Here is a 112607-nt window from a genome sequence, read left to right on the forward strand (position 1 = left end):
TGCTAAGTAAAACATGGGGGGAAATACAAAATGTTTTAACCAGAATGGCATATATTCACCCTGCGCATGCCCATTCGTATTTGATGTGTTTAAGCTTTTGATTTTGTCATTTACTTAGGGACTTTCAGTTTTGAATTTTCCTTGGAGTCCAGCATTTTTGTGATTTTACTTTTATTTATGCTACATAATAGAATATTATATTGACCCATAAATACTTCATTCCTCAATATCTTTGTCAGACATTGATTTGAAATGAGTATACTTTTTCATTTATATTTATATTTTTCATATACGTTTTATGGATTATCTATAAAGCCATTTATGTATACACATGGAAAAAGTATTGCAACACCTTGATTTTTTAAAATTTGAAACATCAGCCTCTTTTTTTGGATGAAATATAATAAATTTTTTGTATAATATTATTGAAACATAGTTTATGATAACATTGGCATTGAAACGAACAAAAAATGTTTGAAAAAAAAATGATTTATTTAACCACAATTTTGATAACAAAATGAAGTGTTTTTTGTACAAAAAAAATGCATTTTACAACTTTTACTGTAGTCGAACTTGACAATGTCAGACATTTCAAAATTAATCTTCAGATGACTGTTCACATCATGGTTGATCGTTATACGCCAATGAATTAGTACTTTGTGCGCAGCCTCCATTCAAACGGATAACCGCATCTAAACGTCTTCTGATTCCTGCCAAAAATCGACTAATTTGTTGCTAAGGTAGCAGCAACTATTTCTGATGAAGGGCATTGTTTATTTCCTGATGTGTTTGAACTGGGTTGTCCTTTCGTGCACGTTCCGCCCAATAGTGTCCCATATATGCTCGATATGGTTCAAATTCGGGCTACGATCCGTCCAAGGAAGATGAACCGAATTCCATTGGAACAATGGATCTTCCTCCACGATGCTAATTTTCATCTTTAGCGAGCTCTGCACTACATTGGAAACGGAAAACTGTATGTCTGTTCGTAAGCAAAGGTCTCCGAAATGGTCTTATCGCACGATAACCAGTAGCGATGAGTCGATCTCGAACAGTTCTTGTTAAAAGGCTCCTGTATGCCCACCACTCTCTTTTTAGGATTGTATTGTATGCAATGGGTTTCCTTCTGACCAACCTTCATTATGCTTGATTTTCCCTAGGAAATGATATAGGGGGTCTTCTTTATCTCGGAAGGTCTTTAAGATCGTTTAGTGCCTTATTTTTATTCTCAAAACGACTTATAGTGGAATGGTGATGACCAAAAATACGTGCAGTTGTTTCAGCGACATCCCTGCTTCTCTCATGCTGATAATCTGCCATCTTGCTGCAGTTTAGAGTTTTCGAGGACCCATTACAAGGTGTCAATCACATAACTTTAAAAACTTGGTTATTTAAAGTGTTGAAAACAATGAGGATGAAAACATCTGTTTTGCTGTTTACGGGTACAGTAGCTGCATGTGCAGATAAAAACTTATCGAGTCGATATTTATTGATTAAACTTAGGTGATACTTAAATAATGTTTAATTAGTTCTATTTTACCATTATATATCACAAACAAATAAAAAGTGTTTTTTTAATTTCAATTTCAATTTGGTGTTGCAATACTTTTTTCCATGTGTATATATTCCATCTTGGTCCAAAGATCGATGGGTTTTATTAACGGAAAGATTCTTCCGACTGTTGAAGTATTGTGTCAAGTTTTTGTCCTTCATATGCCATCTCAACACAGAAAGGACCTGTTCCCCTGAGAGACGACGCCTCCATTGATGTCCTCTGAATAGCGTCCACACCCGAGGAATAGAATGTTTGTAAAAAATATGATGTTAGACCATTAGTCATGTAATTAAGACATCAATTAAGCCCACGACGCCGCTTTATTATTGGTTTAAACAATATTTTTCAGATAAATCAATATTAAACGATATTATGCAAATGAAATAATATTAAGGATTCAGAAACAAGCAATTTGCTTTTACAAATCTGTCTCCTTTTACAAAAATAATACATTATTGAACAATACATTAATATAAATACTGGCTGCTCTGTAATATTTATTATTTGGAGAGACTTTCTCCGATATGTCCCATCCTTTTCTTCCAATATGAAAAGTCTGTTGTCACTAAAAGAGGGACTAAAGATACCAAAGGGATAGTCAAACTCGTTGATTGAAAACAAACTGACAGCGCAATGGTTTAAAGTAAAAAGAAAAACGGACAAACAATAGTACAGATGACACAACATAGAAAACTAATGACTAACCTGCTCCACCTGTAAATAATTTGTTTCGATTGCAAACATTTGATGTACTTTTTCAGAGGACGGCCACTTAGATCCATGTATGGGCTATTCTAAGCCAGCCTGCCATCTCATTTCAGACTTAAATGGTAACTACACCTTCATCAACGGAGCCTGGTATATGCTGATATCGTCTCCCTCCAGTTGTCTTATGATCAATGTCAAAGCTGACGAATCGTCAAGATTTTGAACAGCACTTTTTAATTACTAGAAGTTCTGGTTTTATTAATGTTGCAAACAGAAGCACACACTAGAGTAAACTTTTTCTGTTGATACTCTGTGCAATTTACTGGTGTATCGTGTTCAGGAGGGATTTTTGTGAAAAAATCGGCCTCGCAAAGAAATGTCCTTCCCTCAACTGATATTTATCGCAAATGTTCCTCGTGAAATTGATATATCTTTTCAACAATGTCTTTTCGTTTAATAGGAACAATAAAGGGTCCCTCGGTGACACAGTCTTGTCCTTCATTTAGTCCATGCCACTTCCATTTTCAAACAGAAATACCGATAAGTACAGTATGTTTCAAGTTCATCCTTTGCAGTGATTTCTGTGATTTCTGTGATCTTTATCATTTTACTGTGCAAATCATAGAATAATTCTTGGTGCAAATAAAACCACTGGTGTTTCATTCCAGTGTCCAACACTACACTGAAGTCAAACTCTTGGCCTCAGACACCTCGGCATACGAATGAAAATTCCAACGCACATAATTTTAGCCAAATACAGTGTAATATACGGACTTTCTATATAGGTTTTTACAAACGTGTCGCTTTAAAGGGTTTCATTTTATACACAGGGACTCAAGTATGCGTATCTCTACACAGTTATCAACGTTGTAGCCAACATTTGTATGTTAACTACCCATTTGCAGTTTACTATCCATGTTCTTATACTATAAAACCTAGCCATGTTTTTATATATTCTAATTACACAAAATGCTTATCAATCGAGTTAAAATCTACCACGGTTATTTATGTGAATTGATCAAATATTTTCATAGATTTGAGAAAAATACCGGAATACTCTCAAACTGAGAGTGATATTTATTATTTAAGCAGTGATTCCGATTCAAAGCGCTGTTCAAAAGTCATAAATCGATTGAAAAAAAACAAATCCGGGTTTTAACTAAAACTGAGGAAAACATATCATCAACTATAAGAGGAAAACAACGGAACAACACAAACACTGAATTGCAACAAAAACAAATGCCAACATACATAGACCACTCGATCACCTAGGCCCTAAAGCTTTCAGTGGCCGGGTGTTACCTTTCCTCGTCAATTTTAATCTAGCGTGTAGGGTGGTCGAGTGGTCTAACGAGTCAGGCACAGTGCAAGTTGATTTGGTGCCACGTTATGTCAGTATCATAAGTCGAATCCCGACCAGGGAAGAACTAAACATTTGCTTACGCAAATTTAGAGATCTAACATTGTTGGGCTGCTATTAAGACGAATTATTTATCATACAGAATGTGTTTTCAGCCTATTATTACCATTACTGGTGATCCAACGGAGAGAAAAAATATGTTGTAGTGTCGTCACTGGTTTAGACGTTCTTATAATATAATTATTTCTGTGACTGCATCTTACATTAATTTGTATGATTCTTTACAATTGATAATTCAGCTGATCTGCAACAATTCCATCTTCATGTACTGTGTTACGACACTAGATTAAAACTGACAAGGAACGGTAACACCCTACTACTGAAACTGTGGTCTAGCGCTTCGGGCACAGTGCAAGGCGATTTGGTGCCTCGATAAATCATTATCTTCTGTGGATAATTCAGCAACTTATATCCACTGCCGTTTCTTGAGGAGTGATCATGGTAGTCGGAATATATATAATGACTGGATTTAGGTGAAACTTTGGCCTCTTCTATACGTGATATTAAACCATTAGCTATAGCGAAATGCAACGTCAAATGACATAAAATAAAAATAAAACAATCCCATATTGATGATGCAGACCAAGATTGAGGTGAGACGAGATTTTTTATACAACACCTGACGACGACCACTAAGTAACGACACAAACTCACAAGTCAAAAATAAATAACAAAACCACCGAACGTTGAGGAAAATTCAAAACGGAAAGTCCCTAATCAAGTACCAGAATCAAAAGATTTAACACATCAAACGAATGGATAACAACTGTCATATTCCTGACTTGGTACAGTATTGTTTTATGTAGACAATGGTGGATTAAACCTGGTTTTTAAATTTAGCTTCACCTCTCACTTTTATGACAGTCGCATACAATTTTATTATACTTGTATTGACAACGGTGTTTCATTAAAACATGTTAAACGGACATATATAAATAATATAAAAAGTTATCAAAGGTACCAGGATTATAATTTAGTACGCCAGACACGTGTTTCGTCTACATAAGACTCATCAGTGACGCTCATATTACAATATTATAAAGTCAAACGAGTATAAAGTTGAAGAGCATTGAGGATCCAACATTTATTGACTAGAATGGCAGATTTTTACCTGGAGCATAATCACAGCATGCTACATAACAGAATATTATATTGATCCATAAGCACTTCGTTTCTCAATATCCATGCCACAGTTGATGTATAATCATTTTTCATTTGTATTTCTTTTTCAAATACTTTCCTGGATTTTCTATTAATTGCTTTATTTCTATTCCAGCTTTGTCTAAAGATTGATGGCTTTTCTTCACAAAAAGGTTTCTCTGTCTGTTAAAGTATTGTGGCAGATGCTTTCTTCTAATATGCTCAAGAAGCCGTTCCAACATAGATATGATCCGTTCCCCTATGAGACGCATTCGCCATTGATGGTCCTCTGGATAGCGGTCACACTCGAGGAACAGAATGTTGATCAAGTGATACGATGTTAGACCATCGGTCACCTCTTTCGGACACCAACTCAGCTCACGAAGCCGCTTCATTATTCTGAGAGACTTTTTCCGACATGATCCATCCTTATCAATGTTTTTTAGAAGTTCTCTTTCACATGTGGCAAATGACAGTTTCCAGTATAGAGGATCTGTTGTCACTAAATTTATTCCGATAGCAAACATGTGCTCTACTTTTTCAGAGGACGGCCACTTAGCCCCAGGTATGGGCCATCCGAAGTCAGGCTGCCACCTCATCTCAGACTGAAATGGTAACTGCACCTTCAGCATCGGAGCCATGTCTATGCTTATGCTGTCTCCCTCCAGTTGTTTTATGATTATTGTTATAGCTGGAGAATCGTTTAGATTTTCAACAATGACTTGATGACTGCAAATTCGGGCTTTAATAATATGGTCAACTGCAGCACACACTAGAGTTTTAAATTGTCTTTTCACACTGATTGGAACTATAAAATCGCCCAGTGTAACACAGTTTGGTCCTTCATTTAATCCTTCGGGTTTCCATTTTTGAACCGAAGTGTTAACAAGTAAGGGAAATTTCAATAACATTCTTGGTAGTGAATTCTGGGAATGTATCACCTTTTTCGTCTTTCTGTCAAAGTCATAGAATGGTGTTTGATGTAAATGTAACCACTGATGTGTCATCCCGGTATCAAACACTACACTGAAGTCAAATTCATCTGCTTCGAACACCTTGGTATACGAATGGAAACTCCCAATGCTTTCTTTATTTATCGAAAATCTCTTGTCTGCACTGTGAACGTATTTCAGAATTTCTTCAACTATAAATCTAACAAGCCAAGAGTTTCTCCTAGTTTCTATTAAATCCATTTGCACATGTTCGTTGTAAAAATGATGAAATAGTCCATTTAAAGATGCCATATTCGAAACTCGCGGCTCAATTTGTGTGTACCTAAATTGGGCGTACTGAATTATGCTATGTAAAACATAATCGGAGTATTTGTGCAAAACCTTATGATCTACGCCCATAAACTCCAATTTCGAACTTCCATCTTGTCGTAGTTGAATAACAAATCTTAAACAATCATTACCACGTGATTGCACATTTAAAATCACGTAATTATGTCTGATAATCATTCGCACACCGTTGTGATGACGGCGTTTGCTGAAAATTGTGAATCGAGCAATGCACCGCATATAACTTCTCGAAAGTCTGTCTATTTTTAGAACTGAATTAGATAACGGTTGTCGTACCAGTATAAGTGCCCCAAATGAGAATAGTTACAATGTTAATAGCAAAACAAATTGATCATACAATACATTCCTAAACTACATTCATATTTTTTAGATTTATTTGATAGTTCGAAAAACAAATATATGGATGTGCATTGTGTCGTTAATATTTTAATAATTATCATTAAACAGTAAAAATAAATGAATAAATTTTAAAAAGGATACACTTTTGTTGAAATCTCGGATGAAATGCTGAGGGGCTGATTCGACCATTTTTAAAGGGGGTCCAAACCGAGGATAAAAAGCGGGTCCAACCGTATGTTCCGATTTATGGCAAGCCAAAATGGACTAAAAAAGCGAAATTTTTTTAATATTAAATAAATTAAAAAATCATTTTCGTATATTAGAAAATCATTTTTTAGTATATTTTAAAAGTAGTATGAGAAAATCTTTTTTTTTAGTATTAGAAAATCATTTTCTAATATGAGAAATTATTATTTTATGTATTAAAGAAAATTATTGTGTAATATCAAAAATGAAATATAGGCCTACACTCTTTTTCTATTAAAAGATAAAAAAAAAAATGAATGTCTTATATTAGAAATAGTTATCAAAGGTACCAGGCTTATAATTTAGTACGTCAGACGCGCGTTTCGTCTACATAAGACTCATCAGTGACGCTCATATCAAAATATTTATTAAGCCAAACAAGTAGAAAGTTGAAGATTCAAAATTCCAAAAAGTTGTGCCAAATGATATGGTTAATTAATAAGGTTATCTCTGCCTGGGATAATAAAATCCTTAGTTTTTCGAAAAATTTAAAGTTTTGTAAACAGGTAATTTGTAAAAATTATAGCCGGGTGAAATGGCTATTCGACTAAATGTAAATCAAGAAGGAAGATTCGCTCCTTAAACTTTTATTTCAGCAGTCCGGCAAGACCGAACAACAAACTCCAAACTAAAAGTAATGTAACATACAAACAATAACAATATATATAAGCACAATCAATTAAAGGATTAAGAAGATTAACAGATGACAAATTAGAAATAACAATAGATTAAAAGAGTAATTAGTGTCCGACACGTATTTGAAAATTATAGTCCAAACTGTCACATAGAATGAATAATGAAATAAATTGAGTAAATGCATTTAAGACCTTTGTCCAAGATTATGACATATAATCTGTGTAAAACACTTATGCCTAAATTTACGACAAAGTCTAGAATAATTAAATACATGCAAAACCTAAATATATTAAAACAATTGAATTACTAATATGTTGTTTAAAAACTAATTTCATTGCACTGTCCAAATAGTCCGGTCATATATTCCCGCGGCCCCTGAAGACACGTCCCGGGTCTTAATATTATATTCAATTGAAATTGTTCCGAAAGTTTCTTCTGTGATTGTGGCGTCCTCTGTATCGATAGTTTTGATTTGAATGGTTATCTTGTCTTGTATTTTCCCGAATATTGTCCAGTTCGTCTTCTAGTGTTGTAATGCGATTCAACATACGTTCTTTGTCGCGCTGTAATTGATATTGCTGGTCGATTGCCTCAATTCTTTGATTGTAAATCCGAAGATTAGCCTCTTTAAGATTAGTAATGCTTTTTCGTAATATTTCCATTTCTTTTTTATCATCTGCACCTTGTTTTTGAAATTTTTCTAAATTGCGAACCACACTGTTATGCTCTTGTTTCAGCTCTTTGAATTTCTTTTCGTAATGAACACTTTTGATTTCAAACTTCACTCTCTCTGAATGCACTCGGTCGTGCCTGCGTGTAACGCTATCAATGAATTCTCTATCATAATTAAAGGCGGGAAAGAAATCCATCAGTTCAATAGTGGTAAGTTCCGCACAAGGAAAAATTGACATAGCTTTGTTTTCTTTGAATATCCTCATCCTTTCTGCGTCGCGGCGTAACTTTGATTTTGATTTAACTTTAACAAGTTTCACGTCCGGTTTTCTATGAAAGTTACATATTCTGGCGAAATGTCCAAAATTTCTGCACTTATAGCAAAACGATGTTTTTGCTATACATTGTTCAAAATGAAAATGGTTGTTAACAGTTTTTCCACAAAACTTACATAGGCAGTTGTCCATATGCTGAAAGTTTCTTGTCTGACAGGTAGTTCCATGATCAGGCATCTGGTATCTCCAGTTTCGGCCAAAATTTCTGGTTCTCTGCGTATCCATTTTTCTGTTTGCTGGGGGATCAGCTTCACAGGTAGAACAAGGTATCCGAAAGATGCGTTGCCCGTACGTCCTAACACCAGATATAGCCGGGTGAAATGGCTATTCGACTAAATGTAAATCAAGAAGGAAGATTCGCTCCTTAAACTTTTATTTCAGCAGTCCGGCAAGACCGAACAACAAACTCCAAACTAAAAGTAATGTAACATACAAACAATAACAATATATATAAGCACAATCAATTAAAGGATTAAGAAGATTAACAGATGACAAATTAGAAATAACAATAGATTAAAAGAGTAATTAGTGTCCGACACGTATTTGAAAATTATAGTCCAAACTGTCACATAGAATGAATAATGAAATAAATTGAGTAAATGCATTTAAGACCTTTGTCCAAGATTATGACATATAATCTGTGTAAAACACTTATGCCTAAATTTACGACAAAGTCTAGAATAATTAAATACATGCAAAACCTAAATATATTAAAACAATTGAATTACTAATATGTTGTTTAAAAACTAATTTCATTGCACTGTCCAAATAGTCCGGTCATAAAATGACCACATTATTGATATTAGAAAATGAATTTCTTATATTGAAAAATGAATTATTTAGAAGATTTGTTATACTGAGGAGTTTTTTTCTTGTTTGACTCATATCTGAATAAATTGTAATAGAGACTAATTTGATTTAGTAAAAATTATCAACAAGGAAAGATATATACAAATAATTCTACATGGGGCGAAATCCTCAGATGACTCCTTATGCATGGGAGTTGATGTTCTAGAGTGAGTGTTTTTTTAATATCTGAAAAAATACTATAGATAGATAGAAACTTAAATAACTTTAAAAAAAAAAACGTTATCAGAAACTTCAATAAGCAAAAGAAAATAATAAACTGTACACCCAGATAGCAAACATGTGTTGGGCCAATATTGGCATTCTGTTGGCAACATTGTTGGGCCAATGTTGGAAAACTATGTTGGGCCAACGTCATTTTGCTCATCGGCCCTCAGTTGGCCCAACATGTTGGGTCTTTGTTGGCCCAACATCAGTATGCCAACAAGGTTAACTATTTGCCAACAATCTGCCAACAATGTCAACTATTTGCCAACAGTCTACCAACGTCGTCTAGTTTTAAATTTATGTCGGACCAATGTTGGTCGAACAGCAGTATGCCAACGATGGCTTTAGTCAGTCAAACATGTTTTTCATGCATTTCATGTTATGTATTAAGAAAAAAATATTTCTAGTATATAATTTATAATACTAAAATTACGAGGTCCAATTTGTCAGCCGTCATCACGTAAAAACGACGAATCACAGAATTCAACTTTATATATAACTAATATAGTACAAAGGTGTAGATTAAAAATTACACCACTCCAGGCCCTTTTGTTTTCCACGTAATTAATATTGCAGAAACTATATTCAAATTTTATTTGTTTTTTTTTGGGCTGGTTTTAAGTATTTTTTGTTTGTGCATAAAATTATTCAATCATTAAGATAAATACATTTAAATGACTACACAGATTTGAAAATATTAGATAAAGAGAATGAAGAGCACATTTTTTGGTTCGCACTTTGAAATAATATCTAAAAAAAAAAATAGTTAAAAATCTGTGGTATAATACGGGGAGATAAGAACTTAATACGTTGGCAGATTTGAAAATATTAGATAAAGAGAATGAAGAGCACATTTTTTGGTTCGCCAACATTGGGCCAATAACACCAAAATGACAGTTGGTGGAAAGTCGTTGGGCCAACAAGGGGTCAATAGTGTCAAAATAACTGTTGGCTGAGTTCTGTTGGGCCAACAAGGGGCCAATAGTGTCAAAATAACTGTTGGCTGAGTTTTGTTGGGCCAACGTCGGTTTCTTGTTCTGCCAACGCCAACTATTTACCAACTGTGCCAACCAATCACCAATGTTGGCCCAACAAAGTATTGCTATCTGGGCATGTACCTCACCTAGCTGCCCCTGTCCAAAGGGTTATTTGACGTACAGAACTACGCAGTATAAGGCAAGTGGCGATTCGTTCAGTTTTTACTTTTTTGCAGATAAAATTTGCTTGCCATATTTTTTTAACGATTGAAAAAATATCTCTTACTGAAAAAATGAGGGTAAAAAATAAAATAAAAATGTTTCATAATTTCTAAAATTCGGCAGGCGATACCCAAGTTAATCAGTTTTTATTCACGTCAAATTTGCCCTTTTAAGCTGGGAACATATATATGTTCCTGATAAGCAAATAACTGCGTTCACTCCTGTTCTATTTTTAGCAGCAGCGGCCATGTTTATGGATCCCTGCCGGATACCGGTCTAAACTTTGAAACATTCATGGAAAATAAAAAAATAAATGAGACGACAGACGAACGGGTGACGGACGAAGTAGTGGGGAAAAAACTTACTTGCAGGAAAACTAATATTTCAAACAAAGGATGATCATTTGTTATAAACTCACTGCTCCCTTCTTTCATTAGCAACACCAAGCCACGCATGCGCATGATTAATGGCGGGGTGGCAGGAACTTGTCAGATGAATTTGTAAACACAACAAAAACAAGTAATGTTTACATTTAGATTTATGCAATACACTTTATCACATGAAAAGTATTTCTGTTGGAATTAATGAAGTAAAATATTGTCGAATTTCACAGAAAATCGCCACCAGACACCAGATTCAGACCAATTATCACAGGCACTTGTTTCTATCCATAGGCATAGGCAAATAGTTATCCATGCCATGGGAAGGTCGACTATCCATATATACACACAGTAATACAGAAGTGTAGTATTAGACAGCCGACCTCCTCATGCACAGAAACAAGTGCCTGTGCCTATTATCTTGAATGGGCGACTATATATATTTTTTAGTGGAATCTTTGAGTGATATATACATAATTTCATGCTTGCATCACAGCTGAAGATTGACCAATCAGATAATTAGATTGTGTTTATCTATTTGAATATTGGAGTTGAAGCGGTGGCAAATCCTCGGGTTTTACCATATATAGGTACACAAACTTAAAACTCAATTTATTTTTTGTTGAATCATTAAAATTAAATTTGAGATCCTTTTTTCAAATCTCCTTATCATATTAAACATGTGTTTTTAAAATCTTTGTGATATATTTTACCGTTATGTTTTAAATTGGATTTAAAAATTGTATTTTCCCATAGAGTTTGAGGTAAAGTCCCGAGAATTTCACCTAGAAATTTAAAGTGCCAGGATGTTCGAAAATATGTATAGGTAGGGCGGCCAGCCAAAATATGAAGTATAGAGAAAGTGCATAAAATAACATTATTCTGAAAGAGCTCAAAAAAAGAAATTCATTGGTGCCAAAATTTTAGAAATGGGTCAAGCGGTTCAAAAGTTATGACTATTTAGAAATCAAAAATTTTGCCTTTTTCCTTCCGAAGGCAAAAAAACATATATTAGGCCTAGCATATATGTTGTCTTCTTCTTCTCTGGATCTTTACACCCTTTATAGGGTAACCATACTTTTGTATGTCGAACAGTTCCACACCAAAAAAAAAAAAAAAAGAATAAATTAACAATCGTAACACAACAACATTATATACACTAAAAACACTATTTACAATTTTTTTAAAGTCTTTACGTGTTTTTACAAGGGTGGTTTACAGGTTTTATTTTAACTTTTACATGGGAAGTTTACAGTTTTTAAGACTTTTTACATGTAGTAAAGCTAGATTTTTTTTTATGATTTTTACTTTGAGCATTTATTTTTTCTATATATTTTTTGGTCTTCTGATATTTAATATGATAACATTCACAGATTAGGTCACATATTCACTTTTTAGATAATTCACAAAATGAAAAAAGACAAGATTTTTGGTCTTTGACCATAAGGAATTCGCCTTTATATCTTTAAAGTTAATTTGACATTAATTTATTCACTGTGTATTATCATGATCATGAGAAGATAGAAAGATGATGTTTTTACAACTATTTACAGTTAATTCACAGAATATTTATGAACTGAAACTCTTAAGATTTAATAAGAAGGATTATACTGTTAAGAATATTATTAAGTACTCAGACTTACAGTAGTGTAGACGAATTTTTTTAAATGTTTGTTTAAATTTTACATTGCTGCCCCTCCCATCCTTGCTCCTCCTCTCAGGCAGCCTTTTTCTTTGTTTGGTCTTTCATCACCAGTTGATATTGTGTGTTGTGTATGAGGAACACTAGTCTTCTTGATTGGAATTCTATTTGAGACATCAGGTCAGATGTGACTGTATATCTTTTTTTATTTTTGTAATGTCCATTAATCATGTTAATACTTGAATTGTCATTTCACATGTGAGATCTTCTTCCCTCACATTCCCATTTGTGGTAAGTAGGTTCTTAATTGTTTGTAGTATTGGATCTCGCAGGTAATTCCACGCTTCACATCTTATCTTTCTAAGGTACATGTATCCAGGGCTCACGCTACCAGGCGACTTGGGCGAAGAAGTCGCTTTCCCGACCGTCACTTCGCTTTCCCCCACACCCAAAAGCGAAAACAAGTCGCCCTGTTCTTGGCGATACTCGCTTTCAGTCGCTTCCGTCATCGGACATTTTCAATTTTTACCAAGTTGATGAAACATCAATTTTTTTATTGATAATTGAAGAAATTTAGACATAAACGATTCATAATCTTAAGAAAAGAGGTTAAAGCATTGTCTTTGCAGTGGGTACAAATGTAGCAGGTTATTTGATAAAAGTACAACTTTTTATCACTTCGTGCATTTCTGCAAGTTCCGGTGTTTGTTACTCGAAAACATACATCAACCTAAATTTCGTCGGCAAAATACGTTTGTTACTTCATTTAAACGTGATAAAAATTGCCTCCAGAAAATGTTGAATCCATTTATTGCATTAAAAAAGTCATGTCAAACATTGTTTATTTTTTATACGACCGCAAAATTTGAAAATTTTTTCGTCGTATATTGCTATCACGTTGGCGTCGGCGTCGTCGTCGTCGTCGTCGTCGTCGTCGTCGTCGTCCTGCGTCCGAATACTTTTAGTTTTCGCACTCTAACTTTAGTAAAAGTGAATGGAAATCTATGAAATTTTAACACAAGGTTTATGACCACAAAAGGAAGGTTGGTATTGATTTTGGGAGTTTTGGTCCCAACATTTTAGGAATTAAGGGCCAAAAAGGGCCCAAATAAGCATTTTCTTGGTTTTCGCACTATAACTTTAGTTTAAGTTAATAGAAATCTATGAAATTTTGACACAAGGTTTATGACCACAAAAGGAAGGTTGGGATTGATTTTGGGAGTTTTGGTTCCAACAGTTTAGGAATTAAGGGCCAAAAAAGGGCCCAAATAAGCATTATTCTTGGTTTTTGCACCATAACTTTAGTATAAGTAAATAGAAATCTATGAAATTTAAACACAAGGTTTATGACCATAAAAGGAAGGTTGGGTTTGATTTTGGGAGTTTTGGTCCTAACAGTTTAGGAATAAGGGGCCCAAAGGGTCTAAAATTGAACTTTGTGTGATTTCATCAAAAATTGAATAATTGGGGTTCTTTGATATGCCGAATCTAACTATGTATGTAGATTCTTAATTTTTGGTCCCGTTTTCAAATTGGTCTACATTAAGGTCCAAAGGGTCCAAAATTAAACTTAGTTTGATTTTAACAAAAATTAAATCCTTGGGGTTCTTTGATATGCTGAATTTAAAAATGTACTTAGATTTTTAATTATTGGCCTAGTTTTCAAGTTAGTCCAAATTGGGGTCCAAAATTAAACTTTGTTTGTTTTCATTAAAAATTGAATAATTGGGGTTTTTGATATGCCAAATCTAACTGTGTATGTAGATTCTTAATTTTTGGTCCAGTTTTCAAATTGGTCTACATTAAGGTCCAAAGGACTTATCTAAATATGTACTTTGATTTTTGATTATGGGCCCAGTTTTCAAGTTGGTCCAAATCAGGATTCCATATCAAGTATTGTGCAATAGCAAGAAATTTTCAATTGCACAGTATTGCACAATAGCAAGAAATATCTAATTGCACAATATTGTGCAATAGCAATTAATTTTCAATTAGAGTTATCTTTCTTTGTATAGAATAGTAGTTGATAATATATGTTGGAAATTTGCCAGACATGACTATGATGTCATTTTCTATTTTTATTTGCCAATAACTTTATGTAAATAACTTCATTGGAAATTTGCCAATATAAAATGTTGCTGATGAAGCTTTTTTTCCTTATCTTATCTAAAATGTTTTTAGATAATGTATGTTGGACATTTGCCAGACATGACTATGATGTCATTTTCTATTTTTATTTGCCAATAACTTTATGTAAATAACTTCATTGGAAATTTGCCAATATAAAATGTTGCTGATGAAGTTATTTTTATTGTTTTATACAATAAACAATGTATATTCACTTTTACTACCAACCAATCTTTACCATTCAGTGATAACAAATACTTTATTTTACATTTTAATATTTTATGATGTATTTAAAAGAGTAGTTATTGTTGCAAACTCCATTAGAAATTTTAATTGATATCAGTTTTGGAAAAAGGGAAGCGGGGATGTGAAAAAAAGGGGGGGGGGGTTTAAATTTTTCTCATTTCAGATTTCATAAATAAAAAGAAAATTTCTTCAAACATTTTTTTGAGAGGATTAATATTCAACAGCATAGTGAATTGCTCAAAGGCAAAAAAAAAACTTTTAAGTTCATTAGACCACATTCATTCTGTGTCAGAAACCTATGCTGTGTCAACTATTTAATTTTAGATTTAAAAAGTTTGAAGAAGAAATCTTTAATTGATTTGTAAAATCTTGACATTTGTTTTGTGTAAAAAAAAACCATGTAATGTCAAAAATTTGATCACAATCCAAATTCAGAGCTGTATCACGCTTGAATGTTTTGTCCATACTTGCCCCAACTGTTCAGGGTTCGACCTCTGCGGTCGTATAAAGCTGCGCCCTGCGGAGCACCTGGTTGTAAATTTTATTGCATTCGTCCGCCATTGGCCGATTTATAAACTATGGATCTGAACCGGACTAGCTATGACCGAAATCCGTACTTTTACAATTATTACTACAGACGCACGGATGGAACAGCTGACAGAAAAATATTGATGCCAAAGGGGAAAATTACGTATTCCACACGCATTAAGAGACTTTTTGGTTACATCTACAGTACTGTTCAAAAATATCGATTCGATAACTTTTTTCTCCGATTTCCGTGTTTCTCGGAATCACACCGAGTACCGCGGATTTCACTCCTAAAATCCTCCAAAGATTCTCTCCAAACACCGCGTGGCTGTTAATTGGTTTATTGCCCATCGGATATACTTCAAATCAACGACGCGTGACAACATAATTGGATTACCCAGATAATTTACCTTTGAACATTTAATCGATCTTGGTTGCACAGGTGTGCTTTAAAATCACGGTATTATAAATTGAACAAATGTTTTCCTTTCTTTGACAGATAAAGATGTGACAATATCATTTAGAATAAGATAATTATTATCTTTTATATTTGTGTCTCATGCCGTTATCTTTAAAATAGAACGTACATACGAAAAAGTATGAAGAAAATTGTTATTTAGTGTTTCTATTACAGTCCGGTCAGGTCATACATTGTGTTCTTTCAGCAAGGACGATTTTGCCACAATTAGTTTCTTTTATAACTTATTCAATAAGCAATATCAGCGCATTAATTGTTCATTATTAAAAAATCAACTGGCTAATAAAATCATGTTTTTTTTTCGGTAACCCGATTCATCGGATCATCAAGTAAACTTAATTTATTGAGCAATGTAAAATATGATGTTTCACCACCTCGGTACATTTATACAGACTTGAATAATTCAAATTACGAACAGAAACTGTTAAATGACAACTCTGTTGACAAAGGAAATAATTTCAAGTGATATTGATAGTGCTCGTCATTTTCGCATTTTACGGAACGGTTTTCAAATTGACGAAAGTATTTATATCAATTACGTCATTTGAATTTGGAAAGTGAAAAATATGTTCACATTAATTATATTATAAATGTACTATAATTCTACCGGTGTTTGACAAGTTTATGACGCTCAATCATTTTACGTTTACAAAAGATGTTAAAAGTTGTGATGATAAGTAATCCGCTTATCGCTATCCGATAGGTCACTAATCCTTTAATTATTGATAAAATTTATCAAACCTCATAATTGCCCATCATAATATTCTATTCCAGTTAAATCAGTCATCATTTTATTTTCAAAATTTCCCAACCGCCTACAATTGGCATTTCTTTATCGTATTATCATGATTATTGTCATTTGAATACAATCAGTCACCCCGGACAATTTCCATCATAATTTCAATTAATACATCACCAACTGTAAATCTATATTATTGACCATGGACATATAACTAATGTACTTTCTTTTTTGAAAGATAAAACATTAAAATTCAAATAGATAAAAATGTGTTCACGTTTATTCGGATAAGAATTATATTTTCCCGATAAATCAATTGTAAAAGGACCTTCTGGAGCCTCAATACGATTGCACAAAAATGTCGTTCTGCAACTTTAGAAACCTTGAATGGACTTTCCCACGGTCGGCCAGAAAGGTCACCTGAGTTTACTAGTACGCGATATTTTTTCCCGCCCTTTAAAAAACTCGTGCTGTGGATAACATTGATGTTAACTATTTTTAGCATTTAACATTGTTAAGTAAGTCAAGTTCAAGTTCAACCCAAACTGTTGATAACTGAGATGTGTATCGTGGAATTGTCTTCGCACGGCAAATAATTGTTTTTAAAATCTTTTGTTGAAAATACACAAATTTACATTCATTGTGCGAAAGTTAATATTAAACAAAGACGAATTAATGCAGCTGGAAGTATTCCTGTTGTAACGGAAATGTATTATTATTCTGCTGTACTGCCAACAAATCGTAAAACGAAAATGGTAATGCCGTAATTGTTAAGCATAACGAATGGTGAATAATATTTACCTTTTTACTTGAATATACAGAACTTTCAAACACGTAATTTTATTTAACTGCTCAGATTAATTTAGCGAAAGTTTCCGGTTATTTTTACACAAGTATGCTCATTTCGTAAATAAAATATTAATTTACTGGTGAAGACATCGAGGTCAAAATTAAGTAGTTTTCATTTTTTATAAAACTTAAATACAATTGAAAGAATTAACAACAACATTTTGTTTTTAAATCTTTTATTCATTCCAGCAATTAGATAATCGTAAAAAGAAAATGCCGTAGATTTACACAATTAATACGGGGCAATCATTTTGTCTAATGAATGGTGAATAAATTTTCCTTTTTACTTGCATATATAAAACTTTTAGACTTATAATTTTTAAATAAAGACTTTAACTTTGAAGTAGAATATTTTGTTTTTCACATATTCCGCTATATTTTATAATCGGGTTTTTTTTTTTTAAAGCAAGTACATTAAGGTTAAGATATTTTTAGATGGGCTAACAAAAAATACGAAAATATTTTGACTTTAGTTTTTATTACCACAAATGAAATTTAATTAGTATAAAAGACATTTAAAATTGTACACCTGTTTGACACTTAAACTGGTACAGTAGACCGGAAATATAACTCTTTATTACTTCAACCTTTACCTGTCAGGTAATCCAATTACCCATTCAGTCTTGTGCCGGTATAGATCAAAGTAGGATAAGGGCAATTAATTCCTCGGTGTAGAGAGTGAGCTCGTTATCACAATAAACATTTACCTGATTTTGGGAGAGATTACTCCCAAATTCCTCCCAACATTTTGGGAGGAATATCGGAGTTTGTCGGAGTGGCTCCGACATTTTCCTCGGTGTAGGGTGTGGGAGAGTTGGTACTCTTGAACTGTACTGTAATTGCTTGGTGTATATAATTCCCTATATTTTTTATGGATTGTTTCAAAGTTGCTCATCTCTGAGACTAATAATTATAATATGGCCCATCTTAATCACTTTTATATTTTTTGATGAGAAACACTGAATTTCATACACAAGATAGATTTGAATTAGATTGTAATTGATATATTATAATTTCTTTACATTTTTTTAAATAAAATTTTTTTTTTTTTAGTGCTAGATTGCTAGATATTAAATATTTAGTTGGTAGTTTCTCACAAGAACCTTAGTAAAACTTAAACAACTTTTAATTTGAAATGTTACTTTAACTGTATACTCAGATATGAATTGAATAATATAAAAAGAACATTATTTACATATGACCCTTTATACTATAGTAAAATTCAAACATTGTAGCGCACCGCGCGAATGAGCACTTCTCCCTATCAGTTTCAAAAAGAGAATTCACTTCTCCCTATAATTCTGAAGTAGTGTGAGCCCTGGTATCGGGACCGTTCGCCCTAATAATATGTTCGTCCTAGGTCCGTTCGCTCTGAGTTCGTTCGCCCTACTATAAAAATATTAATATTCAGGGCATTGAAGTTGAATAACTTATTCAGATATTTCTATGGTACATATATATATATCATGTATATTCTTGAAATTTATGGAATCATTGAAATATTTAAAAGTTTATGGCTTGTTTAGGATCATCAATTGTTCAATGACAAAATAATTCGGATCACTGATTATTGTGATACTTGTCTTTTGATGGATTAATAATAAAAACAAATGTTTTGTTTTGATAAAATATTCAGCTTGAAATTAATACAAACACCGATGTACGAAGTGTAAATTATGAAACGGATTTACAAGTTAATTTATTTATTACTCTAAGACTAGTCACACTACATACATTCGTGATTGACTGAATACAATATTATTTTGTTAACAAATATCAATAAAGATAAATACATTGTATTCCAGTATTCTACACTGCAAATCAAAGGGAAAATGATAAATTGATTGCAGCAATATAAATATTCTGTCAACTTTCAACGAACTTTAACATACACATGCAGACATCTTATACGTTCAGGTATTTCACATCCAAAATTTTATGGAAATATTCTTTATAAAGCACAAAAATGTCAGTATTCTCCTCAGAAACTAACAAAACCTTTAAATAGACTTATTAAAAGGGGATATAGTTACGATACTGTTGTCAGGTCATTAAAGATTGCATATTTTGGCTTTAACATTGATTCACTGATAGGGTCGTTGCATCGGAACTAAACACATTTATTTCTAAAAAAACAGTTGTTGGCATGACACGGGTTATGTTCTTCTCATATATTTTATGATAGTATGATACTAAACCCCTAACGGGAGGGATTGTACCTGATATTCATATGATGAAGACATAATCTTTCAATCAGTTTAATTGAGGTCTGGAGCTGGCATGTCAGTTAACTGCTAGTAGTCTGTTGTTATTTATGTATTATTGTCATTTTATTTATTTTCTTTTGTTACATCTTTTGACATCAGACTCGGACTTCTCTTGAACTGAATTTTAATGTGCGTATTGTTATTCTTTTACTTTTCTACATTGGCTAGAGGTATAGGGGGAGGGTTGAGATCTCATAAACATGTTTAACCCCGCCGCAATTTTGCGCCTGTCCCAAGTCAGGAGCCTCTGGCCTTTGTTAGTCTTGTATGATTTTAAATTTTAGTTTCTTGTGTATAATTCGGAGTTTAGTATGACGTCCATTATCACTGTACTATTATGCATATTTTAGGGGCCAGCTGAAGGACACCTACGGGTGCGGGAATTCTCGCTACATTGAAGACCCATTGGTTGCCTTCGGCTGTTGTTTGCTCTATGGTCGGGTGGTTGTCGCTTTGACATATTCACCATTTCCTTTCTCAATTTTATGTATTTTGTTCCAAAACTTAACATAATGCGACTAGACAACAATTAGAATTTTTTTTTTAAAATCAGGGCGAATGGACCCTGGGCGAACAGGTATCAGGGCGAACAGATACTAGGGCGAACATGAATCAGGGCAAACTGACCCAGATTCTCTTTCTAAAACTGTTATTGATTTATAATACGGTACCTCAAATGACCGAAGAACACTGTTAATATCCAAATAACACTTGTAATGACCGAATAACACTTGGAATTTCAATATTAGCACATATTGGTGACTTTTAAACATTGATTATTAATTAATAGTACATTATAACTTATAAATGATTTACAGAAGGCAGATAAGTTCATAAAGATAATTTTAAATTTAGTGTGTACATCTAAGATGGCGAGCACAGAAATCACAATGGCCGCCATGTTCGATGTACACACTAAATTCAAAATTATCTTTATGAACTTATCTGCTTTTTTAAATCATTTTTAAGTTATAAAATACATCGATAATATACTATTTATTAATATTGAATGTTTAAAAGTCACCAATATGTGATAATATTAAAATTTCAAGTGTTATTCGGTCATTCGTGTTACCTGTCTATAATATGTTGTTGCTTAAAAAGAATTAAAGTTCACAATACACTTTGACAAAAACGGCTGTGTTAAATTCACCATGAAATTTTTTCTGAGTAGACACAACCAGGCATGCTGCATGGGGCGAATAACTTCATACACCTTATCGCTATTTAGTCCAATCCAGGAAAAACAGTCATTTATACAACTTCCTGTTAGGGTCAGGCCTCTGAAAAATAGAGGTCATCAGAAACGAGCTGAGGAACGAAATCTTCAGAAAGCGATCATAAGAAACTTTGATAGAGTACATATAATATGATCCACTTTTTCGCAATTAAAATTGAAGTAATCCGCCCATCCGATAACTTCACCCTTTACTTCCGTGTGTCTCTACAATTTTTTTTTCGTCTGCTATATTATTTTGACTTTGAAGAAAACCATTTGCTAACGTCATGTCAAAATCAAAGCAAGATAATACAATTTCAAAACTATGGAAAGCCAAAATAACAAAATTCAAAAAAAATCTTAAAAATCTTAGAAATATGTATATTGAAATTTGACACAAGCTTTCTGGTCTATTATGTGATATTTTTTCGATTCTATTAATCTAAAGAATAAAAATAAAATATATTTACTCTGAAATAATAATTTTGGGTAATATATTAAAATCACTATACATTTGTGTGGATTTGTATTTACTGCACAGACTTTAAACCTATGGACAAGGATGATGGTGTCTTAGCTTCATTTTAGAATATTGAATTATGGCAATTTTGTTATGAGAATACTATTAATCATTCTATTGACTTTCTTATCTTTTTTTTTTAATCATATTTTTACTTTTCTTTATCTTCTGATATCTGATATTAATAAAAAACATTTTGGTTTGTTCTTTTTCACCAATGTCTTTATCAAATTGATTTTATTTTTTATATTTTGTTCTCCTTTCTTATTGGTTTATCACCAAAACATCATTTCCTAACGTTTTAGTTTGTTAATATATGATAAATCGATCCTCCATACATGTTTACCATACATTGGCGGACTTACTGGACAACTGACTTCCATTAAAAACACAGGTGACCCATTTGTCTGATTGATTTTCAAATCATTTCCGATATATCTTTGTGGAAATAATATAATATACGTAACATTGAGTTTTCAGTGAAAAGATTTAAATAAAATTTGATGTAATCTTTATTTTAATAAAGAAGAAATATACACGATCAAAACCTTAGGTGGGGAGAGTTACCGGACTGCATCGTGTATAAATATTACAATACACCTTATTTGGAAAAGTCTCTGGTGCCAAGTGTGGAATATCTTGGAACCAATGCATTAAATTACAATTACTTTGGTAAAGTTATGCATTGAATTGAAAATAAAAATGTTTTGTAAAATGTTAATTATAGTTGTCATTGGTGTGGCATGTTGTACTTTCCAGTATTTTTAGTAAATTCTAGTATCCCATTTATGTACTCTCAAATTGAATTTTTAAATACAGCACTGAACAGATTGGGAACATCCCCCTGAATAAAGGACTGTCCACCAGACAAGGGGTCATTTTGCTGCTGTATAAAAGAAAAAAGTGAAACATAGCTTTTTAAGCTTATACATGTATATACATGTATGGGAAAATATCATTGTATTTGGAAAAACTTTTCTGAAAGAGGGATCCACTTACATTTTTTATTTTTTAAAATAAAGACAATATAAGTCCATGCATATTGCAGAATTCTTAGACATGTTTTGACCATATGTAATACCGGATAGATGTATAAATGTAGTTCTTTTAGAAAAGTATCTTCAAATAATATAAATATGTACTCTTTTGTACTAAGAAGTGGGTTTTTTTTTTATGAGAGGAAAAAATTATCACTTGAAATGTAGCCCTCATAAAAAGGGTAGTCATCACATTGAGGGGTTGTTCCCAACCTGCTTTAAACCATAAAGCAGCACCCATTAGTCATACTAGTATAGTCATCTAAAAATGTTGATCAGTCAAAATAAATACTGATAGAAAAAAAAATAATCATCTTTAGTTGATAGGTGTCTTATCTTTTCTCCAACTTTGCTATGAGATGAAAAAGGTTGTGAAGATAGGTTTTATCCTGAGCTAATTCTGAATAATTGATTTAAGATTATTCATTGACTAGGCATTCATAAGGTCAATGTAGCCATTGACCTTGACCTGTAATGGTTAACTTTTATAAATTGTGAATTGGATGACAGAGTTGTCTCATTGGCACTCATACAACATCTTCCTATATCTATTGTAGATCAGCGGAATATAAAGACAATATAAATCCGCTAACATACATGTATCATAGTTCAATCAATATTTTTTTGCCCCACCTACGATAGTAGAGGGGAAATATGTTTTCTGGTCTGTGCTTCTGTCTGTTCGTTCGTGCGTCCGTTCGTCTGTCTGTCAGGTTAAAGTTTTTGGTCAAGGTAGTTTTTGATGAAGCTGAAGTCCAATCAACTTGAAACTTAGTACACTTGTTGCTTATGATATGATCTTTCTAATTGTAAAGCCAAATTAGATTTTTTACCCAATTCACGGTCCATTGAACATGGAAAATGATAGTGTGAGTGGGGCATTCATGTACATTTGTACTTTGGACACATTCTTGTTTATTAAAAGTATGGACTTCTTTTTTCATTTATTTTATTTTTTGTGTGTAGGAACAACAAAGATAACAATGGATGAACTAGACAGACAACAAGATGAAGAAAGAAGAACCTTGAAGATGAAAACATCTACCAGAGCCCTAACACGGAATGATAATAAAGTGATAGGTCTAAATACCAACAGGAAGAGAGAGCTGGTGAAGGAAAACGAGAAATATGATACATTAAAAATGAGGACATACAATAGTACATGGACTCCTGTAGTTCATAAACCCTCAAATCATCAGGTAAAATACAAAATTACAGACTATATGTGTTTTATTTGAAAAGTGTGTAGGGCGATCCTTAAATTGGGTCACAATGACCTACATTATACACACAACAAATACATATTTATACATCATGTGATTACTACAAGTTATAAACATTGCTATGGCTATGGCCTAACTAGCTGAACTATCAATTGTTACTTGAAAGAGGGGGGCAAGGGGGGTCCCAATAACAGCAAAACAGCAAATTGATTTGGCTCATAACAGATAACAAGGAATTAAAATGGACAAAAACAGATAACAGTAAATGAAATATTAAAATAATATGGTCTTTGACAAATCAGTATTTCCTATTACGGATATAATCCTTTGTAATGCATTCCATTTTTTAGGACTATGTTTTTAATATTAATTTATGTATCTAGAATGTGTTTAAATTACTACTCAATATATTATAATATTTTTTATACGCTCGTTAACGGAACGTAATTATGGTATACAGTTGTCAACATGTCGGACATTAACTCAAAAACTCTTTAACCAATTTGCATTATACTTTGGGAAATTGCTTATCACTATTGTCATGATTGACGTGAGCTCAGCTTTTTTTTTTTTATATAAATTTTAGATTTTAAGTTTCTGGGTAATGGATTTTTATTCAATAAAATTGGTGTTTTTTTTTCTTTCTCAGTTTTCTGATAATATCTCAAGAATGCTTTCACAAAGCAAGGAATTTTGGTGATTTGTTTATATCTATTAACATGAGGTCACTTTCAATTTTTATAAATTTTAGATTTTACGTTCCCGAGTTAACGGGTTTTATTAATTAAAAAGGGGGATTTTCCAGTTTTCAGACATTAACACAAAAAATGTTTTCAACAGTTCTCATGAAACTTTGCTGAAATGTTTATATCTATTGTTGTAAACTCCCTTTCGATTTTTATTAATTTTAGATTTTATGTTATTGAGTTAATAAGGGATTTTATTCATTAGAAAAAGATGGTATTTTCTAGTTTTCAAAAATAACTCAAAAATGTTTTCAGCAGTTTTCATGAAACGTTGGTGTATTGTTTATATATATTGACTGAAGCTCCCTTTGTTGCTAATAAAAAAAAATGACCTAAAAGAGTTTAAATATTCTGACTTTTTCTAAATGACCATCTAATGAGGTGTGTGAATTTTTCTTAATAAGACTATGAGGCAAAGTGGTATTAAGGGTAGAAAAATAAAAAGCACCAATTATAAGCATGCAATTTATCAAGTACTTCGAACGAATTTTGACACTCCAAAAGCAATTTATTCCACTGTTTTCAAAGGCCTTATTTGAACAATTTTTTATCAGGTTTTTGATTGTACCAAGTGTACTAGTAAATAGAATACATAGTTTAGTAGGTAAACAATGGCTTGAAACGAAATAAATCTTTGTTTGTAATGAGTTATATTTATGTGCAGCTTCGGACCCAAGTACATGGTTTGAACTTTCATTGTACAATGAATGCATTTGGTTCTGCTTTGAAAAGAATCACAGAGCTGAGTCTTTACCATATTATACCAGATGCTCCGCAGGGCGTAGCTTTATACGACCGCAGAGGTTGAACCCTGAACGGTTGGGGCAAGTATGGACACAACATTCAAGCTGGATTCAGCTCTAAATTTGGATTGTGATTAAATAGTTGACACATCATAGGTTTCTGACACAGAATGAATGTGTTCTAATGAACTTAAAATTTTTGTTTTCTCTTAGAGCAATTCACTATGCTGTTGAATATTAATCCTCTCAAAAAAATGTTTGAAGAAATTTTCTTTTTTATTTATGAAATTTCAAATGAGAAAAATTGAACCCAATTTTTTTAATCACATCCCCCTTTCCCTTATTCCAAAACTAATCTCAATTAAAATTTCTAATGGAGTTTGAAACAATAACTACTCATTTAAATACATCATAAAATATTAAGATGTAAAAAAACTGCTTGTTATCACTGAATGGTAAAGATTATTTTAATTTATCAGTTGGTAGTAAAAAGTGAATATACATTGTATATTGTATATAACAAAGATTTAAGTTGATTCTGGACAAAGAAAGATAACTCCAATTAAAAAAAAATCTTGCTATTGCACAATATTTTGCAATTAGATATTTCTTGCTTACTATTCTGGACAAAGAAAGATAACTCTAATTAAAAAAAAATTGCTATTTCACAATATTGTGCAATTAGATATTTCTTGCCATTGCGCAATACTGTGCAATTGAAAAGACTTGCTATTGCACAATACTTAATATAATAATTTTAGATCCTGATTTGGACCAACTTGAAAACTGGGCCCATAATAAAAAATCTAAGTACATTTTTGGATTCAGCATATCAAAGAACCCCAAGATTTCAATTTTTGTTAAAATCAGACTAAGTTTAATTTTGGACCCTCTGGACTTTAGTGTAGACCAATTTGAAAACAGGACCAAAAATGAAGAATCTACATACACAGTTAGATTTGGTATATCAAAGAACCCCATTTATTCAATTTTTGATGAAATCAAACAAAGTTTAATTTTGGACCCCGATTTGGACCAACTTGAAAACTGGGCCAATAATCAAGAATCTAAGTACATTTTTAGATTCAGAATATCAAAGAACCTAACTGATTCATTTTTTGTCAAAATCAAACTAAGTTTAATTTTGGACCCTTTGGACCTTAATGTAGACCAATTTGAAAACGGGACCAAAAGTTAAGAATCTACATACACAGTCATGACAGTTAGATTCGGCATATCAAAGAACCCCAATTATTCAATTTTGATGAAATCAAACAAAGTTTAATTTTGGACCCTTTGGGCCCCTTATTCTGTTGGGACCAAAACTCCCAAAATCAATACCAACCTTCCTTTTATGGTCATAAACCTTGTGTTAAAATTTCATAGATTTCCATTTACTTAAACTAAAGTTATTGTGCGAAAACCAAGAATAATGCTTATTTGGGCCCCTAAGTCCTAAACTGTTGAAACCAAAACTCCCAAAATCAATCCCAACCGTTCTTTTGTGGTCATAAACCTTGTGTCAAAATTTCATAGATTTCTATTAACTTAAACTAAAGTTATAGTGCGAAAACCAAGAAAATGCTTATTTGGACCCTTTTTGGCCCCTAATTCCTAAAATGTTGGGACCAAAACTCCCAAAATCTATACCAACCTTCCTTTTGTGGTCATAAACCTTGTGTTAAAATTTCATAGATTTCCATTCACTTTTACTAAAGTTAGAGTGCGAAAACTAAAAGTATTCGGACGACGACGCAGACGACGACGCCAACGTGATAGCAATATACGACAAAATTTTTTTCAAATTTTGCGGTCGTATAATAAAAGGTTAAGTTGTTGTTAGGTCCTAGTCCTTAATTGAGATCCTTGTCAGATATTTCTGGCCATATGTTTTCCTTTTTGTCATATTAAGAATTGTTTTAATTTAATATGTTCGTAGGGGAAACAAGGAACATTATTCTCATACAAAAAATCAAGATAATTCTAAATACACATTCATAAAAAAATGGAATTTATTACAAAGGATAATCATAAGATATACTTGAATTGTCCTGGATCTCACTTCTGTGATGGGTACATGTTAATGGAATCCTTCTCTGAATACGGGACAAACATATTAGTAGTGGTAACCCCAATGTCCAATGATCTTCAATTTATACCGAATATTGACTGTCAAAAAAAATGCTGACATTCCAATTTTCAATAACAGTTAACAGCAAATACATTATCACAACAACAGATAACAAAAAAACTAAAAGCCCAATAACAGCTAACAAAGAATAAGACAATAACAGCTAACAGCAAATATATTTTCAAAATAACAGATAACAAAGAATTAAATTGCCCCATAACAGCATAACAGTTAAACCCCTTGCCCCCCCCCCCCCCCCCCCCCCCCCCCCCCACCCCTCTTGAAACTGTTGTCTGAAACTATCAGTTCAAAATTGAAAACAGCTTTTTTTTGCAATTACTATTAGAAATTGTATAATAGTTCATGAATTTTGGCTTAAGTGTTTTTTTGTGAAATTATGTTGTGATAGGTTTTGCAAAAAAGCTCACATTTTAAATGTTTATATCATTACTTTCTTTAATTGCAATATACATGACAATCAATTTCAAATTTTTGTCCATTGTGCAAAAATTGAAATATTTCATTTTAATTTCAGATCTTCAATGAAAGGAGAGATCTTGTTTCTCATTGGGTAAGTAGTACAACAAAATAACTATGATATGTTATTATAAACTAAATAGATAAGATTTCATTTGAAGTATAACCAGTGACATGTATGTGAAAAGAATAATAATTTAATTTGATGCCATTAAATTAAGGAGCGGTGCGGTTCCTTCAATTGAGTGAAACAAGTTAAAAAACTGCAAATTTAAGCAGTCGGCCACTTTCAACCCAATTCCTGTTATATACAATTTTTGATAGTGAAAATACATGAAATACCCATGATGTTTGTTGTGACATATAGAAAATATAGTTTTAATATGCCTTTCCACGCTTGTTTGGTGTATAACGGAAAAAAAAAGGTTTTTTTTTAATATGAACAATGCTAAAACTTTTGTCAGAAATCAACTTTTATGATTATATCAGTGTTCATAATGAACAGATTGAATGTATATTATTAAAATTGAATAAACACAACATCACATGCAGTTTTAAAGTAAATAACATGTATTTTTGTATATTTAAAGATATTTTTTTACTCATGTAAGTTTTAAAATCAATGAGTAATAGATTTCTGTTAGAAGAAATTAAAAGGTCCAGTGAATAAAGTATACAATAGTTATTGTATTTATTCAATGGGACAAAAGAACTTGCATTTATAGTTAAAATAGATTGACCAATAGAAAATAATTACATTAGATGTATGTTTCATTTTAATATTTTATTCTGATTGGCTAACTGCACATCACGTGTTATTCCGTAAGCAGTTGCATTGCTCAATACAACTTTTCACTCATGATAACATGTGCTCCAACAATAAAGTGCACAGGTGAATTAAATAATAAAATATATAAAATTCGTGTTTTCATGATCATAGCTAAAAAAATGTAATTATAAGTATCGAATGCTTCTTTTTGTAACTTTATAGGGTTGTAAAAGCGTTGACCATGCGTACATTTTTAGAATGAAGCGCTTCCGCGCTTCATACAAAATGTACTTCGGTCAACGCTTTTACACCCTAATAAATTTACAAAAAGAAGCATTCAATTCTTAAATGAATCTGTGGAAAAGTTTCATTTGGGTCGCAATATAAAATGGAAAATGTAAAGTTTTTGTGTTCAAAACAGTTCTTACTTAATTTATGTAATTACCTAAGCTTAGTTATTTAGAATCACTCATCTTCAATATACATGAAATGATTGCCACCAGAATAACAGCAGACACCAATTCAATCAATCAAAAATCTATGATTTATTTATTTTCAAAAGATATTTTATGAAAAAATCATACTTTGTTTTCACAGCATGAGATTGTGTTTTTGGAAAAGAATTGGTCTCTTGACTTGAGTTGTGCTATTTGTTTTAATTTTTACACTTATATGTTATATACTTCTTTTTCAGTTTGACCTATGGACAGACACCCAGAGGAAAAGATTTTTTGACATGGTGTTTCAGCAGTGTAGAAGGTCACAATACAGATTTATACAGGACTGGTTCCAGGAGAAAGTCCCCCTCCAACATCTAGACTTCACTACTGTACTTCCAGCATTTCTGTCTATGTATATATTTTCTTTCCTAGAGCCTAAAAGTTTGTGTAGAGCAGCACAGGCTTGTTGGCACTGGAAATTCCTTAGTGAACAGGTACAGAAAATAGATATGCAAGCTTTAGAAATTACTTGTTTAAGACTCTTTTTGGTTGAAAAGTTTAACATGTATTTATACAGCTTTGGTTTTCAAAACGTTTTACTTTGAGCATTCCTGGAGATGGCAAATCAGATCTCATTTAACAGATTAGATTAAATAAAAGTAAGAAGAAAGTTCTCACTTCAGCGTGCATGTCCTAATAATATTACTTTTAAAATTTGAGATTATGTGTTTTCTTAAAAAGGGCCCTTAATTTAATGTTATAATATTTCTAGAAAAAATGTTGCATCTTTTGTATTCTAACAAAAACTAATAAATACTGTAAAAACAAATTAGTTGCCTAAATCACTGGCAAAAGAATTCATTAGAAAATTTCTTTTTAAATTTATAAATGAATTTAAAAAGTTTTTGTCATCTCCCACTAGCCAAATTTTAAATTTATAATGTCATTTAATCTACACAATATTTCACAGGATGTAATATGGCAGCCAAAATGTATGAAGCTTGGATGGTTTCTCCGATACAAGCCACCAGATTGGGAATTTGGAGCCTGGAAAAGACATTTTGGTGGCTGTGTAAAGACATTTGATTATTCTACAGGTTCTGACAAAGTAAGCTAACATTATATTTTTTTGTGAAATTTATTCTATTTTAATGTATTGCAACTTTTTAGCACCTAATTCTCAAATAAACAAAATACATAACCTGATTGTATGCAATTTAACAAATCTTGTGGAATTTGCTTACCATTTTAAACAACCATAATGAATGGAGGAATACCTGATATATATATATAAATGATAAACATTCATCCAATGATTTAGCGATTTTTTTTTTAGATAATAGTTCCACATTTTGCTATAACCATTATTACTGTATTAATTTAAAATGTCTTTTTGAGGAAAATATTTTAAGTACTGTTGATATATTTTTTTTTAATTATTTTGTGTTTGTTTGCAACCATTAACAGAAAATCTCACTTATCTACAGACTACATGTTTGGTGTTTTTGCATTTTAATATATTGTATACTTATCAATTTATATTTGAAGGACATTGATGCAAGATATGGATTTAGAACAGTAGAGATGAACTTTGACAAACAGTATACAAAGGTTAAAAGAAGCAAATCAGGAAGACTATCTCCAAATTCTAGTCGTATGTATTATTCAAAGTGTATCAAACGCACACAAATTTTCTCTATTTATTTAGTTCTTAAACTGTTTAATTCTGTTTGAGAAATAAATCCATTGCACTCTTTTAGAACCTAAGATACTTTTACAAAAATCTCAGGAAAATACAATCACCCATAATTATTTGATTGTATGATAAGATAAGATAAAGATAAATAATAGTTTATTAAAGTGTCACATATTGACCTACATTAAAATACATAACAACATCATAAAAAAGGATCAATACCCACCAGCCTATAAAGACTTACGAGACACTTGTATGCTTAGTTTAAGAGTTTTCACATGTTTCTGCTTTATGCTTTGTTGGTTTTTGTGGGTTTCACTTTACATTTTTGTAATAATGAAAAAATCCCTTTATTATGTCAAAAGAGCCAAATTTAACTTTTCATTATGGAGACAATTAACCTTAGAAATCTTATTAGAAGTGAAATAAATTAATTTAGATTTCTATTAAAATGCCTGTTATGAATTGTCCTTAAGAAATTTCTTTAGATAATTGACAATTAAAATTCATTCTTCTTTATTTCAACTCAGTATTATAATTGCACATTTGTAGAAACAATGAAAGGGTGTTAATTTCAATTTTATCAGAAATTTAGGTCACCTGAAATTCTAATTAACTTATGATGAATTAATCACATGGAAATCATGCAAGAAATGTATATTTCATTTGCACTTCTATCAGGTCAGATGTACTTTAATTCTGTTGACACTTCATGAAAAGCATGCAGAAATGGACAACATCTAGTTTTTTGTTACTATTTATAAAATGATTGACAGTTGTCACATGGAATTGTTATAAAAGTACATGACACTTGATTTAAAAGTTCACAGTGAAACAGACAGGTGAACTGAACCACATTTAAAAAAATGGGTAAATGTAGCATCATAATTTTTGAATGAATGATTCAAAAAAAATATTTCAGTTTTTAGCAACTTTGAGGTTGTTTTATTCCATTGGTTTCTGATTATAAAACTATTGAAAGCATTAATTGAGTTATAATTTTGAGGATTTTGTTTTTTATTATTTACAAAGTTATTTTGTTGTTGATTCAATGAAAGCTTGAAATATTTCAAAGCTTTAATAATTGTTTATTTTATGATGACATTATTAACCTTCAGAAATATTTTTCAGGACGAAACATGGATGTGCGACCTCCATGGCAAGGAACCTCAATGAAACCACATGACCTTGAAAAATCATTCTATGCATTTCTTAATGGAGTTAATGCAAATGATCCAAAACTGCCTAAATCTGCATTGGTGCTACACAATAAATGGGGGATCCCAAGGAAACGTCATGAAGATGCTGTTACTCAATCTCTTAACTTTGAACCAGGCTTGCAGTCCGTGACCAGAAGAGAAGGACACAGGGCTTTGACGGTAAGTCTGTTTAAATAAAATGGAATTGGAGGTGTGACAATATTAAGATTCTGACACTTTGACACTGTGAATACTCTTAGAAAGATTGGCACTACACTTTTTCATAGATCAATTTATTTAAAATATAATTCCTTATTTAAACTGTTAGCTTCTCAAAAAGTGTTACCCACATGTATCTTCTAGAAAGGACCTTTATCGGCTAGGCAAAATTGGTACTATTTGTTTTCGATGTTCTCAAGTGATTTGTTAATAAAAAAAAATGACATCTAAGCACAGCTAAATAAAACTTTGATTGCCTGTATTATAATAAAAAAAAATACAATATGATTTTCAAATTCAATATCTTACTTTAAATATAAAACATATGCAAAATGTTGACAGAGCTTTTTTTCGGGTCAAAAAGTAGTTGATGATGATTTTAATGATTGTGATTTTCTTGATAAATATGATTCCAGGCTGGTGATGAACTTGATCTGAAACATACATCACAGAGACGAGGATTATCAGAAGTTATGGACTTGGAGAACATGCAAGAGAAACGAAAGAAAGAATTGGTGTTTACAGGCTGGAAGCCACCAGATAAAGTTTATACCAAGTAAGTGTCATTATGATCAAAAATATATACACACATTTTAACAATACTAAGTTGGCTAGTTGAACCGATTGAAATTTTCTTGGAACAAAGTCATAACAATCTTCAAATGAAATAAAAACTAAAAATGCTCCAAAACTGACCTTCATTGCACACGCATCCCTTTCTGAAAGTTGATTTTGACAAGTGTCCTCTTCCAAGTTTACATATATTAAAATAATTATATAAAAATTGGATTAGAAGCAAAGCATCTTATTTTTTTTAATTGGGTTTCAAATTTAAATTTTTTAAGAGCTGACTCTTTTCTAGCCAAACTATAAGGTAATTGTCTTTTGCTTAGACTTAAAGTTAAAAATGTTAAAAAATTATTTCAGAAGGGAAAAAAAATGTACAATATAGTAAATGATAATATTATAAAAATTAATTATAGAAAAGGGAAAAAAAATCAACTCAAATTGGTGCTAGGAAGTATCTTCAACTTGCAATTAGGTTTTTGTCGAGCCTGCAACTTTTGTTGCAGAAAGCTCGACATAGGGATAGTGATCCGGCGGCGGCGGCGGTGTTAGCTCACTTCTTAAAAGCTTTATATTTTAGAAGGTGGAAGACCTGGATGCTTCATACTTTGTATATAGATGCTTCATGTTATGAAGTTTCCGTCAGTCACATATATATTATATTTAATATGTGCGTACCTTGCAAGGTCCTCATGTCTGTCAGACAGTTTTCACTTGACCTCGACCTCATTTCATGGATCAGTGAACAAGGTTAAGTTTTGGTGGTCAAGTCCATATCTCAGATACTATAAGCAATAGGGCTAGTATATTCGGTGTATGGAAGTACTGTAAGGTGTACATGTCCAACTGGCAGGTGTCATCTGACCTTGACCTCATTTTCATGGTTCAGTGGTTATAGTTAAATTTTTGTGTTTTGGTCTATTTTTCTCATACTATATGCAATAGGTCTACTATATTTGTTGTATGGAATGATTGTAAGGTGTACATGTCTAGCGGGCAGATGTCATGTGACCTTGACCTCATTTTCATGGTTCAGTGGTTAAAGTTAAGTTTTTGAGTTTCGGTCTTTTTATCTAATACTGTATGCCATAGGTCAACTATATTTGGTGTATGGAAATATTTTATGATCTTTATGTCAGTTGCGCAGGTTTTATTTGACCGTGACCTCATTTTCACGGTTCATTGCACAGTGTTAAGTTTTTGTGTTTTGGTCTATTTTTCTTAAACTATAAGTAATGGGTCAACTATATATGTTGTATAGAAGCATTGTTAGCTGTACATGTCTGCCTGGCTTGGTTCATCTGACCTTGACCTCATTTTCAAGGTTCATTGGTCTTTGTTTAGTTATCTTGGTTAATGTTAAGTTTATGTGACAGTTGTAATAAAGCTTATAGCTTTATACTTAGGACTATCAACATAATATCAATGATTAGTATAGAAAGCAAGACATTTCAGTGTGTGCACTCTTGTTTACTCCTTGTTGAAGGCCTCATGTGTGACTTAAAGATGGAACATCAATGAAAGCACTATGCCTTTGCTTTAAATGTTTTTATGTGCTTGTAGTTATTTTGTTTAATTAATTAAGACACTGTGTCGATTCGGTTAAATTGTAATGGAGATGCAACATACAGTAAATATATTTCTATCGCTAATAATTTGTTATCTTTTTTTAAGACAAGACAGAACAGGTGGAGTTTTGGATACAATGAATGCCATGACATTATACAAAGGTCTGATGGTCACACAACATACAATGGGTGTGGCTGGGGATTTAGCTGTCACTGACGCCCCTAGGGTGGTGTTTATATCATCCAGAGTTCCTGCTGCTGATGTAAGTATACACATACCTATCTTTTATAACTTTAAAAAATTGTTAAAACAGTTACAACAACAACACTTTAAAATTGTAAGTTGGACCGACATAGTGACATTATAGCTTGATAATTGTTAAAAGGCTACAGCTTTCAGTTTAGTGTGTAACCAACCAAACAAACATTTTGCATTTCTGTTTTTCTGACAATTTTCATTTGTTGATGTGAATATCATAGTGAACAGTTTTAATGGGGGTAGTGATAGGAATAATACAATGAACCATCAATTTAAATACATCTGTAATAATTTCCATGTTTGACTCAATGAAAAATAAGTTCACAAAATTTAGCAAGTGTTCAAATAAATCCTTGTTGAATAATCTTATAATAATCTTAAAGAATAAATTAACAATGACAATTAATATGATTGAATAAGAGCAGTATGATGAAATAAAATTAAACAATAGCAATTTTAATGCACCAGATGGCAGATGCACATTTCTATAATGTACGTCTGAAACAAAGAATTCCAGAAGTAAAATAGATTTATCAATAATTGTTTACAGTTAATAGTGGATGCTGTCCTGTTTGGAGTAATACCTATAGTTTATGAATATGAGGGAACTACAGCACAAACTTTGATGTTCAAATTACAGAAAGAATTAGATGGAAGAAGAGCTAAGTAAGTTTTGGTGGAGCAATTTAGATAAGCTCTACATTTATATAATTCATTGTTTCTGATTTGTATTGCTATGTAAAAATAATTTTTAATAAGAATCCTTCGTTTCATAATTTTTTATAATGTTCATGATATTTTTTGTATGAAAAAAGTAGATATGGTATGATTGTAAATAGGACAACTATTTTAACAGAGTCAAAATGAAGAAGATTTAAGCACCATGTTTTTTTTAGCATCTTTTAAAAGATTTACCACATATTTTTTTTTACTCATATATTCATAAAAACACACATGTCTTTGAAAAAAGAATGTAAAGTTTATAGTTCAAATTATTTCTAATAATTATTTAAACAAGAGCTACCTGTTTTTACAGTCATAAGAGATTTCTAATTATTTAAGACTTGCTAGCCCTATGTTAAACAGTTGCATGATGTTTTGTCAATGCCAAAATAATTTATAAAATACTGCTGTTTGTACAGAAATAATGTCCTACTTATTTTGATGCCTCAACTGCAATAGTTGATGGGTAATCTTACAAGACTAACAAAAACTTTTGATTGTAGGAGTATAGGAATATTTACTCATTATGAACAGCCAGGAGATATAAAACTAGTGGAGAATTGTAGTGTGAATGCAGAGACCTTTGACCTTGCCATTGTAAGAGAATTCTTTGAAGATGTAGCCAGTCACATTGTTGATGAGAGTGATGGAGGACAGTTCCATATATTCAGCCCAATGGCTGCTTCTGGTGAGAAAAAAAATATCATTACTCTGTTATGATATGAGATAATGCATGCATATGATTTATTCATAGAATAAAAAAGAAGGTCAAAATAATGATTGTGTATATAGGTATGTAATGGAATCATTGTTACAGACAATTTCTTTGAGTGTGTGGAAAAGGTAATATCTTTGGTTAGCTTGCTTGTTAGCTGAACCATGAAATCATTATTAGGTTAAACTACCCTCCTATAAGAGTAGACTATTCCTACATATAACCAATCTATCTGTCTGTAGGACTAGGCTACCTCAAAAGGAGGGTAGTATACCTAATCTAATAATGACTTCACGGTTCAACTAACAAGCAAGCTAACCAAAGATATTACCTTTAGCTACACACTCAATGCAATCGTCTGTATAGCTGAACATTGTTTATGCAGAATTAGACCAGAATGTAATGGTAAAAATAGAAAGTTGTTTGTTACACTGTATGATTTATTATTTTTAGAACCTGGATTAGACCTGCTGATTCAGCTGACCAGATTGACCGGTGTATTTTTCTCCAGTCCTACTGGTATTATTGGACAGTATAATCATAGTAAGTACTTTATAAAATAGTAAGAAATCCAGTTTTAATGCCATCAATGATTTTTTTTGCCACAATTAGTTTGATTTAAAAATCTTAAAAGTTTTATTAGGGCCCCGCCTTTAGGTGGGTCGCCCTATAGTGATCAGTCTGTCCGTCCGTCCGTCCGTCCGTAACACTTTAACTTTGTGTCCGCTCCATATCTAGAGAACCATTATGATTTCATACTTTATACTTTACATGTTTATTAACCACCACCAGAGGGCGTGTCATGATGTATGTACAACTTCCTAGGTCAAAGGTCAAGGTAAAAAAAACTTTGGTTTCAGTTGACAACCCTGTGTCCTGTGGTGAAGATCGTGTCCGCTCTATATCTTGGGAACTGTTATGATTTCAAAGTTTATACTTGACATGTATATGAACCAACACCAGAGGGTGTGTCATAATTTATGAACAACTTCCTAGGGCAAAGTTCAAGGTCAAAAACTTTGGTTTCAGTTGACAACCCCATGTCCTATGGTAAAGATTGTGTCCGCTCTATATCTTGAGAACCGTTATCATTTTAAAGTTTATACCTGAAATGTATATAAACCCATATCAGAGGGTATGTCATAATTTATGTACAACTTCCTAGGTCAAAGGTCAAGGTCAAAAACTTTGGTTTCAGTTGACAAACCCATGTCCTATGTTAAAGATCGTCTCCGCTCTATATCTTGAGAACCGTTATCATTTCAAAGTTTATACTTGACATGTATATAAACCAACACCAAAGGGTGTGTCATAATTTATGTGCAACTTCCTAGGTCAAAGGTCAAGGTCAAAAACTTTGGTTTCAGTTGACAACCCCATGTCCTATGGTAAAGATCGTGTCCGCTCTATATCTTGAGAACCGTTTTCATTTCAAAGTTTATACTTGACATGTTTATAAACTAACACCAAAGGGTGTGTCATAATTTATGTACAACTTCCTAGGTCACAGGTCAAGGTCAAAAACTTTGGTTTCAGTTGACAAACCCATGTCCTATGGTAAAGATACAATTTTTTAATGCACATTATTCACAGCGGGGCCCACAGAGATGGCTCCCATCTCAATGATATCTAGTTAGCTAACATTTTATGTAACCAAAAATCTATTGGACTATTATATGTCCTTCAACAATGAGCATATCAAACCATAAGATATAAGAAGCCTGACCAGTGGACATGACAAAATGTGAAACAATCCAAACTAAAAAAACAATGAGCTGATTTATAACAAAACAATAAACTATAAACAAATATGACAGACAGTAACTAAGTACAACCACTGACTTACAGGCTCCTGACTTCAAAGGATGAATCATGTTTGTGTGCACTCGACCCTCACTCTAACTTGTGACCGAGTTGAAATAGCACAAAATTATAACAAACTGTAAAAATCAGTAGAACATTGCACAACTCATCAGATTGACACAAAGCACAAAAAAACAACTAATATTAATTCAAAAGTACTGATCTTTGAGTACTCATATTTACTGAAAGATAGTTAAAAGCTTTTAATAACTAATAAATTTTATAAAGAGGTTAATTTCCAAATTTTATCAAAACTTGCAAAGTTTTTTTCATCAAATGAATTATTGAAGATTGTAGGACTACTAAGTTTTCTGTAATGTTTTTTCAACAGATGAATTATTGCAGTTTGTTTGATTGAATGAGTAAGGTTGCTTGGATAAAAGAATAACATTTTGTCTTAAACTTATCCATTCATTTCTGTTTCTTTAGTTAACACAGAGTGGCTTTTACCATATGCTAATGGTTCTCCAACAACAGCATATTTCTGTCAAAGTAAACTTGATGTGTGGGCAAACACTGCAGGACAAGCCAAGGAAGCTCTGAGGGTTTGTAAGGAACAACTGACACCATTCTTTGATAAGACACACAAGGACATAGTGTCACAGCTTACTGGTAAATGTAGAAATATGCACTGCTTTTGAACAATATAAACATAAAAAAGGGGGTTAGGGGGATATTGTATGTGGTCTCAACTTTACATGACTGTAGAAGGTACATTTTGGTTTCTAAATTTACTTCAATGTTGTTCATAATTTTAGTGTATATTTATATTTAGTTGCTAGCATCTAGATATTTTTGTATCTTCAAGAAAAACAAAAGCAAAACAAAATTTGATTGTCTAGGATAGTGATCCACAAAATATTGATGATATTTTTAAATATATGTTCAAAGATAAGTTGTCAACAATATGCATGTACTTCTTGGACAAAGAAAATGGAACTTGGAGATCTATATAAAAATCTCTTGAAATATACTTATCATATGTTATTTTTTTTTAAAGGTATAAGAAGATGTGTTATAAGTGCCAATGAGACAACTCTCCATCCTAGTCACAATTTGTTAAAGTCAAAGTATGGCCTTCAACATAGAGCCTTAGCTCACACCAAACAGCAAGCTATAAAATCCCCCAAAATAGCTAGTATAAAACCATTCAAACAGGAAACAGTTTAATCTATATAAAAAACAAGAAACATTTATGAACCACATCAACAAAGGACAACTACTGTACATCAGATTACTGACTTAGGATAGATACAAACAAATGCAGCAGGTTTTAAAAGGTACCAACCTTTACCCTTACCTGACATTTTAAATGTGTGTTTTGCAGGTCAGATAGTATTTGATGTAATGGGGCAGACCAGAATCCATGGAAACAAAGATCTTACTAAGACATTGTCAGAAGCTCTACTAGAGTTAGGAGAAAATGATTCTGTAAGCCTTTTTTTTTAGTTTTTTGTAAAAACTTAGTTTCTGTGTCAGAAAGATGTGAATACAAGTAACTTTACTCAAACAATGCCAGTTATGCCATACAGATATAGCTTATTATATTTAAAAACAAATTAGATCTTTAAAGAATTAGAATAGAAAACACAAGGTGAAAAAAATTTGGATGAATAAATCTGCAGATAATTACATACAAATCTTTGAATTTAAATTCATTTCTCCTTTATTTTTACTGTCAATTAATGATTTCTTTGAATTAATGTCATATTATTTTGATTCATTTAAATTATCAAATGAAAATTTATTTTTTGTTCATTTTATGGTCATATTGATATTTAACACAAGAAATACTGCATACAATAGTGCAATTAGAATTGAAATTCATTAATTATTGCAATACTATCCTGTAACACTTTCGCAGTACTAAGAAAGTTGCAAAATTTCTGAACTTACATTTAATTTATTTCTTTATTGTTAGGTGGATCCACTAGAATTTTTGGGAAAGTTTCTGCTTAATAAAGCTGGAGTGGAAGACTTGACATTCACTTCAACACAACACAGGGTAAGTTATTCTGCATGAATTTTAATGAATGCACTTCATTTAATATGGTTCACCTGGCTATTACCTCTTTTATGGTTCAATAGTTAGTGCTAATTTTAGGTATAGAACCACTAATTCAGGCCTGGTTGGAAAGTAGTAAATATTTTAAACAAAATAGTTCCTATGCATATCTGTATCGATGTCAATAGTGGGAATATTTGGCTAGTTTTTGTATCAAATGAAAGCTATGGGACTTGGGATCACTGTAGAACACTTGTTGAAAGTTTTATTTGAATAACAAGAAGTATATGAAATTTTGATAGGAGGGCACATGTTATTAGGTGAACATGTCCAATTTGTATACATACATTCCATATTAAATTTTCCCAAATCAAGTTAAAAAAAAACTTCAATTGATAGAACTTTAGAAGCAACTCATGAATATTGAACTTTTACCACTAGGTGTCACATGACGACTGTGACCAATCAGAAGAGGAGGATGAGGAAGATAGAGGCCCCACCCCTGACGAGGAGGTGGAGAAAATTAATGGTCATGCAGAGAAAGAACATAAAGATGATGAAGATGACCCAGCATTTGTAGAGGAAGGAGAGACCATGAAACCACGTACAGAATACAAAGATTCTGTTGGTGATGGAGAGACATTGAGACCACGTAAGACATTTTTGAAGATTTTGTTAATATCAAGGAATTTCTTTTACAAGAAAGTTCACACACACACACTTATTTTACAGTAAATCCATTCAAATAAATAAAACATTTGTTTTAGATTTAAAGGTTTACAAGAATTTAATAAAAATGAGTTGCTGTCTTCTAGATAAGATCTTGATTAATATTTGTTATGATATGACAATTTTGTTTAATTCTGGCTGCATATGGCATACTTTTTGTCAAGTAGATTACTTCATTTTCATGCATGAAATAAAACAAACATAATTCTTTTTTTTTTATATTCAGCTGATTCTCCAGTATCTGAAAAGGCACAGACAGAAAGAAGTGAAAAAGATGTGCAGAGAAGACAGAGAAGAGAAAAGAAAAATAAGATGATAAGACAAACAGAGAATCTGAGAGTGACATTTGGCAGTATGACAATTGCACCTGGCAGATATCAAAGACTTGTAAGATTTTAGATATTGATGATAATTGTTTATTATTGCTATTTTACAAAATTTTCCTTTGATTTTACTGACTGATAGTTTCCTTTCTCATCACAGTAGAGTGATATGAAAAATTATCGCCAGAAACTAAGTGTGCATGTGGCCGTTGTCAAAGAAATTAACAACGTAGTCGTAGGTAAAATAGCCATAAACAGATTATCATTGGTCATCTCAACTTGATTGCTTTTCTCACTTTCGCTGTACCAGCTCAAGCGAGAAGATAAATCTCAATCAGATGACCAATGATAATCATAAAATGTAAACAAACAAGATGATAGGAAATCTTATTTTGGATACTCCTTGCTTGATAATGCTAGATAAACTTATACTGTGAATAGCATGTATTTTTCAAGGATTTTTTAGGGGGCTTTGAGAAATGAATTACTGAGTTTCTGAGTTAACTAGTAAGTCACAAAACATTTTCTTCACCAAAATTGGTACATTTGTACCACAAATTAAATGAATTCATTGTAAACAGTTGTGGGACAATTTTTCGCTTAGCATAGTTTTGTATAGACAGTTCAACAAAAAATCAATAAAGATGAACATCAAGAAGGCACATATTGTCTTCAATGATGAACCAGTGCAAACACTGTTAAGCTTTGAATCACCTAAAGTTTAGAAAATATATTAATAATTCAATGAAAAAGGTGAAAAATCTCATGTTTGCCTATATTTGAATTAAAGATGCTAAAGTCTGAACTGTACTGATGCTGTTTTTTTAAAAAGTTATAAATGCAGTTTAGCGTAATTTTGAATATTTCAGACATCTGAGAAGTACAGTGAAAACCCAGAAAAGAGAACACCTATAGCTTTAGAGATAACCTCCAGTGAAGTAGAATACTACAGGATATTGAAGGGTATTAAACATATCTATGTCAGACCTCTCAAAAGTTCACTCAACTCTAACAGGTGGGTTTTTGCAATTGTTGCTTTTATCATCTCACTTTCCTCAAGACTTCTTACTTTGTGTCTTGCATGTTTCAGCTTTCTCTAAAACCAATGACAAAAACAACCACTGGACTTGTTAAGAACTAGACCACCTGAAATTTCATAACTCTAAAATTTAAATTTGATTTTTGTCCACCAATCATAATGGCTTTTGTAGCTATAAAAAATATACTTATGCTGAAACTGATATAATGCCATGTTTTTATGTCTATCCTTCTGTAAATTTTTCTGCTTTTAATACATTTTTGTGCACAAAAGTAGTTGCAGGTGGTAGACTTTTTCCAATTACAGTCATTTCTCTTTAATTTGATGAGCTGAAAGTTTGCTTCAGAAATGTTACATATTTATATGAAAGGAGTAGGTCCGGTAAGACCCCTTTTTGGCCCCAAAATATAGCAGTTTTACAAAATGGTTAAAATGTGAACTTTTAGGTATTTATTCGAAAGTAGAATGCTTCTGCTTCATAAATATGGGCTGTTTTTGACAATACAATGCACATATATCAGGTACTAGCATCATTAAGTCACGCTTAATTACTGAAATCTTCACAATTTTAGAATTTTTGTTAAATTTTAGACGGTTTCCGTCTTAAATGAAAGTGGCCGCATTTGTGTTCATTCTTAATATTGAAATGTAAGTTGTATTTGATGATTATGCATAACATATATAAAGGTTGAGGATGAACACAGATGCGACCACTTTCATTTCACAAAAAACGTCTGAAAAGTGACATTTTTTGGCATATTTGATAGATTTTTCATATTTAAGCTTGAATCGGAGCGTTTTTAATGACTAAATCAGTTAAAATCTTTCACATACACTAATTGAATCATCTGAAATAGACACTTAAGTGTTTAAAAAGTGTTCAAAATCTTTCGTCAGATGAACCTGAAATTTGAGGCCAAAATCGACCCTTACCTACTCCTTTCAGCTGCTATTTAAAAAAAACAAAAAAAATATCATTCATATTTCAAGAAAACAAATCTGTTAACAAAATGTATTGTATTTTACTGTCTTTCTTGTTCAGAATCAATATTTTTAACAGATCTAAGCTTATAACTCATTTTGTTATAAAGGACAGTTTATGTTATTTTCCTGACTTTATTTTTGTTTATTTACAGAGCTATTGCCAGTTATCAGAATGTACAGATTATTTTCACAGACTTAATGATGATCTGTGATATTAGCAAGTAAGTCACTATTTTTACAGAAATTAATAATCAAGAAAATAAATGTACTGAAATTGAAATTTCCACTTGAAATAGGGCAAAGATAAAATCTGGGGAAAGTTGACAAAATCTTCTGTATTTTAACCAATTATAAACAATGATCTGTGCACATGTAAACAGGCATTATAGTATAAAATTGCTATCAAAAATAACAATCTTCAGGTTTAAGGGACTTCTATTTTTATCAATATGTCCCTCAAAGTGAAAATTTTTTGCATATTGGGGCATGCAGTCATATCATTGAAAACCAAACACGTATCTAATTTGAACAAAATTCTGTTAAGAAAGGGATTTTTTTTTTTGATAAGTCAAGGTTTCCCTGCAATAATAAAAAAATCTTCAGGCTAGTATGATTTTAAGATCTGAAAATTCTAAACATTCATGTTTAAAACATTTGTTTCATAATAAAACTTTTTCCTTTATTTTCTTAGAGAACTAGTGGAAAATTTGAAGAACCGTACAGGTGACTGGGATCCAATGAATTCTTGTCTAGGAGACATCTTTGTCAAGTTTTGTACACATTTAAAACTGTATACTAACTTTGTCAACAATTACGATGTGATTTTACAGTGTATAGAGAGGACAAAAGAAACCATGCCATCATTTAGAGCTTTCCTTAAACATAATGAAAGGATCCCAGAACTTAAAATGATGACGTAAGTAGACTTGTATAGCGTCATCCTTGAGGTTTCATTATAGAGCTTGTATTTTCTCAATTGAAAGATTATTTGCTTATAATTTACAATAAAGATCCATATGAATAGTTATTGACCTCTCCAAATGTTAAGCATAGAATAAAAAAATAATACTATTTTAAGTTCCATGCATATAACAAAAGTTTCATGCCACATATATAGATCTTTAAATTTACTGATATTCTGGTATCTTTATATACAACCATTCAACCTGAAATTATAGCATATTTCAGACCCTGAAAAAGACTTGTATTCCATACAGCACTTGATTTTGAGGTTCTTTTCGTATATCTGGCAGTCAGATGCATATTTGTAAGATATACAGAAATATTAAACTATCGAGCATGTATGTTTAATTCTGGCATTTTCTACAGCCTTCAGGAACTGCTGCTGTTACCAGGGAGACGTATACAGGAGTATGTGACCTTGTTAAGCTGGTTTGAATGTCACACACCCAAGAGTCACCAGGATAGAGCTGATCTTGCCAATTCTATACAGTACCTCAAAGTTCTTAACAAACATATACAAGAGGTAATATTGATTTTCAGAAACCATTGTATGTTTCCATGCCATTTTATTTTTAAAGAAACTAATTGCAGAAATAAGAGAAAAAATGGGACAAACACCCTAGAAAATATATGAGCCACCATCACCAGCCAACACATTAAAAAAAAAAATAATCAGAAAAAAAGAAGAATGTGTTCCAAGTACAAGGATGCCCCATCCGCACTATCATTTTCTATGTTCAGTGGACTGTAAAAATGGGATAAAATCTCTAATTTGGCATTAAAATTAGAAAGATCATATGATAGGGAACTTGTTTACTAAGTTTCAAGTTGATTGGACTTCAACTTCATCAAAAACTTATCGGGGCCTTTTATAGCTGACTATGCGGTATGGGCTTTGCTCATTGTTGAAGGCCGTACGGTGACCTACAGTTGTTAATGTCTGTGTCATTTTGGTCTTTTGTGGATAGTTGTCTCATTGGCAATCATACCACATCTTCTTTTTTATACCTCAACCAAAAACTTACACCTGAAGTGGGACGACAGACGATTGAATGGAAGAACAGATGGACACACAGACCAGAAAACATATTGTTCATAAATGGGGCATAAAAATGTTTGGTGGTGTCCAAATTTCTTGTTTCCTAGATGAGGGCCGTCAATAACAAAACTTTACTCAGTACTCAAGAGTATTAAATTTGTGCTCAAAACACCAAATACAGTATATTGATTTGTTCATTTATGAGTCTGAGTACAATAATTGTGCTCAAAATTGTATGAGTGCAAGACCAGGTATAACAAATGATAGAGAGAAAAAATTATGATATCTGAACTGAATTGAGATCAGTAAAATTACTTCTTCTTTTTATGGCAAACGTTTTGTGAATTTTCCCAAAATAAAATCTACTCTTGAAAAGCTCTTTCACAGTGTATTGATATATAAAAACAGAACTATACAAAGATGTTAGGTATTCAGAACTGAGTAACTTTTGTGTATCAAATTAAAATAAAAAAACCTTTAAAACATCTGTAAAGTTTATGTTTATTTTTCATTTGTTGTATTTCAGAGTAAAACTAGATTAGAAAGAGATAGGAAAATGATACAGTTACAAAGATCTATACTCAATACACCAGTAAGTTTGTCACTAACTATAAAAATTATTTACAGCAACCATTATTTCAAATTTTGATGAGTCTAAAAAATATATTTTATTTATTTTGTATTGACTACATAAGTATGAAAAATTTGGCATGATATATAAATAGAAAAAAAATATGTGAACTTTTTTAGAAACTGCTGATTGAAGAATTAGTTTGGTCGATTTCAACAAACTGGGAGCTGGTAATGTAACGAAAAAAAACCTACAATCAGTGACCATGTCCCACATAATAAATTCCAACAAAAAAATATAAGCATACAGCCTGTATCATCTGCAAGGTTAGTAGTACAATCTGTTGAAAGGAAGCCTTTGGATTTCTTTTAATCTGAAAATATTCAAAATTTTCTGGTATAATTGATTTGGTTTATTTTTCATCAAGTAAAGAACAAGTTGCACTTTTCAGAGTTTACTGGAGTCTAATCGTTATTTGTTGAAACAGTTAGATGCTTCACACTATAAGCCTCCTGTCAAGTCATCAGTACCAGAACTGAAGTGAGTATTTTAGTAGGATTTATCTTTACTGTATTAAGACATTCAGGTTTACATCAGAGAACTTGTAAAAAACAAAATGGTCTGATTACAAGGTCAGAGGGTTTCCAGGTATATGAAAAAGCACTCATACCAGTAAGTTTTCATGCTGATGGACAAATTAATTATTATAATTCGATCTGAGAATACTTTAGTTTACAATTGCTTAACTGACGTTAATTTCATCATGTAGACCAATTTTATACTCAAGCTTATTTCAAACATAGGTATGTTGCAAGTTTCAGTGTGCCGAATTTATATTTTTCATCCAATTTGTAACAAATTTTGAATATGTTTCCTTGTCAGAATTGAACACTGCACCCCAATGCCATGGTTTATACTCATTTTACGATAGATATGCCTTGTATGTAGGTGCTGAGGTGATTTTTTCTCCAAGCTCAGCTACCTCTGAACAAATTGTCAATAAATCACTATATAACCTACTGTAAACAAAGTTTTTATAAATAGAATACATGATCTTCATTTAGACCTAGAATGATGAAAAATTTATTTTATTTAACTGAAAATTAACCCATTCTTTTCTTGGTTTGAAATAAGTGTTTGCAAATGGCTGTTACCATGCATACAGCAGGACCTGTTAAATAAAAGTGACTGATACCCTAGTTCTGCTATATTCATATTGAACATTTTTTTTAAAGGTAAAGAGGAACAAAATAATCAGGTTTAGTTTGTTAATTTAAGTTATATGTACTTTTCAATGACTTGATATCATTTAAATGTGTACAAGTATTACATCACAATTGAGAATTGTCTTCTCAGTTTGATCCTCCATTTGTTTACCATTTACATTTTTACTGCACAGACATGAGGCTAAAATTGTAAAAATTTGATTTAAGTAGAAGGAATGATAAGGCAATTTTTTTACCCCTGGAATTTGAAAATAAAAAAATATAAATCTGTCAAGTATTATACAGTATTCTGTCAGATAACAGCATTTATATTTTATATATTTTTAACCCCCAGGCAACAGACGCATTAATTAATACCCTTGAGTGTTTTTCTTTACATCCTTCTGTCTTTCCTTTCAATCTTTCCATTCATCCCATTTGAGCAGGATCTTGGTCACATTCTTCTTTCATATTCTTACAGATAAACATTATGGCTTTAAACTTCTTACATTCTTACTGTCTTACAGCATAAGCCGCCAAAATAGCATCATCGTTCACAGAACATTGAAATTTGATATTGTGAGTCAGGTAAATTCTCAGATTTCATTGGTATTGAATTTTGTTAGTATAGTTTACCATGAATTTGTAATCATATCAACATAAAATTAAGACTCCAATTTCATTGAACATTACAATTTGATATGGGGGACTGGGGGTCTCATTGGGGGGTTCTGATCTATGTACACTATGTACGTAAGCAAATCTTATTTTTTGGTTATTTCCTGTGTCCCCCTAGACTTCATTTCCCGTTTTCACACCACAATAATTTGACTTTCACGTGTCATGCTTACAAAAAATCAGCAATCCCATGTCACGCCTAGACCCACGATATGGTCACGTATTCTTCTTGTTGTCAGAGAAAGACATCAGTTTGTCAGTATTTCGTAAAAAAAATTAAGGGGGGAGGGGGGGAGTTAACGATTTCATATCTACTGTGACTATTTCCACAAATTTGAAATGAGGTCTGATAATATTACCACTGCCATTGTAAATTAAAAATGTCTTTCAAAAATTAAAATTCCATATTTTTGATTTGCTTCTTAAATTGGTAATTTTCTGCACATCTGTTTTCCCTTTATAAACAAGTCCAAACTTGCACTTTAAAAAATCAGCTTGACAGTTATTATAAGAACACTTTTGCCTTTGGCAATATTCCAGTTTGTTAAAATAGTTTAATTCGCCATGTGAGGTATACAAAAATTGTAAAAAGTTGAAAACCTTCCAACTGATAGCAGTTATTGCTGACTAAAAGTAAAAATAAATTAGCTTCCAAGATTTATCTCTATTTATTGTTTTACATTTGAAAGCTTTTTATTGATTTCGACATTATCTTTTAGGCTTTCAAATAAATTTGTAAAAACTAATGTTATATCTTCCTATTATGTAAGAGTTGCATAATTAATCATACCTTGCTGTGATACCAGACGACCCTTAAGTACATAAAATATACAACATGTCTTCCCTAGAATTGAAAGATGGTTGCAGTATGTGCATTAAATTTTAATTTATTTGCACTTCAACTTTAAAGTTTTTCATATCAACACGCTTAAGCAAAAACTATTAAGATGCATGTAAAATTTGGTGTGCAATTCAAATAATGCATTGTTAGCTTCACACATGCAATCAATTTAACAGAAGTATTTGTAAAGAGTGTCTAATGGGAGGCAGTTCATGATAGCTGTCATAATTTTTCAAAATGAATTACCTCCCTTTCACCATATTTATTGTGATTACAAAGTTGTGTTTTTTGTACTTTTGTTAAAACTTTTCCATAGCAGGTATTTATAGATTTTAATATTCTGACATCCAATATTGAAATTGGAGTCCCAAGCTGTTACATAATTTGATGAATCAGCGTTATATTGATTTTTGTCTTGAGTGTTTGAGTCAGAATTTGTATTCATCAAGGAAGAATTTCCTAATTTTTTGTAGATTAGTTTGTTTGTCTAATCTGTTGAAAGATGTTGCAGAGTATTAAATTTGAAATATTTGCATTAAAAAAACGAGGATTTTGGAAACATTTCAAGGATGTATATCCAATAGGTTTTCTTTGTTGTGTCTAAATCTGTGATTTGGAAACTTTACAAACATTTATCAAATTGGAACTTAAGAGTACTGAAAAACTGAAAAAGTTTGCTAAAATTATGTTCAATCTTACATTCCGTTACTGGTTTTGTTTATGATAACTTCTTTATATCTTAATCTTATGACAGGACTTTCAATCTTAAATTCTATAATCGTGCAGATTTAACCATTGATTGATTGTTGGTTGCTTAACGTCCAGTGGCAAATGTTTTATACATTTTCTGGATAAAAATACCCATTGAATCAGATACAAAAGTTTTTAAATGATACAGGAAAAAATCCTTTTTTTTTCAAGAATTTTAGGAATGCTGCCCTGCCTTTAGAATTATGCAGGAGACGTAAAATGTGGAAAAGGTTTTACCAGCATAACATCAGGTTACAAATGGGGAATTCAATTTCCTGGAACATATTTATAACAATATTTTAAGATTTCTCTTAAATAAGCAGGCTAACACTGGCTTTTTATATACATTTTTCAAAATTACCAATTAAAGGTGACTCATATATTAAAAAGTATGAGAAAATTTGCAATTCAAGAAACTTGTAAAATTGCTCAATAAAGATTGACAAATGTAACCTATTTTGTCATGTATAAATATGAATGTTCTATCAGATTTGAAAAGGAAACAAGACTGCTGACATGTAATTTAATATTTCACTAATGCACATTTATCATAGATTTGAATAAAACCAATTTGGCTGATTTATAACTGAAAACGCTAGCTGTATAAACTCTTCAAAAGATGATTCAGGGAAATTTCCATGACCTCCAAACAAGCAGGGCAACCTATGTTTTATTAAATGCTTTAAAAAAATTTAAACTAAGCATATCTCAAAATCATAAAAATAACAATACAATGTGAAACTGTATGGACTTCCCTTAAGAACTGCTTGTTATTGCATAATAGAATTAAATCTTTTTTTTTCCATTATTTTGTGATATCTAGTCTCTGATCAAAATTATGATTATTATAACAAAATGAAGGCTTTTAGTTACATTTTTGGTAAATTGCATTTTTTTTTGCTCCAATTATGGCCCCTTGATTGTCAAAATTACACTGACATTACAGATACATGTATAACAATATGATTTAGTATCAAATATACTCATTGAACCCATAAACTGTTCATGTATACTTTTATATAAATGTATACATTACCATACATGAACAGTTAAATGTGAGACTAACATTTTGTCTAACATATAGACATGTTTATTTATTAAAGAAATGCACATTTTTACCAAGAGAGGAACAAAACAAATATATACACAATGCAATAATTATATTTATTTAACACATGACCATATACTGGTTGTAAAACAGTTATAATATTTGTGCAGGTGTGGTATCCCTGTGGCAGATCCAGCTATTTTTAAAAGGAGTTTCTCCAACCTTTGATAAAAGGGGGGTTCAACTATAAGTCCCCAATCAAATGCATGGATCGTCCCCAAAAAAAGGGTTTAATCCCCCCTTTTGATCTGCCACTGTATCTACCCTCCTCTGCAATGATTTTTAATGAATGGAAAAACGTACATGTATACAATTACTTAAAATTTCAGAACAGACAGATTTTTATAAGAGATTATTAAACCATATAAATTTTTAATCATTTATCTAAAGTTCTTTTGTCATTGCGCTTGTGATACAGAAATCCAAAGAAAATTGACATCATATTCAATGTCTTCTAAAAAAAGGTATATCAAAGCACTTTTGTAGACTGGAAATAAATTATTAACAACTGGTTTAAAAGACCCTAAGTATTGTGAGATTCTTGTAATTGAAGTATTGATTCTTTTTGCCAGACTATAAGAGATAAATTTACAATAAAACCTGCTTACATCAACATTTTAAAAATAAATTGACAAACAGCTGATTCAATATAAATCTTTTCTTTGTGAGTCACCGGATCAGCTGATCCTATTCTGTGTATGGCAACTAGGTATAATTTGTGTCAAAAATACACCTGTCATAAATATATATATAAGTAAAACTCTTAAGGGAAAAATCTTTTTTTAACAACTGATGCAATTTCCTTCAGGACTTCCCCAAGGCTAGACATCTGGTTATCGGTTATCCATAAAATATGCAGATTTGAGTGCACTTCACGTTTGTCTTTGATAATTTATTAATAGGTTTCATGCAAGAGTTGTCATAACTTATCTGTACATGCACTTTAGTGTGCATAATATGCATCCGGTATCCTTGATATTATGTTTTGTATGTTTTATATAAGTGTTGGCCTTGAAATTGACAGTAATGTATGTTCACAAGTCATTTGGAAATGATGAATTGCAGTACTAAATTTAAAAAGTTAGACAGTAAAATTATAGATTTGGAATAAGATTTATTTAAACTTAACATCAACATTTTAAAAGTTGATTAATAGAATTGCGGGATTTGTGAAATTCATAGTATTAAGCAGCATAAATTGACATACAGGGTTAAATTTTCAATAATTTACTGTTAATACTATGGCTTCTCAGATTGGGAGGATAGGTTTTACTTTTACAGAAAAAACCCAGACAAAAGCTGATGAGATCCTAGTTTGATGATAAGTTTGAAAAATAACTTTTTACCATGTGCCAATTTACTGTCACAAAACCAGATGGGCCATTTGAGCTGATTTTTTTTTTATTTAGGCATATTTCTATCTCAATGAAAAGTTGACTAATTGCAGCTTTTTTCTGTTTAAATCATTGAATAAAGGTATTTTCATTTGAGAATTTATTAAATAAACGGTATATTGAGTAAGGTATTCATGTTTGCTCAAATTTAATTTTAATCAAAACCTTACAAAAATGACTTGCTAAATTTTTTTTTAATAAAAATTTAAGGCCATTCATGAAATTATGCCAAAGGTGACACTGATCGACACTGAAGCTTTGTTTTCAAAACTATATTGCATACTTTCCCATAAAATACTGCTACATATATGTGTCTATGTTCTGGACAAGGTTATTTTAAAGTAGCATCAGAAATCATATATATATATATCCCTAGTGTTCAATAATACTTTCACCTGCTAAGGCTTATGTAGGGCAAAACATGCAGGAACAAAATCATTATGTTTTAATTGAAATCCCAAGGCACTTTAAATCATCACTGTAGTTGAATTTGTAAAATTATTTGATTTAAAAAGATTATTTAATTAGCAAAAAGGTCATTAAGTAATTAGCAACACAATATGTGCCTGGACTTAAAAGCATATTTTTTTTTAGAAAACAGCATTTTATCATAAGGAATAATTAATTTTAAGTAATAATAATAATTCTAACTTATACCGACTTATTTGGTCTCTGGTGGATAGTTATCTCATTGGCAATCATATCACATCAACTTATTTTTATATTAAGTAACTAATTAAACAATTGAGTTATATGCAAATTTCACCTGAGGCCTTGAAAAAAAGTTTAAACGAAGAAACAAAATACAAATACAGTAAACTATTGATGTAATATATATGCATGGCGAATAAATATTTGATAAGGAAATATACATTTGATAGGGAAAAGTTCTGATAAAAGATAAACAAAAAATACATGTGATTCAGGTGTTCAAATATTTGGCATCATCTGTTTTTTTTTATTGATGGCTCAGAATAAAGCAAGCAGTTATGATGTTTACAAACAACCAAAAAATGTCTTCCCATGCAAACAATAACAATTATCTACAGTAAGATTCTGTTTGTTGTATATACTGACGTCAAGGATCTCCTTCCTTTATCTCGGGTTCAATAATATTTTGACATGACAAGGCTTAATTAAGACATGAACTGTAAGAAACTCGGTAGATAAACCCAAAGTTTGAAGTGTTTTTTAGCATGCTTAAGGTCATTATAATTTTAAATTGGTCTACTTGAGTGTCTGGTCAATGTTATCTTGACGGATGGATGTAGTCAAGAAATATGTCTTATTCTAAAGATAAATAGGTATGCTAAAGGGAACATGAACTTAAATGGGATTTCTGTCTCTGAACTGTGTAATGAATATTTCATGTCTTTCCTGTCTGTCTGAATGCAGTTATATTAGTTTTTGAACCTGGTTTTCTGGTGAAGTCCAATTATTTTGTATGGGGTTATATGTTGGCTATGTGGACAGGTGGCTCATGCTATTTCCATGCAATAATTTAGAAACTGTTCAATCAATGCTTTTCAAATTTTGTTATTACTGATGACAAAATGGAGGTGGAATTCTTCATTGAGGATTTTCACTTTGGCTGTTTACGATTTATGATCATTAGTGGATTTAACAATGGCACTTTCTTTTTTTTTCCATGCAAAAATTTAAGCTTTCAACCTATGCTTTTCAAATTGAAGGTCAAGCTTGATTTTATCAAATTTCCCTTTTACCCTTTAGGAGTTATGGCCCTTGATTGCTTTAACATTGACATAAATGAATATATATCAAAAACCTGGTTTGCTGTCATTTTCACAACCACTTGTTAAGTTTTGATTTTCAAAAGTAAAAAAATGATATGGTATGCCAATGAAATATCTCTCCATATATATATTATATCTTCAATTTTTGCAAGCCATTAAATATTTTTAAAGCAGAGATATAAAAATATTAATGAAGATATACATCAAAAACAAAGGTCTAGGGTCAGTAGAGTTGAAGTTTTGGAAATATAAAAAGGTAAAATAACATCAACAGTTTCAGGCAATGCTTATAAAAAAGGGAAATAACTCTTTAACTTGAAATGTAAAATAGGAATCCAGTCTGTTCAGTGTTACACTAGTTTGTCAGTACTTTCAATGGCTGCAGAAAAAGAACATGCAATATGCATTATGAAGTTTATTCTGTTTTTACAATTAGCCAAAAAATGAGTAAAATGTTGAATGACGTGATTGTTGGTTAACCCTGGTGTCATTAGCAAAATGGGTGCCAAGAAAAACATGTTTTTGTTCATAATAGACAAGATTTCACACGACCCTCGATTAATAAGCTTGATCTTAGGGAAGATGCTCCTATAATTACATCCTTAACTTATATACAGTGACATTAACTGTAGATCTGTATATTACATTATGCAATGCAACAATAAAAGTGCAAAGATGTAAATGTATGATGTTTTCTATTTTGATGACAATGTTTCTGAGAATTGAGATAGTTATTGGTTAAACATGGAATAGCACTTGGACTCAATGCAATTTCAATAATGGTTTTGTTTAAAATCTGCATAAGGCTAGCTTTGCCTGAAGAAGTTATGGAACCTTTTTAGAACAAATACATTATTTATCAAATGTAAATTAAAATTGTTTTATTTGAATTGTGCAGATGGTTCCCTTAGAAGATGGTCCCTTTGTGAATGGTTATTTAGCAGCTCAGACCCCTCTCTGGTTTAGAAAAGTACAGAGAAAAAGTTATGAGAGACTATTAAGATCTGCCATCAATACCACATTCCCTGAAAGACAAAAACAATTAAGATAATAATATAGACTATCGAAAGGTTTTTTTCTCCAATCATAGATGTACAAACACAATCAATGACAAGGTTCCTCACTCGAGACACGGTTTCAGAGTTCTATTTTTATGCCCCACCTACGATAGTAGAGGGGCATTATGTTTTCTGGTCTGTGCGTCCGTTCGTTCGTTCGTCCGTCTGTCCCGCTTCAGGTTAAAGTTTTTGGTCAAGGTAGTTTTTGATGAAGTTGAAGTCCAATCGACTTCAAACTTGGTACACATGTTCCCGATGATATGATCTTTCTAATTTTAATGCCAAATTAGAGATTTTACCCTAATTTCACGGTCCACTGAACATAGAAAATGATGTGCGAGTGGGGCATTCGTGTACTGAGGACACATTCTTGTTTTTTTTTATATCTGGTAGTCCCTAAAGAACAAGTGCTGGTCCTCACTACTATTTCAATAACAAAAAAATCAAAATGTCGGTCCTTTGCAAATTTTGGTGGTCACATCCCTCAAACCACCACTTTTTCAAGAACTCTGGGGTTTATATAATTTTAAAGCACACACCCCTTCTGCTTTCTATTTGACTTCCAATCTAGTCAACATCGTAGACATTTGTCACAAGTTTTGACGGATAACATTTTTGTTTACATCAGCATCAGCCATAACCAGTGTTGGCATTATTTGTTTGAAAACATGACTGCTCTATGTTATATATAATTCTTATTAGTTTAGAGCTGTCAGGAAGCTTTCTGTTAATGATTACAAGATTGTTTTAACACATATTCCCCCTATAAATATAAACCAGAATGACATCAAGGAATTGGAATTGACTTTCTAATGGATCTGAGAGTTTAACATTGATTTACACTGACCTCAGAGGATGGGCAGTTCTGTTGGAAATTGAGCTTACTACTTATAGAGTTGTCAGACAGAAAACAAATCTATGTGATGAAATCATGAAATAGTCTTGGAAAGAGAGTTTGTCACATCTAGTTTTTTTAACTGTTTGGTTTATTTATGTGTATATTTGTTAGGAAAGATATTTTTTTGTTCATTTTACATGGAAATTTATTTTGATTTTTATGCCCCACCTACGATAGTAGAGGGGCATTATGTTTTCTGGTCTGTGCGTCCGTTCGTCCGTCCGTCTGTTCGTCCGTTCGTTCGTTCGTCCGTCTGTCCCGCTTCAGGTTAAAGTTTTTGGTCAAGGTAGTTTTTGATAAAGTAGAAGTCCAATCAACTTGAAACTTATTATACATGTTCCCTTTGATAAGATCATTCTAATTTTAAAGCCAAATTAGAGAATTTATTCCAATTTCACGGTCCACTAAACATAGAAAATGATAGTGCGAGTGGGGCATCCGTGTACTGTGGACACATTCTTGTTTTAGTATGTATCTATTTTATTTTTGTAGTTAATTATGTCTAGGTGAATTTAATTTCAGAGTAATACCTAAGCTGGTCAAATTCCAGTTATTTCTAAGCTGTTACGTTATTTGGATTCCAATTTTGAAACATTTTTAAAACGAGATAGTGTAGGTTCTTTTTTCTAGTTTTGATGTCATAAGATATGTGGTGTTTTTTTTAGAATTATTGTTACAATGAATATAAATATGACCTTTTGCTTCTTGGCCTGAGATTTAACAGAGTTGTTTTTGTCACTGAGGCACTTTATCCATAAAAGAATGATCTGATTGATGGCTCAAAATATGATGCAAAATAACACCATCTTTCACCAAAATTTCAGTCGATTAATTTGGCACCTTTGACCTACTGACCTTGTGACGATTCTTGGGAAGAGATTCTCATTGGCAATCATACCAATTCTTCTGTTTTATATAACTAAAGTGAAAGGGAAATTTCCTTTCAAAGGAACATTTATAGGCAATTAGTTTTCAGAAGTTTTAAATGATTTGAAAGACATCATCCAAAGACAAAAGTGTTATCCTGAGTTCAGACTCTCAACTGACATTAAACTTTGCTGAATGGCTTCAAAATCAAAAGGGGTTTTCTTCATCCAATGAGGTATTATTATACAAAGGTCAGTAAGGACAATGTTTTTAGCTCATATGTTTTAAATTGTCCAGACTCTTACATATTGATACTCAAAAATTGCTCATACATTCAGACAACCTCAAGGCAGACATAAGTATAAACCAAATACCCTGGTAGGAGTTTTAAAAAATGACATCACAAACAGAAATTTAATTGACCATTTTTGTCTACATCAGGAATCGGTTTCACAAAAAAAACTTACGATTTACGATTAAGATTGATTGTATGTCATGAACAATTCAGTGTACTAATTACTTACGATAAATATTAGTCGTACATTTTTTTTTGGTGAAATTGACTTTTCTTTTGTTTGGTACATACGGACTTGAAGAATTTGTATGAACTTTTTAATTTAAAAAGTAAAAGTATATAGTCTGATATAAACAAGATAAATTGTCAATTCATTTAACTTTTTGAAAGATGCTGACTAAGATTATTTCACTTGAAATAGACCTCTCTGTTGAAATTGTAACCATTTATATATGTTATTTTACCTACACATGTATAGCTGTCATTTTTCATCTTGACACTCACAGTGTGTTGTTTGGGTTAACCATAACATTTAATCTGTTTAACCAGAGAAGGAGAAAAACTTAGAAAGAGCTTTTTTTTCCTTTGTAAATTGAAAATCTGATCATCTTCTGTACATTTTACGTGACTTTTATGAGATGAGTATTGAAATTTATAGATATAATTTGAAAGCGAAATAACAAAACTCATGTTAAGTACTTTTTTTTTCTTTTTTAAGATGAACTTTTTTAAAAACAAACTTATGTGAAGGACAGGCCTCAAATTCATTTAAAAATAAAAATATTTGCTGTTAAGTTTACATTTGACAGATTAAAGGTGATTGTTTACCTGCAGGGCATCGTCATAATTTATTGAACTAAGAAATTGATTTCAATATTTTTCTCTCTGAAAACCAATTTCCTCCACTGAACCATATGAAAGATACCCCTATCAAAGATAGAGGTTAGATAATAAATCTGTTATCTTTGTATGTATATATCTAATGAAGGAAACCCAGAGGTATATCAAAAAATCATTTTCTTATGAATAAGATTTTTATGTCCCCCCTTGGGTTGTATACTTTGCAAAGATCAATTGACCTTGAATATCTTCAATTGATCTTTGATCATCTTTAAAGTCCAGAATCTGTTAATCAGCTGTAAAGGTTAGAGACCATTAGGTGTTGTGAAGGTTGTAAACAGATCCCTGCAGGGAACCAGAGCAAACACATTCATAAGGAGAGTTATGTAACTTTAATTAAGAATCCTGTTATTTCTACCAGAGGGTGTGATTGACACTTTAGTAATATGATATTAGATATGTAATCACATTTCTTTAATGGTTTAGAACTAATGTGTTATTAGCCAGTCTTTCTGCAAGGCCATACAATAAGGCTTTCAGGGCTGGGTGGATTTTATGGTGTCAAAAGTTATGTAAATTTTCTTTTCAAGCATAATGATGATGCTTTTTTAATATTGTAAGATTGGTTAGTGAATTGTATGTGGTCAGAAAATTGTCTCAAATTTTCAGGTTCATGTTATTCACGTCCAGTTTTTAATTTTGACAAATCTAATTTCCTTTAAACATGTAACGTGACGGTACCCAAATTGCACCAATTTTGACAGTTTTTTCAACTACGTTTTTTTATGATTAAGACAAAAGTTTCAATTTTGTGTTTATTTTGTAGCCGTATCCTTCTTTACTATATAGGTACATCAATTTGATTTTCAATTTATATGGAATCATAGAAAAATTGGTCTGAACTAACCTCCAAACCATCAATGATTCTGTAATGAGGAGTACCCTAATTGCATCCATGCTTAAATTCTCATCGTCAAAAGTCGAATAACAGAGCTTTTGTTTATTTTTTTCAAATATTTTGAACAATTGGATATTTGCCCATGCTTACTGTTCTTTCTTTAAGAAATGAATACTTGAAACATATTGTATTTTCTAATTTTAAAAAGATGACGTTTTGATGACGTCGTATGGCGACGTTTCAGTACATTTTGCTTTTTCAGTAAACACTTCATCTGTTGATAAAAACTGTGAACGTTTTGTGTATATCTAAATATATTTACCTATTTTGAAAGACATGTATAGTATCAAAACATAAAAATACAAATTGTTTAGTCTCTAGGAGATGTTGTAAGATTTCCGCTGCTATTTTTGCTAAAAAGGTGCAATTTGGGTACTCGTTGCAATTTGGGTACCGTTACGCTACAGTTTTAAATTGGATGAGTTTTGCAGTTTTAAATCATCTATTATACAACATAAATATTAATGTTCAAGCCATGTGAACATAAAAGTAAATGAAAATTAAGATATCTTTAATTAATGATAAAAGGTGGTGGTGTACAATTGTTTAGGTTGCTTTCTTTCATATTTTGTTTTGTCATAAAACGGGAAGCAGGTTTTGATGTTATAATTTATCCGCTTTTTGGCATTTGGAGGTCTTTCATCGGTTACAACACCATATGGGTTTGGCATGTTATTTTGGAGTCTTACATAGGTTACGACACTATATGTTTCTTGCGTGTCATTTGAATGCTATAGTGGATAGCTCAGCGGATACCAAATCTTCTCAGACTTTTAAACTTTATATAATTACATTCTGTGGTTTAAGGAAGCTGGCTTATCATGTTGTAGATTTTTTTGTCAGATTAAGGAATCGTCTGGTTTTATCCATTTGAATGCCTTGAAAAATTTGACGGTAACCCCCATTTTTCTTTTTGTAAATCTTTTATATGTATAATGATAAGCCATCTGTAAAAGTCTTATAAAATTTTATTTACTTTTTAACAGTTTTTGATAACTTAAACTTGTCAATGATAAAGCTATGAAAAGTCAAGAGAGAATATTTTCCCGCCAAAATTTCAATGGCTATTATCTCGAAAACAAGCACGGTGACCTATATATTTTTTTTGCTCTTTGGATTCCTTTATTATTCCCCTATCTATACAAACTAGTATTTTGAAAAGTTACTTACTTTGAAACTCGGAGAAGCGAACTCCCTTAAAAAAAAAAGTTGAATGAAATCAGTGTAAAGTGCCCTTGACCTTTATAGTTGAGATATGCTCAATCATTGATAATGTACAAATCATTTTGATTTCACTCTACAGATAGGGCACAACTGGACATTCCATTAATGTCCATTTTATCTTTCTCTTATATAACAGGAAATTCCAGAAATTTAGGTCAGACTTTTATTGGCCATCTCATTATGGAGAAATGGGACCCTGTTATTTAAAGACACTTTGATACATGACAATTGAAAAGTCCTAACTTTAAACTAATTCAAATTAAATTATAATGAATGTGTGATGTAAGAAAAGTTATTATGGTCAAATATAATAAGTAGGTGTCATCTTTTTGAAGCATAAAGGTTTTTACGCCTTTAAGTTATCTAAAACTGGGACACTTTTATTTTGCCAAAATAGGTGTTTAGGAATACAATTTTGTTATTTAATGATGATTGCAAAATAATTATACAAATTTGAAATTTACTAGGGATGTGTGTAACCCATTTGGTCTTTTTCCTTGAAAATAAATAGAAATATTAGTAAACTGTCAAGCTACCTTTTTTATAACTCAACATTTTTTTGAAAGATATTTATCTTGAAGAAACCTTTCAGACATATTTCCTTGAAGTTCTACGTATTATTTCCTCAGATTTAAAACAGTGTATCACTGTCTTCAATGATATAATAAGGAATCTACAGACATGAAGCTGATTTTTACAAAAAAAAAGATTAGTTATATTCTATTGGCCTGAAGAGAAGATTATTACAAGCCTGAACTAATGGGCCTGTGGCCGAGTCAAAGATTGGTTTAGCATCTAGTAAAAATTCTAGTTATTTGAAACATTTTTCACTGCTCTATGATTATTCAACATTTTTCTGTTTGGAATGATGTAAAATCAAAATTATGCCTCATTGTACCATGATATTATCCTATATCCTTCCTTATAATTTAAATTATCAATTTTGAGGCTAAATACTGCATTGAAATTTAAAATTTCAAAGTCCTTGTTGAAGTGCTTTGATCTAATTTAAATTCTGATGAGTCAGCAAATCGTGGGACTGGATCAAAAGTTTGAAGTTTTATATTATATGATCAATTTACAGTCCATACAATAAATGTGGAATTTAATGGTCTTTTGACAGGACGTTGGACATTTAAATCTTTTAAATTAAACTTTTTTTAAAGTTACTATTACATGACCGGTTGTTAAACTTAAATCTATAAATTTCGTGACATTGATAAATTGATATACTGAGCTAAAGGCTGGTTTTACCTTGAAACCTGTCTAAAAGTACACTAAAGGATAACTGTTGCTGTGATATTTCTATGTGGACAAAATGGAAAAAAATGCCCAATTTCTTGACCTTCAAGGAAAATCAGAATAGTTGTTAAAAGTACTCTAGCTGCGGAAGCTTCATCACTAGTTAAAGGACTATAGCTAGATGCTTGCTATTCTAACTCTACAGTACACTTCACTAATCTACGACATACTAAGTGAAGCTACACAAAGATTGTTGTTACTTCACTACATTAGAAATCACAACACTGTAATAAGTCTATATGCTACAACTATGTAATTTTGCTTCAAAAGTCACTTTCTAATCTGTTTTCTTTAAAATAGGATGAATTTCACACGTAATGTAAAACCAGACTGATGTAAAACTTAAACCATTTTCCCAGATTTTTTATTTAAAAAATCAAGCTGTAGTCTGAAAATTGGAATAGACATAAAGAATATAGAGTTCTGATCATTTAATTGCCAAGAAGACAACTCCACCAAAGATCAAATGACCTGGATGTCAAGCAACTATAGATCACTGCAGACCTATAATGCATGGCCTTCAACAATAAGCAAAACTTAGGCATATATAGACTACACAAAAAATCTTTGAAAAAAGAGAAGTGATCTTAATGTCCTTATGTAATGAAGGTCTCTGGGGAGTCCTAAGAGGGTTTAATGAAGGAACATAAACAATTTATTTGAAAACTAGTAACATATTATCAGTTGATTTGAAATTTCTATACTTTTGAGGAACCACCTTTCATTTCAGGATAACTCTATTAAAGTTTGTACCAGTCAGTAAAAAATTCTTATTTGTCTTATTTCAACAAGTACTATTGGAAAAAGAATGTCATGAAGATAAGTCTTAGCTTGGCAGTGCTGAGTTGTAACACGTAGGGACTATTTCCATCTGCTAGACATCTACTTCCTGTTTTCCTGTACTTTCTACTTTGAGTGATGATATACTTAGCATGTTGTAATTTGTCACTTATCAAAATAGGGCCATGAAGCCAAAAATATTTTAGTTATGTCTGTTTTACAATCTGAAAGTATAAAATTGGTTCTGAATTCTACTTGAATTTGAAAGGCTTTAGATGCTAAGAGTTCTGGTGAATTCAGAGAAATGCTTTGGATTTATCAGAGCTGACCTGGCCAGTAGTCATTTTTACAAAATACTTTGTAAAATGTTATTCTTTATAAGTTTATATTTGAGAGCTGAACCTGACGCGAAACAGACCATTGAACTCCCATTTTAGAGTTGCTGATGGCTACATGATTGTTTTTCTATTCCTATTATCTATTGATATTCAACACATATTAATTCCATAAGATAACCATGTATGTTTTCTTTGAATTATTTTAAGAGGAATATTATTTCACATCATGGTCTATTTTGGGTTGTTGCACTTGCCTGAAAGAATGAGGATGAGGCAAACATGAAGATGGTTCAAGCACCTTAATTGACCCAAAAAATAAACTACTACACAAAATATAATTGTCTATTTCAAATGGTTTTGAAAGACAAAATGTATATGCAATACACAGTGACCTTATTGCTATTTGCCCGCCATTACTAGACATCACAAAGGTTTCCTTAAAATTTTGACATCATAATACAAATTATCTGATGCTGCAACAGAAAAATGATTGTTGTATGACATCAACAGTTCAAGCAGAGCAAATTCTCAGGTCAACCCAGACAGATTTCCAAATACATTTGTAGCAATAAGGTGTATATGTCTTTACTGAAGGGTTTTCGTATATTTTCATTGTTAACATTGTATGTCTTGTGTAATTGGGTTATTGTCTTATTGATCATATACATCTCTTTATCCTTCAAGATTTAAAAGTTGAAAGATTGCATAAATTTACTTTATTGTTTTTCAAAATTGTCAAAATTGCTCAGTTTGGTAGATATTTGTAATGGATATGTATTGATGAAGAATCATATAATTTCTTTCAAAATAAGAAGATGTGGTATGATTGGCATCAGACAACTTTCCAATAGAGACCATACACTAACTTTACAGAACAGCCCTAAATCCCATACTGTATAGAAAGCTCTAAAGGCCTTCTTTTATGTACAAAACAAAAAAGCTAAAAACATGTATGGTATACAGAAACAATTTTACAACAACCACTAAATGACAGGCTCCTGAATTGGGATTAAGGAACATTACAGAATGTAGCAAGATTAATTATATAAGCATGTTTGTGGACACACACCCAATTCCCTTCCCTAACTTTGAACAGTGGTTTAACCGTACAATATTAGAACAAACTATAAAATTCAGTTGAGAAATGCTTCAAGGTTAAGGAATGATAAATTTTAAATACATATTGGTGATAGGTAACTTAAAGTGATCAATGACCTTCTATTTGTTAAGAGTAATGATAAGCTATCAAACGTTTTTGTTGATGGCTAAAGTTTTACATTGTATCACGAACTCTGTCATTTTTGTGAACTATAATTATTGAGAGTGTTTTCTTTAAATTAGTTGGTAGTATTGTAACCTTTAGTGCATTGTTTAAAAGGTTGTTGCACTGTCTGTCCCTGAAATAAATGATGCTGAATCATGAACTTTACTTTAAATACCTACATGTAAGGTTACTGCCTTATCTAGTTCTGCCTTTCTTTTATCAGGGCATGTGTGTCTGTCTTCAGATTTTTTTGGACATTGATTAAAATTTGGCTCGAGTTACTTGTACCACATTGATAGAGAATGAATATCTGGATGCCTTTCAAATACATTTGATCATTATTCTAGGAGACGTTGTTCAGAGAAGATGAACCCCTCTACAAAAAGAAGAAAAAAGCAATTATTAGAATTAGAATTATTGACAATTTTTTCCCATTTTCTCTATAAGTTTGCACATGGAGACCTATTTCATTATTTAAAGGTAGCACTTTTAGTCTTGTAATGATTTTTTAGTAATAAAAAACATTATTTAAGGTTATTGTATTCATCTGAACTTATTATTTGTACAGCAGTATATAAAATCATGTAACTCCCAAATCAAACTTGGTCTCATTCTCAAAATTTGACAAATTTAAGGGATGAGTGTTTTAAACATTTGAAAACATTAAAACATTAAAACAGACTTCACAATTAGAACACTGTATGAAAGATAAGTATTTCATTGCCAAGTGAAAATATGAAATGGCAAAGTGATCACACCTGAACTACTCAAGGGCATTCAGTGTCAAGGCTAGAAGTTTATAATAGCCTAAAGTTACAGAATATATACTTTTAAACTTCTATCAAATGAAATTTGATGATGTGTGCCCCATTAATGACCAAGATACATGACATGGTTTACTTTCGGTCCAGGAGGTTATAGCTAATTAATTTTCAAGAGGGGTTCAATTTGACAAGGAAAGTTATGTATCTTTCTTTGTATCAATTTAAGCAATTGTTTGAGGCATAATTTTTCAAAACTGTTTACAGATTTGAATAAAAATTAAAAATGATGAATATTTTCTCATTACAAACGTCATACCTTAATGAATAATGTATAGAAAAAATAAAATGTTATTACTTTGAAGTACTGAAGGTCATTTAAATGAGTACTAAAAAGTCAAACATCTTGACAATATCTTTGTTCTTTAATAAGTGTTGCTTTTACACATCATATAGAAGAAGGTTAGAAATTCTTTATTGGTCTATTGTTTTTCTGCTTATCCAATTAGAATCAGATCTTTCAATTATTTTTGATGGTGCGTAAATCTTTTTCTTTGATTGCATGTAATGCAATTTTCTAAGAATTTGCACAATTTAATGGCTGTCAGATTTATTACTCTGAAGGGTATTGACTTTGGCAAAATGATCTGTATAAGATATCAGTAGAAGTACAAATGCATCTTGACATTGTTTCGTTCCAGCTCGCTGAAATAATTGCCTTTAAGCTACACTGGTAAATGGCCATGCACACAATTATTTTGTCCACATGGCACACTAGCTTAAAGCTTTTGTATTCTTTCAGAAAAAGTAAATTAACAAAAATACTGAACTGAACGGAAAGTCCCTAATCAAATGGCAAAATCAAATGAAAAAACACATCAAACGAATGGACAACAACTTTCATATTCCTGACTTGGTACAGGCAATTTCAATTGTAGAAAATGGTGGATTGAACCTGGTTTTATAGCACTAAACCTCTCACTTGTATGACAGTTACATCAAATGCAGAACCACAGATACAAAAAAATCTTTTAACATGGTACACATTGTACAGTTGTGGACGCAGGACCAAGAAACAAAAGACTGCTTGCCATTTATTATAAAGCATGGGGACATGCAATAGTAATACCCACCTGATTGTTATTTTTATTTAAACTGCATCTACTGTAAATACTTGTACAGGTGGCACACTTTTTCTTAGCAGATTACAAACCCTGCTGGTACCATCTTAAAATCTCATCAAAATTGAAAAACAAAAAAAAGACATTCCTCTTCAGTTTTACTGTAGACAGTTATCAGTTATGATTAATTTGATATCAATTTAAGTAGAAGTTTATTATTTTTCCAATACTTTTTATCATCAAAATGTAAGATAAGATCTAGAGAAATGGGATGATGGCATTCTATAGTCATCACTTTCTGAAATTGTAATGAAAAGTATTGATAATATATCAGTTGGTTATCATTCTAATGTTTTTAAAAAGAAGGAAAATTGAGTTTATCAAAGGTTACAGCTGATCTCTTATTCTTTGTAATTTGCCAGCATTGAAAATGGGGATATATAATTATAAGGTTGCAACTTTAAATTTAGAAATTTACACAATTTGATTTAAAAACATTTTTTAGGTTAACTATTCTGTTGCAAAATCACACTTTGTTTTGAAAATAGAATTTCAAAGATAAAATCACAACTGAGCAAATGTTTAAAATGAAAATTCTGTTAAGGTGTTTTACTCCAAGCAGGCTCTTGTTTTCAATGAGTATAAAAATGCTGCTGTACAATTGAACAGAAAAGTAATATTTAACTTCCCAAATAAATAAACTTAAAAGATCAGTCCTGAAGGACCTGCAACGCAGTCTTCATGATTAACCACCAGTATTAAATTATGTAATTTTCAGGCCTGCATGAGCAACATTTTGGCTTTAAAGTTGGAATGTGCAAAACTAAATTTAAAACCAGTTTAATTACTGTGGAACTAGTAAGTGCTTTTCTAAACGCACTTATTACCGATTTTACAAACAGTTAGCAATGTATGAGGTGTTAAGTTGACTAGTACTTTACAGAATGTATAAATATAAGTTTATAGTGAGTTTGACAGACAAATGGTTATTGCTTTTAAAAATCATCCTGCAGTGTACCTGTAGTGTTTGACAGACAAATAATACAGCTTTAAGTCATCATCCCCTTACAGTACCAAGAGCATCTTTGCATTAACTCAAATTAACCAGAAGAACAACTTAATTCACTCAAGAAGGCAAATCTTGGGAAGCAATTATAAACAATTTGATATGTTGTCTGTTATAAGGAGATATATTATATAATCTATAGGCTAATACTAAAACTCTGAACAGAAAGTGGAATGTATAGCACATCAATGATAAGAAAATGGAATGGAATTCACCTAAAATTGTGCATGAAGACATACTTATTAATTTTATAGCAAAATTTAAATAGATGCTTTCTATGAAATTATTGATATTGTGTTTTATTGATATCAATTATAAAAATATTGAGATGTTTTGTTTTATTGCCAATGAAACAGTTATCCATCAAAGACCAAAAGATGAGGATATGAACAACTATAGGTCTGCACATTCTAAAACAAAAAGTAAAACTCCTACTGTTAAGTAAGCTTTATATAAAAGGCTAAGATGATTAAATGGGAAACAATTAATACCAGTAATGTAAACAATAGACTGGATTTGTTTTGAAACAATCATGGCAGACAGCAATCATCAACTAAATTTCAGGCTTTGGCACAATGAAAATATGGCCTATGCTGTTCTAGAGTAATATTCCCCTTACTCCATTCCATTTTTTAGTAGCGACCATGAAATAGAAATTTTACAAAATTTTCCCATCATTGTAATGATGTGCTCTCATAGAGATGGCTGAGCTCCAAGCTATGCGAAATATTGTTTTTAAAGATCTATTTGAATGATAGAAACATGTGTAAGTAGGTATTTTATTGCTTTGATGCCTCTAAAAAGCTGACTATGATTTATCTTGATCAATTTTTTTGAATTTGAACAGATGTAAATTATTCTTTCAGACTTTCTTTCTATAACATTTGGCTTCAGTGTGTTATTAGAAATGTAATAAGATGTATAGTCTAACTTTCATGTAGGAAGTACATATTAGTTTAACCTAATGTGTAGAATTTACATAAACTAACAGCAAACCGGCAGATGCAGTTGAAATAGTTGAGGGGAAAAAAGGTTGATTTGGTCTGACCACAAAAATAAATAAAACTAAAATCAAAAAAGAATTTTGAATTGAATAACCCCAAGTTATATCCATATGAAGTCAGATTTCAGTTTTCATATTTACAGGTAAATCAAGTCTTTTCCCAACATTTTGCTCTATAGACCTTCAAACTTCTTACATGTAACGAGAACTACAAAATTTAGCTTGTTTTTTGTTATGCATATATTGATATCAATATTTAGATATATAGCAACAGCCAGTATCCCTAAAGATGTTTGCTAGGAGATTTAAGTATATAGTGCTGTGAATTTAAAAACTTTTTTATTTCAAGCTTGTGTTGTATTTCGCCAGAATCTATTTCTGAAAGGACAGTTTTAACAATATTGTCAGTCTTTTCAGATTTGTATCATCAGAGGATAGATAATTGCCCTGGTCAAATGATCTTACTTGTTAATTAAATCACATCTGGTCAACAAATCCCTTTGATACTGAATGTTATTGTCTAGGGTTCCAAATCAAAGTGGTATTTGTTGTCTAGTCCATAATTTACTGAAAAGATAATCTGTTCTATAATTAGAATGAAGAAGAGATTGATCATGAATTTTCAATTAAAGAAGTACACACAGGTTGGCCATACTTGAACAAGGAGGTTATATTACTAACTATTACAGTAATATTCCCTCCTTGCTTAGAGGTGCACACAGGTTAGCCATACTTTAGAACAAGGAGGTTATATTACAATATTGGCTCCTAATGCTTTAGAACCCATATAAGATTTTAAAGTACAATTAGCCACAGTTGATCATAAATCTTGAGAGATGATTATATATATAGATGGGATGATGTACTGATATGAAGGGGGAATTGATCTGCTAATTAGAAATAAGTGGAATAGATGGAGGAATGATGTATGCTTGGCTTATCTGTAGAAAATTGTCATTATTGACATTAGTCAATTTGGGGCAAAGTGTTTACTGACTGAAACAGTTGTTCCTGGCATATGTTTATAAATAACAACAAATTATATATAGAGTCTGCATGTTCTACCACTGCACCAAGTATGATACACTATTCCTCATATCAGATAGATTAATTTTCAAATTTAAAACCAAGGCCCAAATATGATGTTAACTGAGAAAAAAACTGTTTTAATTGTGATTTTTCTTCAATGTAAAATTAACTGAAAAAGAAATGTTTATGCTTTGTCTAATTTCATTGAGAATTCATGTTTTATCACAGACAGTATTAAATAAATGTCAGAAAATGTTTGCAATTTGTACCATCACCTGTGATCTATAAATATACCCAAACTCATACAGATTTGGCACCAATGGTCATAACACCCCTAATCATGGATGGCAACTATTTTTTTCTTGCAGCTATTCGGTTTTACTTGAATTGTTCAGAGCATATTTTTGTTATTTCAAACACTAAATATGTTAATTTTTATGTTTACATAGTTAAAAAAAAACTTTTAAGACCAGTAATGCAAATAAATATAGAAAATGTATGCCTCTAATTGTATGTGTGTGTAATCCAAATGTTTTCCATTCTCACTGAAGTATGTTCAGAGCCCAATTAAGTTTTAGTTAATTGTTTACTATATTTTTTTGTTTGTTTGTTTTCAGAGCCTTCCAACACCAGGAGATGCTGGGTCTGTTCCTGTTCAATGATGCCTTGGTCATCACAAGAAGAACTGATCGCCACTACCCATTCAGTCGTGCCATTGAACATACATACAGATTTGAAGTCAGTCTGTCTCTCAATAGGATAAAGATATCTGAGATTCCAGATAGTAAATGTAAGTGCTTTAAAAAGTAAAATCACTAAAATACTGCACTCAGATGAGAATTCAAAACAAAAAGTCCCTTATCAAATGGCAAAATCAAAAGGTCAAACACATTAAACATGTCATATTCCTGACTTGGTACAGACATTTTCTACATAAGAAAATGGTGGCTAAAACCTGATTTATTTTTATTTCTGTTATATACTATGGATTTTTATATTATTTGTGGGATACTGTGGATTATTTTTGGTGGGTGCTATTATTTTGGAAAATAGTAAAAAAATTGTGTTTTCATGGATATTTGGTTTTTCCAATGTCTGCAGTCTTATAAAAATTTCCTTCTTCATTGAATATTAAAATTTGTGGTTCACCTAAACCCACAAAATCAACAAAAATTGGTATCCCATGAATATTAATGAATTCATAGTACCAATTTTCATGGGTTTGTGGTAAACCACAAATTTAAATGTTAACCAAGTACTTAAATTTCCTTTATGATTGCATGTCTGGATAATGCGTTAGACACTATTCTTGTCATATGACAACTGGATAAGAAGGGAGGGGGATTGTGGTGTACTAAAAGAGGGGCGAAAAATACCAGAGGGACAGTCAAACTCATAAATCGAAAATAAACTGACAATGATATGGCTAAAATTGAAGAAGACATACAGACAAACAATAGTACACATGACACAACATAGAAAACTAAAGAATAAGCAACACGAACCCCACCAAAAACTGGGGGTGATCTCAGGTGCTCCAGAAGGGTAAGCAGATCCTGCTCCACATGTGGCACCCGTCGTGTTGCTCATGTTATAACAACTTGTGTTGATTGCAGATCTGTATTACATATTGAGATGCAACCTTGAATCTGATAAATTAAATTTGATGAAACCTTGAATCTGATAAATAAAATTTGATGACTCATGATCATTCATATACTCAGGTGATTTTTTTAACTTGACAAAAATATTGTATAAAAAATTTCCATTGTTGAAGACTATATATTGACCTGTAAATTTCTGTGTAGATAGGATGGCCAAGGCTATCTTGTTAGATTTTTTTTGTATCTCACCTCTCCTTTTATTCATACGAAATGCACTTTTGTTACCTTGAATATTTATTTCACAATAATTTATCATATTTGGACATGTATGTAAACAAAGAAGTGTGAGGGTTATCCTATCTCTATATGTGGGTTATCAAGTTGAAAGTTGATATAGAATACCTCACTCATTGACTGATTAAGAGTGTCATTTTATTTCATCTAGGATGGAGGATACATGTTTATACTTGGCTATTTATTTTTCTGATGAATCTTTAATCATGATAAAGCAATTGTTTTGTGTGTAATTTATCACTATTTAGGAGATAACTGTATTGTATTTAAAGCTCTCTGGCAAATTGCATTAGGGAACCAGTAAGCAGGTATTAATGCTACCATCAAATCATCAATTGATGCTGTCAGAGCTTTAAATATAATTTTGTTATCACTGTTCTAAATTTCTTATGAAACTGTTAGACAGAAAACAAGGTCTTATCTTTTTTACATTTTAAATTTGGCATAGTGGTCTGCCGCTTGCACATAAGATTTCATAGTATCAATTGTGAATTGATGCCATGAAAATTGTTGACATTATCTTATTCAAATGACAGTTACTAATAATGTTGCTTATTTTTATACATGTATGACCACCATTGTTGAAATTTTCAAACTCCATATGTTGACCCAAGGAGGTTATATTAGAAGGAGAGTGAACACTCTGCTTGAAACAAAATTAACATCCCCAGGATAGCAGTTCGATCAGAGAAAAATGATAAAAATATAAAGAAACCGACATGTTTATCACCCACTTGACATGGCCCTCTGATGTACCGGGCTGTTACCGCGAGCAGTTCGGGCTAATAGATAAATCTCATATGTCACGTGGTTGTTATCAGTGAGTGGGTCATTAAAGTTCAGGAGTATTTTTGGTAACAATGCAGTATATAGGTGTTTTTGATATGGAAAAAGATTGGACGCGCAATTTCAAAATCAATCGTCTGTCTACCGTGAAAAAAGATGAAGAAATGACAAAGTTATGAGGGTTTAAAGGAAAGTTGGTGTGCGATTTTTATTCAACACTACATTGCTTTTAACAAAGATTTTCGCTTCACCTGTCAATTCCTGTTGATGAGAATTGGCAGGTAATAATCATAGAAAATATACGAATATGCAAAGTACTTTAGTTACGGTGACCGGTAACGACCGGAAAGAATATTTGCAATTGAAACATAGAGAAATTTATCGGGTACAACGTAAAGGTGCTTTCTGTTGGTTTTAACATTGACGGCAATAAGACAGATATTCGTTTCATTTCTATTGGTTAGAAGTTAACTTTTAGCATAAAACTTTAATTTTTAATTACTTAATAAAAATATCACAAAAAAATCGTATTAATATATCAATAATTATATTTCCGGTCAGTTTATGACACCTCGGGTGTTTCCGTTCTTACTCGGGTATGTAATTAGGACAAAATCTCCCTCTGTGACAGAGTCGATCTCAAGTAATTAACACCCACTTACAGAAAAGTCGGTAACATTTTATGTGTAATTATCGTCTTTCGTCCTCTCTCCTTCTAATATAACCTCCTTGGTTGACCAAATATTTGCTTTCTGGTCAATTATATTATAATTTTCTTCAACAACAATATAACAAATTAGAAAAACCTTCCATGAATGATGAAGAAACTCTGCTGACATTTTAAGATAAACCTCAATTTTAATGTTCTCTGTATCTTAGATATAACTTGTTAACTATAACTTGCTACAAAGAGGTTGTGTTTAAACCATAAATATGATTGAGGATTACTGAAAATAGCAATACATAAATTATTTGATAACATCAAAAATTTGAAATGTTTATAGTGACAAAATTAAAATATATCTACTAAATATAATTTATCAATTAAATAGAAATATATTTAAAATGTTTAAATAAATCTGTACATGTACCAACAAGGGAAGATATTATTCTTGAATCATAATTCCAGTTAAAATTAAGAATGGTAATGGGGAATATGTCAAAGAGACAACAACCCGAACAAAAAGCAGAAAACAGCTGAAGGCCACCAATAGGTCTTCAACACAGCACGAAAATCCCGCACCCAGAGGTGGTCTTCAGCTGGCCCCTAATCAAAAATGTGTACTAGTTAGTCTTGTCTTTAAAAGTTGTCAAACATGTTGGTTTCACCTCACCTGTTAGCTAAAGGAGGTAGTTGTTAAAAGCAGGAAATCATACCAAAAACAGAAATAATATTTCCTTTTTCAAGGTTAATTGCTTCCACTGAACTTTTGAACTTACTTAATATGTACATTGTAACATCTGCAGGAAATGAAGGAGAAAATTAAAAACTATTTAATATAAATAACTCTGTTTTATGGTCAAGGTCATTTACAGTTTTAATCAGTTAATATCTTTGATAGTTAAGTTTGATTTCAAAGAAATATATCTTTGTATGAACATTTAATAGCTGGGACATATAAAATAGCTGACTTTAAATATAAAAAAGAAGATGTGGTTTGATTGCCAATAAAACAACTCTTCACAAGAGACCAAATGACACAGAAATTAACATCTATTAGCTCACTGTAGGGCCTTCATCAATGAGCAAAGCCCAATTAAAATATGAGGTTAAATGGAATCTTATGATAAGTCAATGAAAATGATGAAGGTATTTAGTACGAAGTTGTTTTAATTTTTGCATTTCTCATTTCCACTGAGGTTATATGGCCCTGCACCTTTCTTCATGGTTCAATGACTAAATGTTTTGGAGAGTCTACATGTTTTAAATAGTACTGCCATTTTAATTTTAGAAATTGTGTTGTTCTATAAGTTACATCAAGTCCAGAAATATTTCTGTGTCATGCAACAGTTTATATGTATCATTCACAAGTTTTATATGCTTTAGTGTATATTATTTCAAAAACAGTTTTATATGCTTTAGTGTATATTATTTCAAAAACAGTTTTATATGCTTTAGTGTATATTATTTCAAAAACATTTATAATTCATGAATTTAAAAATTTTCTGTATTCAATGGTAGCTAGGGTTTCAGTCCATTTGTTAAAGGCCTTTCAGAAACTGAAAATCTGTCAAGATAGACCAGCAATGATTATTTACACAATGGTGCATTGATTGGTTAGACTCATACATGTCTTCTCCACTTTTTTTCAAATTATATTGGAAATTTTTTTTTTATATATAAATGTGACAAATAGTTAAACTCGCTAGGAGATAGTCCATGCCATGATTGTACTTAAAATAACAGAAGGCAAATTGCTACTAATGTTAAAAAGATATATAATTTTCATTTCCAATATTGTGTGAAGGTCAAATCAATATTTTGTCCATTAGTAATAGTAGAGATTATTGAGATCACAATGTCCTGGTTTATGTTCTAGAATAGAAAAGGTATTGAAGGGAAAAATTAAAGCCATTAAATCTACTTTATGAAGTGTGCGCTGTCAATAATATAGGACTAAATATAGACACGTTAGAAGTACTGTTGTTTATTGTTCCTGCTATAAATAGATGCTCAAGTTAAGTTTCATTCACCGATTTTGTCAATAAAAAATTTCCTCATTGTTGACAGGAATTTATTCTTGCATACCTGCTAGTTTTACTAAGAAGTCGAAATTTAAGTTGTACTATATTCATTCACTGATTTTATTTGTTAGATTTCTCACTAGTGATAGGAATCCATTTCTGCATATCATTAGCTGAATTTTTATATGCACAAGTTTCATTCAATGATTTGAAATGTAAAAATTTCCTTATTTTTTATAGTTCATTCTTGCATGTCAGTAGCCAAATTTTTAAGGAATTCGGTCAAGTCCCATGATATTAAAACAGGCGTAATTTGTTTTTGTTATTGAAGAGTCCACTATCAAAGTACCGATTAAACCTGCCCTAAGGTCAAAAGTTTGGATATTAGTAAACAAATTAGTACAAGTTGATATAGGACTTCCCGTTACCTGATGGGAGGTATAAGGATGTTCTTTTTGAAACATGTCAATTCGAAAAGAGTTCAACATACTTGACAGTATTAAGTTAATATATTTTGAACAGATTATTTTGCGCTTTTAGATGTGATAATTGTTCTAGTATACAATGGCATATATTTATACGACCCTCTGACCATTTTAAAATTCTTACCATTTCTAGCGCCACTCTTTCTGAAATTTCAAACACACATTGTAAATTTTCTCTGAAAAAAAAATCATCATTGTCCTAACATGTTATAGACTTTCCTGATCTTTTGCATATAAATGTAAGAGAAAGAAACAAAAAGGGGGGATGTTAAAGAGATTGCAATCCAATGAAAAAGTGAGAGACTTGTTTCTTGTTTCTTTTCATTTAAATAAAATAATGATTTTAAGATATGAATCTTCTTCTCAAAATAGATTTCATTGTTAGTGAACCAGTTTATATATTGAAAGCTTATTTATGTTAAACATTTTAAAAATATTCGGTGACATGTAAATAATTTGATTTTAAGAGTACTTTTTGTAGAAAGTACTTGATGTAAGATTAAGTATCGTGGGTGCTTTATCAAACTTGTCACATAAATTTCAAATGGACTTCTTTGTAGCTAAATTAGGTCTCATTATTTTCTGGACATGGCTTTTGTCCAGTATTCAAGTTACTTATAGGAATTTCTGACCAGTGACTTAGCACAATTGGTTCTTATCAAATATCCGATTAGAGATCTTAACATGGTCTGGACAATTTATAAATGTCCAACATTTTATAATTTATGAAATACTTTAAGCCATTTGTACTGTTCAAAGTTCTTGGTGAGTTTTTATCTTTGACGTCATTCTATATACCTTTTGGTCCAAACTTCTTTATATATCCAAATATTATATATACCCATATCATTTCCAGAAGATTATGTTATCTGAAGAATTTTTACTTGATAAAGGTATACAAAATCATTTTTGAACACAAATATATGAACACAAGGTAACTGATATTAATAAGTACCACGCAAATGTATTTTAGATATTGATGTATAGCTACACCTACTGGCCTTGACCTTTTTGTTTATTTGTTAACTAAGTTCATTGGGGTTGCCCGTATTTATTAACAATGTAAAAGTTACATTTAAATGCACTCAGTGGATATTAAAATAACTGATATGTGATTTTTTTGTATTTTTATCTTGAAATATGAGATAATGTAATGAAATATTAATATATATAAAAAAAGAGAAATTTAGTGATAAGATCCCTTGCAAGGGTCCCTTGAAATTACGTTATATCCAAAATAACAGTAAAAAATCATGTAGATAAACGTATAGCGTATTCTGACAAAAATTGGTTAAGTTCACCTTTTGGCTATATTAGTCCAGCTGACAGTAAATACATTTGCATTTATTGAAAAGTTTATAAGTCATTCTTGCTTTCCAGTTGAAAGGTATCATATTTATATCGATGTTATACTAAACTAATAGTAACCTTTGTCTTATAATTATACCTATGCACATTGTTGCACCTATTGAATCACAAGATAAAAACTTTAAATCTCTCAGCTGGAGGTAGATCTTCTGTATTTGGCTTAATTCTGAACTGCTGGAAGGTCCTTTAAAATTACTTGTTGTTGACCATTTCCTAGCCATTCATCTGCAGTTAGTTACTATTAAGTATGAATAAACAAAGATATGTATCGTAATATTCATGAAACAACAACACAATAAGTTTCATCTACCAAAAATGATTCTTCACAAAGTCATACTATTGATTGATTTGGTGTTTAATGCCACTTTTAGCACTATGATTCAATTTTGTGGTGACAAGTTTTATTGGTAGAGGAAGCTGGACAGCCCAGAGGTTCAATCTTTGGTAGAAAATACTGACAATCCTAGTTAACTAAGATATGAGTCGAGCTCGCCTGCAGAATGCTGGATTTGAGCTAACAAACTCTGTGTTGACAGTGGCTAGTTATACAGTAGTTAGACTTAGCTTAGACCACTTGGCTACCAGGGCCCCTCTAAGTTATAATAAATTCATTGTATTTCCTTTAAGAGAGGAATAAAGCTTTCTGCATTTTCATGATTATAGATAGATGAAAAGCATGCACAAAAGATTTCTTTGAGTCAATGCCAAATTTTTATGAAAATTGACATAAGCTTTATTATTCAAAAAGCATTTGGAAATTCAGCACAAAAGTAACTTATATGTGGTTCATTCTCCTGAATTTAACCCACCTTTATATAAATTATTCCATTAGTTATATAACTGACACCATTTTCATCAGTGCCAGCAATATTTTATTTTTTGCCAATGTTCATGTCAATCCTTCCATCAAATGTGAAATTCTTCACTGATCAAAGAAATTGATAATTAGTGTAATCTATTTCCATCTTTGCCAAGAAACTTTCATTAAATAGATTGCATGATATTTTAGATGGCATGGGATTTCCAGAAATAACAGCAGTTGTAAGGTGGATTGTTGTTTCTAACAAATGATTTATCTCCGATTGTTTATGAAAGCAATGGAGATTGGAAATTGATGTGTGATATTACATGCTTCCAATTATTTTACACAAAACTGGCCTTTCTATTTAGACTTTATCTTTGTTTCTTCAGGAAACAATGTTGGAAAGTCCTGAAGTCAATGTTAAGACTGTCAGCCTTTAAGGCCAGCAGTCATAAGTTGTCTATCAAGTCTTGTTAATAAATTGGAGATAATAATTATGAAGAAGAAAAAATCTGTCAAGATATATTTGAAACTCAATGTTGGATTTTCATTAATCATGACCCAAGTAATGTCAAACTTCAAAATGATCTTAGGCTTATGACTTGAACATATAGTTTCACCTTTTTTGAAAAGGGGCTGAAGTCTTTGATAACCTCCCTTGGAAATTTTAATAGGGGGAGAGGTTTATAGGAATCACACTTTGTCCATGTAAGTTTTGTCAAACTCAAGACTTTTAAATGCCTTTTAAAAAAAAGACATTAATGATAATAGATGAAAATGGACTCAAGTTTGCCCACTATCAGAATAAGGCTGTCACAAATACATCAAGGTTCAGATTACCTCAAATCACCCACCCCCTCCTCTAAGGATGTTTAATAAGAGTCATCTCCTGATTTTACTATAAATTTAATGATAGGTGTTTATCTGACAATAGGATGTGTATCATCACGTCAATGAATAATATCTAATAGTTTATGTCATCAAACTAATCATTCACTTTTGGGACACCACAAGAATTGAGGTTGGACATCTATGTACAGAGAACATATTAACAGGTCATATCTACTTTGTGGATAGTGAATAGTAAAAAATTTGGATTTTCAGGACATATAAAAATTTACGTCAAGATTAAGTAATTTTAGATATTTAGGAATTCTCAAGTTTTATCCAACATTATAATGCATAGAGACTTATGTTTTGACCCAATTTCTCCTCAAAAGTAAATACAAACAACACATTTTGTGATTGATTTGAATCCTCTTAAGAATAAAATGGAGAATGTGTCCATGGAACACAGATAAATGCCCCTGCTTGCATAATGAAGTAATAAAGGGGCATAACTCTACAGTGGTAAAATTGACACATCGCAAATCAAACTTGATATGTATTTTGTTGTTATATATAAAGCACTGTGTATAAGTTTTATAGAATTTGGTTCAGGCAAATTAAAATCAGAAAAAATGAAAACCATTTTACAGTCATACGTCGGACAAGGGTAAATTGTAATGCCCTGTCCTCTACTGATGATGATGAAGAGCTAAAAAAATTTAATAATTACAGGTTGAAACAAAAATAAGCTGGTTTCATGATTTACCTTAAATATAAAACAAAATTCTACTCTTTATTGTGTAGACACCACATGATATTCTTATTTAATTAATGTAGAAATAAAACTGATATTATATTTTTATGCCCCACCTACGATAGTAGAGGGGCATTCCACCTACGATTGTAGAGGGGCATTATGTTTTCTGGTCTGTGCGTCCGTTCGTTCGTTCGTCCGTCTGTCCCGCTTCAGGTTAAAGTTTTTGGTCAAGGTAGTTTTTGATGAAGTTGAAGTCCAATTGACTTCAAACTTGGTACACATGTTCCCTATGATATGATCTTTCTAATTTTAATGCCAAATTAGAGATTTTACCTGCATTTCACGGTCCACTGAACATATAAAATGATAGTGCGAGTGGGGCATTCGTGTACTGAGGACACATTCTTGTTTATTTTAACTTTCAACCAATTTTTAAAAAAACATTCCTTTTATCAGTATTATTTTATGTATATCATAAAAATTACTCTTTTGAAGTAAATCGGCGAAACATGTCGACAATAAAAGATGCAGTTTACTTAAGTGTTGTTGTCAATGTAGCGGTATTTGATTTTTTTATATGACAACCCTGCATACCATCTGGTATCCACTTAAGGGAATTCTACCAGCACAAAACATAAGAGGCGTTGGTTCAGCAGCTCTTTATTTATCTTTTGATATTCCATCTGAACCCCTGCATCCTCGGATCCGCCTATACCACACAGCGCCGACCCCACGGCCATCTCTATACCGAGCAAGAACGAAGAATTCCAAGAAGCCAACAAACAACTGATACCAACAATTACTGCCAAGAAACCACCAAACAAAAGGAAACTTATATGAAGAACAAACAGAGGACTACATTCCTACAACAGGACGGCCAATATATCAAGATTTATATGTACCATCATTCTGTGCCATCAGAAAATTAAATGTAAAATTATTTTAGTGTGAAACCTTAAAAAGGATCTTTCAAAAGTAAATGGAGATGACACAAAACAGCCAAGATAGATTTCCAGTACTATTTAAAACCTGCAGGAAATTAAAGTTAAAAGAAGTAAGATACAAAGAACATAAATCCTTCCCACCACCATTTCCAGTTCAACCAACATTGCCAAGAAATTTTGCGACAGTAAACCACTTTACAGCATTCCCGACGCGATTGGAAGTAGTACCTCTGGCCAAAGGGAACCCAGTCGAAGTGGTAGGGGTGTGCCCTATAAGTGTTGTCCAAATTAGGAAGAAACTTTATAAAACTGTACACTGACATTGTACTTACATTCATGTTACACAAATTTAATTTCTATTTAAAAACACATTTTATTTATACACTTACCATTATAATAGTTTACAACTATTTTAAAGTTAAAGACAATTCGAAAAATTATAGATTAACTCTAAATTTAGTAACTTCATTTGCATTGTACTATGTTTGATTCATTTTCTGTTCAACATTACATAATGATATAGAGTATCCCATTGCAACGTCAACAATGGACAATTATGACATCACATACATGATACCATTATTTTGTACTTCAGGGGTTCTAATTTTGTATACTTTGTCCTGATGAAGCCGATCTAATCGGCGAAACATGTCGACAATAAAAGATGCAGTTTACTTAAGTGTTGTTGTCAATGTAGCGGTATTTGATTTTTTTATATGACAACCCTGCATACCATCTGGTATCCACTTAAGGGAACTCTACCAGCACAAAACATAAGAGGCGTTGGTTCAGCAGCTCTTTATTTATCTTTTGAAGTATATATATATGTAATAAAAAAAGGAGCAAGTCATCATACAAAAAAGCAGAAAAAATATTAATTATGCATCTTTTTATGACATATCATCACATTATATTTTGAAGCTTACAAATGAGAAAGTGACTTTATTATATAAACCACATGACCATATTAAGGTGATGTACAATAAATAGGACATCATATTCAAAGTAATAAATCGGTAACAGGGCCTGCAGCTTTTGATGGTGATAGTTTGTCATTTGTATCCCTAGAGAAATGACTGTGTCTAAATCGGGCCTAAATTACCCCTACTATTCATGTTCAACACATTTGCAATTTATTTTAAAGGGGAAAAAATATAGTGTTGTTTCACTTTTTTTGAAAGTGACAGTTTATCATGCCAAAAAATGGTTTTGTCATAAACTGTGGGAGTCGAGTTGAAAATCTTGTATCTCTAATACAGCAAAGAAATTGTGATGAAAGGTCTTTATGTCAGCATTACACTCAGCTTACTTCCTTCAAATTGCTAATCCTGAAAAACAAAACTTGTTTCCTAATTTTAACAATAGTTGAAATAATCAAGTGAGTTTGATGAATATGAATATGAAACTGTTGTATTGATCGGTTAATTCAACAACAGTAAAATACACCTCAACAAACGAAAAGGAAAATTTGTATCATTTGTCATTTGGGTTTTTTTTATAGCGAACTATGGGCAATGATGGGTTTTATTCATTGTTGAAGAATGTACAGTGACCCATTTTTCTGTGTCATTTGGTATGTGCTAGAAAGTTGTCTCATTGGTAATCAAACCAGTTACATCTTCTTATTTTTATGTTTTAAGGTGGTACCTAACACTAAAGGGAGATAACTCTGTAATATCAGCTAAACATTTTAAATACGTTGCGTTGTGAAGGCAATATAAAGCTTCTCAATGATCAAAATAAGTGTTTGTCAAACTGCTATATAACCAGTGTAATTTTTGTCGAGCCTGCAACTTTTGTTGCAGAAAGCTCGACATAGGAATAGTGATCTGGTGGCGGTGTTAGCTCACTTCTTAAAAGCTATATATTTTAGAAGGTGGAAGACCTGGATGCTTCATATTTTGTATATAGATGCCTCATGTTACGAAGTTTCTGTCAGTCACATGTCCATTGTCCCTGACCTCATTTTCATGGTTCAGTGACCACTTGAAAAAAAAGTTCAGATTTTTTGCAATGTTAAATTCTCTCTTACTGTAAGTAATAGGATAACTATATTTAGTATGTGCGTACTTTGCAAGGTCCTCATGCCCGTCAGACAGTTTTCAATTGTCCTCAACCTCATTTCATTGATCAGTGAACAAGGTTAAGTTTTGGTGGTCAAGTCCATATCTCGGATACTATAAGCAATAGGTCTAGTATATTCGGTGTATGGAAGGACTGTAAGGTGTACATGTCCAACTGGCAGGTGTCATCTGACCTTGACCTCATTTTCATGGTTCAGTAGTTATAGTTAAGTTTTTGTGTTTTGGTCTGTTTTTCTCATACTTTATGCAATAGGTCTACTATATTTGTTGTATGGAATGATTGTAAGGTGTACATTTCTAGCGGGCTGGTGTCATCTGACCTTGACCTCATTTTCATGGTTCAGTGGTTATAGTTAAGTTTTTGTGTTTTGGTCTGTTTTTCTCATACTTTATGCAATAGGTTTACTATATTTGTTGTATGGAATGATTGTAAGGTGTACATGTCTAGCGGGCAGATGTCATCTGACCTTGACCTCATTTTCATGGTTCAGTGGTCAAAGTTCAGTTTTTGAGTTTTGGCCTTTTTATCTAATACTATATGTCATAGGTCAACTATATTTTGTGTATGGAAATATTTTATGATCTATATGTCAGTCGCTCATGTTTTATTTGACCTTGTCCTGGTTTTCAAGGTTCATTGCTCAGTGTTAAGTTTTTGTGTGTTTGTCTATTTTCTTAAACTATAAGCAATAGGTCAACTATATTTGTTGTATGGAAGCATTGTTAGCTGTACATGTCTGCCTGGCATATGGTTCAACTGACCTTGACCTCATTTTCATGGTTCATGTTAAGTCTATGTGACAGTCGTAATAAAGCTTTAGATTTAGGAGTATCAACATAATATCAATGATTAGTAAAGAAGGCTAGACATTTCTGTATGTGCACTCTTGTTCTGATAAAATGGTTGGTTAAAAATTTTTGAAATTTTTATATTTTTGTTAAAGGGTCAAAGTAAATACTTTGTCAAAATTTTATCAAAATTAAACAAGCCAAATTAATTTTAGTGAAAGTGTTAGGTACCACCTTAAAATAACTGAATAAAATACCATATATAAACAGAACCAGATATAATAAGGTAGCCTTAATTTTTTGCACAGAAAACAAGGTCAATAGACAATAACTTGTTATACATCATTCATTAACAGGGCTGACCAAACAAAGGAAAAAAAAACAGCTGGTTTGTTTGTAACTGAAACTTAACATCATTACTGATTGTCAAAGTTAATGTGACACTTGTCATATTTTATATTAACTTAGTTTTGGAGACAAAGAAGAAAAAAACATCACTATCTATTCATTTTATTTAGACATTGGAGACATAGATAGAAGAAGTACTAAATTTATTCTGATATTTTATGATTATGATGGGTAGCGTTTATAATAAAATGTCACACTGTGTGTGAAATTGAAAAGTGGCAAATTTTGTATTTTTGATTTTTATATATGTATTGTTCATAAGAATACATTAAAATATATCAGATTTCTAACCCAGTTTTCAAAAAGAAATCCTGCTATGTATTTGTGATGGTCAAGTTGTCAGCTCTACTTCTTTCTGTGCAAAAACTTGCGAACCTTTCAATCAAATTTCCTTTTCAATTTATTGATATGTTGTTTACGGATGACAAAATTTTACATCTGTTGTGCAGGAGTTATGGTCCTTGATTGATTGGGAAAAAGCATCTAAAGTTTATCCATGCAATAATTTTGGAATTGTTTGAACATAGCTTTTTTTTTTTAAGTCAACATTCAATATTGATCATTTTCTTTTTGTCGTTCTGTGAGTGAAGAGTTATGGCACTTTGATACTTGTAATTTATAATAAAATCCCTATTTTTTGCTTTTATTTTAAGTCTTTTGTTCAATTTGAATTGAAGACAGAAATTATTTGTCTTTTAATAAGTAAATGAAAGGAGGAAAAGTACTACAAGCTTTAAGGTAATATTGCTCAAGATGATTGCATTCTAAATATTATTTTTCAAATTTATACTTTATTTATAATGTCTTTTACAGAAAGAATTGAGCCATAAAGTTTTGTTTTTGCTGTTAGATTGCTGTCTTATTGATTCATACTGCATGTCTCCTTTTATTTCAAATGTAAGATGTTCACATCAAAGAATAGACAACCCAATAATAAAATTAATCGAAGTTCTCTAGTGTTTCTCTTGGTCTCTGTCACCTTTAAAATTAAAATAAATGTTTTTCAATAATAAATACTTAAGAGTACAATATTAACACAAAAATTATTAATGATATTAAATATTTGTTGACATTTTACAAGTCTAGTCGTAAGTACCTATCATATTTGTCCCAGTGACCCACAGTCTTATGATACTGTCATGTTTTGTTTGCATGCTATTTGCATGAGAAATGAGAGAGGTCACCATGACATATTCAATAATGTATGCTCATAATAGATTCTTCTCTTGTTATTAATTGCTTGGATGGAGGTGAATATCCCCTTTATTGAAAGTAAATGGTTATAATGATATATTAGAGGGTGGCAAAGAGGTTATAATGATATAATCGAGGGTGGAAAAGAAAGAGTTATTACTGTTATTTTAGAAATTATTGCATGCATTTATTATTGCAATTTAGTCATTTTAGACTAAAATGCAATTTTAATTTTTTGCAATATTTTAGTTTATTTAACAAATTTCAAAATGTAAGTTTTAATTTTTGCTTTTATAAACGTGTTGCATATTTCGCAATAATTTTGAATTTACAGTAGTTTTGATATATTGGCTTTATTGATATAATTGATGGTGACAAAGAGGGTGTTTGTTTTTATAACAGTTTGGCAAGGGATTGATAAGTCTGTGACAAAGGAAGTTGACATTGTGTAGTCAGATGTGCCAATTTTGAGTTTGTGCAGAGTTTCCTTTTAGCCCTGAATATTTTGCTTCTATAGAAAATTTGGTTAATAGGATGGCACAGAAAGTGCATATCCTGATCATGCTCAATGCATGCTTGTTGCATCTCCATCAGTTTTTATAAACACGCTTTCTAAGAATGAAAACATTGGAAAACAGGTTGCTTATGTAAATAAACTTTTAGAAGAGTGTTACAAATATTATAGGGGTGTCCTCATGAAGAACTATGATGATATAAAATGTCAACTCTAATAAATGATATATTTTGTGAATGATTGGTAGACTTTCAAAGAATCTTGTATATAGAAATTGAATTATGGCTTGCTCATAGAGAGAAGAATTAATGAAAAAGCTGTGATGATTAATTGTCATGTCATCTTTTGCATTTTTATTCTCCCTAGTCATGTTTCAGTCATTAAGCTTGTTTACACTAGTGATAATATAAACCAAAAAGAAAGAACAAGAATCTCAGCTTTATGTGTCTCGTTGATATGTTTTCATTTAGCAGCCTGTGAATGAGTGGTCAGTATACTGAGTCATCTTCATGCCAGATATGAAAAGTTGTCCATGTATGCTTTTGAAATGCTGGACTTTTCACCTGGTTTCTGTTAATAGCGTCTGGCTTTTCTCAAAAGTTTTCTACAAAAAGGGTAAAACTTTATACGATGGGGATGGGACATAACAGTAGCAGCATGACAACAAGAATAAAAAGTTTATATGCAAATTATGCATTCTTCCTTCAAATAATCTTATATGATAGAGTTTATCTCAAACCCTACTTCCTTATTAGTTACTATTGAAAGGTAAATTAATGTAAAAGAACACAGCCCAAGTCAATGAATGCTGCAGGTGAATTATCTTTCTACACTAACATCCAGTCCTGACCAGTGGTCATCAGAGAATGTATAGATTTTCCTCTAGGTCCTCATTATTAATGCTGGCATTATTACAGATTCCCTATATATACAACCTATTGATTTGTCCTAGAAATTGCCTATATATTTAGGTCATAGAAGCAATGAATTTTTAGATCAAAGTAGATATTTTCCAGCTGATCATTTTCTAGTTTAGGATAAAATATTCTGAACATGAATAAGTTTAGGCCTTCTAGGCAATAATTGGATTTTAACTTATTGCACTTGTACAGAAATGGTGTGAACTGTACTAATATTTAGAAATCTGTTTAATATAACAAAGACCTGATGATCAATAGAGAATTATTTGTTATATAAATGACATTTATTATTCATTTATGATTGAAAAGTGAATACAAAGCAATGGTTGATTTCAGATGAATTATATTTTATCAGTGCATGAATCAAATAAGAAAAGAAAATATAAGTATTGCAAATCATCTTAAAATTATTCTTTTAAAGGTGTCATGAATATTTTTTTAACAATTTTAAAAAAATAATATAAGTCATTTATCCAAGTATTTCACGGTTAGAGACTTAAATTTATTTGCTGTTCATTTATTTTTTAAATAAAAATTGTACAAAAGTTTTTTTTTTCTTTTTTAAAAATTGTTTAGTATTTTGAAGTCCTGTTATAGCAAGTGTTGTTCATTGTTGAAATACTGGGACCTGTTGTTGTTCTGACACTCTCTAGTTGATAGTTGTCTCATCAACAATCATTTCAAGGCTCTGTGTTGAAGGCCGTACATTGACTTGTAATGGTTTACTTTTATAAAATGTTATTTGGATGGAGAGTTGTCTCATTGGCACTCATACCAGATCTTCTTATATCTGTTATTTAAGATTATGCTTATATTATATTAGTAAACACTCTGAAATCTAAGCTTCTTAATACATATACTGTGACAGGTGGCAGCACCATCTGTTAACAAAAGTCTTTGAAATGTTCAATACAAATTGTGTACCTTATCAATAGTCCATCTGGTGCTATACAGATGTCTCTTGGTATGTGGATTGTCTCAAAAAGTTTATAAAGTTTATATTTGGTTTAATGTTTTTGAGAGCCAAATTTAAATAAAATACCAAATAGTTCAGGTAACCTTTGGAAGTTAAGGGACAGGTGTTTTTGATACATCTTCAAATCCCTGGTTCACTTTAGAATATATGAATACTGGTACATGAATATAAATAATTGCTGCTGTAAAATACAAGTATACATACATAAAAAAAAAATGTTTTAAACATGGTTTCACTAAAATAAAGGCAACAGTAGTATACCACTGTTCAAAACTCGTAAATCTAGGGACAAAAAACAAAATCGGGGTAACAAACTAAAACTGAGGGAAACGCATTAAATATAAGAGGAGAACAACGACACAACATTAAAATGTAACACACACAGAAATCCATAAACAAAAAAGCCAAGACATAAAATATAAGAAATTAGTTCAAGATTATTTTTTTTTTTGATAATTGAAAGAACTCAAAAGCTTAGGTCAGTAGTGTTACTAGGTAGATCACAATCATTGAATCACACACTTTATAAGACCATCAAGAAATCTTAGGGCTGAAACAATGTTGTTTTTTTACAAAAATATCAACTTGACATTTGAACCAATCAATCTTCTTTATTGTTTCACATATAGCAAACTAATGATGCAATTTGGACCCCAGATACCTATGTAAGGCATATATGAACACATGTCATTTAGAACCAATTATTTATAAATGTGTCATTGTTGCAAGCTCTATTCCCATGGGCCTCTATTTTCACTACTTTGAGACGGGCCATTTAGACGAATTAAAATTGTCCTTGACCAAATAGACAAGATAATATTTGTTATCATCTGACCAGTGGTCAGTATGGGTTGTGTCAATAAATAGGTGTGATAAGTATACTAATTCAGATTGCAAGATCTGTTTATATGTATGTTTACTTACAAATAAGCCAAATCTGTTTGATACACAAGACATGACATTTAATATCTGCAAGTATGGCATGGGGTATCTAGCGGTTCCACATACTGAACCAGACAAAGCATTGAGTTTGTTTTGTCCAAATAACGGATTAAATTGCATTTCAAGAACTGGCAAACCTGTCTTAACTGAACGACTGACCAAATTAAGCAGGTGAATCTAACTTGAAGAGAAAATATATCAAAGAATTGTATAGATGTATCTATATGCTATTTAGGGAGGTTATTGTTTATAAAAACATGATTTGGTAAGGACACTGTTTAATTGGTACAATAATGATCATACTAATATACAAACATTAAACTGCTACAAATAAATAAGGCATTGATTGTTTTCCCTGAGTACTTTTTTAGCTTGATTTTCCTAATTGGAGACTAGTCCAAAATAATTGGACAGAATTAATTGATATTCTGTCAGATTTGTCAGTTTCTATCATCAGTGAGGAGTAGTATTGATTTTCAACTTATTTTAGTGCTTACTCAGCTTATATATTTGAACCTGGGACTATATTTGTTTAAAATCAAATCCTGTTTCTCTAACATTGATGGGATGAATAAAATGTTGATCAAAATGAGGTAGTTTTAGTTGATATTCCAATCTTAAGAGTTCTGTCACAGTCACTGCGAGCACACGTCCCCCAAAATCCTCCAATCAATAAGTAAATTACTTCAGTTTTCTAAGCAAGTACAGATGACACTTCCCAGGTACAAATCCCCTTTAGATATACATACAAACACTTTTAATGCTCTGCAAATATACTTCAGTTATATACTTAGGGGGAAATTATGACAGTTTGACGGTGTTTGTTACGACTCTGTGTACTAGATATTCACTGGTCAGCTTGACCCATGTTTTTGAATGAATTAGTTTTCTTGGTCAGTTTGACCAGAACCTTTAATTTTGGTGTGAGCTTATCAGAAAAGTTGAATGAAAATGAATGTTTATTGAAGTCTACCCTGTGACAAACAACAGATTGTGGAAAAGTGAAGTGTACTCTTAATAAATTCTCTTAGTATTTATAGTTGTAAATAAATGAAACTCAATTTCTGGTTGTTCATCTTGTTTTAATGTAACTTTATGCAAATGCAAAGCACAATATATTGTTCTGTTATTTCAGCCATTTTTTAAGCAGTCTTTATTGGTTTTTTTTACTATAATATATCTATTTTAATGTTTTGTTTGAGGTTCCTTGATATCAGATTTGCTGTTCTACAGATGTAACCAGTAAATTCTGAAAAAATAGATATAAATGTTTAAATGAGATTTATTTTTCATCTCTGAGATAATTCAATCGAGACTTGGTTCTTTTATCCTAGACTAGGGCATCAGGGTATATTTTTTTTTCAAAAAGGAGAGTTCTCTTGATGTTGTCTTTTGGGAAAACACTTATGTAAATATTACTTGCAGCAAGACTCACTGTTACTGAAATGACACATAATTTGAAATGCCGTTCAGTTAATAGACAATGTTTAATAATCCGTTTTGTGTTATTTTCAGACATACAGAATGGGTTTCTACTGGAAACTGCCAAGAGAGAATGGTACTGTTCAGCAGAGTCAGATGAGGAGAGATATAATTGGATACAGTTGGTACAACAAACAATCAGAACAGCTATTTAATAGGACCGCAGTAACTAACCACAGAATATATAATTTAGAAAGTTTGTGAGAGAACAGCTATTTAATAGGACCGCAGTAACTAAGTACAGAATATATCAATAGAGAAAAATCATTTAGACAGTGTGCTATTGGAACTTAATTAAATTTGGAATTTTTAATTGATATTGGTATTTGTTTGTATAAGATATGGTAATTGATTTCATTGTATGGTAAATCCAATGGTGTAACTTTGATTCAAAGAGTTGGATGAGTGCACTGTCCTCAGACACTGCCTTAAATTTTGAAGGGGTATTTCAAGATGAACAAGAAAAAAACAATGTAAATTAGCTTTGTTAATGTAAATTTGACCACAAATTAAATATTATATTAAGAAAAGGACATTTTAAGTTACGAAAGCTTCCAAAAAATAATGCAGACAGATTTATTTAAAAACCGAGTTTGAATTAGTTATAATTAAATGCAGTTGAAACAAACTAATGATTTATGAGGTTATGTATTAATTCAAAGCTATTTTTGCTAAAAATTAAAAAATTTTGTGCTACAATAATTATTGCCATCAAATTTGTTATTGGCTACTAAGCTAATTTCAGAAGTTGATGATAGAGAAGTTTCAATAGATAAAGTGTCCACCAACGCACAGTTTCTAGAGTAACCATTATTGAATAACAGAAAGGAATTGTTTTTGATAGAAAGGCATATAGATTTTATAATCAAATTTTTCACATACGGTAGATATGTATAGCTAGTATTAATTGATAAATAGAAAGAGAGAGTTTGGCTATATTTCTATACAATTTTTATATAATTAGATTTTGATATGATATTTATGAAAGCTTTTTTTTTGATAAATAAATGCGGAAAATCATTTGTTACGTCAATAGAGGTCAAGGTTATGATTATATTCAAGGTCTTTGATAAAGCTTTTGAAGTAGTCACTGGATATGCTTTCCAGTTTTTATTATTTTTTGTTAAGTATGCCAAGGGTTTGAATGAAAGAAGATAGATATAATATGTCAAACCTTTGAACAGAATTTAAATTTCAAAGTTGTAATGAATGGTACCATTAGTACATATTGTTATAATTGGTTTTTAAAAGATTAATTGAAAGATGTAATTTAAATTTCAATGACTCATGTAACTTGGTGTTATAACAACTGCAGCATACAAACATTCTCTTCAATTTTTCCAGACAGGGCTTTTAAAGAGTAGAATCAAAGCCATTGACGTCATTAAGTATGTAGTAAGGTTTTGAATTTAACTCCCCTTAAATTAATGAGTTTAAATAGCATTGGATGTGTTTTTGAGCCTCCTTTTCCCTTCATACAAGCCTCGTTAATGTCAGAATTTGAATAATGTAAATTTTACAATTTGAAGTCGTACATGTATTGTTGATTTGTGTCAAGTCATTTCTTAAGATATGGCGGCAAATTATAAAAGAAAAGAAAAGACCTTATCTTGATTTCATTAAAAACCTTTTAGTTTGAAATGTAAATTTGTAAATCAAAGATTCAAGTGATAAACTTTTAAAAAACATTTTGATGATAATGAGTATGACTATCTATTATGCTAGGAGTCAAAATATGTTTTTCAAGTTTTAAACTAGGTTAATAGAAAAATGTTCTTAAAATGTTTATGCCTCTCCTTCAATAGTATACACCTATTGACTGGGTGTGAGGGTAATAGCAAGTTTGTTGTCCCTGAGGTACCAACTATTGCTCGAGGCAAAGCCGAGAGCAATAGTTGGTATGCGAAGGGACAACAAACTTGCTATTACCTGCACAACCAGTCATTAGGTGTTTTATTATACTGAACAACACAGCCATTAAGTGTTTTTATATACCAAATAACTAATTTTCTAAAAGTGTATATACCTTATCTGAAAGAAAGAAAAAATGTGACATAACTTTACATGCACATGATGAACTTTACTTTTTTTATAATTCGTCTTGTATTTATAAATATTTCATTAATTTCAATCAAGACTACAAATATTTGTGTTAAACTTTCCGTGCTTATTATAAATCCTAGTTAAAGTACACCAAACGCAAATTCACTTTTAATATACGGAGAGCGAACCCATATTATGAATAAGGTACTATATTTTAGATCTTTTAAAAAATTTCCATGAAGATTTTCTTTCTCTTTTATAATTGCTTCTTGTAAGTGAAATTACAATCAAAACAAACAGATTCCACCGTTTACAATATAAGAGTGAGTTTGACGTTGCAAAGCATACGTAACCAAGCAGAGTAGTCAATGACATCATTATCGTCCAATGAAAAATAAGCATGGAAAAGTACGGGAAAGATGATTATGAAACTATTAACCGGGGCAATAGTCTTTGAAACTATTAACTGGCAAATTGTCTTTAGAATGAAATAGCACAACTATTTCATTTATTTTATATAGGAAAAAAACTCTTGAAGTATAATAATAGGGGATATTATTTGTTTTGGTCTGTGGGTTTGTTTATTTTTTATCTAACTTTATGAGGTTAAAATTTTGGTTTTAGACCATAAAGTTTTGGTTATGTCAAACTGAAACTTACTCCACATGTTCATAAAGATGTGAACTTAAAATATATGATTAAAGCAGGGTTTTAACCTAAATTTTACAGTTCATTAAACATTGAAATATGATAGTGTGAACAGGGCTTGTTTTGCCATTGACATGTATTTTTGTAGAGAAAATTAATTGAACTTGTGATAAGTTGGTGTGCTGAAAGAAAGCATAATGAAAATAAGTTGTGTAATTATTTTAAGATTGTATATTTTTTGTTAAGATTTATTTGTTGAGATATATAAACAGTGATTTCTGTGATAATCATTTTAAGAAAATCTTGTTGAGGGCTTTTTATATAATTTTATAGTTTAAATCAGTAAATTATTTGTTAAGTTTTTCTTTTTTCCCTTGTCAGTGCTTTCATCCTGTTTTCTGTCATAATACAATAATTGTTGTTTCTTGTTTATAATGCTAGCATAATCATTTGTAATGTTCTGTTTACATGTTAGCATAATTTGGACATGCTTGAATGATCTTAGCAATCAATGTGTATTGTATCATATTTTGTTGGATATTTATTTTCTTGTTTGATTTTGTATCTTTTATCTTAACTCTTTCTTTTGTTATTATACAAATTTTTAGATAAAAAGAATGAATCATTTTTAGGTTCAAAACTGATATTCATTTGTACTAAGGCCCTGTATCAAAACAAATTATGTGTGAAGGATTTCCTGAAAATAGAGCAGGTATGAAGGATTTTTTGTTATTTTTAGAACTTTTGCTATATTTAAGGATGTGTACTTCTAGTAAAAGGAGAAAGACATAACAAAATTTGTTTAAGATTACACTTAAATGAATTAATATATGTCCAGGGGCGCATCCAGCCATTTTATAAAAAAGGGGGGGTCCCAACCCAGAGTAAAGGGGGGTTCCAACTATATGCTCTCATTCAAATGCATTGATCGTCCACAAAGAGGGGGGTTTCAACTATATGCTCTCATTCAAATGCATTGATCGTCCAAAAAGAAGGTGTTCCAACCCCCAGAAACTCCACTGGATCCACCACTGTATGTCACTCTTTCCAATCATTCGTCATGGATTAGCTAGGACCCTTCATCTTACCATCATCCCAAATATGCATGAAATATTTGCCACTGACTTCATGCAAAGATATAAATGGCTATTATATCTATCCTTAAAAAAAAAATCAATTGAATCATATAATTGATATTTTTCTCTATCCTTTCTTTTTTATCAATTTTGGCAGCTAAAACAGAAAATAAATTTTGAAGAAGAAAAAAATTAAAAAAAATTCAAGGTATGTTTTTACCATAACTGGTTCTTTTAACTTTTTTGTGAACTTGTGCCATAAAATAAGTAAACTAATTAAATTTTATCTCCTTATCAATTAAGGAAAGGCATTACCAGAAAAATAATGTCCACATTTTCTACAAAATCTAGATATTTATTGATACTTCCTGCTTTTCTTTCAATCATTAAATGTTTCAGCTCACATTACAATCGGCCATGGATAATCAATTCTCTTATTGTTTATTTACTGTATTTGGAAGTAAATGTTACCATAATTAAATCGTACTTGGCAATCAGTGGCTGGAGATTGTGGCCTACATGGGTTTTAGTTGGTTCTATATGGTTTATTGATTTGCTAGATTCTGATCCCTTGTCAAATCTGATTAAGCTAGATCTTGCATGTAATTGAAAATTCAGAATTTTATATGGAAACGTTGGAAGGCAGACATTTTTATTGGCAGGAGTGAATTGGAGTGACTTTTTTATGTTGGTATTTTGTATCTAGTTAGATTACCCAGTATTATAACTGTGTAATGTTAGTATCCACTGTAATTTTAATTCAATTATTTATTTTTTGTTTGTTTCCACGTGTTTTATATTTTGCTTTCTTGACCTTCCGTTTGAAATGTTGTAAACCCAGTTAAAGTTATTGTTATTGGTTTTTTTTTCAATACTGTACAATTTAGTGTATGTAAGTATGTAAGAAAATGTCTGCTAAGTCTTTGACTTAGGTTAGGTATAATTACATTCCAAGTTTGGATTAAGTCTGTGTCTTTTACCAAATTGTCTGATTGTTGTTTGTTAGTTCCAGCAAGCCGTACCCATTGATTCCGGTGTTATAAATCATTACTTGTTAAATTATTTATTTGAATGTTATTTTGGTACTGGTTTGTAAAATTCCTATGTGTAAAATTAGTTTAAATAATAGAAAGTTTGGATATGTTTCTTTGCGCTATCTTGTATTGTTTAATTTCTTTCTCACTTTGAATCAATATTTCTGTCAGAAGGTAAATGTCAAGAACTGTTGCAAATAATAAATTAAACTAGAGTATCTTGCTTGGTAGTAGTTCTCTAATATGGGATCTACTTTTTCCTAGTCAAATCCTATCTTTTTTATTCAATCATGCTACTAAAGACTGCCTTATTTACAATTAAAACCAAGGTTTTTCTATTGGTTGTTAGTCCAAACCAATTTCTTTGACATAATTCATCTTGGTACTTTTTAAATGGATTTTCGTAACTTTTATGCAGGCATTTTTACTGTTCAGGGGAGTATCTTAGCTTATCTGTTCTTTTTTAATTTGGGATTTTTTTTTTATCTTTTATATTTTGGGTATTTAAGTACAATATTTCAGTTAGGATTGGTGTCTGTAGCATGCTGTTAAAGCTTCATATGAAAGTGGTTTAATGAATAGGTATTTCCATTTTGTCTTTTTTTTTGTTGCAGCAAGCTTGCAAATCCCTGTTGCCTAAATCTGTATTAGGTCAACACTTTAAAATAGATTTGAATGTTTTGCGAGGTAAATTAAATGTAAATCTTTCCTTGGTCCTTGATATGTCAAAAAGAAGGTTCAATTCAGTACATATAGATTTTCTCTCCACTTAGAATTTGGCTACTGTGTTATATTTTCGGAAGCATATACTTAACAATTTAAACAGTGCAAATACATTTATTTATTTAACTGAATTAGATAAATATTCTTTGACAAAGACATCTGTAAAAATGAAAGATTTGGATGCCCCCAGCAGGTTAAACTTTGATAAATTAATGTAATTTACTATTCAGCTTTCTGAAGTTGAAGTATTTACTTTCAATGAACTTTTATTTATTCCCTTCAGTTTGCATTTTCAGATTTAGTTTACCGATAGATAGATTATATTTAGGTAGATCTACACAAAATACTTGTATTTTATTTTTCTGATATTTACCTAAGCAGTAGTTTTAATAAGAATTTTTATACATGTATAATGCACTAAACTGTGATAATTTTAACAATTTTATTTAATTATGGAGAATTTTTTTATTATATTTTGTTTAGAATCAGTATTTTATACACCATATATATTGTTAGTGAATAAAAATGTGCTATCACCTATTGGTACTTGTTTTGAACTTAGACAACAGTATACCATAATATGAAGGAAAAAAAAAGGCGTTTAAAATAAGAAGATGAGATATGATTGTCAATGAGACAACACTTCACCAACTGTAGGTCACCATATGGCCTTCAATAATGAGCAAAAGACATACTCCATGGAAATGAACAGATATTTTCCCCAACAAGCAAAAGAAACAAAAGGCATTCAGGAATCAGCATATGACTGTATTCAATGATAGAAAAGTGTTTTTATGCCCCATTTATTGGCATTATGTTTTCTGTTCTGTGTGTCCATTCGTCCATTTGTCCCGCTTCAGGTTAAAGTTTTTGGTTTGAGGTCAGGTTAAATTTTTTGGTCAAGGTACTTTTTGTCGAGCCTGCAACTTTTGTTGCAGAAAGCTCGACATAGGCATAGTGATCTGGCGGTGGCAGCGTTAGCTAACTTCTTAAAAGGTTTATATTTTAGAAGGTGAAGACCTGGATGCTTCATACTTTGAATATAGATGCCTCATGTTACGAAGTTTCCGTCAGTCACATGTCCAATGTCCTTGACCTCATTTTCATGGTTCAGTGACCACTTGAAAAAAAAGTTCAGAATTTTTGTAATGTTGAATTCTCTCTTATTATAAGTTAGGATAGCTATATTTGGTATGTGCGTACCTTGCAAGGTCCTCATGCCCGTCAGACAGTTTTCACTTGACCTCAACCTCATTTCATGGATCAGTGAACAAGGTTAAGTTTTGGTGGTCAAGTCCATATCTCAGATACTATAAGCAATAGGGCTAGTATATTTGGTTTATGGAAGGACTGGAAGGTGTACATGTCCAACTGGCAGGTGTCATCTGACCTTGACCTCATTTTCATGGTTCAGTGGTTATAGTTAAGTTTTTTGTGTTTTGGTCTGTTTTTCTCATACTTTATGCAATAGGTCTACTATATTTGTTGTATGGAATGATAGTAAGGTGTACATGTCTAGCGGGCAGATGTCATCTGACTTTGACCTCATTTTCATGGTTCAGTGGTCAAAGTTAAGTTTTTAAGTTTTGGTCTTTTTATCTAATATTATATGCCAAAGGTCAACTATATTTGGTGTATGAAAATATATTATAATCTTTATGTCAGTCCCGCAGGTTTTATTTGACCATGACCTCAATTGCATGGTTCATTCAGGGTTAAGTTTATGTGTTTTGGTCTATTTTTCTTAAACTAGAAGTAATAGGTCAACTATATTTGTTGTATGGAAGCTTTGTTAGCTGTACATGTCTGCCTGGCATGGTTCATCTGACCTTGACCTCATTTTCATTGTTCATTGTTCTTTGTTTAGCTATCTTGGTTAATGTTAAGTTTATGTGACAGTTGTAATAAAGCTATATACTTAGGACTATCAACATAATATCAATGATTAGTAAAGAAAGTGAGACATTTCAGTGTGTGCACTCTTGTTGATGAAGTTGAAGTCCAATCTACTTGAAACTTAGTACACATGTTCCCTATCACATGATCTTTCTAATTTTAATGCTAAATTAGAGTTTTTACCCCATTTTCACGGTTCACTGAACATAGAAAATGATAGTGCGGATGGGGCATCCGTGTACATGGGACACATTCTTGTTTTATATGTAGCAAGACACTATCTTGATAAAAGACTACCAAATAATTAAAGATCATAAACTTGAATATCAACTATTAAGACAATGGCAAATTTTCTTAACTTTGGTAGGCACACAAACATGCAGCAGGCATAAGCAAGACATTTGTGCAATCAAAACATCATGTTTCAAATTTTATATTGAAAAAAAACAGTCACTTAAGAAGGTACAGTAGACAGGAAATCGCTGGTTTTGGTAAAACAACATTGAAATAGTCCTCTGGAGCCCTATATAGCTTGCTGTTTGGTGTAAACCAAGGCTGTGTGCTGAAGGTTGTACTTTGACCTGTTATGGTTTACCTTTTACACATTGTGATTTGGATGGAGTGTTATCTCATTGGCACTCATATCCATCACATCTTATTTCTCGTTGAAACCCACATTGCTCTCAGTTGCTTAAAAGCTGACAGCAAGCCCAAACATGCAGATATAAAAGCCATACATAATACCTACCCTATAATACCTACAGCTGTACTTCTGAATAGATTGATCAAGGATTTGTATAGTATATAAATCCTTGAATTGATAACAGGATTTTTGAGGTATGTCCAAAGTATTTTAAGAGAATTATAAAACAGAATATTTATAATAAAAAAAACATTTCAAATATAAAAAAGAAGATGTGGTATGATTGCCAATGAGACAACTGTCCACAAGAGACCAAAATGACACAGACATTAACAACCATAGGTCACTGTACGGCCTTCAACAATGAGCAACGTCTGTACCGCATAGTCAGCTATAAAAAGTCCTGTTTGAAACACAACGAAATATGATTACTAATCTCCGAACTGAACTTGAATATACTAGGTTCAATAATATAACTATGTTCATGATAAAAATTGTTATGATTTGAAAGAAAATTCATCACGTTAATAATTTTGCTTTAACAAATAAACCCATAAAATTAATGTTTTAAACTCAGCACTCAGTCCTGTAACCTGGGAACAGTATATCGTTAATATATATGTTCCTGGTGAAACCGACTCCTGGACAAGGATAGTTTTGAATGTCATGATGATATGTCTTTCGGGAAACTAAATTGAACAATCGACTTTCAAAGGGTTCAAATAAACACAGGCTGGTAAATTCACAATAAAATTCTATTTTTATTTTGATTATCTCAATCTTGCAAAAAATAGCCGGCAAATGATGAATGATCATTTCCAATAACTGCCTCTGTATGGCCGCTGTGTCTATGCTTAATATAAACACGATCTCCTTTCTTTAATTCAACCAATACACTAATACTACTTTCTTCGTATGGTCCGTTGTTTGAATATCCCTTTACATACAATGAGTCGTTCTTGTTGAGTTGATAACCGACGACTTTTCCATTGTCCCCATAAATCACACAACTGAAATTATACAATCCATCTCTTTTAGCAGTGAAAATCCCTGTTGATGGGTCGTAGCCTCCACCTCTATTGACCTTTACTCCTTCAAATATCAACACTTTGTTAGAGTTAGATAAAACAAATCTTTTCGACAATGTTGAGAAGAATGCAGGTCTGATCTGTTTATCTGCAATGAAAATGTAATTTTAACAATAAGATTTTGTTGTCAAAATGAGTTGGAACAAGAGCATAGCATATACAGTGTTATTTAAGACTATTGAGTATATATCAAAAGAAAATGTGGTGTCAATGCCTAATGAGACAACTCCCCACAGTCACTAGAGACCAAAATGACGCAGAAATTAACATCTATATGTCACTGTTCGGCCTTCAACAATGAGCAAAAGCCTATACCGCATATAGTCAGCTATAACATGTCTCGAAAGGACAAATGTAAAGTGAGAAAACTAACACCCTAATTTATGTACAAAATAATGAACGAAAAACAAATATCACGGTAACAAATCAACAAACGACATCCTACAAGCTCCTGACGTGGGACATATGTAGATATAAGATGTAGCGGGATTAAAAAAATTCTGAAGCTTATAATATGCTGCAGTGTTTCAATATTGTGTTGTCATAGAGGAATAGTACCAGACAGTATCACGTGATATTAAATATAAGTTTAACTCACCCCAATCTCTACCTCTATTGCTATTAATTCTCATGAGCATTTCCAGAAGATCCTCCGTAACGCATGTTGTTTTTCCTAAAACATACGACAATTTAGTACCAATAATAGATAAGGGCTCGATAAATTTGCCTCTTTATATAGTAATAGTGGGTTTTTTTTCGATTTTTAAAATTTTTTTTGGATGAATTTACAGGAAAATATTCATGTATAAAGCTGAGTATTGGGAACTAGTAACGTCATCTCAATAGTGGTTTTGGACTGGCACATATGTAAGCGATTCAACAATAACTGTGAGGGTTCCAATCATTGCATTTAACGTAATATCTTGATATTGTACTGTTTTAAATAAGACTGCTAATTTTTAAATGCATGTAGAGCAAGACTTTGGTTAACTTGCTTGCTATGTTTGTATATTGTGCAATTCTGTACTTGGGATTACGTCCAATCAAATTCAAATATATTCAGGTTTAACTATGCCTAAATGTCAGTGACGGATCCAGAAATTTTCACAAGTGGGGGCCCACTGACTGACCTAAGAGGGGGCCCGCTCCAGTCACGCTTCAATGATTCCCTATATAAGCAAACAAATTTTTTCCCAAAAAGCCCCCCCCCCCCTAAATCCGCCTCTGAATGTAATGTTTAAATATGTCAATCTTAATAACAAAGCTTGAGTAAACATTTACATAAACAAAACAAGCAAGCCAATCAAAGTTTTACTCCACTAGCATTAGGAAATTAGCTTTAACGGTATTTCAAGAATGATTTTCGTTACCTCTTCGTGCATCACAGGTAGCTGTAACTCTTACGGAAACACCAATAAGAGCAAACAAAACACAAATGAAGCGTAACCATGCCATTTCAGTACGATGTTTTTCGTTTGGCGTGATAAATTGTTTTCAACAGTTGTTTATATATTTTAATAACAATCATTATGATGAGGACCTGATACTTTAATTACACCTTCGCGTGTCTACTTTTATTGGTTTTTGTTCCTCAACTGCACGGCATGTAAAGTGTATGTAGTGTGGTTCCTGACACCAAAACTGTGTGCATGCATAAGTGTACTAAAAGATTAGCTTGTTGAATCATAACTAGTTTATGTAATGGCTTTTTATTTGGGTTTGGCGTGACTTGATTTTCAAAGATACGCTTTCAAACTGACAATCCTGCTTATGGCAAATCATGTATTGAAAGAAAAAAAGTTTTTACTTACAGAGATACGGTATTATTTTGATCGTTTATACATTAATATTGGGGAGGGGTAGCTCCTTTTTAAGATGAACATTCAAGCTTTTTAACTATCGAAACATTATAATAGTGTCTTTTCCTATCAGGCATTATGTGATGCATGGTTGTATGGTTGCATGGCATGCAACAACGAATACATGGGTGTTTTACAATTACAACATGTTGTTAATGATGAATCTTGACAAGAGACAATACGCCAAAGACACCCATAGTCTTCAGCAAAAGACAACTGTTTATATCCTGATTAAAAAGTGGCGCATAGAGGTAACATGCTATACCAATGGTAAGCCTTCTAAATTCAGAAACAAATCCGCAAAACAACAAAAGACCAATACCGACGACACTAGTGGCATGGGATAAATTCACGTTGAAAAGGAAATGGTTTGATTCTTTTCCCAAATACTCAGGTGTACATATATAAGCAACAGCTACACTGAATTATCTATACAAAGACCAATTTACCACACTGTTTAACAGCAACTGTAAACAGTTAACGTTTATTACAGTATAGATGTGTTGAACGGCTCTCTTTAGTGTGATAGTGTCGTTTAAAAAATACAATATGCAGTCAATGGCTATATATTAACAAATTTATGTTCAAAAGAACACTGCTAGTCAGTCTATAAATCAACAACTCCTAAAATTAAGAATGTTATTGTATACAAGTGATGTGTTCCTCAATGGTCAATAAACTGAGCTCGGCTTTTTCAAGTAGAATTTTTTTTTATTTAGTTAGTGTGTAATTTGTATTGGTATAAATCAAAAACGTGTATAACCTGTAGGATTTATTGTACCGGAAGTCAATAAATATTTGGCCGCGCTATATACAGTAGCAGTTTTAGTTTAAAAACAGAATATTTATAATAAAAAAAAAACATTTTCAATATAAAAAAGAAGATGTGGTATGATTGCCAATGAGACAACTGTCCACAAGAGACCAAAATGACACAGACATTAACAACTATAGGTCACCGTACGGCCTTCAACAATGAGCAAAGCCCATACCGCATAGTCAGCTATAAAAGGCCCCAAGTCCTATTTGAAACACAACGAAATATGATTACTAATCTCCCGACTTAAATATACTAGGTTCAGTAATATAACTATGTTCATGATAACAATTGTTATGATTTGAAAGAAAATTCATCACGTTAATAATTTTGCTTTAAAAAATAAACCCATAAAATTAATGTTTTAAACTTTGCAGACTCAGTCCTGTAACCTGGGAACAGTATATCGTTAATATATATGTTCCTGGTGAAACCGACTCCTGATCAAGGATATTTTTGAATGTCATGATATGTCTTTCGGGAAACTGAATTTAAACTCTAAATTGAACATTCGACATTCAAAGGGTTCAAATAAACACAGGCTGGTGTTCACTAGAATGACACAACTAAAATTCTATTTTTATTTTGATTATCTCAATCTTGCAAAAAATAGCCGGCAAATGATGAATGATCATTTCCAATAACTGCCTCTGTCTGGCCGCTGTGTCTACGCTTAATATAAACACGATCTCCTTTCTTTAAATCAAGCAATACACTAATACTACTTGCTTCGTATGGTCCGTTGTTCGAATATCCGCTTACATACAATGAGTCGTTCTTGTTGAGTTGATACCCAACGTCTTTACCACTGTCCCCGTAAATCACACAACTGAAATGATACAATCCATCTCTTTTAGCAGTGAATATCCCGGATGATGGGTCGTAGCCTCCACCTCTATTGACCTTTACTCCATCAAATATCAACACTTTGTTAGAGTTGGATAAAACAACACTTTTCGACAATGTTGAGAAGAATGCAGGTCTAATCTGTTTATCTGCAATGAAAATGTCATGTTTTAACAATAAGATTTAGTTGTCAAGATGAGTTAGAACAAGAGCATAGAGACAGATTTATTAACACCATTGAGTATACTAGTATATTAAAAACAGATGTAGTATGATTGCCAATGAGACAACTCTCCACAATACGGTAGACCAAATGACACAGAAATTAACAACTATAGGTCACAGTACAGCCTTCAACAATGAGCAAAGCCTATATATCGCATATCTATATATTATTAATAGTCAGCTATAAAAGACCCCGAAGTGACAAATGTAAAACGATTCAAACGAGGCAACTAACGCCCTAAATTATGTACAAATGAAAAAAAAGCACAAATTTAACAAACAATGCTACTCGTGCTACTAGTAATATGATGCTAGGTGGTTTTGTTACACTTTTTTTTATACATCTGTACTGCTTACTGACGACTCAGTCCTGGGATTAAATGGCCATTCAGTATGTCAACAAGAAAAAAGAACTAAATTCATTAATATACCCACCAGAACTAGAAATTAAAGAGACCACATACACGGCTTCCTCTGCCTCATTTTTAGACTTATACCTCGAATTTGACATACACAGTCATCTCAGTACCAGAATCTATGACAAACGAGACGATTTTAATTTTGAAATTATCAATTTCCCCCACCTTAGTAGTAATATACCAACTTCACCTGCATATGGAATATACATTTCCCAACTTATTAGGTATTCAAGAGCTTGCAGCTCCTATTCAGACTTTGTAAAACGTCACCAATGTCTGAGCAGAAAATTGATGAACCAGGGGTATGTCAAAGAACGTCTCGTCCTTTTTCTAAAAAAGTTCATCAGAAGATACCCAGAACTTGTTGATAAATATTCCGTATCAACTTCACAAATAATACAAGATGGTCTTGAAGTATAGATTTTGCGTACTGACGTTTGTTATCATCTTAATTACGTATTATAGTATTCTTTTATATGTATTTTTTAGATATTCATTTGAAGTGACTCTGTGGTTACGTAAAACCACATACTTTGAACGGCAAAATTATTTCATTTATTGATATTACTTTTACTTAAGGATCTTGACATACTATGAATGACTAAACTATTTTATTCAATAAGACTACTTTTTCTGTTTAGTCTGTTTTTTATGATATACATTTGACGTGAAACTGTACTTATTATTATTACTTTTACTGTTAAATCTGGTTTTTGTTATATCTACTTTACGCGAGTCTGCATTTATGTATGCCGTCATACGATAAAATTATTTTTATGTCTACCTGTGCGAATTTCAAACGCGAAATTTTACACCAGTAATGAAAACCTTCTATCATTTATGGGTAGACTTTACATAGATAAATTCAGCCGTATTTGACGTGAAACTGTACTTATGTGTCCCGTCATACTTTGAACCACACCATTATTTTATTTATTATTTTTACTGTAAGTCTGTTTTTTTGTTATATCTACTTTACGTGAGTCTGCATTTATGTATGCCGTCATACGACAAAATTATTTTTATGTCTACCTGTGCGAATTTCAAACGCGCAATTTTACACCATTAATGAAAACCTTCTTTCATTTATGGGTAGACTTTACATAGATAAATTCAGCCGTATAAGAAAAGCAAAATGAGAATGTTAAATTTGATGTATGCCTTTTTGTGCTACTTTGTTACATTTGTTGTTTATGTAGTGATATTAAGATGATAACACAATATTGACTGTTGTACCCCTATTTTTGACATTTTTACTCTTTGAGTATGTTTGTTTTGTTCATGCATCGTTGACAATGTAATGGAATTTGATGCGACTGTCATACAAGTGAGAGGTTTAGCTAGCTATAAAACCAGGTTCAATCCACCATTTTCTACATTAGAAAATGCCTGTACCAAGTCAGGAATATGACAGTTGTTATCCATTCGTTTAATGTGTTTGGACTTTTGATTTTGCCTTTTGATTTTTGATTTTCCTTTTTGAATTTTCCTCGGAGTTCAGTATTTTTGTGTTTTTACTTTTTTCATAAGGCCTATCTGGCCTAATTGATTTCTAAAATTATATTTCATTGTTCAACATTTATCATTCATTCGTTTATTGCTTAATTTGTGTGAATTAACAGTAAACGTTTTTCTGCACTTTCATACCACAACAATACTGCCTTACTGTAGTAATATCACTTATATTTATATCCATATATATATAAAATGACTGAATAAATAGTCAACGATTAATCTTACAGGGCGATGGATCATGTAATATGATTCTGTACACTACAAAATATAATATATAACAAGTCAAAAAGGGTACAACATCACCATTATATAACTATAAAATGAACAAATATTAGATATTTCGGATAACAGACGTATATAACAACAAAAATGAAAACGGGAATATTTTTGAAATACCTTTTTCATTTTGAATGCTATAACTGTTTAGATGTTTAGACATATTAAGTAGATGTTCATTTATCTTACCTCCTATACATTTATAGGAATATGATTGGTTAATAGCGACCTCGTGGAGACCGTGTATATTCAATATTAGGTTAATAGGGAGGCGGGGCTTATTTCAATACACGGTTAGTAGTGGATTTACAACTTAGGCATTGTTTGATTATTAAAAAGTATTGAAAGATCTGTTTAATATTGTTATATCAAGGTTGTTGATAATAGATATTTGTCGTTTACATTAGTTTTTTAGTGCAGACCAATTGAAGAAGGTTATTAAAATTGAACACTTGAACACTTTTTATACAGAAATAAGAAGATGTGTTATGATAGCAAATAAGACAAATTTAGTCTAAATTCCACAACTAAAGATAGTCGGTAAGATAAATTCGTTACATAGTGCGCTAGTGACCTAATATGATATACTGTAAATTCAGAAATTATTACGTGCATTTGTTTTTGCGATTTTGTCATTTGAGACTGAAATGCGATTTTATTTTTACGATTTTGAGAAAAATCCTGTTTAATTCATATAAAATGTTTCAAAATGCGAGTTCAAATTATTGCGTTTACAACTCTGTCGCATTTTTCGCAATAATAAAAACCTCGCAATAATTTATGAATTCACAGTATACTGGGTAAGTAAATTTAGACTAAAGATGTCTTATTTGCTATCATATGGAATTTACTGACCCTGTATATATCATATTAGGTCACGAACACACTATGTAACTAATAATCCACTAGAAATTTTTATCAGATGACTTCTGTAGCAGTTATGAGTCTTTGAAGCATGCTCACAAAGGTTCTTTTGTTGATATCATTTTCATACTGGTCAAAACTTTGTTGTGCTTTCACCAGGCTTTGGAGAAGTTATTTTAGAAAAATCAATAAAAAAAATAACACAGAAGTTTACTTTCTAGCTCATCTACTCCAAAGCATCATGTCAGGCATTGTCATTACTTAAAATCATTAAATGTCTACTAATCTGAGAAACAATTTCGACATTAAAACGAACTTTTTTTACTTATGATACTGAGAAGATCCACCACAAAGTAACATTGTCATATATACTAAGAACCATACAAATAGTACGCAAATACATGTTCTCAGATACCATCTCTCGTATAAATAAAATCAATCATGAACAATGGAACCTAATATGTGGGTCTCTCCTACATACAAAATATTTCCAAAATCAAAGATGTGAAACATATTCTATCATAATCATTTGGTTGGCTGTCATTGTGCAACACAGTTAATAGTATATAAAAAAAAAAGAAGATGTGGTATGATTGCCAATGAGACAACTATCCACAAAAGACCAAAATTACACAGACATTAACAACTATATGTCACCGTACAACCCTATGGGAACTAGAGGATCTCGAGAGCCTGTGTCGCTCACCTTGGTATATGGGCAAATCAAACAAAGGACACTCTCCAACACTAGAAGAGAATAGACCTTGACAAAAATCTCTATTTTGTTGATCTTGTTTTACTGATCTTTAAGTCTGTTTAGTTTCATTGACTTGGCCAAGTTTGGTTAAATTTGTCTCAGTAGTTTCAGGAGAACATTTTTGTAAAAGATTACAAAAATTGTCAAAAAATTTACTATGAAGGACAATAATTCCTAAAGGGATTTTTTTGTAGATCTTACTTAGTTAAACAATTTTGCTGTTTACAGTTTATCTCTATCTATTACGATATTCAAGATAATAATCAAAAATTAAAATTTCTATAAAATTACGAATTCTGAGACAACAACCCATCAACAAGGTTGACTGGTGCGTCTATTTGCTTGAAATGCTTTAGTTTCAGAGATAAAAGCCAAAAACTGCTGCATTTTATCCCTATATTCTATTTTTAGTCGTGGCAGCCATCTTTGTTGATGGGCTTTAATCGGATAGATTTTTTTAACTAGATACCCTTAGTTGATTTGGACCAAGTTTGGTTTCATTTGGCCCAGTAGTTTTAGAGAAGATTTTTGTAAAAACTTACAAAAAATTAAGAAAAGGTGTGAAAAGTTGATTTTAAAGAGCAGTAACTCTTGGTGGGGTCAATTGGCCATTTTGGTCATGTTTGACTTATTTGTAGATCTTACTTTGCTGATCAATCTTGCTGTGTACAGTTTATCTCTATCTATCATAATATTTAAGACAATAACCAAAAACTGCAAAATTTCCTTAAGATTAGCAATTTAGGGGCAGCAACCCAACAACAGGTTGTCTGCGTCTGACAATTTTAAGGCAGTTAGATCTTGTTCTGATGAACATTTTACCCTCATGGCAGATTTGCGCCAAATGCTTCAGTTTAAGAGCTATAAGCCCAAAACTGTAATTTACCCCCATGTTCTACTTTAAGCATTGGCGGCCATCTTGTCTGGTTGATGGGCGGGGTCATCGGATACATTTTTTAAAACTAGATACCCTATAAAGGATGATTTAGGCCAAGTTTGGTTTCATTTGACCCGGTAGTTTCGGAGGAGAAGATTTTTCTAAAAGTTAATGGGCGACGACGACGACAGACAACGACGGACGACTGACGCCGAGTGATGAGAAAAGCTTACTTGGCCCTTTGGGAAATCCTTTTGTCAGAAACACTGTAAAACATCCAAACATACTATCCACACTGATCTGTGTCCACACTTGAATCACTATAACGGTGAGGTTGAATTCCATGCAATTTATTCATCATCCACACAGGAACTTGTCTCAGAAAAAAAATCTACGTGACAATTAAAACAATTTATGAAGCCTACAACTTTTCATAGATATACAAATAAATAGATGTAGTATGATTGCCAACTATTCACCAGAAACTAGAGTGACATAAAAGTTAACAACTGTAGGTAACAGTACGGCCTTCAACAATGAGCAAAACTCATACCACATACGGTCAGCTATAGCCTGGAAATGACAAATGTGAAACAATTCAAATTATAAATAGAGATGCTTAGTGTTTGGGCTTACGGCTTAAGAAAACTAAGCTGTAAGTGTAAAAAAAAATAGCAAATTAGCATGTAAGTAAGTGTAAAATTTATGAAATTTACTGTAACAAAGAACCCTACCTTTCTTCTCTTTTAAAGCAATTTCTTGCAAAGAGGTATTGAAACGATTTGAAAGTTCCACAATTTTATCAAACGACGCATTAAATCTGTTCTGTTCTTGGTGAAGAGATGCCTGCATTGTATTCTCTATTTTACGTTCAGCTTCACTTAATTCTTGTATTTTAGAAGAAAACGAATCCAACAGCGTGTTAATTTTTTTTTCGTACATCTCAGTTTTATTTTCAGACTGCAGTTTAAAATTGTCTATTGTTTCAAGGAAAGACTCTTTAAACCGCGTTTGGTCCTGAAGATGTGATTCAACAAATGTTTCTGTTTTTTTCTTCTGCTCGACCACTTTATCCAGACTGGAAGAAATAGATTCTTCCCATAGCTTCATCTTTTCCGCATACACTTTCATTTTATTTTCAATGCTAGAAGAAAATGATTCTTCCCATAGGTTCATCTTTTCAGTGTATACTTCCATTTTATGTTCCAAGCGCACAAGTTTTTCTAGCACCTTTTCTTCAAAATCAAACTTTGAACAGGCCGATAATAAGGAACCGGACTCTGAACCAATCGAGCTGGCTAAAGTCACAAATATTGATAAAATTAAGCATACGAATTGAAAGAAAATCATTTTGGATGTTCTTGCGATCTACACTTTACAGAAAATAAAATGTGCACTTAAACCATAAGATAACTTTGTTCTTCATATAAAGACGTAAGTCGATTTCCGAGGTGTCAAAGTTTTCAAATAAGTGTTTTATATAAGGAGGGTTACGTATCTAGTTCGATTCGAAACTGCACTTGACCTTATAACAGATGTATTATGAGACATTAAAATTAAATACGTAGATATAGGAAGATTTGGTATGAGTGCCAATGAGACAACTCTCCATGCAAGTCACAATTTACAAAAGTAACTACCATAGGTCAAAGTACAGTCTTCAACACGGAGCCTTGGCTTACACCGAACAGCAAGCTATATAGGTCCCCAATAATGACTAGTGTAAAACCATTTAAACGGGAAAACCAATGGTCTAATCTAAATAAAAAACGAGAAACGAGAAACAATTATGAACCACATCAACAAACGACAACTACTGAACATAAGGTTCCTGACTTAGAACAGGTGCAAACTAATGCGGCGGGTTTAAACGTTTTAATAGGTACCAACCTTCACCCTAGCCTGAAACAATAGTGTAACATCACAACATAGAGAGACACCATAAAATAGCAATTGAAATGAATTAACTCAAACAAAAAATATATTAACACAAGTGAACATACACTGAACGAATAAATTTAATTTATGACACAATGAAAATACAAAATCAATCAAATAAGGGGTGTGATGTAAAACAATTTCAGAAAGACAATCATAACCTTGAACAAAATGCCGCCAAATAGAATAATGTACACAGGTAAATGAAAATAATCAATTTGACAATTTATCCATTTCCCACCATTTAGCGTCCGTCCATTTATGTAAGAAAAAAAACATAACTAGTGATGCAAGCTGTTTAGTCTACTATCGAACCAATCCTTGTACAAATCATACTGTTATATATATATAAGTCTACTATCGGACGAAATGATGCTGTTAAATCGAATGTTGGACCAATGTTTTATACAATGTGGTTTTTAATCTACTATAGGAACAATGCTTGAAAAAAAAATCATGCGGTTAAATCTTCAATCGGACAATTGTTTGTACAAATGATGTGATTAAATCAACTTATTAGTGGAAGTTGTGGTGCAGGCTGTCTCCTCTTTACGATTTCTGGAACAGGACTGGCTTGCTCAAAACTATGGCTAAATTTAGCTATTGGTTAGCTTATCCAATGGATAATTATATATACAGTGGTCTACTATCCTTTAGCTATTTTTCAATTTTATAAACACATGAAACCATAACGCAAATACAAATACAGGTTTATCAGACTTTGACGTAAATGTCTAAAAAAAACTTAATTAAATCATACATTGCTTTACATTTATACAAGAATACTTTGTTTTGTTGCAGCATTAATCAATCAAAGATTTCCTTTTTTGATACAAAATTATAAAAGTGAAAATCTACTTTCATGTACTAGAGTATCATACAACTTTATTTTCAAATCATGACATTTTTCAATATTACTTATAATAGGCTACAAAATACATGAAACTGATTACGACTGGAACTGGAAATATTTAGGATCGGGCCATCATCATCCAAAGCGATTGAACCAAATATAAGGAGGTTGCGTTCAAAAGAAACACAATACTTCTAACTATATTTGATTACTTTATTTTAGGATTTTATTCTTGCAAAAAATACCCGCCAAATGATGAATGATCACTACCAATTACTTTATCGGTGTTGCCGCTGTGTCTATGTTGGATATAAACCCGATCTCCTTTCTTTAATTCCATCAATACACTGAGAGTACTGGCTTCGTATGCTCCGTTATTTGAGTACCCCTTCACGCATAAAGATTCGTTCTTGTTGAGCTGGTAACCAACATCATCTCCCCTGTCCCCATAAATCACACAACTAAAATGATACAATCCGTCCCTCGTAGCAGTGAAGATACCAGTTGATAGATCATATCCTCTACCTCTATTCACCCGTACATCTTCAAATTTTAGCACCTTGTTTGAATCGGACAAAGAGACACTGCCTTTTAATGAAGCGAAGAAAGCAGGTTTTATCTTTTCATCTGCAATAGAATTAATTAATTTTTCATGCTTAAAGTTAGCGTATGTAATGTAAAATAAGTTAAAGCATTGGTAAGAAAGTAAATCGAAACTTTGCTAAAATTAATATTAATTGTTTATTTTATTCCGCTTGTCAATTCTTATCAGAGTTATCAATATATCTGTCCTTTCAATGCAAGAGAGCAAACATAATCAGAAGAATGGACAGTCAGACGTTTTAGGCAGCAACCATTTGATTTTCTGGGGGGGGGGGGGGGGGGGGGGGGGGGCTATGGTTTTTTTTGGAAAAAAAAGTTTGTTTCCAGTTTTTGGAGAAAAAAATAATTTGTTTTTGATTCTGAGAAAAAAAAATTGTTTGTTTCACCCTCAGCTGCCACTTTATGTAATGCTAAAATTGAAAAAAAAAAATTGTCCAGAAAAAAAAACCATAGCACCCCCCCCCCCCCCCCCCCCAGAAAATCAAATGGTTGCTGCCTTACATCAAGCGGGAAAACGGGTTAGTCACGAAAATTTCATATCGAAAACCAGATCAATTAAGGTTATTTTGAAACCTCAATGGTATTTTTTTTTCACATTTTAAGAGTAGCCGTGTAATTTGAAATACAAATGGAAATGCCTTCTTGTTAGGATACCCGAAACTTCAGCAACAACGAGTTATCATTATATTGTGCATGGCTTCTGCAAAGTCATAAGGTGAAACGCGAATGGTTTTTGGCTTTGCATTTTCGCATTCGCAATTACCTCGACTGAGATGGACGCAATACCGCGTATAGGCGACAATTTCCGCCATGCTTAAGAAGTATGGTAGGTTTTAGTTTGTAACCCGGATTTGTTTTCTATTAATCAATTTATGACATTTGAAATAGTGTTGCCTTTATTTATAAGCTAACATGCGTTTTGAATTGATCTGATCTTCAAGAAATTCATCTATGTCTAAATTTCAACCTTTCCAAAATATCAGTTTATATGATGATCCTGTTTATATGTGTCAAATGTTTTAATAGAAATAATATAGTCACTGACAATATCATATGACTGTAAACAATTAACTTACCACTCCCACTATTCCGACTATTAATTCTGATTAGCATTTCCAGAAGATCTTCCGTAACGCATGTTGTTTTTCCTAAAAAAAAAAGAGTTCTTTTCGTGATTTATCCTGATTTCCTTGATCATGAAGGCTGCTTTTAAAAGGAAGTGATTAAACCTAGGGTTACATGTGGTTAAGTTGAAGTCATCCCTTCGAAAGTTTTGCAGATGTCTTTGCGAGTGTGTTACAGATTACCACGACAAAAATCTTTCCTACGTATTGACGATGAGATTTATCTACGACATTGTGCTTACCATGATAAACACAACGGACGCCATTAGTAAAGCAGGATCTACTACCTTTGCTCAAGCATCTGAGAACACTCTAATCTTTTTGAGGGGTTCCTGTTGCTTAGTCCTTATATTCTATGGAGTGTTTTGTCGACTTGTTTGTCTTTTGGTCGTCTTTCGTTCTTATCGAATTTTCAATTGCGTATTATTCACTTTTTCTCTAATTTTCAATTAAACAAAGTAAGAAACAAATTGTGTCATTAAGATTTAACATTTAACAATGGATGAGACAAAAATTTATCGAAAGCAATATTCACGTGACCTCTTTGTGTATTACAAGAAGCTCCAACTCCTAAGGAAACACCAGTAAGAGCAAACAAAACAAAGATGAAGCTTGAACATGCCATTCCAATTGATAGTCTACAATGCCGTCATTCTTTTCCTAAACTTTATAAATGTTTATATATTTGAATTTGAAATATTGATCATGGTATCATAAAACTTTAATTACAACTTGACGTGCGTACTTCTCGCAACTTTGGTGTGCTTTTCAATACCAACTTACTACGTGTGCGAGAGTCAGGCGAAAGGAATAATTAAACTCATAACTTCATATAAATAAAGTTGTTCTTTTCAATAATAAGAAATTGAAAAAAAAAAGACAATAAGTATCGATCAAAGATAAATCAGTTATTGAAAGCTAGTCCAAAGCTCAATTTCAACTAAAGTTAAAGACAAACAATGTTTTTTCTAGACTAAAATGTCAATTTTTGCATCCTTAACAGATTTAGTGTAAAGACGTATCAACAGTCGGATAAATGCATGACTTCTGTCAATGGCGCAATTCCAAAATACACAATAAATAATAGGTTTCAAACGGATGTTTGGGATCATAATTTCGTATAAGGGAAAACAGCAAAAATATAATGTTGTGTTTTTTTAAAAAATAATGCAGAAAAAATTTCCAATGGAAGTACCCTACTGATCAAGATCTAATAACAATGTTAAAGGCGAATGTTAAATGTATACCCTGTTTAAAGTAAACGTTTTTTTCTTCAAAGGACCGATACAGAAGCGACTACATGGATCGCATCTTAAATTACAAGCTTTACAAACAGCATCATCATATATTTTGTTATGTAAACATGTAAGGTGGAATCTTAAACAAAAACGGACTGTCAATAACTAGCACTATTAGACTGCTTTGTTTTACTTCGCTTTTTGTTTTCTGAAAGACTCCCCCCGTTTTACTTTGAATCCACCCTACGTCACGCCACTGTTTGCCTGGTATAAATGTATTACTTCCATAGAAATCTAAAAAATGGGTATAGTGTAAACTTAGGCTAGACTACTATCAAGAATTTCCAAAAAGTCCGGCCAGGCAGTAAAAAACAGAAAAATCAATTACCGGTAAAAATGGTTCGGTGCATAATATAAAGAACTGAATTGGAACCCTCTCTGTCCATTTAATCCGCCCCTGGTCTCAGACATAGGTCGACTTTTTCTTTATTCTACTTTGTCTAGATGTAAAGCGGGAGGGTAGAGATCTCAAACAACGTCACAAACTCCGCCGTATTTTGGGGCCTATCCCAAGTCAGTGGCATCTTGCCTTTATTAATCTTGTATGTTTTTTTTTAAATTTTAGTTCATTGTTTAGGCCGGTTTATGAAGACGTCTTTTTTCACTGAACTAGTACACATTTTTATTAATTAAGCAAGAGGCAAGCTGAAGCCCGCCTCCAGGTGCGGGATTTTCTGACTGCTTTGAAGACCCATTTGTGGACTTCGGCTATGTTCAGCTCATTGGTCGGGTTATTGTCTCTTTCACACATACCCTAATTCCATTCCCAGTTTTATTCATACAAACTGTTTCCGTCATTTGTGACAATTTTGTCCGTGGACATATTATATTTAAAGATTCCAAAAGTTTGAGTCCAGACAATCATCTTATATAAACTGCCGCAAGTTGATATTCAGTCATCGTCAAACTCTAAAATTATTTTCTTGTTTTTGTTTTTATTGATCTAAAGTAATCATTAGAGATATACCGGGCGTGGTGTTTTCTAGTATATAATTAACAATATTGATATGATAACTGCTATACCTTCTCACATAAGAATTTATCAATATAAATTTATCAAAGTTATGTAAACATTACCACTTGATAATAAACACACGTGTTGAATTGCATATAACAGATTAGCTTAGTTAAATTACGTTTT

General features: G+C 31.7%; 5 protein-coding genes across 5 annotated transcripts; 1 reads left to right on the top strand and 4 right to left on the bottom strand.

Moving 5' to 3' along the window:
• Positions 1-4894: 4894 nt before the first annotated feature.
• LOC139492822 (protein mab-21-like 3) lies at positions 4895-6067 on the bottom strand. The gene has a single exon (XM_071280975.1). The coding sequence runs from the start codon at positions 6065-6067 to the stop codon at positions 4895-4897; it is 1173 nt and encodes a 390-aa protein (XP_071137076.1).
• Positions 6068-11069: 5002 nt separating this feature from the next.
• Positions 11070-89645, top strand: LOC139491453 (epithelial cell-transforming sequence 2 oncogene-like). Its single transcript, XM_071279155.1, has 25 exons — positions 11070-11144; positions 23624-23856; positions 28036-28071; positions 29441-29680; positions 30157-30294; positions 30735-30840; positions 32014-32261; positions 32717-32856; positions 34542-34698; positions 35245-35360; positions 35921-36105; positions 36586-36675; positions 38425-38607; positions 39323-39426; positions 39917-40000; positions 40442-40652; positions 40956-41116; positions 41922-42067; positions 43228-43296; positions 43767-43991; positions 44405-44561; positions 45604-45669; positions 46100-46188; positions 68800-68972; positions 88078-89645. Exons 2-25 carry the CDS (start codon positions 23641-23643, stop codon positions 88197-88199), a joined length of 3462 nt encoding a protein of 1153 aa, XP_071135256.1. The 5' UTR covers positions 11070-11144; positions 23624-23640; the 3' UTR covers positions 88200-89645.
• Positions 89646-96855: 7210 nt separating this feature from the next.
• LOC139491455 (complement C1q-like protein 3) lies at positions 96856-98961 on the bottom strand. The gene is made up of 3 exons (XM_071279157.1): positions 98566-98961; positions 97794-97868; positions 96856-97283 (listed from the first exon to the last, which is right to left on the bottom strand). The coding sequence occupies exons 1-3, from the start codon at positions 98648-98650 to the stop codon at positions 96883-96885; spliced, it is 561 nt and encodes a 186-aa protein (XP_071135258.1). The 5' UTR covers positions 98651-98961; the 3' UTR covers positions 96856-96882.
• A 1477-nt stretch (positions 98962-100438) lies between these two features.
• LOC139491454 (repetitive organellar protein-like) lies at positions 100439-107123 on the bottom strand. Its single transcript, XM_071279156.1, has 2 exons — positions 106385-107123; positions 100439-100866 (listed from the first exon to the last, which is right to left on the bottom strand). Exons 1-2 carry the CDS (start codon positions 106998-107000, stop codon positions 100466-100468), a joined length of 1017 nt encoding a protein of 338 aa, XP_071135257.1. The 5' UTR covers positions 107001-107123; the 3' UTR covers positions 100439-100465.
• A 1519-nt stretch (positions 107124-108642) lies between these two features.
• LOC139491456 (complement C1q-like protein 3) lies at positions 108643-110811 on the bottom strand. The gene is made up of 3 exons (XM_071279158.1): positions 110709-110811; positions 110121-110192; positions 108643-109068 (listed from the first exon to the last, which is right to left on the bottom strand). The coding sequence occupies exons 1-3, from the start codon at positions 110791-110793 to the stop codon at positions 108668-108670; spliced, it is 558 nt and encodes a 185-aa protein (XP_071135259.1). The 5' UTR covers positions 110794-110811; the 3' UTR covers positions 108643-108667.
• Positions 110812-112607: the final 1796 nt, after the last annotated feature.

Source organism: Mytilus edulis, chromosome 10 (genome assembly GCF_963676685.1).
Source record: "Mytilus edulis chromosome 10, xbMytEdul2.2, whole genome shotgun sequence".
NCBI lineage: Eukaryota > Metazoa > Mollusca > Bivalvia > Mytilida > Mytilidae > Mytilus > Mytilus edulis.

Bases quoted from the DNA above. Each gene is read 5' to 3' on its own strand.
- LOC139491453 (XM_071279155.1), top strand. From the start codon at position 23,641: ATGGATGAACTAGACAGACAACAAGATGAAGAAAGAAGAACCTTGAAG. The intron at 38,608-39,322 runs GTAAATGTAGAA...TGTGTTTTGCAG, and splicing joins CATAGTGTCACAGCTTACTG to GTCAGATAGTATTTGATGTA. The intron at 41,117-41,921 runs GTAAGATTTTAG...TGAATATTTCAG, and splicing joins CTGGCAGATATCAAAGACTT to ACATCTGAGAAGTACAGTGA.
- LOC139491456 (XM_071279158.1), bottom strand. From the start codon at position 110,793: ATGGCATGTTCAAGCTTCATCTTTGTTTTGTTTGCTCTTACTGGTGTT. The intron at 110,193-110,708 runs GTCACGTGAATA...TTTTTTTTTTAG, and splicing joins TTCTTGTAATACACAAAGAG to GAAAAACAACATGCGTTACG. The intron at 109,069-110,120 runs GTAAGTTAATTG...ATTCTATTGCAG, and splicing joins TAGTCGGAATAGTGGGAGTG to ATGAAAAGATAAAACCTGCT.
- LOC139491454 (XM_071279156.1), bottom strand. From the start codon at position 107,000: ATGATTTTCTTTCAATTCGTATGCTTAATTTTATCAATATTTGTGACT. The intron at 100,867-106,384 runs GTAGGGTTCTTT...TTTTCATTGCAG, and splicing joins TGCTTTAAAAGAGAAGAAAG to ATAAACAGATTAGACCTGCA.
- LOC139492822 (XM_071280975.1), bottom strand. From the start codon at position 6,067: ATGGCATCTTTAAATGGACTATTTCATCATTTTTACAACGAACATGTG.
- LOC139491455 (XM_071279157.1), bottom strand. From the start codon at position 98,650: ATGGCATGGTTACGCTTCATTTGTGTTTTGTTTGCTCTTATTGGTGTT. The intron at 97,869-98,565 runs GTAACGAAAATC...CGTATGTTTTAG, and splicing joins TACCTGTGATGCACGAAGAG to GAAAAACAACATGCGTTACG. The intron at 97,284-97,793 runs GTGAGTTAAACT...TTTTCATTGCAG, and splicing joins CAATAGAGGTAGAGATTGGG to ATAAACAGATCAGACCTGCA.